Source organism: Camellia sinensis, chromosome 6, assembly GCF_055761805.1.
Source record: "Camellia sinensis isolate YWXY chromosome 6, ASM5576180v1, whole genome shotgun sequence".
NCBI classification, from domain to species: domain Eukaryota; kingdom Viridiplantae; phylum Streptophyta; class Magnoliopsida; order Ericales; family Theaceae; genus Camellia; species Camellia sinensis.
The window spans coordinates 167,461,014-167,605,192 of NC_138966.1; the positions used below are offsets into that span (position 1 = coordinate 167,461,014).

Here is a 144,179-nt window from a genome sequence, read left to right on the forward strand (position 1 = left end):
TCAGCTGCCCCAGCGTTTGCCTCTGCTTGAAGGTAAAACCATTCACGTGCATCACATGAACGTTGCCATGATTGCAGTGCTTCATCCATTTTTGGGTTCTTGCTGGACTGACCCAGGCCACTAGACTTACGCTTACTTCCGGAAGTGCAAGATTCATCTACTATGCCTTTCCCCGACGTATATGCACGAAAGCGTTCATCCATTTCTCACTCGTCATCAGATGTGGGTGCACCATGACGAGAAGAACGGGCAAAAGCGCCAGTGGCAAATGACTTGGCAAATATTTCTAACATGAGATCATAATGTTCAAGGCCTTTGGTTTGGAATTGTTTTGCATTTGGGTGTACCTACAAGTTGTAAACATTAATTAATCATTTCAAAAAAGATTTGTCTATACACATGGTTCTGGTAAATGCATGCGCCAAAATAATTACCTGAACATAATTTTCCCAAACATCATCTGGGGCTGTCACTGTTTGAGTTATTGGATCCCAACCCAAACCCATGTGGTTTTTTAGAGCAACAAACTCTTTGTAGTTCGCCTTCAAAGGCGCGAACTTAACCTTCAATTTTTTCACCCCAAAATTTTTTCCAACTTTTTTAGTCATCTCCTCATTAATTGTTTGCCATTGCGTTTGCCATTGCTTTGGGTAAAAACTCCTATCTTTCTTTGACATGCAAGGACCCTCTTTCTTAATTTCATCCACCAATATTTCTAAAAATATCTTCACATTTTCGAACCCCCGCATCTTAAAGTCGTCATTATCGTTAGTCATTCTAGCCTAATACAAGTGCAACAAATGACCGTTTATAGTTATGTCAACAAATTAAGTTTCAAAAATAGCATTGTGTTTGGCAGTAAGTGAAATTAAGCATATGCATAATAATGGCCATTACGAATATTACGAAAATGTAATATGAGATTATGCGTGCAAAAGTTTACCGGATAAGGACAATCATTTTCAACAGTTGAGGAATTGACTGATGGTTGAGGTGATCTTTTCCTCTTATTGGTTGGTGTATTGAACAATGACCGAGGAGTACGTAGTTGGCCTGGTTTAAAATCAAAATGAAAAGTTCACTTATGAACAATTTTGTGCGCTATAATGCTCATGCATAATACCTGTATTTTACACATCTATTATAAACCCCAGCCACAATAGCAACCAAACATTAGTATTTTAACCTTCTCTACTCATAATCATATAAATCGAGTCATTACTTTTTGTATACCGCTGTACATGTCTATGCAACCACTCGACTTCTTCAAGTTTATATTACCTGCAGAAACATGCTTTTGTAATGAATTCAAGATTATGTTTGGCCACAAAATGCATTGTCATGGCATTTAGTCTTGGATTTCCTAAACCTAGACATCTTGAAAATAACCTATTATTATATTAATTTTTATCAAATGTATAAATGGTGACAAAAGCGATCTTAAGATTGTCATGTGTTTATATCCAACTGAAGCAAAATTTAACTACTCTAATAGTAGACCTTCAGAACTTAGCAATACCATACAAAAAAAGAAAATAGGAAAAATAGAAGAAAAGTTACTCGTGATTAGTTTCAATTGAAACAAGGGAGGATTGAAGAAGTGTCCTTGAGGTTTGTTCATAGTTTTTAGCATAAAAATACATTTAATGGAAATATCTTCTAAGTCAGAGATGTTCTTAGCATGGTTTCATAAATCATATATCATATCAACTAAAAATAAAAGACTTCAATGGATATAATTGTTTGCGTCATATAAAGGCAAGTTGTAATTGTTAGGGAGGATTTTCAACTTTCTAATGCCATAGGTGTGGTTTATACATATTAACCTTTTATCCCGTGAAGAATGTAAAATCATGTCTTGACCTTCAAAGCTCTAACATTGGAGGTCTTTCTCTGTTTCTGAAGGTTTTGAACAAATTTCAATTCATAATTCATCATTTTGTGAACTGTAGAGTTACTTTTCTATTTTACAAGAATAACCAGTGATTAAGATAGTGTAAGGAATCAAAGCAGAAGTTATGTTTAAATTATTTGCCCAAATCGGTAAAGTAAATGCATTAATATTCACAGACAAAAAAAAAAGAAAAAAAGAAAATACAATTACCTATTCAATACCCAACTATACATTAAAAAATTACACAAGAAAAACCATTACAGAATAGCAAAGTGCATTACAGACTACACATCTCAAACCGTGTATGCAATTTTTGATTATGAGATAATTACAACTACCTGTTGAACAAAGACAACAGAAACAATCATGAAGACAATAATATTCTAATGGAGTGTAGATGCTCATTAATGAAAATCAGAGAACAAATTGGCCATATTTCTTCCTTGCGTCTTGCATGGATCGCAAAACCAATAGTTCACTACACCTCTTATTTACCATGATTGTCATCACATTCTCATGTTTGTATAAAAGATGTAATTCGATGCATTCTTAATATCAATCAGAACTTGTAATTGAGCAAAACATAATATCAAGAAGGAAGAATTAGATCAAACCTAACTACTACATTAGATGACCCATTCATCAATATCAATCAAAACTCGTAATTAAACAAAACATAAATATTTTTAAACCTCTGTAAATCAGACTTAAGTGACTCTGGTGTGTGACTCTATGGACTACGATTTCGAAAATTTACCGATTGGGAAATTCACCACAAATTGACAAACCCAAAGGCAAAAGCCATGCGAACTTTGTAAACCAAAATCAGTCAATACATTGTTCAAAACTCACAAACCCAAATGAAATTTACAAAAAAAAAAAAAAAAAAAAGTATTCATTCATTACAAATACCTCTTGCTTGCCTGCTTTTGGTGGCCCTCAGATCCCACCATCCACAACAAAGTTTTGAGCACGGCCTCTCCGTTTTTGCAGCAAAGGATGAAGTTATGCATCTTCTTGTTGGGGTTCAAAGTTGGTTAGTTTGTATTTTATAGAGCCCAAAAGAAAAAAATGATGGACATTGATGTTACAAGTCCCGATTGTGTGAAGATTTAATTCAGTTTGACTAAGACCAAAACTGGGCACGATTTGGGGAAATCTGTGAAGCAGAGAAGGCGTGGCTGTTGAAAGAAGACCCGTACGAGCAGATGCCCCCTATTGCCTCAAGCCTGTGCGACACAAAGATGAAGAAGGTGATAGACAGTGTCGGTGCATCTATGGCGGAAGATTTCTCAAATCGTGAACAGCGTACTGATGGAGGGAAGGCAAGTGGGTCTCTTCAAAGACACTTGGGTGAGTGCAGATCTTGGCCTACAGGTGTGAATCGTCTTCCATGACACAGCCGAGAGAGAGCCGTTGGACTGCCTCTGAAGGATTTTCTTTGTATCAGAGAGATGAGGTCACAAAGGTTCTTTTGAGAGAGAGAAGTTATGACAAAAGATGCGTATATGTTAGGAACCATTTCTTTGAGATGAGTCTTCAGAGAATATTTCATAAATTTGTTTGCCAAACGCGTTTTGGTACTTTTTTCTCTCAAAAATTGTTTCTTAAACACAAACCAAACAAGCTCTTAATTTCTCTTACTCGTGTATAATTGCACAAAAATATTAATATATCCCCACAATTCTGAGATAAATCAGAATACATCATTAATTGGCGTGCTTGAACTAAATAACAAGATGTAAATTGCTCTGTGAATATAATCACAATACTAATTTGTCTAAAATACAATTAGACTTCATAACTTGCTTTCGCAGTACAAAGAAGAAATGACTAGTACCGAATGTGGCCACAACACTTTATCAAATAACATTTCTTTAGCCATGATTAATTTCTTTTTGTTTACTGCAACCCTTAATTCCAATCTCAACATGGAATATAAATATCACTATATAAATACATTTACATCTTATTTGTCTTATCCAGTATTAATGACTACGTCAACAATTACCAAAGCGTCTTTTATCCATGAAATATATTAACTCGTGTAATATTTCATTATGGAGTTATCGGTCACCACACCAATTTCAATCATTATTCGAAAGAATAGTTAGAATTCTTCTTATATCAAAACACATAAGTTCACATTTTTATTAACACTTTGATAAAAAAAAATTGACATCTATATATAATACACCACATACCAAATCGATATATCAAATATATCAATTAATGACATCATTTAAGAAAAATGATGCTATTAATTGTCAACTCTACAACATATGTAGACATGGACAAGATTAACAAGTCAATCATAATCATAATTTCCCATTAATCTCTCTCCCCCACATTTTTGATAATACATAAATTAGCACAAACAACATGATTCATTCCAGACAAGTGTCACTGTCACAATAATAACTCATTTTTTATAAATTCATGCATTATTTATTCAAAAATATTTGTAACAAAAGAAAATTAAATTTTCTCTTCAAATTCAAGAGATAAACTCCCACATGAGAACATATTAACTCTTTCTTTTATGGTTAATGTTCAGTGCAACAAATATCGATATAACCCAGACATAATAAAATATTCACTAAAACATGTAAAACAACTCTACTTCACAAGTTTCATAATAAATAATGACAACTTATGTCAAAGTTATTTTTAAAAAAAAACCTTTCAACTTGATTATTAATAAAATAATAATCAATACAAAAGATTCCTCAAACTTATTTCCAATTAAATGGAACACCACTATTAAATTATCATATTTAAAATTATCTGGTGTTAAAGATTGGTTGATATTGCAAGAGTACTACTACCATAATCAATATTACATATATAATACTCCAAAAGAAATCCGTTGGTAGTAGCACCACCACAATTTAATTAAAAGTTCACAAACTTTTAAATAAACTCTAATTAAATCCCATATATAGCACTAAAACTAAATTAGTCAAAAAATAACACATATCACACAATATTTAAAAATAAAATAAAATATGACAACATGATGTCATAAAATTCATTCCAAATTAATATGAGCGTAAATAACATTAATAAACCATGCATTTGGTTTTAAATTCAAAAATCAAAAACCAAACGTTCAAAACCATATTTCAAAACTTGAATGTACAGTAAAATAATCTGTTCCTCTTGTTGAAACCTCAACACCATGATTAAATTTTCCATTGACTTGTGCTATATGATTGATCAAAAAATGTCAGCAACATATGATGAAACAAAGAAGAGGTGTATATCATCACTGTGGGGGCAACTGACTTCAATTTATTATTATTATTAATTAAAAGCATTGCACAAAACAAAATGTCGTGAACCAATACGATTCAAAAACTAGCGACATAAAATACTATAACGGTTATGCTACGTAGCTCGAAATTGGCCCGAAATCAAAACAACGTTGTTTCATTGTTTTGATTTTTTTTTTATTATTATTTTTTAATAACTGGCAGAAGAAGAAAAATCAAAAAAGAAGAAGAAGAAGAAAGAAGAGAAGAGGAGAGTAGCAGAGAGAGAGAGAGAGAGAGAATCATCATCATCAACCAAAAATCAAATCCACCCAACACATCTTCATCAACACAGCAGAGAGAGAGAGAATCATCATCATCAACCAAACACATCATCATCATCATCACATCTGAAATGCTGAAATGGCATATTTAGAAACTACCACATCTCCTGCAATGGTATAGTTTCTAAACCCACCATAGAGATCAAAAAAAAAAAATGTAAAAATCTGGAAAAAAAAACTTCAACACATCATTCTCATACACAAATCAGAGGCGGAGATCAGAGATCGGAGGCCGGGCTATGACAATCGGAGGCAGAGGCAGAGGTAGAGGCGGCAATCGATCCTCTCTCTCTCTATTCCCTCTTTCCCTCCCTTTTTTTTTCTCTCTCTCTCTCTCTCTTCCTCTTCTTCTCTCTTCTCTCTGCTCTCTCTATTTCAGATAAGGAGGGGAAAAAAAATTGCCCAAAACGACGTCGTTTTGGACAGTCGAGCCATTCGGGACAGAGAGATTCGAGCTACAAAGGATTATCTATACTATAATCTCATTCAAGAGATTTACACAGCAATTTCTATGTTGAACCCCACTTCAAAATGGCATCAAGAGTTCAAATGCACCGCTAGGCCGCAGTAACAAAAAAAAGAGTCAACTGCCATGAATTTGGAAAGGCCACCAATAAGCTTTTGGATAAAAGATGTTAAACTTTTCCACCATATTCAAAAAAGAAAGGCCCGTAATGCTGTTTTTCCTGTTATTTCTGAAACGGCATCACCTGCATTTGCAAATCGATTAACCCAACCAGGAAGTTTAGGCACACCAAGCCTTTCACAGAACTTGTCACCGAAGTGGTTGTAGTTTTTTTTTTTTTTTTTTTGATAACAAGTTAAGAGTGCATCTGAAGATTTTATTCTGCATAATTAGATGGAATGTGATATGATAGCAGGTTTATAAAGATGAGGAATGGTCATCCTCGCAGGCCGCAATCAACGTCGTCAGCACTCACTTGGTTCTTCTGGTAACTCTCCTCTAGACCCAGATCAGATTCTCCAAGAACTCAAAACGGTACGAATCTGAAATGCGAAACGTACAAGCGAAACATATAGTTTCAACGAGTTACGCGAAATGGAGTATCTCCACGTGGCGATTTCAGAGCCTAAGAGACTGGACCCTTTGGTTCCTGTAGACACGAAGTCGTGCCAGGACGACGGCATTTCACCGGACAGAACAGTTGTGAAGAAACATTGGTTTGTGATGGATCACATACCACACAGAATCTTAATGATGGAAGGAACTAATCATAATAATAATAAATAGATCAAAAGGAAAACCAATGACCAATCAAACAAATCTATCATATTGTATTCAGCAATACTAGGTATCATGAAAAATCTTTCATGAAAATGGTCATGAAAGATTTGTGACCTTTGGATTACACTTACAATAAAGCACCACATAATAATCAAGGTAATCTAAGGGTCACAAATTTTTCATGACCCTTTTCATGACAAAACTTTCATGATCTCTAACATTTCTCTATTGTATTCTATAAATAAAATAGAAACAGTTCGAACTAGTCATAACCCATTAGTAAAACCACAAATTCAAAAAATGATCCCATTAACAATATGTTGCAATCAATCATACAAAGTCAAATCATACTATTCATTCATAAACAAATAACATCTAAATTATCAAAATGAAGATGAACGAAAACCATATTTGAATCAATTATATTTCCCAAAAACCATAAATAGGATCGAATCTGTCTTAAGATTGTTAGAAAAATAGTACTAAACTATATGAAAAATATAATTTAAAAATATGTAAATGGTTTTTTTTGGCAAAACCAAAATTGAAATAAATTGACATAAAACGTAACAAAACTTACAACACATAAATCGATAAAACCTGATCGAGTCAAGTGTGTGACACTCTTTCCTTAAGACAGATTCGTTCTCCCACCAGTGTTTAGGATTCAATAGACGTCTATCTCTCAGGATACAACGATCAATGTCTTGTACTAGCAACACTACTATTGCAAGCCTAGCGAACTTTGCTATGCATATACTCTCTTTAAAGGAAAATTAGATTCAGAAAATATGAAGAATAGATACAAAGTGAAGAGGAAAATAGCAATTCTCTATCTCAAATTGAAGTGAGAGGAAAAGAATTTATAGATTCCTCCATGACTCTTTATAAAGGTTGTGACCCTTCAAAAGAACACACCCTTCCATGTCACATAACCATTGGAATAAATTGTAATTCAAATTTTCCAACAATTTATACATTAATTATCTTTGTATTTTTGTATGTGTGAATTTATGGATGTAGCATTACTGTAGTGGGTTGTCACACCCACAACATTCACTACTAATTTTATTCGGTAATATTACATATATCAATTAATGTACATATTAGTGTTATGACATTATTATTGACCTCACCTATTATACAAATGATAAATATTTAAAATTTCTAAAATTATGTCACATCATCATATTAATTAATATATTAATTGATACATATAACATTATTCAATTCTATTTGTATAGAAATAATTTAAAATGAATCATTAGACACGGGATGGATCACTAAACACTTATAACACTACTAGAAATATTACTTTTTGCGTTTATTTTTTTGCGACGGATGGTTTAGTGGTCGCAAAAAATAACTTTTTACATTAAAAAAAAAAGAAGACCCGCGTTGTTAAAAAACCATCTCCCCTTTTTCACTTACTTCCCAAATCTCTCTGTATGAACTCTCTCTCTCTCAAAATCTCTCTCGCTCGACTCTCTTTTGACTCTCCACCCTCTCTCGCTCGAATCTGACTGGCCACAGTCGAAGCTCTTCATATGCATCGCCATTCTCACACTCTTCGGAGCTTCCAAAGCAAATTAATCAACCACAACACATTGTAGCGATCTTCTTCTTCTTCATCTCTCTCTCTTTCTTCAATCGCCGGAGCTTCCACGGCTGCTTATTCCGCTGTCGGATCAGTCTTCGTCGCCTTCAAATCCGTCGAAATTTCTGCTCATTCTAGCAATTTGAAACTCTCTAATTTCCGACATTGCTCTCCGATTTCAAGCCGAGTCGGATCTATTTAGCTCTGACATAGCCTTAACTCGCATTGCGGATCCCGAAGCTCCTTTGCTTCGTCTGGTAATCATCACTCTATGTTCTGTTTAATGATATCACTAAATGAATTGAATCGAATCAGTTAATTTAATCTATCACCCCTGCTTCTCTCTCTATCTGACTTAGGAAATCTAGGTTTTCAATTTACTCTCTCTCTCTCTCTCTGTAGGTATTCGTTCTCTTTGTTTTGGCAAATCCTCTGATCACTGGTCGAAGCTCTCCTTTGGATCACAAGCTTCGAAGTTTGCAAAAAATGTGAGGGATTCACAGCTTCAGGTGCGTCTCTTTCGTTCTTTTTCTTTACATTATTTAGCTTTCTTGTGATATTATTGTGTTTGGTTGCCGAGAAAATGTTGGTAAACGATCTCTTCTTCACATCCACTGAAGCCAAGTATTTTTCGTGAGGTTCAAATTTTAATTTTCTCGCATTTTATAAAACACAGGACAGCCAGTATGTGATAATAATATGAGAAGGTTTAGAATATATTGGCTTTCTGAGTCTACTTGTTAAAGTCGATGTTTTGGAAGAGTTTTGGATGATGTGGTTTGCTGCACTGAGGTTTGCAAATGTGAATCTGACCAAGTTTGTGCACAAATATTAAAGCATAATTTATCCAAATATTAATCTGTTCTTGTTCTTGATGTGCACAAATATTAAGCAGCTGACTTTCATTCATGAAATCATTGACTACAAATTCAATGTTAGTTTCATCTGAGCAGAATCGAATCAATCTTCATCACAAAACTAAAGCTACCGCCAGCCTATGTTAGATGAACTTTCTTATTTTTTTCACATTGTATCCATGGTCATTGGATATGATAACATGGCTTACCACGTCACAAAACATTCACTTTGGTACATGATTAGTGCTGGTGATCAATAATAATGTTACAATCACCATATTTCCTTATCATCTTTTGTCTTTTTTATATTCAAAACTGCATTGATAGCAAAGCATGAGTGGTGAAATCTATTAAATTAATACAGTATTAACAGATACATATTGTGGTAAGAAAAAATAGTTATCATATTAGCAATCAGGTGAAGACACTGCCATGCCATGTGATTTCTGCAAAATCATCCTCAATCTGTTCTTTCATGTTTCAAGAAATACAACTTCTATGGCCAAGGCAACTCAAGATCTCTTCAGCCCTGATTCCTGGAAAGCTGTACCACCTATGTCAAATTCTTTAGATCTCTTGAGCTTGAAGAATGTATATATGTAATCACATTCCTCAAATTCTTTAGATCACACCGATCACATTACCATCTTGAATTTCCTGACCAGTGTTGCAAAATGTATTTGCCTTCATGAAAGATATAATAGTAGTTATCGCAACTGTAGCCTGTCTCTGCCTTGCCTGATCTTGAATTTCCTATGCCTCCTTCGCTTTCCCTTTTGATTCAAGACAGTTATTCGAATCTCTTTGATTTGTCCTCCTGGCATGGCATAAAATATCCATATGGATCGATCAACAATTGGATTTTAATTCAAAAATCATTATGTGTTGTGTTGGGGCAGTCTTTCTATATATACCCAGCAGTGTTGTCTCAGTGGCATAATCAGTAGTGCTTGTGAAGCGAGTGCAAAGAAGAAAATTGAAATAATTTTTTCAGAAGAGAACCGAGTGCTAAAAGTTAGACATAAAACTATGTTATGCAAATTTTTTTGTATATTACTTTTTATATCATACTATTTGTTGCAATGACACAAATTCTTTGGATTATGGACTTTGAGCTTCTGAATATTCTTTGAAACTTTAGAACATGGACTTCTGGCATGGAAAAACTGATTTCAGTGTTCTAGGTATTACCATTATTCTAGTATCAATTTTTTTAATCCCCACACTGCTTGTCAATTGTATCCTTTCATTTGTGTGGTGTCTTTTTATGCTGCGAAGTTGATGAGCAGCATAAAGATATGTAGATTAGCTGAAATTTTCCCAGCCCAATCCTCTCAATTAGACTTTTGAGGCAATTATTCGTATGATGTAACCTACTAATACAGTTACTGCTTCCTTTTTGTTTATCAAAAAAAAAAAAATATAGCCTTTTACTTCTTTTTGACCCTTTGTTGGCAAATTGAGTACTTATAAACGCTGAATGTTATGAGAAAGGTCATAAAGTTGACTAGGTTGGGTGATCTTCCATTCTTAAGTCTCCAACTTTGCTCTGTTAGACCAGAGATGATGATGATGATGAATTCAGAGGAGATATAATGAGTCCCTCCTCAAGAAATCTTTTGCTCCCCAAAAAAACCACCTCACCATGCTCTTCCCCTGAAAAATAGAAAAATAAGAAAATGGGTGTGACAAACAAAATTCCAAAAACTATACCATATATATAGCAGCTAAATTTCCAGCGTTACCTGAAGTGGGTAGTGTTTGGAAGGTGGGAAGTCAAGCTCTCCCTGCGAGAAGGTAAAGAGAAAGGTGGTAGTGGTAAGAAGAGAAAACAACAGTGACTTGTAACATGACATTGTGTGATTTCTAGGCTTCTAAGCTCTGTTTCTCTTCAATGGGTTGTACTGAGCTGAACAACTTAACTCTTTAGCACACAGAGAGAGAGAGAGAGAAATGTGAGGTTGGTTTTTTTTTTTTTAAAGATTGATAACAGTTGTGAGGTTGGGTTTAACTGTTGGAGAAAAGGTATGGTGTTAGTGGTACAATTATTGACCCAACCCCATGATTAGGGGATGAAAGTTCAAATTCTAAGTTTCAAAATGTTAATAATTTCTATTACTATAAATATCTCTTAAGTTTCTAAAAGATAATCATGCTTTCAAGTTTCAACATCTGTTTTTGTGTTTGATTTGTTTAAGCAGTTTCAACTTGGTTCACCCAAACCAGTGGGTCGGTTGATTTGTTTAAGCAGTTTCAACTTGGTGGTTTTGTCTATTAGGCTGTGTTTTTTCCACAGTTTCCCTCACATTTTCCTTTCCATTTCCAAACCATTACCCTCAATTCCATGACCCAAACACAGCCTTACTATCATTTTATCTACGCAAGCAGAGATATCATTTTCTAGAACTTTGAATTGCGTAGGCAGCTTGGGCGACATTTTGCACACCCCCTTTTTTCGGGTAGAACATATTCAAGCTAATGCCTATAGTGTGTGTTTTCTATTGTATATGATACTTGGTGTCACTGAGATTGGAATTTAATGTTGTTACTATCTTGCTTTTCTGTTTCTTGCTCTGTCTTAGGAAGTTGAAATTCTAGTCATGTTTAGGGTCTTGAATGGAGTACATTAGGCTTTGTTTGGATTTTGTACTAGGCTTACATCAATGTTTTTATTACTTCATGAAAGTATTTGATCAGCTAAATTTTATTTGTTTGAATAGTATGGTTGACATTTGTTACTTTATTTGGAGAATTACTTTTCAGGTTGATCTTGCTTCTAAGAATGTTATGACAGTATTTTATATGAAAATGACAGTATTTCCATATCATTGTCTATGTAATGTAGAACCAAAACAAGGAAGAAATTGGGGATCTCAATCCTTGACAAATATTCTCAATAAGTAATTTTCATCAAAGTCTAGTTTAAACCATTTCATAAAAGCCATATATATATATATTGTACGGGGAGGAAATAATTCTCCTCGTATAATCCTGTTGACCAAGTCCACGCTCCTCCGTACGACGTCGCTTTGTCACCTGAAAACACAAACGTGAGCTAGCCGGCGGGTGTGTGCCGGAAACCTCTCCGATGCCTAAGTCAGAAAACTTGACAAGTAGACAAAGCTCTAAGTTCTCAGAAAGATTGTATTCAATTACCTCCTCCAAGGTGTTGCTTGTGAGCTTTTATAAGTTTCATATGGCACAATCCTAGTAGGACTCGCATTTCTCCATGCAGAGTCCTCCTAGGATTCAATCTCCTAAGGATAATGCTTATCCTTTTACACCCTCCCCCACTGCTTAAACCAAGTGGGATGGTTTCCTCCACGGCCGAACTTCCATGTAACCGAAGTAAACTGGCTATACCGAGCCACAGAGGGCCGAACCGTCCGTAGCTCGGTCTTCTCCTCTAATTCCTTACTTCGGCTGTCCCTGTTCAACCTTGGCGAGCTCAAACTTCCAAGTAGCAAGGTCTGACCGACCTAACCATAGTACGTCACGACCGGACTAATTCCAAAACCGGCCTTCCCAGAACATACTGCGGCCGGACTAACTCTGAGACCGGCCTAATTCCGAGTTGCCTACGGACCGGAGTAGCTTTACTTCTCCTTGGACCAAAGCATCTATCTCTTCATGAGCCGGAGTAACCTCACCTCCTTGGGCCGAAGTAACTTTGTCTCCCCAAGACCGGAGTAACCTTGCCCCCTAGGCCGAAGTATCCATTACGGCCTTTTTACTTAATCCTTCGTGTTTTGGGCCTTAAAGCCCAACTCGAAGCTCGGCCCAATTTTTCCCAAAAATTACCCTCTCAATTGCCCCTTAATTCCATCTGCGCAACATGATCGGGATTACCAGTCTACTGGCCGAGCTAGAGTTTATTAAGCTTTTTCAGCCGAGCCAAAAACCCTTTAGCCTCTCCAGCCGAGCTAACTTTACCTCGGGCTTCTCTTCGTCCGGTCAAAAACGTCTCTTCAATCACGACTGTAACGCTTCCCTTTCCATAGACACGTGGCAGGATCTGATAAGCCGTGGCCAACTGTTACGCCGCCCTGCAGAAATTTCGTACTGTTCCCGCCTCTTTTTGCCGCCTTTTTCTCTCCCTTCTTTCACAAAACAACCCTTCATCTCGTATCATTCACTCACACCTTGCTATTCATCTTCTCTCTGTGTTCTTGAACCTTCGAGTTTTCAAAATTTTGAGCTTGCTGCGTCCGTGTCACTATTTGCTGCTACTGCCTCCATCTTTAGCTCCTCTTTCAATCTGGTAAGTGAATCCACTTTCTTCCTCTCTTTTTGCTTATGTTGCTTTTACCCTCGTTTTGTGCAACTGTATATCTTGTTTTCGTATGCTTTTTGCAAATATTTTCTCCATGTATCTGCTCTGCTTTTGTACTTTCTATGAAGAAACCAGTAGAACTTGTATGTGTATGAACTATTTTGTAGGAAGATAGTCTTAGATCCAAAATCACCTAGCAACCGGACTAGAAAACTGTTAGTGTTATGTATGTAGACAGATTCAGAACATAACCGAACTAGAACTTGTAGAAACATCAGTAGTTTCTTCTGACCCACTCTAGCCAATGATAAGTTTGCCGTTACCGAACTAGGTACTTCGGTCTCCAACCGAGCTAAGACCTTGGGGCCAAGCCGGCTTTCTTAGTTCTGAAACCGAACTCAGAAAGCTGCCCCTAGGCGTTAGACCGGTATAAAACTGCTCAAAACCGAACTAAGAAACCTTCTGATTTGTAGACGGGGTAGAACCAGCCCTTTAAGCCGAAGTAGGATTTGTATATCTTGCTTATAATTTGTAGCGCGGTCCAACGATCTGTGCTTAACCCCCTTGCTTTCTACTTTGCAGACTTAGGTTGCCCAGGCACTCCTACGTGTGCTCAACCGAGCTACTGAGCCAAATTTTTGTACCGAAATAATTTATTCGTAATTTATACAACAAATGGGTAAGTATAGATATTTAGTCGAAACCCCTGGTGGCATGGCCGATTTCAGGCAGGACTACCAGATTCCTGATGATGTCCAACTGGAGTTGGCCAAGAAAGATGCTACTCCCTGGGACAATGAAGGCTCCGTCCCCTTTACCCTTCAGTCAATAATTGAAACCGGACTACGGTTTCCTGTCCAACCGCTCATCTGCGAATTTCTTAGACAGACTAGGTTATGTCCTACCCAACTGTCCACCAATACATACCGTATTATAATGGGAATAGACGCATTAAACCACCAAACCGGACTAAATCTCGGTCTAGCCGAAATATTCCATCAGTATTCCATCGGCTCAAAGAATGCTGGGTGGGTCTACTACCTCAGAATTCGCCGCCGCCGAGAGAAGATAATTAAGCACACTCCGGACAAAGATCTTAACGATGATGATTTCCTTTGGGTCTCTGGGAATTTTGAGGATTTTCAAGCTCAAATTCCTGGCCGACCTATAAATTGGAAAATGGGAGAACCTGGTAATTTTGCTTCGGTCTTCTGTCTTGTTTGTTATCTCGGTTGTTTAGTTTATTAGCCGGACTAACACTTCCCTTTACTGCAGATTTCGCCCATCTCCGTTCCCTGTACAGTTATCCCAACCTTGGGGTTCTGCGAGCCGCACTACGGGTTAAAGAAAGAAGTTGGTCAAAACTTCTAAATTTTCAGCCGACCTACCGGTATAGCGGTCGCCGCAAAGCAAAGGTAACTGATTTTCTTCTCGAGGAAGCACCGGAGCCGGACCCAACTCTGCCCGAGATAAGACTTGTCCCTCTAACAGCAGAAGAAGAGATGGCGAAAAGGAGCAGAGTTAGGGCCCTTCTTACCGAAACGGCTAGGCCCGAAGTAACGCCTCCCAGTCAATCGCAGCCTGCCGTTGTCGCCCTCCCTTCCCAACAGCCATCCTCTTCCCGCCGGACCAAACGTCCCCGGACTGCCGAACCCGAACGAGTTTTGGTTGATGAAGAACCTGTCATTCAGCCGAGCTTACCACCAAGCCCTCGACCGGAGTCTTCCGACCGGACCATCAGTTGCTGGGCACCGAAGCTATCTTTCAACGACCGAGACATTCTGGAAACAGACTCGGTTGTTGCTGAGAAGGACCACCTGTTGGCCATCAATTTGGCCAAGAGTGTGTGTCTGCCTAAAGATATGGAACATCACCACAAACAGTTAACCACCGAGCTGAAGTCCATCCGGTCAGCCACGAAATCAATGATTCTGGTAAGTAACTTCGGTCGTATTTCTGTTTTTCTACTTTTCTTTTTCTTCGGCTAAATTGAAGTTGTTGCTTTGTCAGGCTATCCAGAAAAATCAAATCACCCATAGGAAGGTGCTGGAGCTGAGGAAAGTGACAAGGCAAGCTGCGGCAGAGGCAGAGGCGAAATCGGCCGAACTAGAGGAGGCCAGAAAGGAAATGGCCGAACTCCGAGGTGAGGTCGGTCGTCTGACCGGAATGGTTAGTTCGGCCGAGGCCGAAAAGCAAAAGACTGCCATTGTGCTGAAGGACAAGTACTTGCGCGAGTTGCTAAAACTTGAAAGAAAGAAGGATGCCGAAATAAAAGAGAAGGTGAAGGAAGCCGACAAACAAGGCTTCAAGAGGGCAGAGGATGCTTATGCCCAACAATGCAATGCGGCCAAGGATCTGTTCTTTAAGTGCGGCTGGAGGGGAGCCGTTGAGAAGCTCGGTCATGATCCTCAGACCGAGGTTTTCAACCCTCCAGCCTACTTTATACCGAACTCCCTGATGGATTATGCCACGGCCATGCAACAGCAGTTCCTTGAGGGCTCAGATGATGAAGATTCTGATGAAGACTCTGCCCCTGAGGATGCTTCGGTTGTGAATGCAGATCAGGTAGTTCGGTCGGAGCCCGTGGTGGAAGATCTAACTCTTGATCAACCAATTGAAGCCGTGGCTCCAGCCGAACCCGTTCTTCCTTCTGAAAGTGTTGTAGCGCCCGAAACCGGTCTTCGGGTTGACGCCGATGCTGCCTTTGACGCCGAAATAGATGAACTCTTCTCTTAATTTTGTAATCTTTTCTTTGTAACCGAACTAAGCAGCCTTGTAATGACTTCTTTTTTGAATGAAAATTTGACTTCTCTTATTCCGGTTATTGTGTGTATGCTTGTATTTGTAATGTCTTCTATTACTCCATGTGTTATTTCGGTTTTTGGTTGGTTAAACTATACTTACCAGCCAACCACTCTTTAGCCGACATAATTATTTCGGCTGAAGAGTAACAAGAGTTGGTTTATTCCAGCCAACCACTCTTCAGCCATACACTTACTTCGGCTGAAGAGTAACAAGAGTTGGTTTATTCCAGCCAACCACTCTTCAGCCACACACTTATTTCGGCTGAAGAGTAACAAGAGTTGGTTTATTCCAGCCAACCACTCTTCAGCCATACACTTACTTCGGCTGAAGAGTAACAAGAGTTGGTTTATTCCAGCCAACCACCCTTCAGCCATACACTTACTTCGGCTGAAGAGTAACAAGAGTTGGTTTATTCCAGCCAACCACCCTTCAGCCATACACTTACTTCGGCTGAAGAGTAACAAGAGTTGGTTTATTCCAGCCAACCACCCTTCAGCCATACACTTACTTCGGCTGAAGAGTAAGAGTTGGTTTATTCCAGCCAACCACTCTTCAGCCATACACTTACTTCGGCTGAAGAGTAAGAGTTGGTTTATTCCAGCCAACCACTCTTCAGCCTTACACTTACTTCGGCTGAAGAGTAACAAGAGTTGGTTTATTCCAGCCAACCACCCTTCAGCCATACACTTACTTCGGCTGAAGAGTAACAAGAGTTGGTTTATTCCAGCCAACCACCCTTCAGCCATACACTTACTTCGGCTGAAGAGTAAGAGTTGGTTTATTCCAGCCAACCACTCTTCAGCCATACACTTACTTCGGCTGAAGAGTAAGAGTTGGTTTATTCCAGCCAACCACTCTTCAGCCTTACACTTACTTCGGCTGAAGAGTAACAAGAGTTGGTTTATTCCAGCCAACCACTCTTCAGCCTTGTACTTACTTCGGCTGAAGAGTAACAAGAGTTGGTTTATTCCAGCCAACCACTCTTCAGCCTTACACTTACTTCGGCTGAAGAGTAACAAGGGTTGGTTTATTCCAGCCAACAATTGAAGTTAGTTTTTCCAGCTAACTTTGAGGGTTTGGTTATTCCGACCGAATGTCCTGCAGCCTGGATCCTTATCCTGGGCTTAGGGAGGGTGTTGGTTTAATCCAGCCAACCTCTAAGTTTGTTTTTCTGGCTAACGTAGAATGGAATGCTTGCAATATACTCAAGTCTAGCTAATTTTTACAAAGAGTAATCTGTGCTAAAAAGAATCTTATTTTATTGAAGGAAGAGAAAATTACATAATGTTTGAAGGATAAAAGCTAAAAGTAAAATATCTTGAGATTGGCCGTATTCCATGGCCTAGGGATTGCCTTGCCATCCTTGTCTTCTAGGTGGTATGCCCCTTTGCCGGCTAACCCAACCACCTTATAAGGACCTTCCCAATTTGGGCCTAACTTGCCGTCTCCTGGGACCAAGGTGTTTCCCATTACTTTGCGTAATACCCAATCGCCAATTTTGAATTGTCGTGGATGAACCTTTTTGCTGTATTTTTTGATTAATTCTCGTTGGTATGCGGCGATGTGGACCAACGCTCTTTCTCTTCTTTCTTCTGCAAGGTTGAGTTCTAAGGCTATGGCTTCTTCATTTAAGTCTGGATCAAAATTTTCGCTTCGAATTGTGGGGAGGCCAACTTCTAGTGGGATCACCGCTTCCATTCCATATGCTAAGGAGAATGGTGTTTCTCCTGTTGATCGTCGAGGTGTGGTGCGGTAGGCCCATAAAACATGAGGAAGTTCATCTGCCCACTTGCCTTTTGCCTTCTCTAGCCTTTTCTTAAGTCCATCCAAGACGACTTTATTTGATGCTTCTGCTTGCCCATTTGCTTGGGGATATGCTGGTGTGGAATTGTAGAACTCTATCTTGTACTCTTCACAAAAGCTTCTAAAGATCCTGCCGTCGAACTGGGTTCCATTGTCTGAGATCAGTGCTTTTGGTATGCCAAACCGAGTGATAATATTCTGCCAAACAAACTTCTTCACATCCTTCTCTTTGATTGACGCCAATGCTTCTGCTTCCACCCACTTTGTGAAGTAGTCTGTTGCGGCGAGAAAGAATTTTCTACCTCCGGGTGCTGTTGGAAGTGGTCCTACTATGTCTAAGCCCCACATTGCGAAAGGCCATGGGCTAGTTAAAGGTAGGAGTTCTCTTGCTGGTTGATGTATTTGGTGCGCGAATTTCTGGCATTTTTCACACTTCTTCACATATTTTTCTGAGTCTGCTTGCATATAGGGCCACCAATATCCTTGTGAAATAGCCCTGTAGGCGAGCGACCTTCCCCCTTGATGACTTCCACATACCCCTTCGTGTATTTCAAACAGGAATGCTTCTACTTTGCTGGGATGAACGCACTTGAGGTAAGGCCCAGAGAACGACTTTTTATATAATGCCAAAGATGGAGATAGCCAAAACCGCTGTGACTTCGCCCTTATTTTGTTGGCTTCTTTTTTCTCTTCTGGTAGGATGCCGTCTTTTAGGAACCGGATGATGGGATCCATCCAAGAGGGCCCTAATTCTGCGCAATACACTTCTTCTGCTTCGGGGTCTTCTATGCTTGGTTTTGGTAGGAAGTCGACGAGTAATGGATGAGGGATTGATGTATCTGCCATTGAGGCAAGGCCTGCTAGCTCGTCCGCTCGGCTGTTTTCCTCCCTGCCAATTTGTTCTATTCTTACCACATCAAACTTCTTGATCTCTGTTCTGACTAACTCTTGGTACTTGGCCATTCTGTCGTCCTTTGCTTCGTATTCGCCCGAAACTTGGTTTACCACCAGCAGAGAGTCACTATATACCATTAGTTCGGCTGCTTTCATGAAGTGTGCTGATTTGAGTCCTGCGATAAGCGCCTCATACTCTGCTTCATTGTTGGATGCTGGGAAGCCAAGGTTGATTGCTTGCTCTATAACCAGGCCGTCTGGAGAGATGAGGACTATGCCAAGCCCTGCACCATGTCGGTTGGATGCTCCATCCACAAAGAGCTTCCACATCTCTCCAACAAATAGTTTCCAGCATGTGGAAGGGTCAGACGATGCCGTGGGGTCAAGGATGGTGTTTTCTTCAAAGTCCATATTGGCTGTCTGCCCTTCGCCCTCTGTTTGAACTGCTGGTGAGCCTTTGTTTGGCTCCTCCTTGTCGTCCTTAATGTGGTCTGCCTTTGTGCTTGATGGACTACTTTCCACTAGGGGTTGCGCTATTCCGGCGTCAACTTCCGTCTCTAGTTCGGTCGATGGACTACCTTTTACTAGGGGTTGCGTTATTCCGGCGTCAACTCCCGTCCCTAGTTCGGTTGAGTTAGTCAGGTCGACTGGACAGATATGATGACTTCCAGGAGTGAATTCCGCGACGAAGTCCGCCAAAGATTGGGCTTTTATTGCTGTCTTTGGTTGGAACTTGATGTCGAATTGTCCCAACTCTACTGCCCATTTCAAAATTCGCCCACTGAAGTTCGCCCTTTCAAACAGAGCTTTTAGTGGAAAGGCTGTGAGAACGACTATGGTGTGGGCGTGAAAGTAATGTGCCAACTTTCTGGATGCCATCATTAATGCTAATGCTAGTTTCTCTAAGGGCAAGTACCTTGTTTCGGCTCCCAACAATGTCTTGCTTACATAAAAGATGGGCAGGTGTTGTATTCCTTCTGAACGAACCAACACTGCGCTAACTGCGTGCTGAGAAACTGCCAGGTATAAAAAGAGTTCTTCACCAGGAACTGGAGTTACAAGTAGTGGTGGGGAAGACATGTACTCCTTCAAGCTTTCCAGAGCTCGGTCGCATTCTTCATCCCACTCAAACTTGGTTTTTAAAGCTTGGAAGAATGGTCGTAGTCTGTCTGACGACCTGCTTATGAACCGGTTTAGCGCAGCCGCCATACCAGTGAGATGCTGCACTTCTTTGACTGAGTTTGGTCTCTCCAACTCCTGGATTGCTTTGATCTGAGAGGGGTCTGCTTCTATACCTCGGTTGGTCACCAGGAAGCCCAAGAATTTGCCAGATCCAACTCCGAATGCGCATTTGGATGCGTTGAGGCGCAACTTGTGTTTCTTCAGGATCTGGAACATCTCGCCTAGGTCTTTCAGATGGTCATTCTCATCCTTGCTTTTGACCACCATGTCGTCGATGTACGCCTCCATTGTTCTGCCTAACAATGGTTCAAACATCTTGGTGACCATCCTTTGGAATGTCGCCCCTGCGTTCTTTAGGCCAAAGGGCATGACCTTGTAGCAATATAACCCCCTTGGTGTTGTGAAGGAAGTGACCTCCTGGTCTGGTTCATGCATGGCGATCTGGTGGTAGCCTCTGTATGCATCCAAAAAGCTAAGTCGGTTATGTCCTGCTGTTAAGTCCACCAGTTGATCTATCCTTGGTAGAGGGAAGCTATCTTTTGGGCACGCTTTGTTGACTGTTTTGTAGTCGACGCAGACACGCCATTTACCATTCTTTTTTGGCACTACGACGGTGTTGGAGATCCATTTTGGGTAGTGCACCTCTCTTATCGCTCCTGCCTCCAGCAGGTTGCCTACCTCTTCTGCCACTATTTCGGCGTGGTGGAGTGCCGATCTGCGCGTGCGTTGAATGACTGGTCTGGCTGATGGGTGGACATTGAGTTGGTGACTGATGAAGTTTGGATCAATGCCTGGCATGTCGTAAGGTGTCCAGGCAAACACTTCGATATTAGAAGTCAAGAATTCCATGACCTCTAGTCTCTCAGCGCTGGACAAAGATGAGCCAAGCAAGAAGAACTTATCCGGGTTCTTCTCATCTATTTTTACCTCCACCAAGTCTTCCACCGCTTTCTGATTAGCTTCTTTGCCGACGTCAGCGAATAGTTCATTACTCTCTGGTTCTTCCACCGAATGAACGTATCCTTTGGCAGCTCGGCTTCCATTTGCTGTGGCGAAGCACTGTTTTGACATGATCTGATCGCCATAGACTTCTTCAATTATACCGGCGTCACTGGGGAACCGCATTACCTGATGGTAAGACGACGCCACCGAACGCATGGCATGCAGCCATGTTCTGCCCAGGATGATGTTGTAGGTGGAGGGGACCTTCAATACCCAGAACTCCACCTGTTTTGATACACTTCCAGCTCTGACTGGAAGGATTATTTTGCCGACAGGCCACTCTGGCATGGAGTTGAATCCAATCAGGGGAGAAACTGCAGGTGCCAAGTCTTTGTCTTGCAACTTTAGTTGTTTGAATGTGTCGTAATACATGATCTCACATGAACTACCCTGGTCAATCAGAATCCGCTTGACGTCAAAATCCTTGACTCGGAGAGTGACAACCAGGGCATCATTATGGGGGCAGTAAATTCGTTCCAAGTCCTTATCCGAAAAGGACATGACGTTTGTTGCCTCTGTCCTCCCCTTCTTGATGGCGGGTTGGGAACTTAATACTTCCCTAAAGTGTTCAGCCTTCTTGATTGAACCTCTAAGCTCGCATACGCGCTCGGGTTCAAAAACTCCATGAATTACATTGATAATGCCTTGTGGTGGTGCGTCGTTTGGCATTCTGTTGGGTTGGTCATGATCTTGGGGGGCCGGTTGCGCTCCTCCTTCAATGTATTCGTCCAAGTGGCCTGCTGCCACCAATTCTTCTAAATGCTGTCTTAGGGGCGTGCAATTCTCAGTTCGGTGCCCCTTTTCTTTGTGGAAGGTGCACCGTGATCTGTCGTCGTAATTCTTCTGAGCTTCTCCAAGCTTGGCTGGCCACTTGACAAAAGGCTCATCCTTGATTTCGCTCAGAATCCGATATATTGGTTTTTTGAACACCGTGGTTATGGCAGTGCGAATTCTTAGCCATCTTTTGTCTGGGTCTTCTCCGTTATCTTGTCTGCCACGTCCATTTTTGTTACTTCGGTCCACCGTATTAACCTTTGCTGAGGTTTTCTTTTCTGGTACCGTGGCCGCACTTGTTTTGGCTTTGGAACGTGCGCCATCTTCTTCTACCCTGATGTGCTGATGCACTCTCTCCATCAGGGCTTCCATGGTGAGGGGTGGCGTCATGGTAATTGAATCCCTTAGTCGGTTCCCTACTGGTAGGCCTCTCTTATATTGCGCAATGGCCAGATTGGTGGGGCAGTCTCCAATCTGGTTGAATGTTTCCCAGTAGCGACTGTTGTATGATCTGAGGGTTTCTTTCTCACCCATGTCGATGGAGAGTAACTGGTCTATCTCCACCGGTGTTTTAGTATTTGTCCGAAACCTTGTTACGAACGCTTCTGCCAATTGGGCCCAGGAGGCTATGCTACCTTCTGGGAGCTTTTCGAACCAAGTCAAGCCCAGGTCGCCCAGACTTGATGGGAAAAGTATGCACATTAAGGCCTCGTTTCGCCTGTACACGGCCATGACTTGGCGAAAGTGGCTCAAGTGTGAATACGGGTCCGTCTTCCCTTCATATGTATTGAACTTCGGCTGAAGGAAGCCTGATGGTAGGGGAGCGTTTTCGATCGCTGGGACAAACGGCGAAGTCTGTAGTCTTGCCAATGCTTTGTCCGCTGGTTCGTAGGCCGGTCGCGGTATTGGCATTCCAACCTCGACGCTTCCGTGCGTTCGAGGAGCCAACCGTTGTAGGGCCGAAATTCGGTGTGGATCCCTTGCCCTGGCATCCTCCTTGCATCGTGCTTTTTCTTCTAGCACGGTTCGTAAGTCGGATGACCTGGGTAGCTCGGTTTGTCTGGATCTGGTTTGGTGTGAATGTGAAGGCCAATACGTACTTCCTTCAGTATATGATCTTTCGGATCTCGTCCTCTCAGACCTGGAGTGACGAGTTCTTGAAGATAAGGAGTGAGTGTCGCCTGTCCTGAGGCTTCTGCTCTCTCCTTGGGAGGGCGTAGTATTCCTACTACGATTCTCTGAGTGGCGAGGGGGCGTTTTATGCTTGCGCCCCTCTCCTGTCGCCACATCTTTGGTCTTTATCTGGCGTTTTAAAGTCTCCATGTCCGCCGCCATTCTTCGAATTAGTTCATCTTGTTCCTTTACGCGATCTTCCAGGGCTTGAGGATCAATCCTCCTCCTTTGCCTGTCGGGACTTTGAGAGTGACGAGGGCTGCCATTCCGCCTTCCCCTGCCACTCCTCCTGGAATTATGTTGTTGGGGCTCCAAGTCCGCCATGGGGGGGACGGCAGGTAATCCTTCACGCCTTGCGCCCCCTTCTGGAGTTAGTCCGTCGACGGCGGACTGCGGCAAGTCTTCAATGTGTGCCATTGAATGAGAAAAGGAGAAGCTTAGTCAAGAGGTTTTTGTTCTTGTCTGTTCTTCCCACAGACGGCGCCAATTGTACGGGGAGGAAATAATTCTCCTCGTATAATCCTGTTGACCAAGTCCACGCTCCTCCGTACGACGTCGCTTTGTCACCTGAAAACACAAACGTGAGCTAGCCGGCGGGTGTGTGCCGGAAACCTCTCCGATGCCTAAGTCAGAAAACTTGACAAGTAGACAAAGCTCTAAGTTCTCAGAAAGATTGTATTCAATTACCTCCTCCAAGGTGTTGCTTGTGAGCTTTTATAAGTTTCATATGGCACAATCCTAGTAGGACTCGCATTTCTCCATGCAGAGTCCTCCTAGGATTCAATCTCCTAAGGATAATGCTTATCCTTTTACACCCTCCCCCACTGCTTAAACCAAGTGGGATGGTTTCCTCCACGGCCGAACTTCCATGTAACCGAAGTAAACTGGCTATACCGAGCCACAGAGGGCCGAACCGTCCGTAGCTCGGTCTTCTCCTCTAATTCCTTACTTCGGCTGTCCCTGTTCAACCTTGGCGAGCTCAAACTTCCAAGTAGCAAGGTCTGACCGACCTAACCATAGTACGTCACGACCGGACTAATTCCAAAACCGGCCTTCCCAGAACATACTGCGGCCGGACTAACTCTGAGACCGGCCTAATTCCGAGTTGCCTACGGACCGGAGTAGCTTTACTTCTCCTTGGACCAAAGCATCTATCTCTTCATGAGCCGGAGTAACCTCACCTCCTTGGGCCGAAGTAACTTTGTCTCCCCAAGACCGGAGTAACCTTGCCCCCTAGGCCGAAGTATCCATTACGGCCTTTTTACTTAATCCTTCGTGTTTTGGGCCTTAAAGCCCAACTCGAAGCTCGGCCCAATTTTTCCCAAAAATTACCCTCTCATATATATATGCATAAGCACTATCTAGTTTAAACCATTTCATAAAAGCCATATATATATATATATTATGGATGCTTGCATTACTAGAAGGTTTGAGTATTATAATCATAGCATCTGATGAAAGGAGTGGTTTTAAAGTATTTTGGATCTATAAGATCAATGGTTGCATTTTTTATTATTATCTGAAATGTCCAAATTTGTTGTTCATTTATTAAGGTATGCATAATTATGCTACTTACAATTGTCTCCTCCTCTAGTAGCTATATTTAATTTTCTTTGAGTTTGTAGATCACTGCAACTGGTGAAAAAATTGGGCTAAATCATTTCAATCCTATCAGACCTCTGGGTTGTGGAGATACAGGCAGGTAATGAATTTGACACTTTTATAGCTTGCAATTGGCATTATATGGTGACATTCCTGCTGTTAGTCTAAACTTTGATACATTATTTTTACTGTAGTAGCTCATAACCTTTCCTGAAGTGGCATTTAAAATTTTGTTTTTTAAATCCCAGATAGTGAGATTTACTCTTTTTTTTTGAATTTATGTAATAGTAAGAGAAGCCCTTCATTTATTGATGAGATCACACAGCGTGTGACACAAGACGTTGAGTCTAGGTTCACTACGATGATCAAGAACCTAACGGCACGCGTTTTGTTCTTAGAGTCATAGGGTATGGCTGGGAGTATGAGCTTGAGAGAGGTGCAATACTTACAAATTGACGAATTTTACGTTTTATCAATTTGCATATATACATATGGAAATTATTAACACATTATACTAACATATTGTAGGTGTCAGATGCATCTAGTGGGCAGCAAGCTTCAAAAGAAAATGAATAGGTATGCCACTCTACTAACATATTTATCTTGCTTTTCTGTTTCTTGCTGTCTTAGGAAGTTGAAATTCTAGTCATGTTTAGGGTCTTGAAGTTTTGTACAAAGCATCAACTCATTTTGTGAATTTTGTGAATTTTGTTTCCCTCAATGTTTTGAGAAAAACAATTTTGTGCATGCATGAACTAAACTTTTTCTATGGAGCTGATTTTTTGTTACTAATATATTGATGTATATTTTTGCAGGTAGTGTTGAGGGAGTAGTTGATATGATTGAGTGGGTGATATTGAGAGTTAAATTCAGTTTTTTTTTTTTAGTACTTGAATCTATTAGTATTTTGTATAAATACTTTTAAGAATGGTTGATGGATATTTGTTTTGTGTGTATCGAAGTTTATATTTTGTATGCACATTTTTTTTTTTTTTTTTTTTTGAAGAAAGATAATTTTGTTGAGGAAAGTGATGGAAAATAATACATGTGTATTAGAATTTTTGCAAATATCACTTTATATTTATTGTATATACTACTTGAATATATATATATATATATATATGAGAATATAGGTTGCTAAAACATTGTAGGTATTTTATTTATTTATATTTTTTTTTGCGACGGTAACAAGATGGTCGCTAATACATTGTAGGTATTTTTTTAATTTTTTTGCGACGGCAAAATATTAGTCGCGATAAGTAGATTAGGCGGTCGCAAATAGTTTGCGACTGCTATTTTGCGGTCGCAAAAAGTATTTGCCACCCCCACATTCGCGACCCCCATTTGCCGTCGCATGGGCCGTCGCAAAAAGTCTTTTGCGACTATTTTTTATTATTTGCGACGGTTTATAGCGGTCGCAAAAAGTAGTTTTTTTAGTAGTGTAATGACGTGGGTCTTATAATGTGAGTCGCACAATGACCTCATTGTTTATGAGCATTCAGTGTTTCATTCTCTGTCAAGTTATACATCTTTTTCTTAACTTGTATTTTCAAGTCAATTAAATTTTTTTTTTATTTTTAAAATTGCGTCTCTTTTAATAAAATTGCGTATCTTTTAATAAAATAGTTTCAATCTAATCATGAAAATTTTGAGATGCCAATTATATAATTAACCATGTCTTAAACATTTGGACAATAAATTTAGGAAAAAAAAAATTTATTTGTCCCACATTTAACCATAAATTATTCCTCCAAAAAAAATATAAAAAAAAAAACCTATACACTGCTAACACTGCACCCCAAATAGGAAAATTTTGGTAACTCAAATTAAGCTGTCCCGAATGGCTCGAATCAGTGTTCGTCGGATGACTATTCGGATGACCAGCCAGTCGACCGACAAGATAAAACCATTCGAGCCAAGCTCAAATTCAAATTACACAGCAGGGCTCCCCCAAATATTAGCGGGTTTTATTTGTTGATAAACTGAGGGTGGCACGCCACCTCCGAAGCATAAAAATAAAATATTAAATTAAAAAAAATGATTAGTCAATTAATTGCAAAGCATTTACCAACCTTTTAATGACAGAGGTGCCCAAGACCCAAGATTAATTGTCTCATTTTTTACCATACATATTGCAAAGAACATGTTATTTTCCATTATAATCTCATTACATAAATTTCATTCTTACTTTAAATGCAGGAAATAAAGTAGAACCAAACAAAGCCAACCCATAACACAATCACAAATTGAAGAAAACCCCGAAACAATACTCAATAGGCTAGCAGCCATTTTATGTAGACAAGCTATGGAGCACCACAGTCTCAACAGTGAGCCCTGGTCCGAACCCGAATAGCACTCCCCACTCGAGCCCTTCACCAGTGGTCTTGAGCCCATCCGCCGCGGACTTCTTCCTCATCTCATCCAATATAAACAACACGCACGCACTTGACATATTACCGTACTCACTTAGCACGTGCCTCGTGGCCCGTAGCTTCTCTTCCTTAAGGCCCAACTTTAATTCCACCTGATCCAAAATAGCAGGCCCACCAGGATGTGCAATCCAAAACAAAGAGTTCCAATCAGAGATGCCCAAGGGTTGGAATGCTTCCGCCAAACTCTTTTCAATGTTCTTGGAGATGAGCCCAGGAACATCCTTGAGGAGGTGAAATGTAAGGCCCACTTCACGGAGGTGTCCGTCAATGGCACCGTCACTATCGGGGAGAATGGTTTGGGCCGCTGAGACCAACTCGAACAACGGTTTCTCAACTTCTGGAATTGGGTCTGACCCAACTATAATAGCAGCCGCGCCATCACCAAATAGGGCTTGACCCACAAGGCTGTCGAGATGGGTATCACTAGGCCCACGGAATGTGACCGCAGTTATCTCAGAGCACACGACTAAAACCCGGGCTCCTTTGTTGTTCTCGGCCAAGTCCTTGGCTAGGCGAAGTACTGTGCCACCGGCAAAGCAACCTTGTTGGTACATCATGAGCCTCTTGACTGATGGGCGAAGACCGAGTAGCTTGGTGAGCTGGTAGTCGGCCCCGGGCATGTCAACACCACTGGTGGTGCAAAAGACCAAGTGGGTAATTTTGGACTTTGGTTGACCCCATTCTTTGATTGCCTTTGTTGCAGCCTCTTTTCCTAGCTTTGGTACTTCAACCACAACCATGTCCTGCCTAGCATCAAGTGAAGGTGCCATGTACTCACACACTTGAGGATTTTCCTTCAAAATTTCCTCAGTCAAGTACATGTAACGCTTCTTAATCATAGATTTGTCACCTGTAATATTCAAAATAAGAAAAGATTGGAAAATTAAGTTCAAATCAACCATTCAATTACAGAAAAAACATTTCTAAATTGTTCTCATGTACATAAGAAGTAAATTAATTAATCTCATGTGATATGTAGAACTTTTTTTTTTTTTTTCCATATCACACATAACAACTTTGCCAGTATTGATGATATGCACAACATGTCACATGCATGAATACACCAAAAAAAGAAAAAAGAAAACCAGTCACTGGAACTCTAATAACCTACATAAAAAAAAAAAGCTCTTATAAATCATATATGTATATATATCTTACACATGCGCTTGAACTTTTCCTTCAACTCGGCCTTATGCTCGCTGTTTGTGATCCGAAAGTAATAATCCGGGTACGTGCTCTGATCAACGCAGTTCGGTGGGGTTGCCGTTCCAATCGCCATAACCGTGGCAGGTCCCTCAGCTCGTTGTGCCCTCCGGATGTCCTCGACGGTGACCATTTTGGCCGGACAATTTTTGTAAGGTGGTATGGACCACTTGCTAGAGAGAACTGGTAGTAGTAGTAGAAACGTGAGCTTGTAAAAATTATGGTATGGTGTGTTTATATATATATATGTGTGATTTAATGCAATGGTAGTTGGGAGTCACGTGCTTGAACAACTCTATGTATGACCACGAGTTAGCCACAACAACCTGAGAGACTGGCTGGCACGTGCGAGGTTGTGAGTTTGGTGTCCATCAAAGCCTTCACATGATTTGGAATTTCTATACCTACTACTACTTCACCTATAGGAAAAATGGTGTGTGTCAATGTATGTTAGGTAAAATGGGTGGTCGAGATTGGTTTAAGACAAATACGAGGTGTATTATAACATGGTAGGACCTTTTTTTTGTTGGTTTTTTTTAGATCGGACGGTTGGGATTTGTTCATAAAGGGTGTGACCCATGATTTTTGCAGTGTTTGGAGGGTGACATATTACTTGTATGACCCAAATTGAGGGCTGTGTTTTTAGGGTATTCCCTATGAACAGCCATCTTTTGTGAACTCGTGTTAAGATTGGTTACTAATAGGGTTTCTATGGTTACTATAACTTTAATTATGATTTTCACTAACATAAAAATATAAATTTTACGTTAAGATTGGTTATTAATAGGGTTTCTATGGTTACTATAACTTTAATTATGGTTTTCATTAACATAAAAATATAGATTTTACATTAACATCAGATAATTAGTATGATAGATGAGACGCTCCATTATTTAGATATGATGTCTTAATTTGAGTTTTACTATTATATACACAAGAAAAGAAGGAAAAAAAAAACAAACAACAAACAAACATAAATATACAATTTGTAAGAGAAACATAAATATACAATTTGTAAGAGATGTTATAAGTTAAGGATCGTCTGTCCTAAACTCTCAATTCCCAATACATTTCAAATTGTACAATATGGTTGAAATTTGCACTACAATTAGGCAATTAAGAGTGCATTTCACTTTGTTTCGTTTTGAGTTTTCAATCCTTATTTGTTTATTTATTTTTAGTGAATTTTTTTAACCTGTCGGTCAATTTTTATTTTTTTAAATCTTTTAGATGTATCTAATCTAGATATATTCAAAAAGTAAAATATTTGTGAAATTTTTTTAAAAAAAATAATAAATATAACAAAATCAGAAAATGTATTTGTTTTTTTATATTTTTAGTATTTAGTGAATTTAAAAATATATATCATAAATTTTATACTTTTAAATTTATATTAAGCGGATCTAAAAATTGAAGAATATTGATTAAAATATTTAAAAAATCAATAAACAAAAATATATGAACTCAAAACTCAAATTTATTTTTAAAAATTCTAAAACCAAATAGAAAGATTTGGAGTAGAATCAATGTGCTGTGAACTTTGTTTATATAACATATGAAAAAATAAATAAATAAATAGATAAATAATTGAACACTTCCACCCCACCCCCTTGCATCGCCTCTCCCTCCCTCCCTCCCTCTCTCTATATTTGATGTATACTGAAAAAGAAAAATGAAAATTAAAAATAATGGCATGTTTGATCACCATTCCGTTTTTAATTTTCAGTTTATATTTATAAAAATTTTAAAAATTGTCATAAAAACTTATTTGATAATTTTTTTTGTTTATAATGATTGTCTCAGTTTATAAATTTGAGAAAAAAAAAAAGTAAACTCAAAAAATGAGTTTGCGTTGGTTTTTAAACAGAAATTTAAAAATTTAACTAATAATTTTTTTTTCAAATAATTTATTCTCAATTTTTTTTTTCAAATAATTTTCTTTTTCAAAATTATTTTTTTCAATTATTTTTTTAATTAATTTTTTTTCAAATTTTTTTTCCAATTAAATTTTTTTTCAATTATTATTTTTAATTAATTTTTTTTCAATTATAATGTGTGTGATCCTATTGTTCTAAATAATAAAAAATAAATATAAATATTCCAGGCCTGAACAAACATATTTTTTAGTTTATATTTTTAAAAAATTTTAAATATTTTATTCAAACCAAATGCGTATATAATTTATATTTTTTAAAAAATAAATAAAAATCAGTTTATAAAATTTTTGTAAACATAAACTAAAAACGTAAACGTTACCAAACGTTACCAAAGGAATTTCAGAATTTTTTTAAAAAAAAATAAAAAATAAAATGGATCGATTATAGTACTTTTTCTTTAACTCAAAGAAAATGGTACATATGATTAAGGAAATAATTTAATAAATATAATTGAACAGTCTTTGTCATGCGTCACCGAGTTGACATTTCCCAGAACTTATGGACCACCTTTCTGGATATAAAGGCTTGTTGTTTTGTTTTATTGGCATGTTTGGTATGATTTATTTTCAGTTTATTTTAGATTTTAGTTTAAATTAAATTATTTTGATGTGTTTGATTCAGTTTAACAATATAGATTATAATTTTTTGTAAGTTAAAAATCAACTTATTCTTTGAGTGGGAGAGAAGAAGCTTAATTTATAAGTCAAAAATCAACTTATGTTTATAGTTATAAACTATAATCTGTTAAATTATAATTTATAATCACTTCCCCACAGTTCTACCAAATGGGTTAATTATAAAAATAAATTAATTAATTAAATGCCCTTATTTAAATTTTCGCTGATTGAGAGATTTAAAAAGGAAAAAGAAAAAGGTATATAAAATTATGTGAAATATACGTATATTTTATTCATATTTTACCTATTTTTTTCATTTTTTTTTTCAAATCTCTTAACCAAAGACAACATTAGAGACTATACAAATACATAGGAGGTGTTTGTTTGGGGGTTGGATTTGGTTGGTTTTAAGGGGAAAATTTCATTAATCAAATTATCTTTGTATATTGAGAATTTTTTAACCTACTGCCAATTTATTTATTTTCAAACTCAGTCAGTTGATTAAATGTTTTGACAGATTAAAACCAACAATTTGAGCGGGTTGGCAAGTTAGAAATACAAAATGAAAAAAAATATCGATGACCATTTAAATTTTTTTATAACAATTTTAAACAAAAATTTGATTATTTTCTGACACAAAATTTATAAATTAATTGAATGCATGACATTATTCAAAACATTAAATTACACACACCTCTATTGAGATTTGAAAAAAAATATAATTAATTCCATACTTTTAAGCTAAAGAGTAATGCTAGAGACCCCAAATATTCTATCAAAAGTTTTACCAAATGTCTCACATTGGTGTAGGACCCACACAATATGGGTCCCATGTGGGTCCCACACTCATGTGAGACATTTGGTAAAATTTTTGGTAGAATTTTTAGCACCTCTAACATTTTTGTAAGCTAAGAGTAATGCTAGAGACCCCAAATATTCTACCAAAAGTTTTACCAAATGTCTCACATGGGTGTAGGACCCACACAATATGGGTCCCATGTGGGTCCCACACTCATGTGAGACATTTGGTAAAATTTTTGGTAGAATTTTTAGCACCTCTAACATTTTTGTAAGCTAAGAGTAATGCTAGAGACCCCAAATATCCTACCAAAAGTTTTACTAAATGTCTCACATGGGTGTAGGACCCACACAATATGGGTCCCATGTGGGTCCCACACTCATGTGAGACATTTGGTAAAATTTTTAGTAGAATTTTTAGCACCTTTAACATTTTTGTAAGCTAAGAGTAATGCTAGAGGCCCCAAATATTCTACCAAAAGTTTTACCAAATGTCTCACATGGGTGTAGGACCCACACAATATGGGTCCCATGTGGGTCCCACACTCATGTGAGACATTTGGTAAAATTTTTGGTAGAATTTTTAGCACCTCTAACATTTTTGTAAGCTAAGAATAATGCTAGAGACCCCAAATATTCTACCAAAAATTTTACCAAATGTCTCACATGGGTGTAGGACCCACACAATATGGGTCCCATGTGGGTCCCACACTCATGTAAGACATTTGGTAAAATTTTTGGTAGAATTTTTAGCACCTCTAACATTTTTGTAAGCTAAGAGTAATACTAGAGACCCCAAATATTCTACCAAAAATTTTATCAAATGTCTCATATAGGTGTAGCACCCACACAATATGAGTCCAATGTGAACTTAGCTATAATTTTATTCGTTACTCAGAAAAAGCCAGTGTGACTCATCAAAAAAATATATAGGTTAGTTTATTACCGATAAAGAGTGCATGTACTTTTCAATAATTTTATGGTTGACAGAAACTCATCAAAATTTATATAGGTAGAGAAATTATATGTTTGAATTTCAAATTTATCAAGAAAAATAAAACTAAAAAGGGAAATGAAATTACTTCAACAATTTATATATACATATAACCAAATAAGGAAATGAAATTGTGCCTAATAATTTTTATTTTATCTTCCTAACCCAATCAAATAAAATAAAGAAAAAATAGTTTCTTTCATTTCTTTTTTTTTTCTTTCTATTTTTCTGTATTTTTTTTTTCCTTCACAAATTTAAAATCCAAACATTAGTGGCAACGTTAAGCCAAAGGATTATATAAAAATACATATATTATGTATTGTGTGTGTATAAACTTAAATTCAATTGGTAAATTCTGACCATATTATAAAGTAGAAATTTCACACCAATAAATTCTTTAATCCCATTTCAACAGAAATATATTGGGATGCTCAAACTACTTAGACAACAAAGGAAAAAAGTCACACTAATAAATTCTTTAATCCTTGAAATTCATTTACAATTAGCAATATAATAATTCATTTACCATCAAATCTCTTCAATCAACATAGATCATTTATGGTAAGTACCAAAAAGTAGGCCTTAATGATAAAATAAGAAAATTTTGTATAGTTTCTATAATATTACTCACAGTAATGCTAGGTATCACGAAAATAATCATGAAAGTTTTGTGACTCTTGGATTACACTAAGAATAAAGCACCACACACTAATCAAGGTAATTCAAGGATTATAAATCTTTCATGACCATTTTCATGAAAAAATTTTCATGATCCCTAACTTTACTCTATTACTCAAACCTACAGGATGTTCTTGAACCAATAAATAAATTTTTCCTCAATTTAATAGGCAACATTTATTGTCCGTGTGGTGGCAGAAAAAAAAAAAAAAAAAAAAAAATCGATTCTCTCAAAATTAATTGTTGAGAAAATTATGATTGAAAAAAAAAAAAAATCAATAATTTACTTGAGATGGAAGAAATTGGTTCTAACAAACATGAGACTTTTGTGAAGCAACGGATGGTCTGGCATAAATTAAGAACTATTCGTATTTGGGAGGCTATGTACAAATTTCTTTGTTGGCAAATATTAAAGTTCTTTGTCAATGTCCAATATATATTGATGATGATGGTAACCGCTACTCAAGAATAAAATTTATAAGTAGTTGAAAATTTTATCTGTCAAAAAAATAAAAATTTTAAATAAAATTTTCAATGTAATTAATAGACATTGAATGGAAATAATTGCCAATTAGTATTGTAAGTTGAGTTTGGCACACTTCTTTGTTATATATAACTAATCAATCTAGAGAGTAAGATTATTATTATTATTATTTATGTTTTTTGGAGCAACACCCATTTAACCATGGTTCTAATGATTGTTGAATAGCCTCTCTAATTAGCATTTTGGACTATCTAAATCTTCTTCAATTTGATAAGCAAACCATTATTAAAAAAAAAAGTTTTTCCACTCAATTTTTTGTTATTTTATACATAAAGGGTATAATTGTCCTTTTATATCCCTTGTTAACACCCATTTATCGACAATTCTAATAGAGGAGGACAATTATAATTGTTAGATACCTTAGGGAGGTCTACCTAAAATTAATATAGAAATATATGGCAATTTTATGTATATAACACATTAGGGGTTTCATTAATTGTCAAATACATAAGAGTTTTTTACCAAAAAAAAAAAATTGAACAAGAAGAAGTTATACATAAAATCAATATAAAAGTATATGGCAAATCTTTATTTTGTCAATTTAAAAACAAAGAAAAAAAAGATCTATTAATGTGATTTATATTTTAAAAATATTACTGTTACATTATTTTTTTATTAAAATTTTGTATAAAAATATTTTTTGTCTTTATTAATTTTACACCTATCAAATTGTCAAAAATAGTAATAACTCAGTGATACATTGACACATGTAGATAATTTTTTTTTATTATGTATTTTAATTTCATATGCATTTGATGATAAATTATTTAATATTGATGTGGTCTACCCAACCAATGAAGTTTTATATAATGTAGCAGTTATTAACAAAATTCCTAAAATTACTTTGGGCAAATTACAAACACCCCCTCGAAATTTGGTGAAAATACAGATTTTTCCCTGAGATTTGAGAAATTACATCCCGCCCCCTGAAATTTTTATTTTCATAACAAATTGCCCTCTGAGATTTTTATTTTCATACAGATTCCCCTCTAATTTTCCCTAATTTGTTATGAAAATTTGACCCCTAGGGGATAATTTATAATTTCTCAAACCTCAGGAAGAAATTTGTATTTTTATCAAATCTCGAGGGGATATTTGTAATTTGCCCAGTTACTTTATATGTGGTAATTTTTACCCTCCATATATTTTTCCTATTGGTCAGGCGCACAGGGAATATGGACCCATGGAGTAACTTCTCGCATTTGACATTCTGAAAAATAAATTAAATTAAATTAAAAAAAAAAAGAAAAAAATGGAGAAAAAAATTCGGTAAAACACTAGGTTGGTCGTGTGTACACGTGGCACGCTTTTGTTCAATGTTTTAAGCAACTACACCGTTAACGCGGAGCAGTCCCGTTACGGGGTTGGGTCTCTTGGGAGGCCGGGCTGGGGTTTCTAATATGGGCCTACGGGCCCACTATCCAAATTCAATGTTTGAAAAATTTGGCCCAACTCTTCCCATTATAAATGCTGACGTAATTTATTAATTTTTCATATTATTTAATCATATTGTTATAAATTTGGATTTTGTTCGTGTTGTATTAATATATTATGTCAAAATTATTCATGTTCCTTAATTAAAAATACTAATTGGATGGAATATTAAAAAAAATCTCACAAGTTAAATTCATGCAACTGGTATCTACTATATTAAGTTACACTACTAAAGAAAAGGCCTTTTAAGTCGGTTTTTTGAGTCGGCAATTGTATTCTGCAATTTCAAAAACTAAAACCTATTATTTGTTTATTTATTTACTGTTTTCTATATTAACTCCAAAATAATAAATGGAAATATTAGATTATCTCAAAATTAAATACCAAAAAAAAAAAAAAACTATATTGATTTTAAAATGTTATTTTACATGTTTGTTTTTTTTAATTCAATTAGATAGAATTTCATGAACCAAGGCATTCGACTTGTGTAATACTACTTTGTGACGTGAGGTTACAAATTCAAATCCTGTAAAGAAAAGTTTAGTACCCTTTGTTGTTTCATTTTCGTACTAACTAACTACTAACCCCTCCCTCTCCCTCATTGGTGGGGTGTTGACTAAGGTTTCATAGTGAAGAGTATCTCTAATGATATTGTTAAAATTGTTTGTTACAGTGTTATATGATAAAAAATATAAAAAGTGGGACTCATTTGTGTATGTTTTTAGCTTAGAGAGTGAATGTGTGCTCCAATGGTGTAATTAAGATGTATATTAAAGTATGTGTTATGTAAGAGTGGGTTCCACTTAAAATATTTATTATAAAATTGTCACGATTCAAATTTGTCCCTATAGATTTAGCATTATGACCGACCAATAATCTTAAGATTACCGAAAGCCTCTTAAATAGAATTAAAAAATTAGGGGTTGGCAGAAGCAACTATTAAACATACATTGTCTATTGAGTTACGCAAACTTATATGAAATAATTTTTTTTTAACTTTATATATATATAATTACACATCGTCCTTACGTCATTATATATACAGGCTAGACAAAAAGGACTTAGCTCTAATTACAGAATAAACAAAAACTTAAACTTTGATCACATAACCTTGACCACTTCACATATCCAGAACCTCTACGGGAGGCGCATAGGTTGGTTGATAAAAACAGATTCCAGGCAGACGCCTTTAAGCCTGGTCACGCACTTGATCACCTACATACATATATATAAACAGTTAGTTAGAACTCGATGAATAACAATAAAGTAAAAGTTTTAATAAATGATATCTCATAACACATTTCAAAATCAGAATTTCAAATCAGAAACAGATTCATATACATATTCAAATTTGTAAACAGTCATACGCGATATATCCATTAACTAACAAATCAAATTAATCATGAAAACCCACGTGCAGAGTAGTTAATCATAAAGAGTTCGTTTACCATCCCAAAAAAAAAAAAAAATAAAAAAAATAAGAGAAGAAGAAGTTATACATAAAATCAATACAAAAGTATATGGCAAATCTTTATTTTGTCAATTTAAAAAAAAAAAAAAAGATTTATTAATGTGATTTATATTTTAAAAATATTAGAAAAATTTACCCATAAGTCCTAGTTTCTGAAAAGTTGAACCATTTAGTCCTAAAAGTTTTCTTATGCTCCATTTAGTCCCATTTGCACATCAATCTAATGTTCGAAACATTAATCTGATGTTCGAAATCTAATGTTCCAAACATTAATCTGATGTTCAAAATCTAATATTCGAAACATTAATCTGATATTTGAAACATTGTAATGGGACCTTTCAGTCTATAAGAAAACTTTTAGGACTAAACAGTGGATAAGTTATTAATTTGGGATTTATTGGTGCATTCCCCAAAATATTATTGTCACATTATTTTTTTATTAAAATTTTGTATAAAAATATTTTTTTTCTTTATTAATTTTACACCTATCAAATTGTCAAAAAACGTAATAACTCAGTGATACACTCACACATGTAGATAATTTTTTTTACTATATATTTTAATTTCATATGCATTTGACAACAAATTATTTAGGATAAATTACAAACACACTTCCTGAGATTTACTTAAATTATAAATTATTCTCCGTAGTTTTAAAAATTACATTATGCCTTAAGGTTTATAATTTCATAACAAATAGGTCATTTTATTAATAAATTATCAAGTTAATTAACAATTTCTAATAATATTAAAATTTTATTTTAATTAATAATTTAGATAATTTTATTATTGTATAGGTGAATAGTTAGAAATTTCACTTTTTCAATTAATTATGTTAAATAAAAAATTTTGACAGAGAGGTATTTATAATTTTTCAAATCACAAAGAACAATTCGTATTTTAAGTAAATTTCAGGAAGTGTATTTATAATTTATTCAATTATTTAATGAGTCAAGTATACCAGCTGTTATTAACAAAATTCCTAAAAGGAAAAAGCTTCGTAGCTCGAAACATGTGGCTCGAAATTGGCTCAAATACTCAAAACAACGTCGTTTTGGGTAATTTTTTTTTTTTCTTTTCTTGATTTCGAATACAGTTGGCAGAGAAGAGGAAAGAGAGAGAGAAGAGAGAAGAGAAGAGGAGAGGAAGAGAGAAGAGGTGAGAGAGAAGGAGGAAGAGAAGATCGAAGGTGATGGAAGAGAAGGAAGATCGCTCGACGGTGATGGCGGTGATGGAAGAGAAGAAAGACGCCGGTCACCGATCGCCGATCGCCTCTGTTTTGTATCCCCGATCGCCTCTGCTTTCTCAACTCTTTTTTTTTTTTTTTCTAATTGATTTGGATCTGGATCTAAAGGGGGGGAAATTGTTGTTGATGATGATAATGTTGATGAAGATGTTGTCTGTTTTCTTTACTTCTTCTTCTCTCTTTTTTTTTTTTTTTTTTTGTTTCCTCTTATTGATTTGGATTCAAGATGAAGGGGAAAAAAAATATTTGTTGCTGATGATGATGTTGATGAAGATGATTTTGATCCAGATCTAAAGGTGACTAAATGTTTATTCACCTTTTTAATCAAGGGAAAGAAAAAAAAATGATTTTGATTTTTTTAATTTTGATTTTGATCCAGATCTAAAGATGATTCTGATCTAAAAGTGAATAAATGCTTGTTGGTGATGATTTTGATCTCTTTTTCTTCTTCCTTGGGTTTGAGGAGAGAGAGAGAGAGAGAGAGGGGGGGGAGGGCTGTGTGGCTGTGTAAAGAAGAAAGGAGAAAGAAGGAAAAACAAATTCGAACCATTCAAGATCTATACTCTCGAGCTACGTAGCGGAGTCGTTGCTGAAATTACTTGATATATGATAACCTTTTCCCTCCATATATTGTTCCTATCCATTGGTCAGGCACACAGTGAATATGGACCAGTCTCGCATTTGACATTCTGAAAAAAAATAAAAGAAAAAAATTCGGTAAAACACTAGGTTGGTCGTGTGTACACGTGGCACGCTGTTGTTCAATGTTTAAAGCAACTACCGTTAACGCGGAGCAGTCCCGTTACGGGGTTGGGTCTCTTAGGAGGCTGGGCTGGAGTTTCTAATATGGGCCTACGGGCCCACTACCAAAAACAGAAAAAAGAAGCGATCAATTTTCTAAAAATTTGGCCCAACTCTTCCATTTATAAATGCTGACTTAATTTATTAATTTTTCATATTATTATAAATTTGGATTTGGTTCGTGTTGTATTAATTTATCATGTCAAAATTATTCATGTTCCTTAATTAAAAATACTAATTGGATGGAAATATTAAAAAAAAAAAATCTCACAAGTTAAATTCATGCAACTAGTATCTACTATATTAAGTTATTTAATTTCAACTCAATTGTATTCTGCAATTTCAAAAACTAAAACCTATTATTTGTTTATTTATTTACTGTTTTCTATATTAACTCCAAAATAATAAATAGAAATATTAGATTATCTCAAATTAAATACCCAAAAAATATGACTCTGTTTGGTTCTATTCTGAAATCATGATTCCACCATTATATTCTAACTCTCTATTTGATTATAGTTTTCAAAATAAGATTTCAAATCACATTTCAAAACATATTTATTTGGTAACCAAAGAGTTTTTGAAATTTTGGATGTACCCGATCGTCCATTCGGACATCCTCCAAAATAGTTTTTGAATTTTTAGGTCTACTCGATCATCCGTATGAACATCCTCTCGGACGTTTGGTCGATTGACCAAAACAGTGTTCTTTATTTTTTTCTTTTTTTTGCAATTGTCACATGTTATTTGAAATATTTATTTATTTATTTATTTTTGATATTTTTTAAATATATAAATTATTTTTTTGACCAAAATGGCAAATTATTTGGCCATTTATTTAAAATTACAAAATAAATTTAAAATAAAAATTTATTTGTTATAGTAATTTTTAAAAAAATAAAAAATATATTTTTAAACAAAACAATTAAAAAAATCCAATCAAATATACAATCAAAAGTAATTTTAAAGCACTTGATGAATATTTTTTTTAAACAAAAAATAATATATATATGTTTTTTAATATTTTAAATAAGAAAAAAAAAATTGAAATTTTTTGAAATTTTTAAATAAAAAATTTATTTTTTTCAATAATTACTTTTTTGAATTGAATTTTAAAAAAATTTGGTAATGAGCTTTGAATATAATTTTCTATAGAGTTTTGAGTTGTGCATTTGGTTATGAGTTATAAATTTTTGAATTAAGTTTTGAAAATTCTTTTCAAAACTTGTAACCAAACAACTTTTCTTATTTTAAAACTCACTTCAAAAATTCAAAAATTAATTCAAAACTTTTTTTAAAACTCATAACCAAACAAATTTTCTCTTTTCAAATCATGATTCTATAACTCACAAACACAAAATATAACTCAATCCTCAAATCATGATTCTAAAACTAAACCAAACTCTACCTATATTGATTCTAAAATGTTGTTTTACATGTTTTTTTTTTTTTTTTTTTTTCTCTAATTCAATTAGATTGGACTACATGAACCAAGACATTCGATTTAATGATTATGCCTTCGTTGGTGAAAAAAAAGCCCCAGGCTTTTTGGCTATTTTAGCCACAAAAAATAAAATAAATTTTTTAACCTAATAAGACAAAACATCACATTCAACTTATAATCATTAAATTTTTTTTCTCACAACAGTTAAAAAAACTAAAAAGCCTATCCCAAACAAGATTTTTTAACCCTAAACTAAAATAGTTAAAAAGCTAATCCACTTCCCAAATGAATTCTGAATAATATCACTTTATGCTGTGTGGTTTCAAATTCAAATCCAATAAAGAAAAGTTTAATATCCTTTGTTTTTCATTTTCCTACTAACTGCACCTCCCTCTGCCTTATTGGTGGAGTGTTGGCTAAGGTTTGGTGCCTTAGAGTATGTCTAATGATATTGTTAACATTGTTTGGTGTTTGTTTAGAAAGATTCAAGCATAGGATTGGATTAATAATTCATTTAGATTAATAGTCTATTATTTCATTCAAAATTTTTACACCAAATTATGGATCCTAAATCTATTCGATTGTTCTATCCCATGGGGGGACACAATCTATAGGATAACTTATCTTATGATATTAGGTAGTGAAATTATATTTTTGACCCTCTATTATTTAATATCTTTTTTAAAATAAAATTTATTTATTAAATTATTTACACTTTATTAAATTATTTATACTTAATAAATTTATTTATACTTGATAAATTTTATTTATTAAATTATTTATACATTATTAAATTATTTATTTTAATAATCATGTGGTATTATACTTAGTAAAGTAATATAAAATTTAAAAATCTCAACTATAAATCAAAATAATTATGTAATTTTTATTATTATTCTATTTATTTAATTTTTTAAAAGTCCTAATAAAAAAATTAAATAAAATTTATAATTCGGATTTAATATTCCTATTATTTAGTAAACAATTCAAAATGACAAAATAGTCTTTTGAGCATTTATTCTTCTACATAATATCCCAAACAAACATAGGATTCAATAGAATAGTCCAATCTATACATCTAATCTTGTGACTAAACAAATATAGGATACAAATTTCGTCCAACCAAATAGTTCGGGGACAATGTATCCCAAGACTAACAGTCCGGTGGATTACAATCTCTCTTTATCTAGTCCGTTTAAACAAACATGCCCTCATTGGTGGGGGTGTTTGCTAAGGTTTCATAGTGACTTCGGGTGTGCTTGATTGGACGGACTGGATAACGGGAGATCAGAATCCATCGGACTTAAATCCTGAGATTATGAATCCCCCCAGACTATTTAGTTGGATTGGATGTGTATCCCGTATTTGTTTTCTCATGAGATTAGATGTCTAGAAAGAACTACTTTTAGTGAATCCAATGTTTGGTTGGACGAACTAGATAAGGATAAATGTTCAAAAGACTATTTTACCCTTGTAATTTATAATTTACATTTTTTATTTAATATATAATTTTAAATCTGCAATCTATAATTTATAATTTAACAACACTAAAAATTTTAATTTATAAGGCCATAATTTTTAATTTATTATTTTTAATTAAATTTAATCTATAATTTATATTTTTTATTTAATATATAATTTTAAATTAACAACACTAAAAAAAATTAATTTATAAAGCCATAAATTTTTAATTTATTATTTTAATTAAATTTAATTTATAATTTATAATTTATAATTTATATTTTTTATTTAATATATAATTTTAAATTAAATACATTAAAAAATTAATTTATAAATGTTCAAAAGACTATTTTATCCTTTTCTAATTATCTACTAAGTAATAGTATGAGGGTAAAATAGACATTTCACACATTAGTCTCATGGGATACCAATCCCATAATCTCTGTAACAATCCAGATTTTTAATTATTCTATAGAATTTATACTAATATTATTTAATCTCAATTCAGAAAATATATAATTTATTATATATTATTATGCGTAATTTTGTAAAACAACATAATTTTAGGGGTCAAAATATAAATAAATAATTAATTTTCTGTTGGTATACGATAAAGTGTAATTTAATTAGAAATTAAATTATTTATATAATTATATTAAAATATTGAGTCAAAAGGGTAATTATCTTAAATATCTATTAAGGCCTCGTTTGGGAACAGACTAATTTAGTAAACTTTTTGGCTATTTGGCTAAAATATGAACTAAAAAAAATTATTATATTTAAGATGACTTTTTGACTTTTTACGAAAAGATGTGCAAAAAATAGAGAGAAAATATAATTTTTGACTTTTTAGTATGAGTTGTTGGCTTTTTGATTAATTTAGTAATTTTTTGACATTTTAGCTAAAAGGGAAGGTTCCCAAACGAGGCCTAAGGATAAGAATGAATCTATATAATTATGAATTAAATTTGAGCGAAAGCGACGTCTAGCCACGTGGAGGCCACGTACGTGTCTCTCCTCCCTATAAAAGGGAGAAGGCGTTTCACCTGAAGAAAGGAAAAGAAATAAGGAAGAAAGAAAGAAAAGGAAAGAAAGGAAAAAATAGTGGAAGCTGAAATGGTCTATGATAGTAGAAAGAAAGCATAAGATATTAAAGTTAAGGTAAGTTATATTATATTTTGAGTCACCAAAATATATTTTACGTATGTTTTGACTTACCCAAATATGTTTTATACAAGTTATGTTTTATTAGTATATTAATAAAAGTTATACTTTATAAAGGTTTCAGTCACGTGGTTTTATTTCTGAACCCTATTTGCTTAAAAGGAAACCCATGGATATATTTGTTTATAGTTTAAAGCATATTTGATTATGACCTTATATACAATTATGTTTTGTAAGTACCACAATGGAAGTCTCACGCCTTTGGGGACTTAAATAACCATTGGCTTCTGTTTGACCACTTTGTGGTCCTCTATTTGTCATAGATCCATTAACTTCTGTTCTGTACGGAGCAAAGTGCTGTGCAGAGCTAAGTGCTACACTATTGTGGAAGTCACCTCTAGAATCCGTACCAGCCACCTCTTGAATCCGTACCTCTGTTCTGTGCGAACCAAATTGTTGTGCGAAGCTAAGTGCTACACTATCGTGGGAGCCACCTCTAGAATCCGTACGAGCCACCTCTTGAATCCGTACCTCTGTTCTGACTGTCACTTCAGTGACCTATGTTCTGTTCTATTCTGTTCAGTACCGTGGTTATGGCTATATATTTATATAATTTATGTATTTCAGTTTCTGCCACTTAAATGAAAATAATGTCAGTTTTGCTACTTAAAGGATTATTTGTTCCGACTAAGCTATCTCAAATGTTTTGGCTTAACTAACTATCCATGGTTATTTCGTGTCCCTTATACTCTTAGTATAATATTTCTCACTCTGCCATGTGCTTATAGTTGTTTACCAATTTTCAAGAAATAATGCAATTCAGAAATAGCTTTTGAAAAGTTTTAGATGCGGGGCTGCGGAATAGACACACACAGCACTTTTATAATATTTTTCTATGTAAATATCAGTCTTTTTGGTCAATATATTTTGTAACAAAAATAAAAGCTCCAATGATTATTTTCGTACCCTCATTTAAATATTTATTCCGCTCGCGTTTATTAATTTGTTGAAGAATTGGCTGTAGGTAACTTCAGTTACTGGCTATCACGATGCTCAACTCTTGGATACGAGGAGTGGGTTGTGACAATCTCCCCCCCCCCCAGGATTGTTTAGTCCCTCATATAAGCAATATGGAGTCTGGGCGGACTCCATGTCCGGTTGGACATCTCCTTCTATAGGATAAGCAATCCAAATAGTAAATAATCCCCTCATAATCCCTTGAATCAAACACACCCTTAGTGTATGTCTAATGATATTGTTAAAATTACGAAAACTCACATTTAATTATTCTTAAAAGAAAATAAATTAATTAATTAATTTTATCCAGAGTTTATTTGAAATATATATTAGTGTAAAAGTTAGTTTTAAATTAACCCAATTCAATCACTAACAAAGACATTATTAAGAATAATAATTTTGTGAGTGTTCAGGTGGCGTTTGGTAACACTACGTTTTCAGTTTTCAGTTTAAATTTATAAAAATTTTAAAAATTGTCATAAAAACTTGTTTGGTAAATTTTTTGGTTTATAAACCAATGGTCTTAGTTTATAAATTTGGCCAAAAATTGTAAACTCAAAAAATGAGTTTACGTTTTCAGTTTTTTTTTTTTTTTGACCACCCACCGCCCGCCACCTGCCACCACTTTCCACTACCGTTTTCTGCCGCCACCACCACCCGCTACCACTTTCCACCACTACCATCTTCTGCCGCCACCACTTGCCACCACTTTCCACCATCGTCTTCCGCCGCCACCACCCACCACCTGCCACCACTTTCCACCACTATCTTCCACCGCCGCCACCCTCCACCTGCCACCACTTTCCACCACCGTTTTCCGCCGCCACCACTCACCACCACCCACCACCACCCTCCACCACCATCTTCTGCCACCGCCACCACCCACCACTCACCACCACTCGCCACTACTTTCTACCACCGTCTTCCGCCGCCACCAACCGCCACCACTTTCCACCACCATCATCTTCCGCAGCCATCACTCGCCACCTGCCACCACGTTCCACCACCGTCTTCCGCTACCACCACTTTCCACTACCACCATCTTCTGCTGCCACCATTTGCCACCACCATCTTCCGCCACCACTTTCCACCACCATCTTCGACCGCCGCCACCTGTCACCTGCCACCATTTTTCACCACCGTCTTCCACCAACGCCACCCACCACCTGCCACCTGCCACCACTTTCCACCACCATCTTACGCCGCTACCACCCTCCACCTGCCACTATCACCCATCACCCGCCACCTGTCATCATCGTCTTCCATCACCACCACTCGCCACCACCTACCACTACCGCCTTCTGTCGCCACCCACCCGCCACCACCGTCTTCCGCCGCTACCACCCGCCACCACTCATCACCACCCACCACCCACCACTCGCCACGTCACCACTCGCCACTTCTCTCTCTTTTAGTTTATATTTTTTAAAATTTTCAAACATTTTGTTCAAATAAAACGCGCTTGTAGTTTATGTTTTTCTAAAAATAAACAAAAACCAGTTTATAAAATTTTTGTAAATATAAACTGAAAACGTGCCGTTTGGTAACACTTACGTTTTCAGTTTTCTGTTTATATTTACAAAAATTTTAGAAACTCAAATAAAAACTTGTTTGGTAAAATTTTTGATTTATAAATCAGTGGTCTCAGTTTATAAATTTGGCCAAAAAATGAAAACACAAAAAATGTGTTTCCATTTTGAGTTTTCAGTTTTTTTTTTTTTACCACCCAACACTAGCCACCACCCGCCACCATTTTCCACCACCACCTTCCGCATCCGTTACCACTACCCACCACCACCACCACCACTACGCACCACCCACCACCCACCTGCCATCCAACCGCCACCACCCACCACTCGCCACTACCATCCACTGCTTGCCACCACCACTCACCAGCCACCTGCCACCACCACTATCCACCACCTGCCACCACCAGCCACCTGCCACTCAGCCGCCACCACCACCACCACCACCACCTACCACCCACCAGCAGCACCACCACCATCACCCACCACCCACCTGCCACCGCCACCCGCCACCGCCACCGCCACCGCCACCGCCACCCACTCGTTACCACCTATCACCCGCCACCGTCACCCACCCACCACCACCACCATCCGCCACCTACCCGCCACCACCCACCACCACCCGTCACCTACCCGCCATCACCCGCCATCCGCCACTCACCTGCCATTACCACCCGCCGCCGCCACCACCACCCGCCACTGCCACCCACCCACCCACCATCACCACCCACCACCACCCGCCATCCGCCACCCACCTGCCACCACCACCCGCCATCCGCCATCCACCATCACCCACCACCACCCGCCATCCGCCACCCACCTGTCACCACCACCCGCCACCATCACCACCACCATCACCACCACCACCCGCTCGTTACCACCCACCACCCGCCGCCGTCACCCACCCACCCACCCACCATCACCACCCGCCACCACCTACCGCTACCCGTCATCCGCCACCCACCTGCCACCACCACCCACTTGCTACCACCCGCCACCGTCACCCATCCACTCACCACCACCACCCGTCACCTACCCGCCACTACCACCCACCACCTCCCGCCGCCACCACCACCACCACCCACCACCATCACCCACCCACCCACCACCACCAGCTACCCACCACCCACCGTCACCACTTTCCACCACCGTCTTCCGCCGCCACTTGCCACCACTCGTCATTTCTCACTCTTTTTTATATTTTAAATTTTTTTTAAACATTTTGTCAATTACCAAACGCGTTTGTAGTTTATGTTTTTCTAAAAATAAACAAAAAATAAACAAAAACCAGTTTATAAAATTTTGTAAATATAAACTGAAAACGTAAACGTTACCAAACACACCAGTGTTACCAAACAGGCCCTCAATATTTGTTGTATAAATTATTTTAATTAGGATTCAATATGATAATTATTCTTACTAAATACCTTAATTAAAAATCTTAGTGTATCAATTTTAAGAAACCCACACAAATACACAAAAAAATAAAATTAAAATAAAATTAAAAAAATCTGTGAAGCAGCTAAGTTGAGTAGGAGAGGAAGAAGAGTGGGAGATTAAGGAAGCTAAAATTTTCCACCGTTTCATCATTCTATTATTAAGTAAGAAAACCCTCTCAACTCTCTCATTTTTTTTATTGTTGAAATTTTCTGATTATATTCATATGATAAAATGACTAATTTATAGATATAAATTTTTATATATATATATGTAAATTTTGTGATGTGTATATCAAATATTTGAAAATATTGATAGTCTTGAAGTCATGGTATTATTGTAAAAATAGGCTTGCATGTGTAGTTTATACCATTAAAGAGAGGATTGAAGAATTTATTTGGTCCTTCAATCTGTCAGAAAATTTGTACGAATTTTTAGACATTTTATACTTAAAATTTGAAGATAATTTCTTCTACAAAGTTGTTTAGAATGATATCTACTTCAACCATGAGTTTTTGTAACAATTATGGAGTTTTGTATGAATTTATACAGATTTTTAACCAAGTCTGGAGCTATAGGCAAATTTTACTATGTGTTTGAAAAATCATTAAAAATTTTATGTTAAAACAAATCTGGTAATTTCTAAACAAAAAATGAAATTTGAGAAGTCTACTTTCATAATAAATTTTTAGATTATGAAATTGATTTATAAATTTAAGTATGGAATTAATTTAAGAAAATGTGATAAATCTGTGTCATAAATTTTCTTGGAATTTTTCAGAATTATTTATAATTTATTTTTGGAAAATTCTTTGTGAAAAATGGCCATAACATGTTTATTGAGTATTCTGTAGATTTATATGAATTTTAGAGTTGTATAAGTAATTTATTTATAATTTTAATTACGAGTTATGCATTTTGAAAATTCTGGCAGATTAAGGAGGAATAAAAAATTATCTCTTCAATTGTTCATTTTGACTAAAAAAATTTAATATTGTACTAGTCTAATCTTATAGATTAAAAATCTATGCATGTGTGTAATTATGATTTATTGGTATCTAAATTATTATTTCATACCATGATTTAAATAAATTGTTTATTTAAATTTTGTACATTTGTTTACTATTGTGTGACATGTGTAATATTTTATATTGAGAATTTTAATGAATTGGTATAACATGATTGATAATTAAATGTTGAATTATTGTGAATATCTCAACAAGTAAAGAAACACGAAATTTAACCAACGATACATTAAAATTTAAAAGTGATGGGGTGAGCCCGGTTTAGAATCTTGCGCAAGTGAGTTGTGAACCCTAACGTGGCACGGGAATGTATTTTGGCTCTTATCGGTGTAGGCGATATAAGGTTGGTGGTGCGGGTGTCACAACATAGACCGTTTCCTTAGGGCAGACCGTGATGTCACGACTCGGGTATGTAACCCTGGTGCGTGGGTATCATTGGTAGTTACAGTAAGTAACAATTTAACATTTGACCAAGAAGGAGTCAGAATTGCCCGTGGCCATTGTTTAGCGGTTGAGTGGAAATAGTGCTCCGCAGGGAGTTACTTAAACTTATCTGATAAACTAAATCTATGTGAAATTAAAAAGAAAGGTTGGCATTTTTTCTTATGATGAAATATTGTTTCCGCTTGCCATTGTTCTTATTATATATTGTTATTGCTTCAACTGATAGCATTCCTATTATACTTACTAAATGGTGCTTGCTATTCTGTTAACTACACAATATTCATTAATTGTGAGTATTATTATCGGGATGGGTATTTTTTGGTTGTAATATCTTATTGAGCTCATTGCTCATTGATATTCCCGTTGCGCTGGCGTTTTATGCCAGGTACCGAAGAAACCAAGGGGAACACCGAGGCCTTGCAAGGTGACACTCAACCTTGGTTAGCTTGATGAGTGTCAAGTTCCATGAATTATTTTCTAAAATTTTTAGTTTTTTTCTAGTTTTCTTTTTATATTTGTGTCATTTCTTTTGTGTACTAAGACTAAGTTATGATGTAAGAACTTTAAATTCTGGGCTGTTAATTAATGGATGTTATTAATATTGGTGGCAATATAAATTTGAAGTTCTAAATCTTATTATGATGTCCTTAAATTTTGGGGTGCCACAAAAATTGTTTGTTAAAGTATTATATGATAAAAAGTATAAAAAGTGGGACACATTTGTGTATGTAGTGTTTGTTAGTTTAGAGAGTGAATGTGTGCTCCAATGGTGTAATTAGATGTATGTTAAAGTATGTGTTATGTATGAGAAGGTTCCACGTAAAATATTTAGGCCTATTTTGGAAAGTGGGTTATAATCCACTACCCAGATTATAACCCACTTCCCCTCTCACAAAAAAACTGCTTATAAGCAGCTTTTCACCAAAAAACTTATTATAGAGTTTGTTTAGGAAGAAGATTTGGGGCTCAAATAACTATATAAAACAAAATAGGTTATTTTAACAAAATATGATAAAATGTCACATCCAACTCATAATCATTTCATATTTTCTCTAAAAAAAAGTCAAAAAAGCCAAATAATCTATTCTAAACGAGATTTTTTAGCTCCAGGCTAAAATAACAAAAAAGCCAAAAAATCAACCCACATCCCCAACGAGCACATAAAATAATTAAAGTGTGTTATCTATCTACACTGTTATTAAAGGTGAATAACGCATCACTTGGTGTCCCAACCTTCACGTCATGTCACATGACAGTTTTTTCAATTTAAAATAAAAAGTTACAAATAGAGGTAGAGAATGTTTAAACCCAAAATTTTATAGACAAAGGTAAAAAAGATTTAAATCCCAGACCTTGAGTTTTATTAAAGACACTATTACCACTTGAATAACATACATATTATAATAATAATTTATTTATTATTTATTTTTATTTTTATTTATTTAAATTGTATAAGGGGTGGTTTGGAATGATCTAAATAAGTATACTTTTTGACTTTTTATAAAATATGAATTGGATTTGAAGTGATGTGATAGAGAGATAATATGACTTAAATAAGAGGATGTAACTTAAATAGAATAGTGACTTTTTAACTTTTCAATTTTTTGATTTTTTTAAACAACTTTGCTACAGACCCCACTGGGGTCGACCCCAGCCCCCCATTCGTCCAAATCACAAAAAAAAAAAAACAACCCAGCCCCCCATTCGTCCAAATCACAAAAAAAAAAAAAAAACAATTTTTTTTTTGACAAATGGAAAGCCTCCATTCATGACTCCCAGTGGGGTCAGAGGCATTTTTTTTTTTTAAATTATGACAAATAAGACTTATGTATAGTGTGTCAGTCATTAATGTATTACAAAAGATACAAATCTAGGTGGCAATGTCCAACCATCAACCCCCTTTTTCTCTCTTTTATCTCTCCTACGTTGCTAGTGTACTCCCCACGGTTAACATATGACTTAGTGAGAAGTTAGATGTGCAATGTACATAGCTAGCCACAGCCAACCCATCGGACCAAAATACAAAAATATAAGTTAGTTAATTGTTATTGTCTGACACTACCAATGCGTTTAACAAATCTATTAGAGATGCTCTTAACGTTTTCGAAGAGGAAATACAAGAATGTGGAGACGGTGAGACAAACTGGAGAATGCATGAGTTGGCAATGGAGGGTGTGGCCAGGGCGGCCCTAAATCCTATAGGGTTCTAGGCGAAGTTTTAAGAAGGATCCTTACACATATTTATCAAATAAAATTTTTGAATAATATAATAAATAATAACAATGCACAAGTTATTATTTGCGAGTATCAATACAAAAATTTACTTATATAGATTAATATAGGAAGAAATCATTACAAGAATTCAAAATTCAGTTTACAATAAAGAAAAAATATAAAGCTATAATATCAAATAAAAATTGAAAAAAGTGAAGCAGGCTGGAGATCACCTACTTGATTTGAAAATAGTGTTTTTTTTTTTTTTTTTTCCTAATTGAGCTAACTTTTTTTTTTATTTTAATATTGGCCTATGTTTGGGCCTTTTTTTAGTGGACCTTTTCGATTTGGAGGGCCTCTAACAATAATTGGGTCTTTTTTAAAACTTAATGATATAAAAGATTTTCAAAATTTGGGACTTTATTTTGGGCAAAAATTTGGGAGTCATAGGTGCAGGTTTCACTAGCCTTCGCCCAAGGTCAGCCCTGTGTGTGGCAATGGTCAATTTGTAAGATTTTGTGTTTTCAATTTGTTTAAATATTTTGATTGTATTTTTAATTAAAAAAGAGTTTAAATATTTTGTTGTGTTTTCAATTGGAGATCTTTTTATCAAATGGCAAGTGTTGACATTTGGTATTTTTATGTGCAAAAAATATAAAGCTTAATTTTGTAATTTAAAAAAAAAATCAAATTAAATAGTTTTTGAATAAAAAAAAGAAGTAATGACATAGTTTTGATAATGTATGGTTTTTTTATAGATATTTATTATTGGTATTTGACGATTTACTTGATAATCTTTTGATTATGTTGAGTTGGATTGTTTTAAAAAAAAAATGTTAACAAATTATTGTATTATGTTCAAAATTTGTAAAAGTTTAAACCGCCAAACCGATTCGCATCCATCCGTCAATTTGACAGACGAATGTGAATTGATTTTTCTAATCCATTAATCTGGCAGACGGATGACAAATTGAAAATTATTCAACCACAACCGAACGGCGAGCACCCTAGTCATAGGTTGTTAGTGTGTTCTGCACAGTTAGCATATGACTGAGGCCAAGTTTGGGAAGACTAAAAAAGTGCACTTTTTGTCTTTTTGGACTAAAAAATTGAGGTTGAAAATATGGATGTTTGGGTTAACTTTTTGACTTTTTATTGAAAAATGTGTAATAAAAAATTGTAAAAATTGATTTGTAGGGAAAAATTTGAATTGGGAGTTGTGCAGCCGTAATTGTTGACTTTTGGTGAATAGTGTTAACTTTTTAACTTTTTGAGTAACTTTTTGACTTTTTGACTTTTTTGAATCTTCCCAAACTTGGCCTTAGTTGTGCAATGTACATAGCTAACCACAGCTAACCCATTGGAGCAAAGTACAAAAATGTAAGTTACTGAATTGTTATCGTCTGACCCTACCAATGGATTTAACAGACCTATACAAGAATGTGGAGATAGTGACACAAACTGCAGAATGCATGAGGTAGCAATGGAGTGTGTGGGTGGCGGACAAAGGCAAGGTAGGATGGGGGTAATGTTGACAGTGGAGGTGTGATTTGGTAGTTGAAGAAAAAAAAAAGGCAATATAATAAAATAAATCGTACTTTTCCAATTATTTTTTAACTTCATACTCTTACTATAATTATTTTTGCTTCTACACTTATGTACAATTATTTGCCTCAAATTTTGTTTTGTTGTTGTAATTTTTCAATATTTTTAGATAGAGAAATCAAAGCAAATCTAATTTTTAAAAAAATTAAATTTAAATAGAAACTATTTAAAGTAATTACATTGTTTTGAAACTACTTAAAGTTTTTCTAGCTATTTTCTGCTACTCTGTCCATTTCATAAAGTATTAGACCTGATTTAACAATAGCTACCCAATTTTTAAGAGATTTTTTCTCTGAATACATACGTATTTCTATGAGTATTATTGCAACTAATTTGTCTGAAAATATATTTACTCATATTTTTCCCAACAATGTCAGGGATACTAACACATTTATTAACAATTTTATTAACACGCTCATAAGTTTTGATAAGATCAATCAACACTTAATATAAGACTCATATCAACTTACGAGTGTATTAATAAGATTGTTAATAAATATGTTAAGATCCCTAACATTTTTTTATTTTCTCACCACGATAAATGAAATGTGTGACATGTGAAAATTCTTCCTTGCATCGAATAAATAATTTTTTTATAATTAATTTTAAATTTTAATTTCTCTCTTTCCAAACTAGGATTTGGGGATCATATTGTGATTAAAATCATAGCAAGGATATGTGGTGCATGGGGGATTTTTTCTTTGATTTTTTTTTTAAATTTCGAATTGTTCATATTGTAGATTTGTCGAGTATATCATTTATACAAAAAATTAAGTTAATCAGAAATCAACAATCCCATGATCATTCAAATTGTTTTACAAAATTATCAAGATTATATTAATCCTATATTTTTAAAAAATAAATGTATTCTTATTATAGACTTATGATTTTTAATCAATTTAATTTTTTATATAAATAATCTATTAAACAAATTCTATCAAAATTTGAAACATAAAAAGAAATTATAAAAAAAAAAACCACCAAAACAACACAGATATTGTGAGTCAGAGCATCGTCCTTGGCCCGAGTAGTAGTAAATAGTTGGGAGCAGCTTGTGTTCAGATTGGACGATATTGTTGGGTCTGTGGGAGTTTATCACAGGTCTTGTTTTGATAATTCAAAATGTTTGATATATAGAATTCGTCGAGTACTATATATTTGTAAAAGATCACGCTGATCGGATATCAATAGTTATGTGATCAAAACAATTTTTTGTCAATTATTAATTTGTTTACTGTTTGTTTTTTATAAAAAATTAACGTGATTTTTTATAAGTATATACCACGATAAATGAAATGTGTGATATGTGAGAATTGTTCCTTGCATCGAATAAATAATTTTTTTGTAATTAATTTTAAATTTTAATTTCTCTCTTTCCAAACTAGGATTTGAGGATAATGTTGTGACTAAATCATAGCAAGGATGTATGGTGCATGGGGGATTTTTTTTTGATTTTTTTTTAAATTTTGAATTGTTCATATTGTAGATTTGTTGAGTATATCATGTATGTAAAAAATTAAATTAATTAGAAATCAACAATCCTATAATCATTCAAATTGTTTTAAAAAATTATCAAGATTATATTAATCCTATATTTTTAAAGAATAAATGTATTCTTATTATAAACTTATGATTTTTAATCAATTTAATTTTTTATATAAATAATCTATTGAACAAACTCTATCAAAATTTGAAACATAAAAATTATAAAAAAAAATCCCACCAAAACAACACAGGTGACTATTGTGAGTCAGAGCATCGTCCTTTGCCCGAGTAGCGGTAATCACTTGGGAGCAGCTTATGTCTAGTTTGAGATTGGACTGGACAGTGTTGTTGGATTTGTGGGAATTTATTATGCGTCTCGTTTTGATAATTTAAACCGTTTGATATATGGAATTCGTCGAGTACTATATACTTGTAAAAAATCACATTGATCGGATAACAATAGTTATATGATCAAAACAGTTTTTTGTCAACCATTAATTTATTCACCGTTTTTTTTTTTATACAAAACTGATTTGATCACATAGTTATCGATATCTAATTAATGTAATTTTTTATAGGTATGTAATACTCGATTATTTTTACATATTAAACAGTTTAGATTATCAAAATGGGATCCGTAATGACTCCCACGGGTCCAATAATACTATCCAATCTGATTTCAGACTGAACACAAACTAAACCCAAACAGTTAGTTACTTCACGCGATCCACGTGCATTTTATTTATTTATTATTTCTTATAATAAATTATTATAGAAAAAGTATTAATTATTTTCAATTATCACTTATTCCTATTCTTTCATTAATCATTATTTATTATATTTTTTTATGTTACTAAATTACTTAATATAAAATCATAATACCTTATATCTTTTATTAATTATAATATAAAAAAAAATTAAGAATTTTAAAAAATATGTAAATCTTATAATAATGTAATGTTGGTGTCTTAATTTTATTTTTTTTTCATTATCAAATTATTAGAATTTTATTTAAAACTCCTAAATTAGGGGATGAAATTATAATATCATGAAGAAAAATATTTCGAACCCCTACTGGGGTCGACTCCCAGTGAGGTGACGCGTCGTAATTGGATAAAAAAAAAATTATTTTATTTATTTATTTATTTATTTTTTTAAGTTTCCGCCAACGACGGCTCGTCACCTCACTTGGGTGCGACCCCTGGGTGGGGTCTGCAGCAGAGTTGTATCATGAAACACATGCTATGATAGTCCCGAATTACTCAATAATCACCCCATCGTCGCTAGTCAAGGGAGAGACTACTACACAAATACGACTACCTTTACCCGCTTTCCAAAAGGCACAAACATACTTATCCCTCCCCTAAACCCCCACTTTCCCACTTCCGCCGCCGCAAACCACCACACGCCACCATGCAAGCCACCTTAATCTCCCCACCGTCACACACCCTTCCCCACCCTACCACCGCCACCAGCACCACCAAAACCCTTTCCTTCTCCAAACGCCCCACCACAATCCGAGCCTCCTCCTCAACCGAAACAGTCCCACCACCACCGCAAACGGTCAACATCGCCGACCCATCTCGGAAACTCAACAAATACAGCTCTCAAATCACCGAACCCAAGTCCCAGGGTGGCTCTCAGGCCATCCTCTACGGCGTTGGACTCTCGGATGAGGACATGGGTAAGCCCCAAATCGGCATTTCCTCTGTTTGGTACGAGGGAAACACTTGTAATATGCATTTGTTGAGTTTGGCTGAGGCTGTGAAGGAAGGGGTCAGAGAGGCTGGTATGGTTGGGTTCAGATTCAATACCATTGGGGTTAGTGATGCTATATCTATGGGGACTAGAGGGATGTGTTATAGCTTGCAGTCTAGGGATTTGATTGCTGATAGTATTGAGACTGTCATGGCCGCTCAGTGGTATGATGGGAATATCTCCATTCCTGGTTGTGACAAGAATGTAAGCTCTATCAATGTTTCTTTCTTCACTTTTTTCTTCTGTTTTTTGAGGTTTTCAGTAATGGGTATGTGTGGTTTGTGGCAGAATTAAAACTTTTTTTTTTTGTTAAATTTTTTTTTATTTTTTATTTTTCTCTTGTGGGTATGCCTTGTATTTAAGTTTTTGAGTGTTCTTGTGATCTTGTTTTGCCTTTTTAGCTTTTATTTGTGTTTCTGACCAAAAAAAATTGAGTTATTTCCCCTATGATCTTTCTTTGCTGGGTGTTTGTGTAGCTTTTAGTGTTGTATTTTTGCTCTCCTGGGGATTCCTGATTATGCTCAATAACATTGAATTTAATTGCTTGACTAGGATTCTACCATGTTGATTTAGTATACAATGTTGCACGTGATAAATGTTAAGTATTGTATTGATTTCAAAAGAAAAAAGTGCTGGCCGAAACTTGCTCTAGCTTATTGATGTTGAAATAGCTATATCCTTGGAATTGATAATTTACTAGAAAGCTTAAGGATTATGTGTGTACAGGTAAGCCTTAATTTTGATTTTAAGCAGGCTTTTTAATTGGTGCATTCAATAAGGAAGGCTATTTGTCAGCATATCTGGTTTATTAAAATATGCGCCTGAATGTTTTCTAGCTACAATATGATTATTAAGTAAAAATGAGAAGGGAAAAAAGTGATTAGCAACTTTCTACATCAAAATGTCCGAGGCTTTGGCACTTAATTTCCTTGGTGAAAGCTTACCACTCTGTTTAGCCTTTTCTGGGAATTTGTATGTTGCCTTTAGTAGTCTTTGACTCTCTGCAATGTTAGAACATTTATTTTTACATTGTTTTTAGTGTTCAAGGCATCCTTTTGTTCTTTCCCCTTATTTCTTAGGTTGCAGAACTATGTTTAAGCTTGTAGCAGTAGAGGAGTAGCCAAGGTTTAAAAAGCGGCCGCAACCGTTACGTAACGGTTTTGGCGGCTACCGCCACCCATTATGGCCACTTTTGCAGCGTGATTGAGATTCACAGGTGTGTAGGCTGTAGTGGCTACCATAGCGGTCGTAACGGTGCCGTAATAGCCGTAACGGCCTATTACGCACCGTTACGTAACGGTTCCCAATTGTTTCTTTCGAAAAAACACACAAAAAAAAGCTGAAAGTGGGGGAAGAAGGATAGAGAGGAGGGAAGATAAAGAGAGAAAATGGAGGAGCAAGAGATAGAGAGAGAGAAGAGGGAAGATGAAGAACATGTTATTGATTTTTTGAAACTATAAGACCTATGCTATTCTATTCAGCTGCTATCACTAAACCATTTTGTTTGTGTGTGTCTATTTATATATTGTTTGAAAATAATAATAATAATAAGTGTGGTCATTATCTATTTGGCTTGGTTAAAATATGTATATATATATATAATAGTTAGTGATTGATTTTTAATAAAATATAAAGTCATTAATTATTAAAATAAAATGTAAAAAACTCAGTTTATTGTGATTTAAAAATATGAAATATATTGGATCATACTTAAAAATTTACAAAAATTGATCAATATTTATTTTTAACCCAATAAATATGATCATGGAAAAAAAAAATGCGTATCGGTAAATTTTTTTCAAATTGTGCGAAAAATAAAAAAATTCACAGTTCCGGTTACCGCAATCGTTACACTACGGCCTTTACACCCCGCAACAGCAACCGCGTCACCGCCACCGTTACGGTGACCGCAACCGCTTTTCAGAACCTTGGGAGTAGCCCTGCCTGTAGCATTCCATTTTTTTTTTCTTTCTCATTCATTGTTTCTTACTCACTGGATCATGCACAAGTCATAGTCAATTTGCGTTAAGAAAGAAAAATAAAAATGGTAAATATGTTAACTATGAAATTAATGTATTAAGAATGCTTCTTAATAGGATATTGAGAATGCTTCTTAATGGGACTATTTCGTAGTTTTTCTGCCATTGGCTTGTGATATCTATTGATAAGTGCGTTTTTGCTTTCTATACACTTTTATCTTTAGAAATATTGCCACTAGCAATATTACCCAAACTCTCTCTCTCTCTCTCTCTCTCTCTCTCTCTTTTTTTCAGTAAATAATAATTTTTATAAAACCTAAGAATATTTACAAACTACTAGGGACATATCCCCATGCAATACAAGAAAAGCTAAGGCTGTGTTTGGAAGGGTTTTGGAATTACAGTTCTACCCCTACATTCTAGTATGATGTTTGGTTTGAGTTTTGGAAAATTAATTCCACTCCTCCTTTTGAAAACTCGTTCTAGGCAGGCTTTTAAATTTTGAAATTTGGCCTACCGGTCGTCCCCCCGGACGTCCAGCCGATCCGGTTGACTTGAGCAGTGCATTTTATTTATTTATTTATTTTTGCAATTGGCACTTTTTTTTTTTTTAATATTTTTAATAAAACAATATTTTTGGAATTTTTAAATTTTTTTTATGAACTTTTAATAGATTTTTGAGTTGTATGTTTGGTTATGAGTTGTAGGTTTTTGTATTAAATATCATATGTCACATCAAAAATTCCCCACTCAATTGAAAACTTTTTTCAAAACCCATTCACTAAACAAATTTTCTACACTCAAATCATAATTCCAAAACTCACAAACTCAAAATGCAACTCTAATCTCAAATGATATTTAGAAAACTCTACCAAACGCTAACTAAATAACTTCTATAAAATCTCTCCCTCCCTCTCTCTTCATCTTGTTTGCCCACTCAATTATTTGACTTATCAATTTTGGAAAGTTGTTACATGGTTCACTGGTTGTTAAATTGCCCAATTAATTTGTATCTAATGCTTTACTAACTTTTGCAGATGCCAGGTACAATTATGGCCATGGGACGTCTTAATCGGCCAAGTATCATGATTTATGGTGGAACTATCAAGGTTAGACACAAACACTTTTGCAAGTGATTGCACTTATCCCATTTTTGTTACTTTTATTTTAGCATATAAACTTGATAAACTTGTGACTGGACAAGAGTTCTTATTGGGTGCAATTATTTTCAATTCTGCATACTTAAACTTAATAAGAACTCTTAAGGTTATTTATCAAATAAATAAATGAATAAATAAATAAGAACTCTTAAGGTCAATAGCAATCTTTCTTTAAATGAGGACTCGTTAGGGGGAAAATGGAATAATTTTGTTTGAAAGATTTTTCTCCATAAGGTGATGACATTGATCATGCATTATTGCGTAGATGCCTTGTGTTAAGAGTAATTGATAAGATATTTCGCTGTTTACTTTAAAAAAAAAGGTTATTTCCCGGTTCAATGTAAATATAACCATGAATGTACTATGTTCTTTAAGCACACTCGTTAAGTTTTCTGATACTTCATAATGTAGTTAGTTTTTAATTGTTTTTTATGTCTTAAATTATATAAAATTATTCAAATAAGATGTCACCTTAACAATTTAGATATTTTTCATTTCTCCTTCTGCAAATTCTACATGATCAATAATTGGTGATGATATGTTCAATTGCCTCATGTGCAGCCCGGTCATTTTCAAGGCCATGTGTACGACATAATATCTGCCTTTCAGGTACGTGTGCTTAGTTGCAGTGTCTGATATTGTAATTTGGGTGGATTTGTGTAGGTGGTGAACTGGGGCTATTAGTTTGCATTTCTCGTATCTTCTTCAGCCCCTTACTGGTTGTTGAGGCAATTGATTGAGAAATTGCTTCCCGATATACTGGACAAGCTTTTAGGAGGGTTCGTAGAGTGTCGTGTCCAACTTGACATGCTCTTCCATAGAAGAGTTTGTGGTACTTAGCTTATGAATAAGGCTGTGTATCATTTTAGACTTTTTTTTGCTAAAAACATGTGTTTCACTATGGCAGATTCACTGATTTCCCAGATGCTACAAATAGAACTTATTTATTTCTCTCTTTTGATCATTTTTGTAGGTTTATGGGGAATATGTGAGTGGTTCTGTAAATGATGAACAGATGAAGAATGTAGTTCGTAATTCATGCCCTGGAGCAGGGGCTTGTGGTGGGATGTACACGGCGAATACCATGGCTTCTGCTATTGAGGCAATGGGAATGTCTCTCCCTTATAGGTAGAGCAATGTTATTGCATTATTCACTTAGATTGCAGTTATTGCACATCTTTCTTGGCTAATTGTTTTCTTTACTCTCTTTGGTTCCAAAAAGCTCTTCAACACCTGCTGAAGATCCATTGAAGTTGGATGAGTGTCGTCTAGCTGGAAAATATATTCTAGATTTGATAAAAATGGACTTAAAACCGCGAGACATTATTACTCCTAAATCACTACGTAATGCAATGGTCATTGTCATGGCCTTGGGTGGGTCGACGAATGCGGTGTTACATTTAATTGCTATTGCAAGGTGAGGAATCCTTGGTAATGAACTTCTCATATACATCAATAAGTATATCGCATGGAATTGCTAATGAAAGATTCTTGGCAGGTCTGTTGGCTTAGAGTTATCTGTTGATGACTTTCAAAAGGTTAGTGACCAGGTTCCGTTTCTCGCAGACCTTAAGCCTAGTGGCAAATATGTCATGGAGGATGTCCACAAGGTGGGGAAAAAACTATATGTTTTTTTTTTTTTTGGGGCTTTTTTTTTTACTGTACTTGTTTTATTCCTTGGGGTGTCGCATGTTGTTTTATTGCCTATTTATAGCCTTAAACATGAAGTGCTTATTATCATATTCTCTTGGCGGCTGATAAACCCGTGTCGATGTAGATTGGAGGAACACCTGCAATCATTCGCTATCTCTTGGAGCTTGGGTTTTTAGACGGGGATTGTATGACCGGTATAAATATTCTGTATTTCTTGGTGGCATATTCTTTTATTGCAGATTGCGGTTTATTTATCCTATTTTGATCTTTACATAGAGAACATTTGTTTTTCTTTCATAGTCACGGGGAAGACACTGTCTGAGAATGCTAAACTATTCCCTTCTCTGTCTGAAGGCCAGGTAAGACGGTTTCATTTTTATTTTTTGAAAATTTCATATTTACATTAGTGTAATATTTCTGTTCATTTTTATTTGTTATGGTTTACATGTCAGTTGAGAATAAAAAATATGTTATCCTTTTGTATCTCTTCCAGCAAGTAATAAGACCATTGACAAACCCCATCAAGGAAACGGGCCATATCCAAATATTATATGGAAATCTTGCACCAGAAGGTTCTGTCGCGAAGATTACCGGGAAAGAAGGGCTGTATTTTTCTGGTGCTGTGCTCTGTTCTGCTGTTCTTTTCTTTTTTTCAGTTTGTTTCTCATGATTTATACTGGCTGTTGCTCAACTCGGGGAATTATCATTTCAATATTACCTGTTGTATTGAAGAGATGATTGCAAAAATTATTTGCCAGGTCCTGCTTTTGTCTTTGAAGGAGAGGAAGCTATGCTTGCAGCTATCTCTGAAGATCCTATGAGTTTTAAGGTCTGGTAACCATTTTTGTTTTCTTTTGCAATTGTGTCCTATTTCTCTAGCAATCCAGTGCATTAATTGTTGAAAATCATTTCCTCCTGTGCCATTCAGTGTGGTTTTTGTTTTTGTTTTTCTTTCTTTCTTTCCTTTTCTTTTTTTTTCTCCTTTTTCATTTGTCCTGAGTTTCATTTTATTGTTTCTTAAGCACGATGCTCTAAAGCAATCCTGTATATACAAAGAACCAACAACTAATTCGTATTGGGCAGTCAGTTACTATCAGGAGCTTGGCACCAGGCATATCCAAAATGCTTTTCATTTGCCTTGTATGACGTACTCTATAGTCAGTCTTCATTCTTCTAAGTCCTACGCATACACAATTAAGCTAGGCCCTACATTGGTCTGCAATTATCTCTGAATGTTTAATCGCTTTACCTTTGGGGAAGAAATAAAGCAGTACTAGCTCAACACATACCATAAAAAGTTATTTATTAGTAGTTACATCTCCTAGCAATCTGTCTTTCTAAAATACGCTTAGGTACACAATCACCTACCAAACTTCTAACAGACGGTGTGATCTTCAAAGTTCATCATTCGCAGTGCTAATGCTGGTTTTTGTGCATGTACTTCATGTGTGATGATGTTAGTTTGAATTTTCAGTTAAGGATTTCCAGTGAGTTATATGATTAAACATAGCTCTCTATGGAACATTTTTTAAAACAACATTAGGAGCCACTTTCCAGGCTACATCTCTAAAAGCTTTTCTGTTTTTGCTCATGTGCAAATGATATATTATCCAGAATGGCCAAACAAGTCTCGGAGCTCTTCGCCAGCTGCTCATTTTTTTTTTCTTCTCTTGCCATCAATGTTGTTTTTAAAGGCTTGAGTTGTCTACTTACTCTAGCATACTCAAGTTTGTGAGCACGAATTTGGCTTGCAAGTTATACGAGTATGACAGAGACATCAGTACCCAAATTTAGTCATTAATATTCAAATATGACAATGTTTCTTGAGCTTGGTATTCAGCTCATTTATTGTTATCTAATTTTTTTTCTTCTTTTCTTTTATGATTCAAATAACTCTGTTTGTCCACTTGATTGTGCTATCCTGTTCATTCATAAAGTATTTTATTGGAGCTTTATTTTAAAACAAACCATTGTTTCATTTCAGTCCCAAATATGATGTCTCAATATTTGACTTCTTGCTTACAATTATCACTTCCAGGGAAAGGTAGTTGTTATTAGAGGAGAAGGGCCTAAGGGGGGGCCTGGCATGCCTGAAATGCTGACACCAACAAGTGCGATAATGGGAGCAGGTCTTGGGAAGGTTTGATACTCTGCAATTACAATCCTTCTACTTTATGATTATTAATTTATGCATCTGTAGTTGCAATGATATGAAAGGTTGATCCATCCATGCCTTTTGGTGGTGGGTAAGGATGGGGAATCAAGGCAGTTGATTACCTGCTAGAGAAATCCTTTAGGCTGTGTTTGAATGGCAGTAATCTTGAGGGGGAATGAGAATATTATTCCGGATTCTCAAGATTCAAATGTTTGGAATCCTTTAGGCTATGTTTGAAAGCCATGTTGTTTCATTGGCATAAGTTAAAAAATACTTGTTTTGTTTTATTTTGAAGTAACAAGTATTTCACATATCACTCGTGAATTTTACAGGATTGTGCATTGTTGACTGATGGGAGGTTTTCAGGAGGTTCACATGGTTATGTTGTTGGCCACATCTGCCCTGAAGCACAGGTATGTTAGCTTTTAAGTACCTAGTTTCGCATCTTTTTTAGATCGTGAGATTTTTATTGTTTGTGCTTCTGTATTTAGATTTTTCTCTCTTATTTTTTGAGTTCTTAAGAATAGTGAATTGTGAAATATTTTCAGGAAGGTGGACCAATCGGTCTCATTGAAAATGGAGATGTCATCACCATAGATATTCGGGAGAGAAGAATGGATGTTCAGTTAACAGATAAAGAGATGGAGGAGCGAAGAAAGAAATGGACGCCTCCTGCGTATAAGGCTGACAGGGGAATTCTGTTTAAGGTATGTATGTGAAGATTGCCTGGAAAATTTTGCATTATATATAGTTGATCTGTTTACTAAACAACTCTCTCTCTCTCTCTCTCTCCCCATGTCCAGTACATCAAGACCGTGCAACCGGCTTCAAAGGGGTGTGTGACTGATGAATAGTATAAAGGGGCCAGCCATGGTTAGGAACGTATAGAGTGACTCAGCCAGCCCGACATATAAAAAGCCACAGGTTGGGTGTCTGATGGCAGCTCTTTAGGATGATATTAATCTCAGTCTTTCCTTCTGAATGTTTTTTTTTTTTGGTGGTTAGGGAGTTTTTCTTCGTTTCATCCTATTTTTTTTGGGCAACTCAACTTTTATTTATTGCTTTGAAGTTATTTGAGTGACAAAAGTTAAATACGAATTGGCTGTGTTTGGATGTCCCAAAATTGTGGCAAATCATTTTGCTTTATCGTTTGATTTTGTTTTGTTTTGTTTTTTTAATTTTTTTTTGGGTTTTTCTTTGTGTATATATTGTTATATACTCTTTGATTTGGGGAGTGATTTTAGGGCGCGTTTGATTCCTGAATATAATTTTTGTGGGATATGGGTGTTAGTAATATCATAACATCATGAATGGAATTAGTAATACTTAGGATATTGAATGAGGTTATGTATGAGGTTATGTAGTATGGTAGGATTTTAGATGGGATTAGTAATATTTAAGATATTAAAAATTACGTTGTATATAATATGAGACGGAATTATGTTTATTTTTTTTGTTTTTGAAACAGGTATATAGCATGACAAAAAAGAAGGCTTTAGTTTTGTTTTGGATAAATTACACTTACTTTTTTTGAAATTTTTTAAAAAATATAATGAGGGTCGTTTGGCAATGATTTTTTTAGTTGGTTTTTTGACTTTTTTGATTTTTTTTAGTCTGAGACTTTTTTAGTCGTTTGGTATTCTTGTTTGGCTTTTTTGATTTTTTTGTTTTGGAATGACAAAATTGTTCTTCGTATAAAATGATGTGTTTTTGACTTTTTGTTTTTATATGGGGTAATTTGGTACTTTTGTAGCTTTTTTGGTTTTTTTGTGATTTTGTAATTTTTTTTTATCTTTTTGTGATTATATAGCCAAAGATGAAAACCAAACCAAGGCTTAATTTTGTACTTTTGATATTATTATATTTTTTTGACTTGCATCATAGTGGGATATATATATATATATATATACTGGCGTATGCCCGTGTCTGAAGACACGGTGTAAATAATGTTAGGATTATAATATAATTATTATCGTAACACTATTTAAATTTAAAATTAAAATATAATTATAAAAATATATTTAATAGACTATACTCTACAATTCCAAACAAATCAAATATAAAAAAAATTAAATATCAAATAATGCACACCTTTCAATAATTTTTTTGTTGGTAAATCATAACAGTAATAATTTTTCTCTGAATTTTATCTGTTATTTTTTTTTAGTCTGTTGCAATTTGTTTCAACAACAACAACTAAAAAAAAATTTAAAAAAAGGAGGAATTTGCTCGAATAGCCTTAAACACATATATGAGCTCAAATCTTTTTTTTTTCTTTTATAAAAAATAAAAAAAAAATTAAAAAAGGCCTCAGATCTATCTTACTCTCTTTCTCTCTTATCTGTTGAAAATATCTAAGTAGCAAATAAAGAAATGATAAAAGAGAGGACCTCTCCTGTGAAGCAATTCATCGAGCATTTAGTAGACAGAGGAGAATAAGGTATATTTGTTGATCCAACTTACCAATTACCAATATTGCTTAACTTAACAAATTAAAATCACAAATCTAACAGAGAAGCAACAATAAATTGTAAACAACGTAAAATTAATTTTTATTGATACAATAGTCAAAAATAAACAATTTCTCTAAAATTAATATTACTATATAACATTCTAATAATTTAATATAAGACTTATTCCATATTATATAAACAACGTAAAATTTATTATTTTAAGTAATGTATTAATTATTTGATTTTTTTTTTAAAGATAAGGACAAATGGATTTATTTTTTTCCCACAATTTACATTACTTATTTATTCGTATGTATAAAAAATTATTATTTCATATTTTTTCAATCATATATTATTTTCAATTTTCAATTTTATTTTCGAGTCATTAAACTTCTAATTGATGCATATTTAAAAAATACAGGTTAATATATCTTACATAATTACAAAAATTTAAAATTAAATAAATATAGAAGTAAAAAAATCAAAATGAAAAAATCTAATGGCCTTCCAATAAATTACAATTTTTTGATAGAGAATGAAAGATTAAGAAATCATTTGACAATAATAAACAATTCAAACAATCTCTCATTTATTACACCTAAAATTAAAATTAATCTTTACTTGAATGGAGAAATTATTATACTAATATAATTGATGATCTGACTAATATTTTTCTGATGCAATAGGAGAGGCATGATCCACCATAAAGCTACATGACTTTGATAAGTCAAGATCAATGTTTTCAACTCCCTTTGTGATTGCAGAACTGATCCACTGATCAATGTGAAGAGCAGAATCCTTGATCAAGGGAAATTGGACAGCAAAAGAGCCCACTTTTGTGCCTTTGCATCGTTGGTGCATAAAGTGATTGACCCGCTTTATAAACTTACACCTCTGCAGTTTCCTATCCAACTCAGATTGACAATTAAATATGCTGTTGGAGTAAACAATGCTCCCAAAGTATATTAGCAGAATCAAAATAGAGGTCAGCATGATCAATCCAAATGAACTGCCATCGTTCTGATAGGAGGCTAGTTCTCACAGCCTCTTTCAATGGCAGCATAGAAATGATTTTAGAAAGAATCTCATCTGGTAATTGAATAAGTTGATCCTCCTTTCTCTGCCAATTAAAAAAAAAAAAAAAAAAAACATCAGCAAAATGGAGTGCAGTAATATTACTTCTTATAAACAGATTTTTTTGCTTCTTATAAAATGGAGTAATTTTGTCCAAAAACATCTGTGAAAACATCATCAAAATGGAGTGCAGTAATTTTGAACATTTTGAATTTTTATAAAACATCTGGTCAATAATTTTTAAAAATGGAGTGCAGTAATTTTGAATTTTTATCAAAAACATCTGCTCATTATAGAGATATTACATTCAGTAATATTACTTCTTATGAATTGATACTCATTATAAAGATGCTTTGGGATCGAAATTGGAAATACATAGAAATGGATATGGGTATTGACCTCGTTTTGAACTCACGATCTCCAAATCGAACTCGAACTCATGAACGCATTTCCTGATCACGAAGTCAACCCAGCGAGCGAAATCGCTTCCAGATTGGAGCAATTTTGGGATTTGTTGGGTCTCAATCGGGTCTCAAGATCACGAACTTGATCTACAGAACCCAAATCCAAATTCGTTGTGAAGGTCCAGAGGTTTCTCCATCTGAAAATATCAAAAAAGATAAAGAACAATTGCAAGAACAATTGAAAAGTGATCTTACCTGGAGAGCAGAAGAAGAAGAACAGGGCTGGAGAGCAGAGAGATAAAAGAGGGATGGGTGAGAACAAAGAAGGGAGGAGATAAAGATTGAATAACAGAGTGATCTTAAAGATAGAAAGAGATGAGACGTGGGTGAGTAGAGTGGAGATGAGATGTGGGTGAGCAAGTATTTTAATATTTGGGCGGGAAGGGGATTGATATATATTTAAAGGGGGTCATCTTAGCCATCTATCTAAATAGACAAATGAATCATAACCATTGAAATGTCTTAGTAGGACAATTGTCTTTAACATATTTTCAAAAATCGTTCTGTCTTATTATATAGATATATATATTTACAAACAAGAGGGTGCAAGTCATTACAGAATCATTTACATCTTTACATATTTTTATAATTTTTTTTATTCCCGTTATGCTGTAATTTCTTATATTATTTTTATATTCATGCAATTAATAAATTATTGAAGAAAAAAAATCGAAATGTAATAAGTATTAAAATCTTGAGAGAAATCAATATAATTAATCAAAATTGAGATTATTGAATTTTCAATAAAATCGAATCAACTCAATCTAATTTTGTTAGTTCAACTCTGGCATAGATTGTTGTTGTTTATTTATTTTTGGGTATTTACAATGATAAAAGAGTCTCAAAATAAACTTTGATTGAATCCATCACGAGTTTGAGTCAAGTAACATTTATAATTAAATCAAGTCAATAAATTAGTTAAAATTTTGAAAATTTAATAAGTCAAAAAAAAAAAATTAAAAAAAGAAGAGAGAAGGGGGTTTTGCAACATGAATGGGAATGGTTTTGGTTCTTTTTCCAGCACTAATAACTAGGGTTTAGTACTGTATGGTCCTGTAATTGGTCCTCGACTCCTTGAGAACACAAGAAAGAAATTGAGTGCGAGAGAGAGCACAGGCTCACCAACCGACTGTAAAGAAGAAGAAGAAGACATGTCCGCGAACAATCCTTCTCAGCTCCTTCCATCTGGTACTTCTCACTTCCTTTAAAAATCCCTGCTTTTTTCCCCTTTCCTCTCCGTTTGGTTCCCGAGAAAATGTCCTACACAATAGGAAAATAACTAAAATCGTATATTTTGGACTTCCCCCAAATTTCTAGTATGTTGGTTTCAGTGTTGACTAAAAAATTTGTGCTTTGCTTCACTTTTTCTTTCCTTTTGTTTTTGAATTCATGTTTAATTTGTTGTGTGTGATGGGATTTCAGAGCTAATTGATCGTTGTATTGGGTCGAAGATATGGGTGATAATGAAAGGCGACAAGGAACTTGTTGGGACTCTTAGGGGGTTCGATGTATACGTCAACATGGTTCTCGAAGATGTCACTGAATAGTAATTATCAATCTCTCTCTCTCTCCCTCCCCTGTTTTATACATATCTATGTATGTGTGTATGTTGGCATTAATTTGAGCATAGGTTTGAATTGGGATTGTTTCTGGAGTCTTTTTTGGCTGAATTTTGTATTTTAAATAAACATTTACAAAAATATCATACTTCTGAAATTATTTGGCAAAATAGAGCATTTTTTAAAATTGTAACTACAAGTTGCAAACATGCATCCTTGAATTGAGTAGAATGGCTGAAGGAGGATGGTTCACTTTATATATAAAATGAAGTTGTGAAACCTGCTCAAATATTTATAACTAGAGTGAAATCGCATTTCACGATTTCAAATTCACCACACTGGCTAAATTGCCAAGTTGATGTTTGGCCAACTCAACTTGAAGATGCGATTTTAAATGAAATCATGAATTCAAGTTGCGATTTCAAAAATTGCTGTTTTTTGATAAATAGTTTCAAAATATTGTATTTTTATAAATAGCTAATAGAATATGATATTTAACAAAAAGATTCGTTCCGGTTTTTTTTTTCTTTCTTCTTTTGGTGCTAAGAGTTTGTAATTCTAAACATCACAAAAATCCCTCTTGGCCCAAAAAGTAAAAAAAAAGAGAAGCTATGGACTCATTGTTTGCAAAGGGGTTAATTTGTGTCGCATCCACGGGCGTAGAAAGACACGCTCCTAAGTTCTACCATATAGACTCGGGATCATTGGCACCAATTATTTGTCCCATTCTCCTTGTGTTGTCATGTTGTTACTACTTAAGAAAGTGAGGATTGTGTTTTAACTAATGGAGCAATATTGGTCTTAAGTGGTGGCGACGCGACAATATAGGAAGAATGGGACAAAGAGTTGGAACAACGGATCTGGAGCCCATACATGAGTTGCAAGAACTAAGAAGGTTATATTGCAAGTGAGGTTTTGAAAAGCGGTTGCAGTGACACGGTAGTGATTGCGGTGTGTAAAGGCCGTAGCATAACGGTTGTGGTAACTGGAACCGTGATTTTTTTATTTTTTGCACAATTTGAAGAAAACTTACCAGTACGCGGTTTTTTTTTTTTTTTTTTTTTTTTTTTTTTTTTTTTTTCAGAATCACATTTATTGGGATTTAAAACAAATTTTGATCATTTTTCGTTAATTTTTAAATATGATCCAATATATTTCATATTTTCAAATCACTATAAAATGAGTTTTTTACATTTTATTTCAATAGTTAATGATTTTAAGGATAATTGATTTTAAATGTCTACAAATTATTTTTTACCAATACCTGAATTAATTGAATAAAAAATATTCATAGTTATAAAGAAAAAAATTCATATAAGATTTTTTCTTTGAGTTTGGATTACTTAAGTATTTGTTCTTTTTTTTTTTATGTAAGTTTTTGTTTTTTTGGGAGAAAAAGAAGCTATTTAGAATATTGTAAAAGGGTGTAACGGTGTCTAACGGACCGTTACGGTACTGCTGCGGCCATTATGTAACACTGAAACGGCCGTTACACATGTGAATTTTCTTCACACCGCTATAGCGATCGTAACGGGTGGCAGTAACCACCACAACCGTTACGTAAAGGCGTTACGTAATGGTTATGGCCGCTTTTTAAACCCTTGATTGCAAGGCATACCTTAATTTATTATCATCATACATTTTGATTACCTTCCCTCTGTAGAGGTTGCAACTTGCAAGACAATAAAAGGAGTTAGCTTTTGCATAATTTTTGCTACCGTCTTATACTTGCGATAAGATGGGCATGGCTTGAATATCATTTGGATCTGCCCATCAATAAGGAAAATAAGAAGGATTAGGATAGATATTGTTAAGAGTTAGAATGTTTAAGTTGTAATTGTTTTTAGAAGTCCAAGATCTAGTCAAGTTAGGAAGTTACATTGTAATTGGGCTCAAGTGTCTTTGCCTGTTTGGCATCAAGCAAAGCTGGCAAGGTACAAGTATATGAAGGACCCTACACGAACTTTGATTCATTGACTGCCTGTTGACCACTTGAGCGGTTCATTTAGTGCTGAAGCGGTGATTCTGTAGAGCTCTCAGCATTTTTACTGCTCGAATGGTCCATCATGCCTCAAGTGGTAGGGCGTCGACTTTGCGATCTCTGAAGGCAGTTTGGACTTAGATTTTGTGCAGAATTGATTTAAGTCACCCTAGGGCACTTCAACTATAAAGATGAGACTACCAGAAAGACCAAAACAAGCTTGAACAATGTAAGAAGAGGCTATATGCTATTGTGTTCAAGATCAATCAATCTCTAAGCCTTCTACATTTTTTTTTTTGGGGGGGATAAATCTCTCTAAGCCTTCTACATCATTATTTCATCGGTGAGTGAGTGACAATTACTTATCTACTATGTGCGTATGACTTTTACTTAATTGAGGCTTGAATGGTCCTTCTATCTGTTGAAAAGCCATTGTGTAAAAAATGTCTATTTTATAGTTCATAACAAGTTAGTTAAAAGTCAATTTCTAGAGCCATTTTTGCTTCTTTTATTTAAAGCGAGCACAAAGTAATGGTTGATGAAAATAAGCTTTTAAGCATATAGCCCTTCTTGAACTTGAATAGAATTGGTCTCAACCACTTAGCCGGTTTCCAAGAATTATCAAGCCTAGCTCTGAAAAGTGAATGCTATTTTTCATCCCCATTTCTTTGTCCTGAACATGAGACTTGTTATGATTAGTTTTGGCACTTCTAATTGTGCTTTATGTAGTGTTGTTTTGGTCCAATGCTTGAAGATAGCTATTGCTTGATTTCCTTGTTTGGACATGGTGTAACAAGCAAATTACTTTTCCAGCGAAATCACTTCTGAAGGGCGACGGATTACAAAGCTTGATCAGATCTTGCTCAATGGAAACAACATTGCCATTGTAAGTACTAGTCTATGATGTATTGATTGGTTATACATTTTACTTTATTTCTTCATGAGCACCAACCAAGGCATCTTCTTGTGCACTGCAGTTGGTTCCTGGTGGCTCTCCTGATCCAGAATGAGGCATTTATCCAAGGTTGCTTTGTTTTGACATCTTTCTGGGAAGATGATATTATCATTTGACAAAGTGATCTTATGAGAAGCCTAACTACCAAGACAATACATTCCAGTGTTATTTAGTAATTTACACAAGTCATGGCAAAACAGTTCAGAAGGAAAAGATGCTTTCCATTATTTTCATTTTAGAAGAAGAACGAGCTTATGTATTTACATTGTTGTTTAGGGTTCTAGCAATCCTCGGAATTTTCTTGCAAGAAATTTACATGGATATTATTAACATGTTTATGATTGAATGATGGTTGATGAAGATTTTTTATATCCATTTTGGTGTTAAAGTACCTATTGTTTAAGGCACATCATCCTTTTTATTTATAGTTAATTGTCAAGGTTGAGGTCTACTGCATTTCCGTGGCTAGTTGGTTTTACGCCAAACTGAACGAACTGTTCGCTTGCAGAGTCAGTTTCTGGCTTCATACAAGCCACCACAGTGCTCTGCTTATGTTCACTGACAGCAGAGCCATTCTTACAATGATCTGTATAGGAATTGGAACATGGGAAAATTTTCCAATTTTTATCCTTATTATCTGACTTCACAGGGAATGACTTCTCTCTAGTGCAATCACGGACTGGAGATACTGTTGGGCCTGTGGAGATCACCACGGATCTTATTTCGATAATTCGAACTGTTCAATGTGTAGAACTCATTGAGTACTATATGTCTGTAAAAAATCACGTTGATCAGATATCGGTAGTTATGTGATCAAATTTGATTTTTGTAAGTTGTTTATTTTTACCGTTCATTTTTTTTTTCCATACAAAACTGATTTAATCACATAGTTATCAATATCTGATCGACGTGATTTTTTTCAGACATTTAGGTCTCGTTTGGGAACAGGCTAATAGTAACTTTTTGGCTATTTGGCCAAAGAGCTAGGTAAAAAAAACTTATTTGTTTGGGATGACTTTTTGGCTAATTACGAAAAGATGTGCAAAAAGTAGAGAGAAAAGAGAATCTTTTACTTTTTGGTATGAGTTGTTGGTTTTTTGGCTAAAATGATAACTTTTTGGCTAAAATGGTAAGTCTCCAAACGGGGCCTTAGTACTTGACGAGTTTTACACATTAAACGGTTCAGATTATCGAAACAGGATCCATGGTGGACTCCCATGGGACCAACAGCACCGTCCAGTCTTATCACGAACTGGAGGGAAGCCATTGCTTGGTTGTTGGAGTTAGATTCAAAATTGAAGTTAAATTTTGTACGTTAAATTCAAAAATCCCTCTAGAAAATATCATATCACTTGACATAAAGAAGACATAATTTCTTTTTCAGCTCCGATTCAGACCACTAAACTATGACCACTAATCGGAGCTCTAATTGCGTGGCATCAAATAAAGAAGGAAAAATCAGACCTCCATATTACAGTGCGTGTGTTTCACGCACTGTGAAAAAAAAAAAAAAACTTCCCGCCCAAAAATCTGATAATAGAGGGAGAAGAAATCGTGTCTCCGTCCCCGTTTTCGTCTTGCTCAAGCATCTTCCCTCTCTCGTCTGAATCGGGGCTGTTCTAGGGAGAAGAAATCGTGTCTGCGTCCCCATCTTTGTCTCGCTCAAGCGTCTTCCCCCTCTCGCTCAAGCGTCCTCCGCCGTCCCTTTCATCCACCGTCCGACGTATTCAAGTTAGTGCACTGTCTCCGGCGTCTTCGTCCGGCGTCTGCTTATCTGATTGTCGTCCCTCGTCCAGGTAAGTTTATCTGTGGCTTTTGTCCATCTCTTCCTCTATACTTACACACACACACATATATATATATATATATATATATATATATATATATAAAATAGGATTTGAGAATGCCAAATATGTAATGAAATATACATTAAAGCTTATAATTTTCATAGCAAATTAACAGAAATTGTATAGCTTAACAGATTGAGAATGCCAAATATGTTAATTAATAGATTAAAACTCAAGTTGTAATGGCAATTAACAGATTATAACAATTTACAGTTTGGACAGTCCAAATCTGTTAAATTGTTTGGGAATCTGTAGATTGTTTGGAAATGCTAATCTGTTAATTAACAGTCCAAAATCTGTTAATTAACAGTCCAAAATTTGTATATTGTTAATTAACAGATAATATGATAGTCCAAATCTGTTAAATTGTTATAAATTGTTAATCTGATTTTGGACAGATTTTGGGTTAATTTGGTAACTTGCATTGTTAAAAATTTTTATAATCTGTTAATCTGGTAATTGTTACAATTTGAAGCTCTTACAGATTAGAAATTGTTACAACTTGAAGCTCTGTTAATTTTTGAAAGGGTAATATGTTATAGTCTGTTGAAAGGGTAATATTTGTAATTTGTTCAAGAGCTTGCATTGTTAATCTGTGTGTATATGTGTAAGTATAACAGATTAATAACAGAATAGCTTGGTTCTATTATTCTATTAATCTATCAAATCATTTGATTTCATATGGTATTTTTGAATGGGCAGGAATGGAGATTGGTTCGAACAGTGCTGAGAATCCTTTATTAAATGAGAGTGAAGAAGTTGAGGAACCAAAGAGGGGTATGTGTTTTAGCTCAAAGCAAGAAGTGTATTCATTTTATGCCAAATATGCTAAACATGTTGGATTTTCCATAGCTTATAAAACTCAAGTTTGTGGCGATAATGGGGAATTAAGATATTTTGGGATTGAATGTTCTAGATCGGGAAAGAGAATCAAAAAATCAGAAGTAAACCCTCTAAAGCCATCTTTGTCTACAAAAATTGATTGTAAAGCAAGGGTACGGGCAACCTTACAAAAGGATGGGAGATTTATGTTAACCACAGTTAATCTTGACCATAACCATGACTTGATTCCCACCGACTCACGTCATTTTGCAATGAACAAGAAAATTCTTACTCCTGTGAAGAGAAGATTAGAAATTAATGATCAAGCAGAGATTGGGGTGTCTAGAAATTATCACTCAATGGTTGTTGAAGCTGGGGGTTATGAGTCATTAACATTAGATGAGCGAGATGCACGAAATTACATTGATAGAGCTAGAAAATTGAGGCTTGGAGAAGGAGATTCTGATGCACTTCAAAAATATTTTTTGAGGATGCACGCACAAAATTCGAGTTTCTATTATATGATTGATGTTGATAGTGACTTTCGCATAAGAAACTTGTTTTGGGCGGACGCAATGAGTCGGACGGCTTACAAAGAATTTGGAGATGTTGTTTCATTTGACACAACTTACCTTACTAATAAATATGATATGCCATTTGCTCCGTTTGTAGGAGTTAATCACCATGGACAGTCGATTTTGCTTGGTTGTGGCCTGTTATCTAGTGAAGACACTGATACATTTGTTTGGCTATTCAAATCATGGTTAAATTGCATGTCAGATCATCCCCCAAAAGCTATAATAACTAATCAGTGCAAAGCTATGCAAAATGCGATACAAAAAGTCTTCCCCAATACTCGACATCGATGGTGTTTATGGCATATCATGAAGAAAATTTCGGAGAAATTGAAAGGGTATTCCCAATATGAATCCATGAAGATGGATTTGCAAAATGCAGTGTATGACACATTCACAAAAGATGAATTCGAGATGAAATGGAAAGACATGATTGCAAAATTCAATCTTTATGAGAATCAATGGTTGGGGGTGTTATATGATGAGCGACATCGATGGGTTCCTGTCTATGTCAAAGATATTTTTTGGGCTGGCATGTCAACGACACAACGAAGTGAGAGTATGAATGCCTTTTTCGATGGATATGTCAACCCAAAGACTACATTAAAACAATTTGTCGAACAATATGACAATGCCTTGAGAAGTAAGGTAGAGAAAGAGAAGAAAGCTGACTTCAAGTCTCGACACAAAGTCTTTGATTGCCTAACTGTGTATGGTTTTGAAAAGCAATTTCAGGATGCATACACCAATGCAAAATTCAAAGAAGTTCAAGTAGAGATGAAGCGACTAGTTTATTGTCAGCCGTTTCTTGTCAAAGAAGAGGGTTCAATTTGTACATATTTTGTAAAGGAAGCTGTGGTAGTTTTTGGGAAGATGAAGCATGTGGACTTTGTTGTCTATTATAATTCCACCGAATTTGATGTGCAATGTATGTGCCGGTTGTTTGAATTTAGGGGCATCATGTGTGCTCACTCACTCGTTGTGCTCATTGCAAGATGCATAAACGAGGTTCCAAATAAATACATTCTAACACGATGGCAAAAAGATTTGGATAGAGGGTACACATGCATAAAAACCACATACACTGGCTTTGGGGATGATTTCAATGCAAAGGTGTATGAGAACATGAGCAGAAAATTGGTTGGCATTGTACAATTTGCTGGGAACTGTGAAGGGAAAATAAAACTTATCGACCGTGGGTTGGATGAAATCAAGGCAAAAGTGATGAAAGATGATGAAGGTGGTGGGAGTAATGTAGCACCTTCGACTAGTAATGTACTACCTATTACTAGTAATGTACCATCTTCCCCAATTGGCAGCATTAATAGAAAGGCAATCAGTCATACCAAGTTGCTTAGTCCTTTGGTTGCTCGGCGAAAAGGTCGTCCAGTTACTAAAAGAAAGGTCGCCAAAGTAGATCAAATAGTGAATTGGTTGAAGGCAAGCAAAAGAAAACATAACAAATCAAAGGTACATTGGTATTCATTACTCTCTATTCAACTCATATTTTATTGTAATCATGTCATACAATTGAAGCATTCATGAACTTTTATGAATATAGGGTACTAAGGTGCTTGGAGGTGAAGGTAAAGGTCAATGTCAATCTCAACCTGAACATAGTGTACGTAGAGAGCTTTATCCTTGTATGGTTGGCATGGAAAATAGTTTATGTGTGCCAGTACGTGTACATCATACGAATTTACATTGAGCAATTTATGTTATTTTACAATTTATTTTAACATTTCATTTTAATTGAATAGGGACGCATGGCCAATGCTATTGGAGGCACATCTCTCACCCCGGCAAGTGTGGACATTATGAGAAGACAAAGTTTCATAAATGCCCCAACTCAGATATATGGAGTTGGCACATCGCTTACCCCGTCGGACTGTATTGGAGGCACACCGGGATTTACGAGAACTCAACAATCCATGACTGCTACGCATCAAATTTATGGAGCTGTACCATCTTCATTTGTTGATTTCAATGTACAAATGAACCACAATGACCGTGGCGGTAGTTTTCGTTAGTTGGAAACTTGTAATTGTAATGCCTTTTATGTGACTAAACTTGGATTTTATTTTGTTTTGGATAATTTATTTAATATATTTTTGGATTGTTCAGTTTCTTTATTTTTTAGTTGAGAACAAATTGATGTTGTTCCCTACTTTGTTGTTATAGTTAATGTTCCCAATTGATGTTGTTATATTTGTGCTCTATCTACTACATGTGTTCCAAATCTGTGTGAAAAAAGTTGTTACAAATCTGTTAAAAACCTGTCTTCAAATCTATCTTGAAAAACCAGTGTGGAAAAAATATGTTCTCAAAACTGTGTGAAAAACCAGTGTTCAAAAAATCTTTCTTCAAAAACCTATGTACAAAAATCTGTCTTCAAAACTATGTGAAAAAAACCTATCTTCGAATTTGCCTTGGAAAACCTATGTGAAAACAAAAGTCTTCAACACTGAAAAACCAGTGTTGAAAAAATCTGTGTGAAACAATGTGAAACAAAACCTGTATTTGAATCTGTCTTGCAAAACCTGTGTGCAGAAATATGTCTTCAAAACTGTTTGAAAAACCAGTGTTTGAAAAACCAGTGTTCAAACAATCTGTCTTCAAAACTGTGTTAAAAAACCTGTGTGCAAAAATCTGTCTTCAACAACCTGTCAATCTGTCAATGTGTCCAAATATGTGTTGAAAATGTGTTGAACCTGTGTCCATATGTGTCTAAATCTGTCAACAATGTGATTCAATTGTGTTCACAATCTGTCAATTATCTGTGTTAACAATGAAGACAAATCTGTGAAGCACCTGTGTTAAAATACACAACAATGTATGTTCAAATACACAACAATGTATGCAAAAATCTGTGAAGCACCAGACAAACAGAATCTATGTTCTAAATCAGTCCAAAATCATCCCAAAATCTGTCAAAATTCAGTCCAAAATCAGCCTAAAATTAGCCAAAAATCAGCCTACAATCAGTCCAAAATCATCCCAAAATCTGTCCAAAATCAGCCTACAATCAGTCCAAAATCAGCCCAAAATCAGTCCAAAATCTGTCGAAAATCAGCCCAAAATCAGCCCAAAATCAGTCCAAAATCATACCAAAATCTGTCCGAAATCAGCCTAAAATCTGTCCAAAATATGTTCCAAGCAGATAACAAACAATCCACATGATTACATATTCATACTTCTCAATCCATAATTGTAATATATCATAAAGCTTCATACATATCATCTTCATAATTAATACAACACCAATTACATGTTCTAACTTGAATACAAATTATTACATCTTCATTATTAATATAACATCAATTACAAGCAAGATGAAGATCCCATTAATACAACACGAATTTCTATTTATGCCCCTTTGCAATTTTTGCATCTGCGCGTTCTGAAATTGATGTTGTTCGCTTTGAAATCGAAGATGTTCGCCTCCACTTTGAAGTTGTTCGGTGACAGTTGGTGTATTGTCCATTCGCACTTGCCCTTCCTCCCTACGTTGTGAATTAAGACTTGAAGTTGACATCTGCAAAAATATGAAGCGAAATATGAAGTTGACATTATCACCTATAAATCTACATTTCGAAACCAAAACCCACCGTAATACCTAATATAGGCAGCATAGCCCAAGTTCCCTAAAGCAGTCCTACATTGATGTAACACCAAGCTTGAACTTGCAAAAAAATATAGCAAGTCAAGCTTGGATATGGTTAGGTTAAACCTACTTCAGCATGAAAAAACTTACTCAATCTATAAGTTACACTGTTCTCAACATACAAAATACTGTTTTGTCCATCAAAAGTCATTTCATCACAAATGTCAAAAGTATTTATGTTAAATAATGAATAAATCAGTCATTAAAGATACATAAATCCCTATTATTTTGTTTAATAAGTAATAATTCCACAAGTTTTGTTTTTTATCAGAACAGTTATCAAATGTTTGGACTGGAAATTCTAATGAATCAATACAAATGGAAGCATGTAATAGAAACATTTGAAAGATGAGAGGGGCAACTGACTTTTTCAAGGAGATATGCTCTTTGCATCTCAAATGAATTTTAGGGCACATATTAGACACATTGAAGATTGAACATATTACAGAAAAGCTTATTCATTTATTTATTTTTAATTTTCACTTTCTAGTTTTTGAATATTATTCCATTTTATCCAGAATTGTTTCTCTACTTTACTTTGTATACGACAAACTGAATGGTTTTGGAGACCTGAAACATCCTTTTGAGGTAATTTTAGTTGTGTTCCCTTGTTGGTTCGTAAAGGTTTGATTGTATATATTATTTCACATTTAGTGAACCAAATTGAGAACCTTTGATTGGTCCCTCACTGCACTCTCTAGCTGCACTCCATACTGAGAACCTTTGATCTCCTTGATCACCACAACTCTCAAGAAATTCTCAACTGGTGCTGCAAATTTGAATTAAAAAGAGTTCAACTTGAATCACATGGCCAAGAACCAATTTCGTAAAAACTGAGACCTTAAGGTAGCATTAACTCAAAAGCAACTATCAGAAAAGGTAAGAAGTACAGACACTTTTTAAAAAGTGGTGTGTCGGTGTCGTGTTTGTGTTGGATAGAGACTCTCATCAGATACTTCCAAACATGTATTGGTCAGGCACTTGTCTAAATGCGTCCAATTATTGTTAAAAATTATTTACAAGACACTCTTCAAACACATGGGGAAACATACAAATTCATCGATTGACACAAATGAAACTAATGGCCTTTTAACTTTCTTAGGAGCTAAAACAGCTAATGAGTTTGGGAAGTTGCTAAACAAGTTTTTTTTGTGTGAAAAAGTCATGTAATATCTGCATTTTTAAGTTGATGACAAACAATTTAGCGACTTTTTGATTTTTTTAAAGCCAAAAGTTGACTTTTTTAGCTTGTCCTCAAACACCCAATATTATAAAGTTTGAAATAGTTATTTTAGGATACAAAGATAAAAGAAAATTAATACAGACTTATAGAAAATAATTTTAGATTTCACTTTATTATTATTATTTTATTTGTGAATGATATATTCATATATGACATAATGACATATCATAATTATATAAAACCATATATTTTTGCATATCCATGTTTTTAGCAAGAAAGTGTTAGCAATGTTGAATTTACCATCATGACATCAAATTTTCTGACCAATTTAATGAATCTGGAAGCTTAAGACTAATCATATTCTCATAACAATCTTATAAAGTATAATAGAAATTCTTAACAATAACTAAGATTTATGAATATAATGTTACTTTTTAAATAGCAGAACTGAAAATCATACCAGAAATGAGGGCCTCAAAGAAGTCATCATCTTCAGTTAGGTCCTTTCCTGTTTTTATAGCGACCCCGGTCTTTTCCCATTTGATTATTGCATCCGGACTTAGGTTCCGTAGATTCCGTCATTGTATAATTGTTGTTGTCATCCATTATTTTCTTATTTTGAGTCTTGGGTTGTGTTGGGAAGATTTGGAGCAGGTTGGTTGAGCTTAGGAACCAAGTCTAGTTGCCCAGATTTTGGCTTGTCCGCTTGAGCAGGGGTTTGGACGCTCGAGCGGGGAATACACCCATCCAGTATGTCCTGTGTAGTGTTGGCCGCTCGAGCGGGGGATTGGACGCTCGAGCGGGAAGTCGTGAGTGACGCTCGAGCGGGGAGTTGGGCGCTCGAGCGGGGACCTGTCTGCAAAAACTTCTGGGAGAGTGCATTCGACGCTCGAGCGGGAGTTTGGCCGCTCGAGCGGGAGTCTGTGAGTGGCGCTCGAGCGGGGGTTTCCACGCTCGAGCGGGGCGACTGGTATAAAAATCCGAGATCCGACTTTCAGGATCATTTTTCATCTCCTTTTTGATTTTAAAACCCTAGAACCGTCTTCTCCCTCTCCCTACACACCTTCTCTCTTAGGTTTGATCTATTTAGAGTGTGTTTCTACCATAGATCCTTCATTAAAAAGATAGAGTGAGTCGAGGGCTTCCGTTTAATCTGAACAATCTTGGGTTTGGAGCACTTTGGTTTTCGTCATCTTCTCCATTCGAGTTCTTCGCTTCAAGGTAGGGATTTCCTACTCCATCCTATAAGTTTTGTCCTAAGTTTTGGTATTTTGATATGTTGGGAGTACTTTGGTAATTTTGGGAAAAACCCTAGTTGTTTTGATAAATTAATTTATATAATTAATTTGAGGAAATTGGGGAAATTGGTTAAATGCATGAAATTGAGGAATTCTTTGATTAAATGGTGTAGTTGGATAATTAAAATCACTCGCCTATTGAATTGTTGATATATTTATTTCCAGTCTAGAAATAACTGTTTTGGGCTATCGGTGGAGGATAGTCGTGTTTGTTGTAGACATTGCATGTGGATTAGGAATAACTGAAACTAATCACATTGGTTAAGTCATTAATTTTGACTATTGCATTAATACAGAAAATACGTGTATTGATTGAGCATTGCATTTGCATATATATTGTTTTGTGTGGGAGGAGATAGGGGATGTACTCCACGGTTTAGGGGAAGATAGGAGATGGACCTCTAAACCGGATTTTGTTTGGGAGGAGATAGGGGATGGACTCCATTAGCATCACTTTTATGTGTGCTTATTTATATTGAAGTGTTTTATTTGATACAGCACTAAAATGTGTATCAAACTGGAAGTATGAAGTGTTTGATTTGAGCTTGAGTCTCATCTGTTTGTTGACATTGGAAGAATGTGAATATAATACATATAGTTCACTGTTGTAAGTTTGGCCAGGTTCTGAGCCATATTGATAAAGTTGGAAAGTAAAACGTGTCTTAGACAATATTGTCATGAGACTGTAAAATGATGTAATTGATTATCTTGGTTAACCATCTATTGAATGCTATAGCTTTATTCAATGCTTATATCTGGTTTAGTACTTTTCTACTGGGCTGTGGCTCACCCTTTATGGGAACATCATTTTCAGGTTCAGGTGATAAGCTACCTCCACGGACTTAGCTTGGAAGGATTTGATGTTTGGGGTTTTGAAGACTTGTCTTTAGTTATATGTTTTATTTAGTTATTTTTGAGATTTCATGTAAACATTCAAGCCTAGGGCTTAACTTGTAAAAGAGTTAGTACTCATCCTTCTTGGATCCAAGTGTTAGCTTGGAAAGATGTAAGCCCTTAGGGCATTTATTTTGATGTTGCAGGATGTTACATGTGATGTCTTTCAATAAGAATACTCTGATGAATAACTCAAATGATTCGTTTTCTTTTATAAATGCATGTTAATGTTATGGTTATTATGGGTTTATTTTGAGGGCGTTACAGTTTTGCCCTTCCATTGCTGCAAATGTCCCACAATTTCAGAGTCCAAGTAAACTCCAATAGCTGTGAACTTAATTTGGAGAAAGTGAATCTCAATGTCCGTAATTCCTGTTACACATCCAAAAAAATTGAGTCAGAAAAATACACATTCAAATTTATTTCAAGTTACACACTATCAACAATCTTTAAATCATTATCTATTAATTTCTCTTCTGATATATTTGGATGGTTGAATTTAGAAGACAAATGAAAATCTCATTACTATGAATTCAACTCAGTCTGTGTTTTACAAATTAGGGCATATATATATATATATAGATGAAATCAAAGTGAAATCAAAGTCAAAGTCACAATCTGTCTTCAACAAATTAAGGCATATATATATATATATATAGAGAGAGAGAGAGAGAGAGAGAAATTATTTCACTGACTTGCGCACACAGATCTATCGAGAAAACACAGAGAGTCGAGAGAAGCGAGTCCGGTGCGAAGACGGAGAGAGACTCGGTCGTCGTTGGTCGTCAGAAGCTGCGCTCGTCGGGTCGCCGGGGTTGTAGAAGCTGCGTCGTCGCCGGGGTTGGAGAGCCGCACTCGTCCGATCGGGTTGCAGAGCTACGCTCGTCGAGGAGGTCGCCAAGGAGAGGCACAACAAAGAAGGGAAGGAAGAATAGAGTGAGTCTTCAAATGTATTGTGTGTTCAAAATGAATTTGAAATTTGAAATAATAAGGAGGGGAAATGGGCGAGTTTGTATCCGTTTTCCACGTAAGCTAGCCACGTCATTAGTGCTAATTTAGTGGTGAAGGTTTAGAGGTCGGGAGCATTTTTCTTTCTTTTTTCCTAAATGGTTTGGAAAATTGGATTTTAGGATTTTTGGTTGGATTTTTGGACTTAATCAAACAAAAACTCTAAATTTTCTTAAAAATTGAGTTCAAAAAGTGAAAACAAACATGGTGGCTCTCTGGTTGTTTCAGCTGATTTTTATTTTTATTTTTTTAAAAATTGAAGAAAGAGATCTCTTTTATCGCCTGTTTTTTTTTAGTCCTCAAAAAAAAAAAAATGTTTTTAGATGATTAAAAGGGTAAAAATGTAAGAAAATAATATAAATTATGAGAAGGAGAAATCATTGAAAATTCTTATTATGTTTGAATCTAAGATTTTGGAATAGATTTGTGGAGGAAAATAAAAAATATATTTCAAAAAATTATAAATAAACTTAATTTATATTACATTCACATTTTTTTCCTCTTCAAATTTAAAATTCAAACATAACTTAAATCTCATCTTACAAACAAGTACTTTAATTAGTCACAAATTTTTTCTATTGATCTATTAAGTCCTATTATGGGGAGTTTCTTTCCGTGTAGTCCTATTTTTTATTTTGGCAGTGTTTTGGTGGACAATTATACCATTTTATTAATGTGAAAGGTATGATGTGATACTCCAATATGACAGGTATTAATGTGACACTCCAGAAAAATTAAAATCTCTTTAATGTACTTTTTCCAAATGTGACAATGTAGCGGGTATGATGTGACATTCCAAGACTTTTACTCCAAAAAAATTAAAAACTCCTTAATGTATTTTTTTTCTAAATGTGATAACGTGGCGTGACGGGTATGATGTGACACTCCAAAAAAACTAAAAACTCCTTAGTGTACTTTTCTCAAATCTGATAACATGGCAGGTATGATGTGACATTCTTTAAAAAAAATCATTAATGTACTTTTTCCAAATATAACAACGTAGTGGGTATGATGTGACACTTCAAAAAAAATAAAAAAAAATTTAATGTACTTTTTTCAAATGTGACGGGCAAATGAATCCATACACATCCAAAAGGACTAAATGAATCACAAGAAAAAATATGAGATTATATAGATTACAAATCTAAAATATAGAACTTACTAGTGTATGCCCATCCTAAAGACACAGTGTAAATAATAGTGTGATCAAAATATAATTGTAATTTATACGTATTATGTTAAAATTTATAAAGTCTATAGCATCTTTTGATGATTCTTAAAGAATTTTCACGTGCTCTATAAAGCTCAATTAAAATAACAACTCCCCCTAACCTTAATACAAATTAAGGAATAAATATATAAAATTTATAATGTTCAGTAATATTGCAAATCAAAATAGTAAAATGTACAGTAAAAAAAATAATAATTTATAACTCATGCCTAAAGGCCAACAATTTTTTTGGTACCTCACACTCTACAAAACAATTAAAATAAATCAATTCAGAATGACAACAATTTCATTACACTATAGAACTCAATTAAAATAAATCAACTCAGAATGACAACAATTTCACTGCGCTATAGAACTCAATTATAACAAATCAATTCAAAATGACATACTTCAAGCATAAGAGGAATGGTGAATGAACATTTTGGTACAAAAGAATAATCATTATAGCTTATTAAAAAAAAAAACTAATCATCCAATCAAGAATGAAAGACCAATCATTAGCACACAAAGAAAAAAGCAACACAACCATAACATTTCTAATGCTTATCAGTCACCTGTAACAAAATCACTCCAACACTTGAATTCGACTTAAAAAAAATCAGCTAAAAAAAATCATAACAGGAAAACTCATTCAAAATATTTATGAGAAACAAGAAAACCAATAATTATGAATTAAGAGAAATTGAACATAAAAAATTCATAACATAACTTTTCTTGATAAAAGCACCAGTGTCTTCCCCAATTTATCTGCAATTATCAGACTAAACACCAGCAATTTTTTCGTGATCAAAATACATGATTCCTCATAGAAGGCTAAAAAAAAACCGTTTAAAAAAAATTACCATTTAAAAAAAAGTAACACTTGAGAAAATCCAAACAATTCAAACTGACTATTGCCAACAAAAGCTAAGAGACAAAACAAACTATTGTATTAAAATTAAAAAGATAGGACACCTAGTCAAGCTTCCTCACCTTCATAAGTATGAAAGTGTAATGTAGATAACTGGTTTATTCCCTTCAAAAAAATTTGCCTTGAGTTGTAATGGACTGTCATAGAACTCAATAGGAAAAGCAATATGAAGTCCTGCACTTCCTTTTACGTAGTGTTAAAAAAAAAAGAACAATGCTTCCAAATGCCTTCGAGAATTACCAAATGCAACCATCACTACAATCAGTGAGTTAGTATTATAAAAGATTGGTTCAATTCCTTCGCCTTCCCTGATCTGAAGAACCTTTACAGTTTGTTCATATAAAGCCACATAAGAAAAGTTAATTGAAGTATGCAATAAATAAATAGGCATTGAAGTAAAAGTTTATTGACTACATCATGCATGATTTCATTAGACAGTGATGAGAATGCTTGAATATTTAAAATCTAAGATCTTACACAATCATTAATAGTACATTATCCCCTGTTTCTCACTTAATCCCATTAAAAGAAATAAACTTAGAAATTACAAACGCATTTAAACTAATAAAAAAAAATCCACGAAATCCATGGCCATCAAAGTCACCATCTTGTTGTGCCCTTGAGTCAATATTCACTTATCCAGCTTTTCATTGGAAGAAAAACCCAGAATATGCAAACCAAAAAAAAAATCATGCATGCAGGAACAAATTTAAATTCTTTATTTTTTATGAACATAACAAATCTAGTAGTCCATGGCAAAACTGATGTTACATCTATTACTACATTCCTAAGTATGCATCAATGTCGGAATTAAGAAAAGACCAAAATGTTGCATTCAATTATTCAAACATAAGGAGCTTTCAACATAATTAGAAGCACAATAATAGAAACTTGACACAACACAACCTACCGGTAACATCAAATAAAAGTGTAACAACAACACTAATATTATGAAATATCAAATGCTTTGTAGTCTTGATACATACTAATATTTTAATTGTTAAATAAATAATTGGGAGATTGACCAATAAATCTTAAATGTTGAACTTATGATCCATTTGGTCCCAAATGTTTCTAATGTTCCGTTAAATGTTTTCTAATGTTCCGTTTGATCCTTTTTTTTTTGTGAAAGGACTTATTTGCCATTTAATTTGGTTGTTTGTGTTAGCGTTACAACTGGATGTGAGAGGTATTGTTAATTGCGCGTGAGCCACACAACTTGATTCTGCGGTTTCCAATATGAGTAAAGTCGCGTGAGGGATATAGCGATCCCAGTTTTCCTTTCATTGTTTAATTGTATTTCAGACTCGGTTCCGTGGATGTGTTGTTGTCTTTTTCTAGTTTCCATCCTTTACTCTTTGTATATGAGTCTTGGGTCGTGTTGGGTAGGTTTAAAACACGTTGGTTGTGTTTGGAAACCAAGGGTTAGTGTCCATTAAATTTTCATAATGGTTCATTTAATATCCTTATTAGTGGTTACAAACTTGTTCATTTAATATCCTTATTAGTAGTTCAGTTACTACCCTTATTAGTGGTCCATTCATATTCAAACTTGTCCATTCATATTTCTAACTAGTGTTCATTTAATTCTAGTTAGTGTTCATTTAATGCTAGTTAGTGTTCATTTAATTCTAACTTGCCCTTTCATTTTCCAATTAATGGGCTTTAATAACAACCTTTCAATATCACTTGTTCATCTCCCTTTTGATTTCAAAACCCTAGAACCATCTTCTCTCTCTCCCTACACACCTTCTCTCTAGGTTTTCATCTCCCTCTAGTGTAAATTTAGACTAAGTCCTTTGTAAGAAAGGTAGAGTGGGTTGAGGGCTTCATTTTAATCTGAAAGTTTGGCGATTTGGAGCACTTTGGTTTTTGGCCTTCATCTTCTCCATTTGAGGTAGGGATTTCTTTGTTCTTTTTCAATACTCCGTCTATAGATAGACATGTGGTAATTTTGTATTGCATGAAAATCATATCCATGTTGGATTTGTTTGAAAATCATGAGGGGAACCTAGGGTTGGTTGTTTGAGAATGGTTTTGTTATCACTGACTGTGGTTTGGACTAATTAGAGAGTAAAATTAGTATGTTATTGTTGAAAGAAGAGAAAGCCCTAAATTATATTTTGATTTGATAAAATAAAAAGGATTTACGGATTTTGATTTGGTAAAATAAAAAGGATTTACGGTTGAACAATGTTAGTAAATTTCTATTGTTAATATGAGTTGTGTAGGAGGTGTTAACAGTTAAGGGATTAATTATGGTATTGGGGTTATTTTGAAATGAACGTATTGAATCAAGTTGGGTTATGGCTTATTATCCATGGAATTGATTTTGTAAAATGAAGAGAATGTAATCGATTTTGTGAAAAGGGAAAAGTGTTTTTGGAATAAGTGATGGAACATGTTGACTTAAGAAAATTATGAAGTTGATCTTGAAAATGGTAAATGAAATGTTAACTCTATGTGAGTCTCGGAAAATAAACTTGAGAATTAAACTATTGTATCATGAGTGTCGAATACACACATTTGGGGGTTTTATCCTTACCCATCGTACTAGTGTCGTTGTTGGGTTTAAGGTTTGCTTGAGAGTTGAGTCTCTTTTATTAGGTGTACTGAATACATGCATCTAGAGGTTTTGTCCTTGGTCATCGGTGGAGGATGACATTGGTGTGTTGAATTGTGATGTATGCGTTACACTTGTGTTGGTTAAACATTATTGAATAGTTTATGTGTATGTATTACACTTGTTATTGATGCTTTGTTGTATTGAGGAATTTGTATATGATAATTGTTTACATACATTGTTTTGTGTGGGAGGAGATAGGGGATGTACTACACGGTTTAGGGGAAGATAGGGGATGGACCTCTAAACCGGAAACTGTTTGACATTGATACAACACTACAATGTGTATCATTTGTGAAGTATAGAAGTGTTTTTGTTTGATATTGATACAACACCAAAATGTGTATTATTTGTGAAGTATGGAAGTGTTTTTGTCTGAGATTGATACAGGACTAAAATGTGTATCTATTATGAGGTATGAAATGTTTAAAATGAGTTATTATCTCGCTTATCGCTTTGGCATATCCTTAGCTTACTGTGCATATAGCCGGTAAAGTAGAGTTTTAATTGTTATCGTCAGTGTGTCTAAGTATGTTATGGGTTGCGGTGGTTACAGTTTTGAAAGGCCGAGCTGCCTCATTTGTGGATTATATACATGTTGATGATTTGTTATTTCCCTTTTATTTAAGGCATGCATGTATTGATATGAATGTATTGGAAACAAACCAAAATGCCATTTTGAGATTTTGGAAAGTGTGAAGGAAAATGGGGTATTTGTGAACATGTTTTCAAAAAAGGTCATTTTGTTGTAAGTACGGAAAATGGGGGAAGAGTAATGGGCTTGGTGAAATTGTTTTTCTAAAACTGTTATAGTTATGAAAGTTTGGAAAAATGAGTAATAAAAAGGAAAGGGAAAAAGGTGAACCGCTTATAGCGTCGAATAAAATGGCTGTTGTCGAGAAAAGTTCATACTTATGTATATTTTGTATAAACTGTCACATTACTATTCTAGTATGAGAATGAACATTCATGATCATAGCTATCTGTAAGTTGTTATTGTTGGAGATCATGTTGAGATCCCTACTGGACTATATGTTCATCCCACGTTGTTGAATCTTTTTCAGGTGATAGCCAGGATGTTCTACAAGGTTTTGGATCTTCTTATTTGTTGGCCACGAGGCCTCTTTTGTGTTGGCGGAATGCCATTTATGTAAAAGGGTTATACCCTTCTTCTTGACTTTTAATGATGTAAGCCCAAGGGCAATTTATTTAGTGTTCTCATGTTGTATTTACTTGCATACGAATGAGAGCAATGTTATTCACTTCTACAAGTTGAATATACGAGTTTATTTCCGCATGTTATCTCTGAAATGGAATTAAGTAAATGAAATTAGTAATACTTCGAGTAATAAAAAGTGGGGCGTGACAAGGGAAGTCACGTGCCACTTAATTGGGTGTCATATTCCAAAAAAGCGCACTAAGGGCGTTTTATGTTTTACACGTGGCACATGTCACGTCAATGGGGGTGCCATACAATACTAAAGCATACTAAGGGTTTCTGGTAACTAATAGTAAGTGAGATGAGTGCCACGTGGCACACAACCCTAAGAAAAAAAACCCATACCCATTGTTAACACATTTGATATCAGAAACACAAACCAACCCAGGCACACACCTCCCCCACACACCGTTGACGGGAAAAATGCATACACCGCAGCCCCATACGTCCCAAATCAAATACACCAACAAAAAAGGGCATAACTGTCAACCCCATAGGCTAAATATGGAAAATAAAATCATAAAGGATTAAAATATCTCACCAGTAGGACTTATCGGATCAAAAGTTTAAAGTTGAGACTAATTGGTATAATTGTTTATGAGATGAGATTTATTAGTAAATAATCCATAATAAAAATGCTTCAAGAACTATACGAGTTGATAAGAATTTTATTCAACAACCATCTTGGGACTAAAAAAACTGTGATGTTTAAATTCTTTGTTTTTTATGAACATGACAAATCTAGTAGTCCATGGCAAAATTGATATTACACCTATTACTACGTTGCTAAGCATGTATCAGTGTCAGAATTAAGAAAAGACCACAATGTTGCATTCAATTATTTGAACATGAGGAGCTTTTAGCATCAATTTTTTTTCCCTTCATCAATAAGCAGACTTTATTAAAAAGCATCAAGATGATGCAAAAAGCACAAAAATTCAGCCCTCAAAGGGATAACAAAGTTAAGAAATCAAATCATTCACAAAATCTACAAAAGCCAAAACATCAAGATCAACCAAAACATTGACTTATTGGCTTATTTGGGTCACGTCACCTCTCTACTTTATATATATTTTTTCGTAATAAGCCAAAAAATCAACTTATGATCCATATATAAACTTGACAAACACATAACCTACAGGTAACACCAAATAAAAGTTTAACAATACTAATATTATGAAGCATTAAGTGTTTTATAGTCTTGAATCATACTAATATTTTAAATGTTAAAGAACCATACCAGTTGATAAGAATTTTATTCAAGAACCATCCTGGGACTAAAAAAAACTGCGATGTCAACACTTTGAAGGTTGTTGAACCTCTTTTAAAATTTATAAAAAAAAAAAAAAACTTTTGTGGCAAAATAAAAAATTCAGTATCTCACCAAAAAATAAAAAATAAAAAAGAAAGAAAAATAAGCATTTCTGTAAGAAAAAGGCATTACCAAAAAGAAGAATATATCAAAATAATCTAGCGAATGACCTATGCCTAAGGGCACTACCCAACCAAAATGAAGCGTAAATTATCAACATCTGATATTCCTTAAACTCATTGTTAGCCTCACACTCCATTTTTAATCCTCAAAGATTCAATTTTCCCAAGAAAATCAAATTAAGGATGTTAATGCAACAAAGTTCACTCTAAATATTCACCCAAAAAAAAGTTCACTCTAAATGGTTAACAACAAAGTCCAAGACAAAGAATAAAAAAAAGAAATAAAAAAAGAAGAGAAAAGCAAGCAGACAAGTACAAATCTGAATAAAGGAGCTCTCATATGATCTAAACAACAATGCTAGGAATACAGATGTTTAAAAACAACCTAAAATAAAATTGTAAACAAACACCAAATCAAAATCAAATTAGAAAACAAAGACACCTAAGGATCTCATCACAGCTTGAGTTGAAGATATAAATATTTTTAGAGATCTATTAGTTGGCATAATGGGAAAAGGAAAAAAAACAAAAAAGGAAAAGCTCATTATGTAATGAAAGAGGCACAAAAATAGTAAAAGCAAAAATTAGAAAACCTAGACAACAAAAATTAGACTTTGATGAGACGGTGGCTAGGAGGAAGGGGCAAAGCTGAGGAGGGATTGAGAGATATCTAAAATTTGAGATGGGTGAAGTGTTAAAAAATAGACCGTTGGATTAAATTAATCTAGACCATGCAAATTGCCACATAAGACAAATACATTTTCAAAATTAGTGTTAAAAATGGACCGTGGATGAAAGGAAGAAGCAATCCTAGCCATTGGATCAAATACTACCCGTCCTTGTTATATAGAATTTTCTCTAAAACTAAATATTTGGTTTTTTTTCAAATTTATTCCCCTATCGCATTGCTGCCACTTTCTTTGTCTTTCCCTCCCCTACCGCACACCCTCTTTGCCTCACCAACAACTTACCAAATCCATAAAAATAGAAATTCAATAAAACAAAAGTAAACCAGCTAATGTGTTAAAGAAATTTAAAAGCGCATCAACTAATAAAAAATCAAAAACATCAAAATCAACAACCAACAGAAATAATGATTGATTAAGCATAATATGAAAAGTAGATGTCAATGAATACCTTCAATTATTCAGATGATCTCGTAAAAGCATAATCTGAATTACTTCAATTATTTCCTGCAGAATAACGCAAAAGATCATCTAGAGGGGATTCTATTCTAGAAAACCATGTACAACAGCTTTTGAATGTGAAAATGTACAGGAAATATTGCGAAGTAGGCTTGGGAATTATTGACCGAAATAACAAAAAGTGTAGTTAGGAAATAAACAATAGTATAGGAGTTACTAAAATGATTGTGAATCACTTCGGTCATATGAGTCCTCTTCTTGTTATAATGCTTTTAAAATTACATGAACCTCAAATATACAAACAGATTTCATGAGTATTTAAATGATAAAAACAAAAAAATAACAAATAAAAAAATACATAGGGAAAAAATAATGAATAACATAAAAAATATTCTTACAAATAGTGATTATATTAGAAACCTCAAAAATTGTTGACCTTTAGCAAGAAGAAATCAAATTTCAGAAATAAATGTAGAAAAAATCCAAAAAATCATGAATTATATAAAAAAATATTCTTACAAATAGAAAACCATGTAGAAACCTCAAAAATTGTTGACCTTTAGTAAGAAAAAAATCAAATTTCAGAAATAGATTTAGAAAAAATCCAAAACATCATGAATCACATAAAAAAAATATTCTTACAAATAGTGATTATATTAGAAACACCAAAAATTGTTAATCTTTAAGAAAGAAGAAATCAAATTTCAAAAATTGATTTAGAAAAAATCCATACCAAATTTTCATACCTTTGACATAACTTCACCATTCTATGACCGAAGAACCAAGGGACATTACAAATTCTCCTATAATACAAATTAAATAAAAAAAATAGATAGAAAATTATATCAGTAATGGGAATGGTTAACAAAAATACAAACAGATTTCATGAACCATGTAAAAAAATATTCAAAATTATACAAACAATGATACTATAAAGAACAAAAATTGTGCCTAAGAGAGAAGAGGGAGTGAGTTAGGGATTAGGAAGAGGGAGTCGGAGCTTTAGAGGGGAGGGGAGATCAAGCAAGGCTAGAGTAGATTGGCAAAGTTGGGAAGATGGTTGTTAGCACTTCATTTTAAAGGCCAACTCACCAATAGAATTGGATTGTATGATATGCTTCAACAATAGGATTTCAGTTTGAGGTGGTTGCTGATTTTGCATATGAGACGGGGGGAAAAAAAAGGTGGAGAAAATAGAAGAATTATCCCTCTATTAAAAAATTATACATATTATTCTGAATTTGGAAGATAATGTTGGACCTAAAAAACCAATCTCTACCTTTCTTTGACCCATTTACAAATGAATATGGTCATGGCTGTACAAATTCTCACTCAAATAATGTACAAAAAGAAAGAAATTACATAATACATTTAAGTCAACCAAAAAAAAAAAAAAAAAAAGCACACACACACACAATTCAAAATCAAAGAATCATGGAATTGTTGGTAAAATGTTACTATTTGTCAATAAAAAAACAAAGTGTTAAATGAATCAATGTCAAATTAAATTGAAAAAAAATAAAAATAAATTAATGTGAGCTACCAAAATTTTAGGCAATGAGAACACACAAATGTAATCAAATTCCAACCACAATGTTTGGATGCAAAGAATCTTAAGAAGTTTCACTTTTTTTATCAAGCTCTCTAATGTGAAAATCAATTAAGGCTTCAGATACGAATTGTAAGAATCAATCAAAATTAAAGCTATAAAATAGACAAATAAATAAATAACTAAATCAGTACAAAAAATAATTAAAAAAACTAACACAATTTTTTTTTCTAAAAAAAAGAACAAAAAATTGCCCAATCTTCTTAAATAAGATTAGAAACACCAATAGCTCGTGCCCAATAAAAAAAAAAAATTAGAAACACCAATAGCAACAATCTCCAAAATCCTAACTTGCAAGTTAGTTTAACAATAGATCTAAAACAATATACATACACAATGCTGATAATAAATGTTTTAAAAAAATAAAATTGGAAACACCAATAGCTTTACAAACCAAACCAAACCAAGCCTTAAGTCCCATCAAATGGGGTCGGCTACATGAATCCTTCTTCTCCACGCGGCCCTATCAAAGGCCATTTCATTAGTCAAATTAAGTAGATTCATTTCTCTATTTATAACGCTAGTCAACGTTAATCTAGGCTTACCCCGTCCCCTAACACTTCCATCTATCGTTACAGCATCGCATCTCTTCATTACTGCCTCTGTTGGTCTCCGTTGAATATGACCAAACCATCTCAAACGATTCTCTCTCAACTTATCTTCTATTGGTGCTACTCCTACCCATTCCCGAATACACTCATTCCTAATCCTGTCCTGTCTAGTCTTACCACACATCCACTTTAGCATCCTCATCACAGCCACACTCATCTTATCTACATGTTGTTTCTTGGTTGCCCAACACTCCGTCCCATACAACATAGCTGGTCTAATAGCCGTTCTATAGAACTTACCTTTTAGTCTAGTGGGTATTCGTTTATCGCACAATACCCCAGACGCACTTCTCCACTTACACCATCCCGCCTTAATCCTATGGGCCACATCTACCAATAGCTCTACAACAATCTCCAAAATTCCAACCTACAATTCCAACCTACACATTATGTGGAAACACAACTCATAACCACAACACAAAATTTCAATTAAATAGAACTCAATAAATTATATTCTAACAAAGATCGTTACCTCCATAACATAATGGGTTCTCTAGTGTGATCTGCAAAACATAGAAGATGAAGAGATTCATACAGTAGGTTGAGTTCGAAAGTTTGAAAGAGTGTTTTGTTGGAAGAAAATCTGACCTGCTGAAATATGAAACTAAAGAAAATCTAAAATTGAAATCAGTTGACTTGATCGAAGACGACTTGCTCAACTTTGAACGATTGAAATGGGCAATTTCATATTGCAATGGGCAAAATCGAACCCTTTGATTTTAGATTGAAATAGACAATTTCAGATTGTAATGGGCAAATCGAACCCTTCGGTCGGGGTTGCAATGGGCAAAATCGAGAATGAATAGGGGGTTGAGGTTGGATATCTGCATAGGATGGGCTCCGATGGGGGGAGATCGGGTAGAAGAGAGAGAGAACCAAAGAGTGTGTTTGACTGAGAGCGTGAGAGAGAGAGGGTGAAATGGGGAAGAGAACGTTTGGTAGAGAGAGAATGGTATCAAACCTTTGAAATGTTTGAATTTTGAAACCTGAACAAACAAAGCCTAAGAGAGAAAGAAAAACAAAAGAGAAGTGTGATCTCAGCCCTTGAAATGTATGGCGAGAAGTGTAATCTTGAAAAATCTAGAAATCCTCTAGATATTGATTTGTGATTATGTAACAATTTTAAGCAGTATATAACAATCCCAATCAAACAATTAAGACAAATCAACACAACGATTTTAATGTGGAAAAACCACAATTGGACACCTCCAACTGTGATTAAATAACCACGAGCAACAGCCACAAAACAATCCACTAAGAAGATTTAAAGGAATTACACAGGTATACTCTCAATTACCTAGCGAATCCACGCCTAATTGAGCCAACCTTTATGTGCCTCTTCCAACCCCGTCTTCACCTCGGAATTGTCTTTACGATGAGCCACTCCAGAATCCACTGAAGCTTCAGGCTTGAATTCTTCAGAATCCACCGAAGAACAACTCTCTCTCTCTCTCTCTCTCTCTCTTGTGTATAACAAACAAAACCTTTGATGTACTCTCTTTAAACCATGGGTTGAATACTCAATAAAACATCAAAGAAAACTAACAAAATATCCCCAGATATAAACTTTAAGAACCAAAAAGAAGATCTAGAGGAATTCAATAGTTTTGGGAGAAAACCAACTATTTATAGAAAATCCAAAAGTAATCATAGTTTTGGAAGAAATCCAATTATTTATGGAAATCCAAAAGTAATCCTAGTTTTGGAAGAAAATCAACTTCTTAAAGAAATCCTTGTCAAACGGGATTGCCAATAATAAAACCTAACAATCTCCCCCTTTGGCAATGCCGTGACAAAACACATCTAACAAATAAAATCTTAAACACCCCAACCCATTACAGCCAACAAAAACCAACTTCTTTCTTAAGGTCATGATCTGCAAAACAGCTATTAGTGCTACAATCTCCAAAACAACTATTAGTCCCACAAAAGTATAAGAAAAAACAATAAACATAGGACAAGATTATCTTGAAACATGAGATGGAAAACATGAATAGATGAAAACTAAGACTCATGAAAAACAACTCTCAAACAACAAAAGTAAGATCATAAACCAACAACAAAAGCAAGATCATAAACCAACCCAAGTCAAGATGAACGAAACTCATCCTCACTAAAAGAAACTACAAACACTGAAAACAATGAACAAGAAGAAAACGACAAAAATAATATGGTGGAGCAATCTAAAAATTTCAGATTAGTACCTTAAAACACACAAGATTATCCAAGAAGTACCATTACAAGAAAACACAATGTGCACAGTCTGTAGAAGATTCCTCATGAAAGAAGGTGATGCATTATGTGAAAAGCATAGATTCCATGAGAAAAGTGTGTGTGTGACTCTTGGAGTTCAACAAACACTAGATTCAATCCTAGTAGTGATATGAAAGCTGGACCTCCGACAAGAGAATCTAAGCGCAACTACGGAAAGTCAAACCACTAGGAATCAAGGGGTATTTGGTGAGTAAAGGCGGAGGCTCCCCCTCAATCAATGAATCTTTTTTTTTTTTTTTCTTTCTTATGCACATTTTTTTCTTTCTTTTGCATATATTTTTTTTTCTTTTTCTTTTTCTTTTGCACAATCATTGGCGGCTGACACGCTCAAGAGTATGGAAACCGAACCAGAGAAGCATGGATATAATAAGGATGGCCTGGTTGGTAACTCTGAGGCAGCCTTTTCCTCATGGCTAGACTGTAAAGAATTAAGGGGAAAGCCATGGAGATGCAAAAAGATGGTAGGTGGTTAAGAGACTCAACATCACCCATGATATGCTAGTGTAGATTAATTCCTCTAGAAAAGCAAAAGAAACAATGCCAGAAGTCCATAAAAAATAATCACTAAAGCGGAAGACTCCAAAATTTGTTAATCCAAGAGTATGAACAGAATGAGACATACTAATCAAAAAACACACACTCCAAAATGAGTAATGACCACAGAAAGCACACATATATTAACATGTAATGGATATTCTCATCAATTCCAATACGCACTAAGGACTACTCAAAAATTTCAAGCTTGCAAAACCATACTAAGAAAATCTTTTTGGAATTTTTTTTTTCTTAAATAAAGCAAGACAAAAAAAATGAACAAGCACCCATGTAATGACAAAACAAAAAACACATAGAAACCCAAAAACTAAAATAAATAAAAAGATTAACACAAGTCAAGTTTTCTCGCCCAAATCTTTTTTATCTTAACAAAATTAGGTCTAGCGGTCTTGGTAAATGTCGTGGCATTGTGAACACCCTCATGAATCTTGGTATTCTGCCTGGACATGTAAGGTTGTCTCCTAACCCAAAAAGTGTATGCCACCTAATACAAATGTCCCATCAACACCCTTGTTTTGTTATATAGGTATATTGGGATCAAAATGCATACATATATTTGATTGGCCAAAAACACAAAATATTGGTCTGATGGCCAAAAACTGTCTGACCCAAATATTTGTTTGATTTATTGATTAATCCCCAAAATATTTGATTTATAGATTAATCCAACAGTCCAAAAACTAAGATGAGAAAAAACAACAACAAATTAAGATGAACAAAGAAAGTAAAATATAATGAACAAACTAAGATGAACAAAAAATATGACAACAAACTGAGGGTTTAAATAGAAAGAAAGAAAGAAAAAAAAATCTGTTTAGATCAAACACAACCCTTTATTGGCAAACACTGCCCTTGGAAACAGAAATAAAAAAAACTGTCTGATTGGCCAGACAACATAGAAGATTTATTGGCAAACACAGCCTTTAGAAACACAAACACAACCCTTTAGATCAATGATCTGATTTTGACAAATATAAGTTGAAATCATCAAGCAAAACAAATTTAAGTTGAGGGGAAAAAATCAATTTAATAGGATAGAAGATTAATCCCCACTCTCGGTTGTTTCAACAAATCCGGCATATATATTGGTTTTTGTTAAATTTAACTACATTTTTGTTAATTTTTTTTTTTGTTTGTTTGTTTGTTATTATATTGGTTTAGAAACACAAACACAGCCCAATTGGTAGTTATTGTGTCGTTTTGGGAAGATTTGTAAAAAGTAGTGTTTTTGATGCAAGGGGAAAAAAGCAAGGCTGCCAAAACGCAACAAAAATCATTTGGGGAGAGATAAAAACGCAAGTGTTGAAATTACGTAATCAACCTCCATGTTAACAAATCGAGGCTTATGGCAAAAAGTAAATTTCCTATGTTGGGTAAGGGTATTTTGGTCATTTTAATTTGATTTGATACCATAAACAAATATTAAACTAAAAAGTCAAGAGTCAGTTTTTTACCAACTTCCCAAATCACTTCCCAAAAAAGCTAAAAAGCTTGGTAAAAAGCAAAAAGCCAAAAGTCGGCTTTTTATCAACTTCCCGAAACACCCTATTATATTGGTTTTTTTTGTTAAATGTAACTACATTTTTTAACTTCATTGCATTCTAATGGCTTAATATTATTTTCATTCCTTTAAATCTGGGATCAAAGCATGTTTTTGACAACTAAAGTGAGCCAACAATGTATTGCAGGATCTAAACCTAATGGTGCTAAGCCAAATAAGGAAAAGAACTTGAGTGTTATAATCTTAAAGAATCGAAATGAGACAGACTTCAAGAGTGTTATAATCCAAATAAGCCAAATGAGATGGACTTCTAGAGTGTTATAATCACTCAAGATGAGTATAACATTTCAAAAATGTCGCCATGGCTAGTGATAAATGTTTCCAATGCAAAATCTAAAGAATCGAAAGGAAAGGGGAGTCTTGAAAATTTGGAGAATCAGTTCACTATATTGGAAATAACTCCTGCTCCAATGCAAATTGATTCTTGTTTGGCATGATCTAAAAAAGTTTAAAAGTCAAAAAATCACTATCCTATTTAAGTCACATCACCTCTCTAACATATCACTTCAAACCCAATCCATATCCAACCCATATTTTATAAAAAGTCAAAAAGTGCACTTATTTAGATCATCCCAAACCACCCCTAAGTTAAAATAAACAAAAGAAGAGGAGAGTAGCGTCATCGGCATTTCAGAATCTTCTTCATATCCTTCTCAAAATTGTCCCAATATATATACATATTGGCTTGAGAGAGAGAGAGAGAAAGAGAGAGCGGGGGTAACCTTTTCGACTCCCATCTCTGAATCTCTTTGAACCCTCGTTCCCCTGTTTGCAGTGGTTCCATCCGATGGAGGTAGAGAAAGAGAGAGAGAGAGTTCAAAATTTAAAAATAGAAAGAGATGAGAGAAGTAAGTGTGTGAGAGAAAAACATAGGGTGTATGTTGAAAGAGATGAGAGTGATATGTTTTCAACCCTTAGATTGAATTAATCTAATGATCCAAATTTTGATAAAGGGACAAAAGTCACATCAGGATTAAAAAATAGAACTTCCTTGTAATATAGATTGGTCAACCTCCCTTAAATATAAAACAAATAAAATAAAAAGGCATAAATATCCTCTTTTATTTTATTTTATTTTTATTATTACACTCAATTTGGTTGAGTTTCATCAATTTTTTTTTGTGAACAAATTAAAAACTAGTTTAGTGAAAAAAATGAATTAAAAAAAAAAAGCACTCACATAATTTTATTTTTTTAAGAACAAAATATTTTTTAATTTTTAAAAAATATTTTTACATTTATTTTTCTCAAAAAATAAAAAGGAAAAAAGAGCAAAAACAGAATTTGAAAACAACCAAGGCTAGTCATTTCTTTTCTTTTTCCCAGGATCCAAACAGAGCCTTAGACCACAGACGCGTTTGAGATTACTGTAGAGAATCAGCCATGGTTGTGCCATCTTCTTCCTTGGACATATAAAACCAGAGCATTCTTCTTTTGGGCTCCTCTCTGTTTCGGATTTGAAGGATCCACAAACCCATACCAGGTTCAATCTCTACCTCAACTTTCTTTACATTCTAATCTGATTATTCATCTATAGACTTGCCATTGAATCTCACAATCTTGAAATGGGTAAATTTTCTTTCCGATTTATTTTTTATTATCCTTTGGCGATTCTATGCCCCTTGTTCTTTTCTCTTTTTTCAGAAGATTGAATCTTTGAATTTATTTTTTGTTAAAAAAATTTGTGTCGTTTTGGTTGTTTCAATTTTTATCCGATTATAAATTGTTGATGGACTTTCTATTGACAGAGATTGAAGTTTAAATTAGGTTTTAATGAGGTTCTCATTCAATATATATATATATATATCCACCAGATCGATCCCTTGGTCTCCTATTCAATATTTGAATTGGGTTTATTTTGTATGGGTTGTTTCACATACATTTGTAGAAGTAACTTCATCAATTTTTTGGGGTATTTGTACCTTTCCTGTTTTCATTTGAATTGGATGTATCTCAAAATGTCTTGTATGTAGTCGGTTTAAGTTACTTTGATTTGGGGACTCTGGCAAATTTATGAATCATGGTCATTTTCTGGGGTTGCATCCCTGATAGTCTGAATCATTCAACTTATACTAAAGTGTTCTTGTTCGTTGCTGTCAAAGGTCTTTTATGAAGAGTTGTATGGTGTTTGTTTTTGGTGTGATATTTACATTATGACTAATTAGCTTTTGTGACCAACATGAACTGTTGTTGATTTACCAATTGCGACTGGTTTGGTTTTTGTACAGGATATGGATTACATGGACATTGACCAGGTATGTGACGTGCCTGACACTCCAGATAGATTGGCTGCACAGAATATGAATCGCAGACGTTGTATAGAAAAGGATAGTCATCCAGGAAACACCAATTTTTTTGATGAAGGGGCTAGAAATCAACTAAGAGGCAAGACTAAACTGGTAATTGATGGTGGGCCTGGCAAGAGGTTGTCTTTTTCCCCTGGAAAAAATCTTAGTATTTCCAACAAATCTGAGCGTGACGGTGGTTTGACAATTTCCTTAGGGAATTCATCTTCTCCCAAGAATGCTCATTTGTTTAGGAGAATGATGGTGTCCGACAAGACTGCTAATCGCGAGGACAAATATCCTTTACATTATCAACAAACAGACAAAGGGAAAGCTCTGTGTGATTCTCAATCATCAACTTGTGGAGAAAATGCTGTAGTAGATTTGACAGACCATAGTGGGTCTGCCCAATTATTCCAAAAGGCATTCCGAAATAGATTATCAGACGATCATCATGCCAAAGAAACTGGAAAAGGACCAATATCAACCAATGGCCTCTCTTCTTTACGTGGGATATCAAATTCTTCAATGACAGCCCACAATGCCTATAAAGGAAAAGAGAAAATAGATGATACATGCAAAGGAGGTTCAGGTGTTGATCATGGAAAAGCAATGTTTGGTGATTCTCAAACTAATGCTGGAAAGAGTTTGTCTTCATCTTTTCCTTCTATTCCCTCACCTAGAGTCAGTGGGCAAAAAAGATTGGTGCGGAATGGATGCATCTCTCCACATAATGTAGCAAAGGCCAAACAGTTGGCTGGAAATCACAGTTATGGTTCCACAGATGTACAGAATGATAAGGGAACTCTGGTATCTGATAGCTCATCGAGTCTGCTTAGGGATTTGGTTGCTGAAGATGGTAATTCTTATAGAGGACAAAGGTTGATAAGTCATCTTTCTTCATCAAAAGAACTGGATACAAAAACTATAGATTTGACTACCAGGTACTTCATTTTTCAATGGAGATCTTTTGGGGTAAATTGCAGTTGTTGCTTGCAGTCATAGTTTCTTTATTAAGGAATCAAGATTGTAACTTGCAACCCTTAAAACCTAGATTAGTATGTAAAGCTGTTAAAGTATGTAGGATGATTAGAGATATCTTTCAGTTGACCTCTCTTTCTGTCTCTTTGTTTGAACACCTCCCTCTCCTCTGATAAACCGTTTTCCCAATTAATATTTCGCTTTGTGATATACTTGCAGACGTTCAACAACTTACAATGAAGAGTCCAGTGGAACTAGTAATTCCAGTGAAGGACTGGGTGCGTGGCGAAGTACACATAACCACGCACAGAAAATAAATCTCCCCTTGTCTGATGAGGGTCAACCTCTTTCCAGGACAAAGGATGCCCCCTTTTTTGTCAATCAACAACATAAAAACAGGATGATGAGAAGAGATAAGGGGAATGGAAGTAGTAACAGGATTGACTATCACGATGATCAGAATGCAATTTCTTTCCAGCATGGGTCTGCTCCAACTGTATCTCGAGCAGCAGCCCGCCCAGTGTCACAGTCAGATCAAGTTAAAGGGCGTCGTACTGTTGCAAGCACTCTTATTAAAAGACAAAAGCAGGGCTCTGCTTCAAGTAATCGTGGTGAGACCTCTACATCGACCTCTGTTGACTCAGAAATAGTGTTTCTTGGCTCATTGGGTGAGCCATCAAATTCAAAATCAACCAGAAACCAGAGTGGTCATGCTGTAGGCATTTTGGATCCTGTTATTGAACTTGATGAATCCTCCCCTGAAATAAGACGCAGTGGCTCCCACAATGTAGGTCGTAGCAGTAATGTTGACTCAGATACTAGGGCAAGACAGCTAGAAGCAGATGAGATGTTGGCCCGTGAACTTCAAGAACAATTGTATAATGAGGGGTTGGGAGTTGGAGGTGGTGAGGTTTGTTCCCTCATTTCATTTCATTTCTATTAATTTTTTTATTAACTTAGGGCCATATGCTTTATTGCCTTGTGTTTCCTTTTCCGTTTTCAATAATTGTTTACCTGCTATCAACAGATTGATGCACATATAGCCTTGGCTTTGCAGCAGGAGGAAACTTCACAGCATGCTTTTTTTAGTGAAAATCACCCTGTTTTCAGTCCTGTAAGTATGCATCTTTTCATGTAATGGTTATTTATAATATCATAGCCAACGGCATGGTCAAAACTACATCTTGTAATTATTTAGAAAATTCATCTATTGCTATAAATTTCTGAGTTCTAGCTGTTAGATTCCTCTTCCAACATAGTTTCTTAATCTATGCTAGAATTGTAAAACTAAACTGATATATTCTGATAAAGCATTAAGGCAAGATACATAGATGTTGAAGATATTGACCAAGTGGCCTGGTATGAAGTACGGATGCTCTAAAATGGCCCCCGTAAGCGTATCGGATACGTATCGGATACGGATACGCGTCTGATACGGCGGGATACATATCAGATACGGAAAAGAAGTATCCCATTTATTTATTTTTTTTTTTTGAATTTTGGATACGTGTGGGATACATGAGGATACTTTCGGGATACGCTTGGGATACTTTCAGGATACGGCCAGCGGGGCAAAAAAATAATTTTAAAAACTTATAATGGGGGTCAAAGTGTAAAATAACAAAAGTAATGTAAAATAAAACAAAAATAAAAACAACCAAGCCCTAGCTCTAAGGTTCGCGAACAGCAAGGAGCAAGGAGGAGGAGGAGGAGTCTCTATCGCAAGCTTTGCAAACAGCACAAAGGGGGAGGAGGAGGAGTCGATCCAGGTTCGTTCCTCTCTCTCTCTCTTGCTCGATCTCTCTATTCTCGCTTGATCTCACTCACTCACTCACTCACTCTCTCTCTCTCTCTCCCGCTCTCGTTCGATCTCTCTGTCAGTTATGATTTTTTTTTTTTTCTTGTGTTTTTTGCTTACCCATGTGAGAGTTTTGATTTTTGGACCTTTCTATTAGAGTTTTGAGTTATTAGGATGATAGTTCTATACCAATCAATATGCAAGCTCTGAGTTGTCATGAACTTTGCACATACCCATGTGTGAATTTTGACTTTTTTTTTAATTTGATTTTTCTGGAAACTTTTGGAGCTATGTGTTCTCTTGAATTTTGCACTGACCAATTTGTGAATTTTGACTCTCTTGAATTTTCTGGAAACTTTTGACTCGTTTTTATCAAATTGTCTTTTGCTTTAAGTTTTATTTTTATGCATGCTATATTACTAAAAATTGTAAAAATAATATTTTTTACGAACGTATCCCCGCTGTACCCGTATCTTAGTTTTTCAAATTTTGTCACATCGCCGTATCCGTATCATATCGTACCCGTATCCCGTATCCGTATCCGTGCTTCCTAGGAACCTTGTTTGGGTACCAAGGCCCAAGGCTAGGGCATCGCGTGCGCTAGACTTGGTTGGCATGATACACCTTGACTCCACTGTGGGGCGGGGAATTGAGGATATGCAATTGACCCTTATGTCACCTCACTAGGCTGTCACTTGTTGCGTAGCTTTATGGAGAGGCTGGGTGATGACATGGCGACACCTCGTAACGAAGATGGACTTATATACCTATGGTTGGTAAAAATGGGTTTGTAAACAAAAGGTTAAGGATATGCACACGCAAAGATGGTGTATTTTGGGGACTGTTTAGGTTTGTTTTGGATGTTGCATATACAGGGTACATGAAAACAGATAGTGCTGGCTACGTATGTTTTATTTGTTAGAGTTGAAGACTTGAAGGAAGAGAGGCTCAGGCTTGCAGAATGAGATTAATGGTGGAAAAGAGGTGTTGAAATAGATGTAGTTCTATGTTGTGAAGGGCTTAAAAGTGTAGAATACTAAAGTTGCAACATTACCAATAAATTCCCTTTGGCATAGCAACTCGGGTTAAACGTTGCATCACAAAACCCCAAAGAAGCTTCAAAGTTTCAAAAAATTATCTAAATTTGTGTATAACAAGAATAATTACATGCCTCTCTCTATATATACAGACTTTGAAAACTCTTGATTCTGAAAGCATTGACTCCAAAAATTCGAAATTAAAGACTTTCACTTCTAAAATCCATGTAAACATACCAAAAATATATTTTAAGAGCCAATAGCATAATTTGATCCATATTATGACCCATAAGTGACCATCAGGGCCCATGTTCAGAAAAGTATAAAGTTATCTTAGGTCAAGTTTGGCTAACCTAAAAAAGTACACTTATTTCATCTTTTTATCTTTTTTGGTCACATCAATCAACATCTCCTCTCTACTTTTTCTACACATAATACAAAAAAAGTCAAAAAGTACACTTATTTAGTCTTCCCAAACTTGGCCTTAGTACCCTGACTATGAAACATTAGATACCATATAGAAAATTGATTAGATTTATAAAAAAACGGTCCTACCTAGTGCAAAAGATGGTAGATTGGTTGGTAGGTAGTCTTAGCCTGCTCTCTTATGGAGATGCTGCTGCACATGACTAGATTTATAACCTAAATAACCATAAAGTAAGATTATATTGTGACTGCAAAATAAAAAATGCAAGGTCCCTGGTCATGATTTGCAATTCAACCACTTTCTTGTTCTCGCTGCTTCTTGGAATATAATTTTTGTTGTTCTTCCTATGGACACTACAGAACAATTCTTAGTAGTTTTGGACAATGGAAGTTTTAGCTAGGAAAAATTGTATTAAAATATGATATGGCATTTGGTTTCTATGTTTAATTATATTGATGCAAGATGATAAAACCTTTTTTCATCTTTAAAAGCTATTTTGTTTGAATCATCCCATTGTGCTAATCTTACAATAGTTATCACCTTATTTTCCTAGATATTTATTGTTAAATGGTATGCTTATTATTATTGTGATATGTTCTCAAAGGTTATTTCTAATACATTTTATGCAGAGAGGTTCATTAATTTCAAATTTGTATAGACAATCCCAACCACGGTCTTCTCAAAATCCTTCAATTCGGAGAGGCACTCAGGCTCGAGGTCCTACCTCTTCACGATTGACACAGCTGAGGAGTCGTTTACCCAGACATGTACCTAGGACATTAAATAGGGAAAGAAATCCTGTCTTTCCTCCAAACATGGATTTGGATATGGTATTGGACTTATATCTCTATTCCTGATTTATAATATATATATTTTTAATTCTTTTTAAGTTTCATTCTTATGGTTACCTGGATTCCTTGATATGTGGTTTGGGGTGGTGTGAATTGAAGAGACAGATAATTAAGTTGATCTCCTTGGTCTCTTATATTATTTTTCTCTTAAATCATATATTGGTTTATGAGATCATATGCTCAGAGTTCACATTCAACTTCAAATTATGTTTCTTTTTCAAAATTAATTAGTATTTTTAAATTTTAAAGGCATTTAATTTTAGACAACATGATTAACAATATTGAGTACTATGATTTTTAATCTTGAAACTCTTACAGACAAATTTGATTAAGGTTCATGAGCTTCATAGTATCCAGTTGGATGTTTGTTAATAAATGGGCAGAAAACTAGCAGTCATAGATAAGCTTCTGTTAGTTAGCTACTGCTATTGGATGTGATAAAACTGTTTTGACTCTCAATGTATGTTTTAGAGGTCATAGACAACAGAAAATGAATTTCTTAATTTAATTTTCAAATTCCATTCCCTTTCTGTTGTTTTGGTTTGGCTTTTTAAGGTTAACGAGGTATTAGATGTATGCATATCTACATGTCAGTTTCAAGATACATTTTTTTGTGGTCATGCAGAGATTTCATATATTGGAAACGTTAGAGGCCTTTAATGATATGGGAATGGCTGGTAACTTCCCTCAAGTGCAGCGTGAATTTAATGAGTAAGATACCATTTTATACTTCTATTCGTTTATCTAAAATCAACACGTTTTTAATATACAAGATATTATTTTGTATTTTCTTGTTCATTATTGACAATTATTGTTTGTTGGAAGAAGCTACTGCATGATTTTGTTATTGGGCTGTTATAGAAGTATGTCTCAGTTTTAACATCATAAACCTTGGTTAATAAAATAGTTGATTTGGATGTTGTAAGTTTGACTTGAGGTTTTATATCCAAACTTTGCAATCTCTCAGTATATTGAAGAGAAAGTTGGCTGAAATAAATTTTCCCCTGGACCTAGTAATTGTCTGCCCCAAGAAAATTTTTTAGTCTGGAAATCTGTGTTCAAGTTTTTTATCTATTTAGTTTTAAAATTTTAAATTCTTCCACATAAGGACATGGTTGTTCCCCACCTTAGTGATGAACAAGTCTGTTCTTTTCAAGAAATGGATTTTTGCATTGTAGACTCCTAATGGAATGCTATAAGAAAGTTCCTCCAACTTTATTTATAAAATTGAAGTTTTCACAATAAACTAGTGGAGTAACTAAAATTAGTTACCATAGTAAGCATTTTTCGGTGGAATTCATATTGTCTTCCAAAGTAAAAGTCACCGTACTGTTGAATCTTGTGAGCCGTTTGGAGCCAATCTTGCCATTTATCCCTTGTTCTTTCTACTTTTGAACACACTTATTACCTAGTTGCACCTAGTTAGATTTCTCAATTGAGTCATGTAACTAGGTCGCTACATTCAGTGTTAATAATCTCAGTGATTACCACCATTTTCCCCTTTCTCATGAAACTTTTCTATATTTTACCCCTTAAATTACATTTATGGCTATCTACACGGGCTTTAAAGAAACAAAATATGGGACTATTTGCCAATGAACCACCCTTAACTGTTCTCTTTAACGTTTTTTTTAATGTTGGGAACTCACACATCTTTTGTTGGTCTCTTTTGTTTTAGGTTTTATACAAGTGTAGACAGTTATTTCTTGTCTATTCTTTTGTTTGATTTTATATATTTTTACTAATATTTCAGGAATGACTATGAAATGTTATTGGCACTTGATGAGAATAATCACCAGCATGGTGGTGCATCCCGTCATCAGATTAACATCTTGCCACAGTCAACAGTTCAGGTAATATACATTCATTAGTGAAATTGCCCGTGCTTGAAGACACTTCATTATTTAGGAAACAACACTAACCGTTAGATTTATTTAATTTTAACCCTCAACTAGCCACAGGACATTTTTCAAAAACTGATTTTTTTTTTTTTTTTATGGATTAGACATGTGCACATGTGTGATAAAGGCCTGAGGCAGCTAGATCCAAAGGCTCACTTGCTATTGTTTGCTGATCTGTTGTGTCTTGCAGGGTAACAATTTTGATGAAGATTGTGCAATTTGTCTTGAAACCCCAACCTCCGGAGACACAATACGCCACCTCCCTTGCTTGCATAAATTTCACAAAGATGTAAGCGTCTTTTTATCTTTGCTACTCATTATTCATTTCCTTTTTAAACCACCAAACCAAGCATCCAACTTCTTTTCTCCCACTCTTGCAGTGCATTGACCCATGGCTTAGAAGACGAACATCGTGCCCGGTATGCAAGTCATCAATCACTTGATTAGGAAGTGAAATTTTGTTGCTCCACATCTTTTTGCTGTGAACGACACCAAATCTGTGAGCAGTGGTATTCTGGGTGTCAAGGTAAAAATCACAAACACACTTGTAGTGCATTGACCCTATTTTTGGCTGCAAATTTGTGATCGAAGGGAAAAAAACTACCCCTGCTCTAGTTTTGTTTCGCTGGAGTTTATGGATGTGAAATCTGCTTTGGGATTAAACTGATGATAATGTATGCATGATACTTTTTGAATTGATTTATGGTCATGTTCGAAGTAGCCTGTTGCTTGGGATTGAATCAAACCAAGTCTCGTGCTTCAGAGCAATTGCCGAGTCATATATTAGATTTTAATGAAAGCCAATGTGTAACGGACGGCATCAAACTTGACCAACGGACTTGGCTTGTCATTGTTGGGAACCAGATGTCATAAGCAAGCTGCAATATGGAACGTTTTGTCAGGTCCATTGTGGCTTTGTCATTTTGGGGCTTCAGTGGCAAGAGAACTCTCTCAACTGGTCCTCAGTCAAAATTCTGCTTTCCTGTCTCACAGACATGAGCTTGGAAGTTTTAGCCTAATGAACAAATGTAATTGTATTTTTACCCATATAGATGCTTGCAATTGATGTTTATCTGCTACATATCCCTATCTTCCATTAGCGTTGCTTAGATGTTATCGACTATCATGATGGGAAAAAAAAGAAAAGAAAAACAAGCAATTTGACCTTGTGTTTTTCAATAATAGAAAATTTTCGTATATTCTTTATTGATAACCGAAAGGAGCAATGAAGATAGCAATTTCACAATTTTTGTTTTTTTTTTTTTTCTAAAAAAAATTGGCTACATTTTATGGGTTTCAACTATTAAAGCTTAAATCTTTATAAATTTGAAGGAAGGATACAATAAATAAAGTAATAATTGTAAAAATTGTGACATTATGAGCACAGTTTCACTATCTCACATTTGATATTTAGTTTCACTGCTACTGATTTACAATTACCTACAAATAAAATAGTGGTATATGTTCATGTAAGCATGTGTTGAGGAGCTGTATGAAAATTTCTGTCCTGCATGCATACCCTAAAAAATTTAGGATACAATAAAAATTGTACCACATTTATGTTTTGATTCCTTCAATTCAATGTGCTATTCAAATTAATGTGCTTGGAAATCACATAATGGTATGCACTGTACAACAAATTGACAAATCTGACAACCTGCAATATTTCACAGCATTGAAAATTTCACCAATACTCCAAACACAATCGACAACGAAGACTTTAGCCGGCAAGAATTGTGATTGGTTCAACATTTCTTGTGAAAATCGAGCTGTCCTTGGCTATCCAGAATTTAGTGTTCCTTGCCTAATGAAGAACAAAATTATATAAATAATTTTTTTTTAAAAAAAAAAGTCAAACTACAGATTAAGACCACCCATTGGTGGCCTTTTGTGACACATCTATGGTCAGCCATTACAGGCACAGGAATATTCCAGATCGTCTATGGCTAGCCAACAACTCCTTATGTATCACATTATTGAGATATAATCATACCGGGCTTAAAGCCCCACAACCCACATTATTACATTGCTTTGCTAGAGTTTCCAACCTCAGCTATAACATTGTTTGCAGTAATTTGAAAAGAATGAATGGTGGATTCTATCGAGCATCTTTCGATAGCAGGTTGTTGCTCTCAATCTTCCGAGCATTGCAGAGCTCATCAACGGAGTCACCTCTTTCGAAAACAGCAGCAGCCCCCATTCCTGTGCCTGCAGTTGTGTTGCAACCAAGGGTCATAAACCATATCTTCAAGTGATCAGAACAGGAAACACAAAGAAGAGAGAATAAAATAGCTAAAGGGGGAGGAAAAGAATGAGGAGAGGACCTATGCACATCGATATGACACCAAAGCGGCAGTCTTTGCCCCGACGCTTCATCTCATGCAGTAATGTGGCAACACAGCGTGCTCCTATAGCAGACAAGTCATCTCATTAGAATTCATGAAATGATAACTGAGGCACTATTATAGCATATTCATAGGTCAAATATTAAAACCCTCTGCAAGATCTCAAGAATTGGGGGTGTGACATATTTACACATATGTATGACAAGAATAAGAAAAAGATTGAAACAGAAACAGCTAGGTGCACCATATGGAAAGCATCATTAATAAGTTGAAATGCTTGTCAAAAATACCTGTGGCACCCAGAGGATGCCCAATGGCCATTGCACCTCCATTAACATTGATCTTTTCTGGATCAAGTTCTAGCTTCTTACGGCAATATACGAATTGGGATGCAAATGCCTGTGCAAGACCAAACCATTGGAACAGTTGTACGGTTTATAAGTTGTTACAAAAACATAAATGCTTACAGTGAGAGTTTTCTCATTTCAGAAGTCTGAAGATCATATATGCTGAAAGTAGCAAAATCTCATAATAAAATATTACATACCTCATTTATCTCAAAAAGATCAATATCATCAAGTTCAAGACCCGCAGCCTTGACTGCAGCTGGAATTGCAACGGCAGGACCAACACCCATGATAGCAGGGTCTACACCAACAGCAGCAAAAGTCCTACAAGTGCATCACCGGCTAATCTTTGAATATTCAGTAAGAACCTCGACTTTTTTCTATTCTATTTGAAGGGGTCTAGCCATGAAACAGATGAAAAGTGTGGGGGATGCAGTATTCTAAGTGTAGATTGTGTCACAACTGGAGCTAATATAGGATCGTCCTAGGCAATCAGTGCGCTAAAACATTAAAAAAGGTGAAAATGCCTTCGTAGTATTTCAACTCAAAAGGACAAATAATAACCAAAACTGCTTGGTGATCACAGCATGATGTCATCCAGAAGAAAAAAATTATCAATCATTTTAAATGAAAAAATATTACTTATCAGTTACACCATGACTTGAATCCTTGATCTAGATTTCTGCCCAGAAACTAGTGGAAGTATTTGCTTATGAGGTAAAAACTATTTGCAAGGACAGGATTGACATCTGCCCAACGCGAATAGCTTAACCAAGCATACTTTAGATTTAATTCAATAAACATGTTCTACAAATTACAAACCTGAATACACCAAGAATGGGTAACCCTTTTTGCATTGCAAGGCTTCTCTTCATCAAGAGGACAGCTCCAGCACCATCACTCACTTGGCTAGAATTTCCTATTGTACAAGCACCAAAAGTAGTTACAATCACAACCAATATATTCCTCAATTAAAATTCACATGAGCAGCATTTTGAAATACCAGCAGTGGTCGTCCCATCTTTCTTAAATACAGGCTTCAGTTTTGCCAGATCTGACAATGTTGCATTTGGCCGAATTCCATCATCAACGGAGATCGTAACTGGTTTCTCTTCTCCAGTTTTTGGATCAACAATCTGTTTGAATAAAGTATATACATCAGTGGCATATATGCACAAACTTGTAAAAACAGTGAGTGAACAGCAGAAATAAGACATCCCAACTTTACTGAAACAGCAATCAAAAAGTTGTACCTTGGTTGCCACAGGGATTATTTCCTCTTTAAATTTACCAGAAGCAGTCGCTGCAGCAGCCTTTCTATGTGAATCAACCTAACAGCACATAGTTAAGGTAATCAATAATGTGACTGATCACATCAGAAGAATCACCCTACAGACAGATCTATCCAACTCACCGCAGCCTGGTCTTGCTCCTGCCTTGTTACATTAAAACGATGTGCAACATTTTCTGAAGTAACACCCATGGGGAGTAGACAATTTTGGGCTTGTGCCATTGTCTTGACCTAATATTATTACAGCATGGGCTAATCAGCACCTATGGAAATCCTACTAAGGAAATTCCCAAGAAAACTCATCGAAGTCCAAAATCAATACATAGAGTGAAAGAAAAAATTAGCATACTCTTGGATTGACTGATCCTTCCCATGCCATTGGGTTTGATGTCATGGATTCCAACCCAGCACCAATCCCTATTTGGAAGAGACACACATTTTAAAGAATGAAAAAGAACGGATAAGGCATCACGATTGCAAACATGTAAGGCATCCTTCAAAATATATCACTCTTACCAATATCATAAAATCCAGCTTTAATAGCTGCGGCTACATCGGCAACGGCCTGAAGACCAGATGAACACTGCCTATTCACAGTTCTAATCGGCACAGTTTCTTGGCGAAGGAGATAACAAATAAGTCAGCAATGGAAGGGAAAGAAACCAAGAATTATAATGAATGCATGCAAGGACATGTACCAGGGAAACCAGCATAAAATGCAGCCATCCTACATTCACTTGCCCTTTGAGAGCCTGTTGCCAATACTGTGCCCACAACGATGTCTCCAACTTCACTTGGGTTCAGATTTGTTTTCTCTATCAATGCCTGTACCATGGAGTCATCACATCATCAGTGTAGACTATCCTAAATTTTATCAAACCTCAATTTAGATTTTGTAGTGAAGCTAACTCAACAGATTAGAAGATCAACATAGACAACAAACCTTCAGAACAGGTGTGAGTAAATCATCAGGAAAAGTATCCTTGAAACCTCCCCTCTTTGACTTGCAAAGTGCAGTCCGATATGCGCTGTACAGAGTGAAAAGAACAAACTGTAATATATACATATATTACTTTAAATAGCGTAAAAATATTATATTTCAACAGCAGAGTTACTTACGCGACTATGACTACGTCATCCCCATAGACAGAGGTTCTATGGTATGCTGCACTATCCCCAGCAGCACAGACAGATGCCTGGATGTGAAGAATAATGATTAATCTAGTGATGAAACAAAGGATGGCCAAGACATATATGCATACTTTAGTGCATGTGCATTTCTATTAGTCATCAATTCACAATAAGAGGATAGAAGTCAACCTGACAGAGTATTCTAACAACTCAAATTGAAACCTTTATATCATATCCTACAAATTTTAACATGGGAAAAGGCTACTATGGACACCCCTAAAAAGGTGCATATGGTATGCACCTCATAATAACACCACAACAATTCATCACTTTTACCACACAATGACATAACTTTTCTCATCACAAAAAGTACAACTTTTTGCTCACAATTACAGCAAAGTGACAAAAAATTGTCATTTGAAACTTTAGAGTGCACACCATAAATTCGTCATTTATAAAATCATAACTTTCATACAATGTGCGTCTTTTAAGAGTGCACATAGTAGCCTTTTCCTTTAACAGCAAAGAATACTTAGATTATAGCTGTATGTCGAAAGGACAACCGATAAAAAAAATGGAAAGATCTATAATCAACATGACACACTAAATTAATCTCGATACACAACACAATTATCAAGAAACTCAATTTGACAGAGGAGATACGATACTCTCTTGAAATTCTGGGAAACATTTTGGATACTTTTGGGAAATGATGAAGGGAAACTTTAAAAGAAAACTTGTAAGAAACTCGACATAAACTATTTGAAATCTTAATAGATATTTTTTGGGGGATTTGGTGATAGACTCTTCACTGTTTAATTTGTGTTTCAAAAGAACAAAAATTAAATAAGAACTTTCAAAACCCCCTAATATTTTAAAACTTGTTTCTTTTACTATATTACCCTCATATCTATTAGCTCTCTTATTAAGCCATCCTCACAGTGTATTTCAGAGTAAAATTTTATTTTAAATGATAATAAACTTTACTCTGATTCAGAGTAACAGAGTAAAATTTTACTCTGAATCAAAGTAAAATTTATTATCATTCAAAGTAAAATTTTATATCGTTAAGCAAATCAACATGTTTTTAACCAGAGTAAAATTTTACTTTGAATCATAATAAAATTTACTATGATTCAAAGTAAAATTTTATATCGTTAAGCAAATCAACATATTTTTAACTCGAGCAAAATTTTACTTTGAATCCTAGTAAACTTTACTCTGATTCAGAATAAAATTTTATTTTGAATCATAGTAAACTTTACTCTAATTCAGAGTAAAATCTTACTCTGAAAGTACAATTTTACTATTATTAGATAATTCAAATTTGCAATGAATTGATAGTAAAATTTTAGTGTCACTAGGAGTCCAAAAACAAATAACTGAAGTACACAGTTTACTATCATTGTATAAAAAAAAATAAAAAAACAGAACAGATAACACCAAAGTAAAAGTTTACTCTCATTTTATCAAACAAAAATAGAGCATTTACCAGAGTAAAATTTTACTCTCATTTTATTAAACAAAAACAGAGTACAAACCAGAGTAAAATTTTACTTTCATTCTGTTAAACAAAAACAAAGCACAAATCAGAGTAAAATTTTACTCTCATTCTGTCAAACAAAAACTAGAGCACACACCTGATTGAACTCGACAAATCAATAAAAATAAATCAAAATCAAAAACAAAAAGACCTAATCAACATATGTCAAAGATCAAATAGTTATTACGTCTTCTATCATTATTGTGTCTTCTCTCTCTCTCTCTCTCTCTCACACACACACACACAGCTCTCTCCCACAAATCTTCACTATATTTGTATATCATCTCTCATACCTCCACCATCTCCATCGTCAATTGGTGTTGCTCATCGTTATAATCATCTGAAGAGAAAGTTACGAGTGATGATTTTTTCAGATCTTGAGACAGAGAGCTTATTCCTTAGGTGCAAACAACGAAGTCATTGATTGAGGATGAATTTTTACTATTTTGATCTTCTTATCGTTTCTATGGAGGCATTTGCTACCAGATCGCCTTTGAAACCCTAGCCATGGCGTCATCATCTATGTATAAGCAATAGTTGTCTCAGACAAAACTTGAGAGGTTGAGATGGTAATTAGAGAAGATTTAGTTTAGGATATAATAGTCTGATAAAATATTTAAATAATAAATTGTCCTTTATATAATTTTAAAAGTATAATTTTTTAAGAATAAAAGTATAATTTTAAAAGATTTAGTTTATGAGGGAGTTTTAAAAGTATAATTTTTTTCTCAATCCTTTTAACAATAAAAGGAAGATAAGAGGAGTTTATAGCCAAATTTCCGATATTTTAAGAACTCATTTTTTAGAGATTCGTAGAAATATATATATATATATATATATTTAAAAAAATTCTCCGAACATGTTTAACGATGTCCAAGTAAAGTGTTTTGAGAAATTTCATTAAGAGAGATATAGAGTTCTTGGAAAATATTAGCAAATATTGGAATGCTATTTGAAAACATTTAACTAGAAATGAGTTAAAAAATTTAACAAACTACATAAACTCAAAAACTTATAATCCATGGAGTATTCATTTAGGTTTCAATGAGTCTTTTAAAGGTTTGCTTTTTGTTTTACAAGATTTTCCACTAAGATCCTTTAAGGTTGTGTTTGGTTCAAGGATTTAGGGAGAGATTCGGAAAAAAAAAAAAGGAAAAAAAAAATGAAATATAAATAAAATATACTTACATTCATCTAATTTCACACTATGTTACATGTAGTCGGGTGCAGATATCTGTCTAAAAGTTGGATTCATCAAATCATAAATTTAAGGGTATGCAAACTTAACAAAAAAATATCATATTTTTATATTTTTAATCAAGTATGTGAGATAAAATGATACAATATGTAACTTACAGTGTCGAAAAAGACATTTATAACAATTACACAACAAAATCCAATACAAAATCCATGAACCAACCACCGCCTAAATGTTTCGGTTGTGTTCCCCGCATCAATATGCTCCTATCTATGGCCCCCGTCTGTTTTAAAAGAATCTAGTTTGGGCAAAAGATTCACAGAACAAACATGAAACAGAGAAACACCCAAATTTTGATCAGTGAGTCCGTATAACCTCAAGCCCTTTTTTGTAAGTTTAATAATTAAATACACAGATCAGTACACTCAAATTGAAAATTTTATTTTCTTGTACAAATTGATCAAGATGAAATTTTTAAAAGAAAATGATAGGAAAATTTAAGTTTAAAGCTTGGAAATCATGAAAGTAGCAAGAGAGAGAGTGTTTTCTTGGGTCCAGAGAGAGAGAGAGAGAGAGAGAGAGTGTTTTCTTGGGTTGGGAAAAATTGAACACTGATTATAAATGATTGGCGAAAATGGAAATCCACATCAAGTTTTACACTTTCCTGTATTCCCCTGCGTATTTTACAAGGAAAAAGAGGGGTTGTACGGGAAACTTAAATGTGAAAACTTTCACTCTAAAAACAAACGTGAAAAAAAAAGAGAGTTGTTTTTCTTTTCTTTCTTTTTTTCTTTTCTTTCTCTTTCCCACACTTTTTATCACTCTCGCGCTAATCAAACGCACCCTAGAAGATATCCAGATTCAACAACTAGAGCATATATCAAATCAAATTCACCAAGTTCAAGCTACGAATAAAAACCAGACCTCAAACCAAACTCTCAAAATCCAATCCAATCCAATCAAATTGTGACGAGTCAAATCAAATCAAATCAAATCGGTGGGGAAAAAGAAAAAAAAATGGAGATTGGGGACTTACTGAAAGAGAAGATTCGATGTTCTCGAGGGAAGAAGAGGTGGAAGAGGGACGAAGGTGCTGGAGCACAACTCTCTGTCTATCGATTGCTTTCTCCATCTCTATCTCTATCTCTATCTGTCTCTCTACGGGTAAGGGTGTGACGGCAAGAGTAGAAACAGAGAAGAGAGAGAGATACACAAGTGTGTGTATATAAACTGACTAGTGGGTGTGTGTAATTTATTTAAATAAGTAGGAATAAAAAAAATAATAATAAAATTAATGTTATAATGTGTACTTAGCTTAAGTGATATGAGTCGTCAAACTTAAACCCGTGGTCATGAATTCAAACCTTACTCATCTCTTTATTTAACTTTTTAGTAAAGTTTTAAGACATCAAAGCTCCTGTTCACTTTATAATAGTATAGGAGATAGATAGATAATAGATAGATAGAAGATAGATATATAGGTGGGGAGCGGAGGAAGAAGATATGGCGGTGTCTCTGATATTTCTGTTATCAGGAACCCAACGAGGAAGCCTTTTTTTTTTTACTTTTTGTTTTTTTTTTTTCTTTTGGCAATAATGATTCACACTAGTTCGTGTCTTCACTCGATGCCTCCGTTTGGCAAGGGCTTTTTCAGGTTTTTTTGGTTATTTTAGTCATAAAAAATAAAATAGGTTATTTTAGCCATAACAAACAAAACATCACATCCAACCTATAATCATTATATTCTTCTCTCACAAAAAAAGTCAAAAAAGCCAAAAAGTCAAAAAGCCCTTTCCAAATCAAGCTTTTTAGCCCAGGCTAAAAAAGCCAAAAAGCCAACCCACTTCCTAAACGGAGGCTAAATGACCTACTACTTTAATGGGTTTTATGTATACAATTCCTAACATATCATCCGTATTATGTACGGATTATGTTTATAATTATTTATATATATAAATTAAGATTTTTAATTTTTTTTATATATTATATTAAAATTTATTATTTTGATAATAATCATATATATTAAATTTTTCAATGAATTAAATATTTTTTATTATATTATATTAAAATTTAATATTTTGATAATAATTATATGTGTTAAATTTTTCAAGAAATTTTTTATGTTTGTTCTTAATGCATTAAACTGTTATTATGAGGGATAATAATCATATGTGTTGGAACTTTCAAGGAATTTATATGTGTTAGATTTCAAAGATTTTTTTTTTATACTTGTTTTTAATGCATTAAAGTGTTATTATGAGGGTAAAACTTAAGGGTTGAGAGAAGTTAATAAATACTAAAGTTTTTTTGTTTTTTTAAATTAAAAAATCAAAAAATTTAAATTAAGAGATTAGAATTCCCAAAAAAATTAGAGTTAAAAACTTAATTTTATCTAATATATAGTAGAGATAGATAGATATATAGATATAGATACAAGTGCATGGCAATAATTATGCTCTTGGCAAAAGTTGATTATTTATCAAATATATTTTCTACCATGTGAGACAACATAAAAATTATAAAATTTATGTCATAGTTTTTTGTGAGATTGTAATGTTTGTTTGGTATAGTTGCTTAATTTTTGCAGTAAATTAAAATTGCTTATAAAAATGTATTTATACTTTAATGGTTTGGTCTATTTGTATATTACCTTACTAGTCTATCACTCGTGCTATGCACGAGATAATTATAGATATTTATATTTATTTTAGATTTTTTTAATATATAAATTATGTTTTTTAAAATTTTTTATAAAAATAATTTAACAATCTTATCACTAACCATAGTGTATGAGAGAAGTTGAAAATAGTATTGCAGTAATTATACACAGATTGTATCTATAATTATTTGTATGAGGGGATTTTAAATGCTGATTAAGGGATTTTGACCAAATCAATAAATGCAGGCATGTGAAAAGATATGTGGATTGAAAAAAGTTAATAAATGCTGATCAGGGAATTTTGACCAAATTAATAAATGTTGAGTTTTTTTTTATAATAAAAAATTTAGAAAAATCAAATTGGGATATTGAAGCTCCCACAGATGTTGAGGTTAAAAACCTCATTTTGCTTAATATATAGTATAAATATAGATATAGATATAGATAGATGTAGGTATAGATATAGATAATATAATATAGATAGATAGATGTATTAAAATTTTCAAAGAATTTTGTTTATGCTCGTCTTTAATGCATTAAAGTTTAATTATGAGGGAGTTTTGACCAAATCTCCCAAAAGGGATGGGGATGGGGAGAAATTAACAAATGTTGAGTTTTTTTTTTTAAATCAAAAAATTAGAAAATTAAGATTAGGATATTGGAGCTTCCACAAGGCTTGTAGGTTAAAAACCCCATTTTCCTTAGATAATTGTGTCTACAATTATCTATATATGCGAATTGTGATTTTTAAATGTCTTTTTTTTTTCTTTTTTTTATATTATATTAAAATTTAATATTTTGATAATAATCATATGTGTTGGACTTTTCAATAAATTTTTTTTATGCTTGTTCTTAATGCATTAAAGTGTTATTATGAGGGATAATAATCATATATGCTGGGACTTTTCAAGAAATTCATATGTGTTGGATTGTAAAGAATTTTTTTTATGCATGTTCTTAATACATTAAAGTGTTATTATGAGAGTAAGACTTGGGGGTTGGGAAAAGTTAATAAATGCTAAGGTTTTTTTTTTTTAAAATCAAAAAATCAGAAAATTTAGATTGAGAGATTGGAGCTCTAATTAAGGCCGAAATGTACATCATTAAGGCCGTTAATTAGAATCTCTTAACTTCACTTGCTGGTCAAACTGTATATTTTATGTGTGTTGAATGTCAATCAGGTTGTACATCGTTGGAGCATAAAATGAGCAAAAAGACAGAATTTGGGCAGAGTTGATTTTTTCCGCACGTGTGTTGACTTTTCCGCACGTGCGTTGACTTTTTCTGGGAAAGTCAAACCGACGTTTTAAACCTGTTTGGACGAGATTGGAAGTATAAAAAGGCAAGTAAAAGGCTGGATTAGGGTTCGAAAGTTTTTTGGACCTAAAGAGAGAGGCTAGGGTTTTGAGAGGAAGAAACAAGAAGCTTCAAAGATATCTCCCATGGTAGTTCCTTCTCCATCTACCTCCTCTCACTCTTCCATGAGTGGCTAGTCTCCTTTTCTAGAGTTTTGAAGAAACCCTAGCCATATAATAGGTTTTTCTTTTTTTTGATTTTATATTATGTAAAGGTTTGAACCATTGTATGGTGTTTTAGAAATTCTTTATATATAATTTTCATTATCTTTTCAAATATTTGACTTTCTGTGATTGTTGAATATTATCTATACATGAGTTTTCTATTCCTTCACATTCAAGGTATGGGACGAACCATGCTACGAGGAACGAGTCGTATCACTACCCTAGGTTAGAGTGAACGATTCGTCTTACTTTAGATGGTTCATGCTCGTACATTGAATGTGATGATCTTCTTGTTAAATGTTTTGAGCTTGTAATTGCGAAGCATTAATCTGTTCAAACCATAACATAATTAATTTCAATTGGAAACCCTAATTATGTGGTTAGTGGTGAATTCTCTACCCTAGGATTTTTCCCCAATTCAGTAAACCTAAATTCAATTATTCTTGATAATTTAATTCATTAGTTTAATTTATTCGTTATTAAATTAGATTATAAACAACTAATCTTTTTATCAAAATTAATTTAGGAATTTGACAATTAAATTGGTTTAATTTCACAATAGTCCCTGTGGATCGATACCTGGACTTGCAATTATTCTGATTGAATTTGGTATAGTTTAGTATTTAATTTTGGTGTGTTCAACGACCCATTAAGCTCCCACAAGATTTGGGGTTTTTAATATTTTAATAATAATCATATGTGTTAGACTTTTCAAAGAATTAAATGTCTTTTTTTTATTATATTATATTAAAATTTAATATTTTGATAACAATCATATGTGTTGGACTTTTCAAGAATTTTTTTTTATGCTTGTTCTTAATGCATTAAAGTGTTATTATGAGAGATAATAATCATATGTGTTGAGACTTTTCAAGGAATTCATATGTTTTGGATTTTAAAGAATTTTTTTTATGCATGTTCTTAATACATTAAAGCGTTATTATGAGAGTAAGACTTGGGGTTTGGGAGAAGTTAATAAATGCTAAGGTTTTTTTTTTTTTAATCAAAAAATCAGGAAATTTAGGTTGGGAGATTGAAACTCCTACAAGACTTGGGGTTAAAAACCCTATTTTGCTTAATATATAGTATAGATGATAGAGATCCACGCATACATGATCTCACAACTTCACTCTCATTCCAATCATTCATAATATGGAGTCTACATATAATAGACTCCACATACACATCAAGGGCCAAATTAAATTAGGAATCATGAAACCCCCAAGAAATAGGTCCCAAGCATTTCTCTTATGCATAAGTGATTTGGAAGTTCGATAAAAATTAAATTTTTGGTTTTTTTTTTAAAAAAATTATTTTTATTTTTTTGTGTGTAATAATTATGAGAAGTGATAAGATTCAAAATTGGTTAGCTAGCTTCCCAAATGCTTCAAAGTCTAAGGGCTTGTTTGTCAACTATACATTTTAATTAAAAAGTCACTATAAGTTATCAAATCACTCTCTTTACTTTTTTGTACATCCTTTCGAAAAAAATCAAAAAGTTACTAAAATAGCATATTTCCAAACGAGGCCTAAGAGGTTATTAAATTTGAGTATGTGTTAGATTATTTAGTATAACTTTTGCTTATAACTTATTAGGTATAAATAATTTAAATAAGTTGAACGAACGTATTATTTAAAAATTGATAAAGAAATACTTTTGATTATTGCTTTCTAATTATTAGATTTAACTTTAAAAAAAAGTTTTACTAAACATAGCCAATATATTTCCTTTTCTTTTCTTTTGGTCCAAATTTTATTTGGGATAAATTACACTTATTTCTCTTTTGACGTTGAAAAAAATACAATTAATTTACATTTATAATTAAACTGATATCACTTTCAGTATGACTAAAACAATTAAGACTAATATAGACCGTAACGGTCTCACTTAAATAAAAATATATAAATATATATTGAAAATGTTAAAAATAACTTTTATGACTATTATTAGCATTAACAAAGTGTTTTGAAAAAAAAGAAATATTAAAGTGTTTTGAGATATGTGAAAAGTATATTAAGATTATAATTTTTTTGCTATTTTGTAGTGTTTATGTCACACCCTTAAAATTATCATTAACAAAATCCTAATTTACCCTTTTATTTAACTATCATGTGTTGTAATAAAAATTATAAGTGAGATAACATGAGAAATTACATGTGAAAATTGGAGATAAAATATTTTGCTAATATCTTTACAACTTTTTTTACATAATAGAAGGCAGTATAGGACAATAATCTATGTAGCTGTCTTTTAGGACAGTAAGAAGGCAAAGGTTTCGAGTTCTAGTCGATAGAGCAACTATGACCTTTTTGTTGCAATCTAATTTACTAACCCACTAACATTCTTTTGTGTGGTAAAAAAAATTAATAGAAGGGATCGTGTACAATTAATTCATAGAAATTTCCTTTCATTTATTGGCATTTATTTATCATCAAATTTTTGCTTGTTTATTAGATTTGACTAATCCTTAAATGATTGATTTAATATAGACATTTTCAATTTTACATTTTAATTATTTTTTTTAAAAAAAAAATCTCAGCATAGTCAAAAAAGTATATTTTATTCACTTATATGAAAGAAAACAATCTGCAATTAATTTTTTGTGGGAAAAAAAAAATCATTAGATTTCAATAAAAAAATATGATAGCTATAAATTTGATGAAGGATTTAGAATTTTTTTGATTTGATATAAGTTTGATGAAATAATTAAAACTTATTTTTAATTATTTCCCATCAAATTTAAAAGAATGATTAAATGAAATATTGGAGATGCTTGTATAAATGTTGTTTGCCACAAGATATTTTTGACATTTTTTGTATATTTTTTTTTTTGGTATTTGATATAATGAAAAACGAAAATGTTTAGCAAACATTTTTCATGGTAAACAGAAAAAAGCATATATGAGTAGAAAATGTTTTCCACTTTTAAAAGATGGAAAACGTTTTTCGAATTAAAATTTTACTAATGTCACCACACTACCACTACCACTTTTACTTCCACCATCACCATGACCAGTATCACCATCACTGTCGCTATCGTCGTCGCCACCCCACCACCATGCCACCAACCTCTCCTCTACCTTCGTTCCACCACCATCACCAAACATAGCAAAATATTTTCTATCTAAACAAATGGAGCGGTGAAGTGTACAAGGTTGATTGTCATAATTAAAGGAGTTGAATTGCTTTCAACTCATAATCTAGACTGGATGATGTTATCCAAGAAACTTATTATTTTAATGATTTAAACAGTTCATTTTGTGAGATTCCTTGTGTATATTATTTAAAAAAAATAATTAAATTGATCTGATAATTATAATATATCAAATTTATTGTATTTATGTCAAAACAAAATAAGCGCATGTATTTTTTAAAATATATCATTTATTTAAAAAGTGATTTAATTTTTTGAATAAATGATATATACGAAAGATCGTATAAAATGAACAGTTGGAACAACACTCTCATATCCGTAATTTGGACTAGAATCCAATTATAATTAAAAAAAAAATCAACCATTTGATATTAAAAAAAGATAAATTACAAATACATCTATTGATATTTATTTAAAATACGATTTATCCAATATAATTCTGAAAATTATATCTCATCTCTTGAAATTTATAATTTCATATCAAATTATCCATATTATTAATAAATCATCAAGTCAATTAACAATTATTAATGATGTCAAAATTTTATTTTAATTAATAATTTAAGTAATTTTATTATTGTATATAAGAATAGTTAAAAATATTATTTTTTAATTAATTATGTTAAATAATTTTTTTTGACAAATAGATATTTATAATTTTTCAAATTACATACGGTAATATATATTTTATATAAATCTCAAAAAGTGTATTTATATTTTATCCTAAAAAAAACATATAAAAGTTATAAGTATAATTACCTTTACTTATTGATCGTCTTAGCATGTTTATTCATCGTTGCAAAGAAAGAAAAAGGGCGTTAGAATGCACGCACTGGGAAAGCGTGGTTAGGATTAGGGCAGTGTAAAATAGCGTTTGATTTGTTAAAATCGTTTCGATTCGTATTAATTTGTATTATTTTAATAATTAATTATATTTAAACTTTAAAATTTATAATTCGTCATTAAACTTTAAAATTTATAATTTATCTTTCAAACTGCTCCGCTTCGTTACATATATATTTTTTAACTTTCAATGAAATATTAATGTAAAAATGAATGTGAAACAGATTTAAGATATAAAATTTATTACAAATTAGTAATTATATATATGAAATAAAATTACTTTGTATTATATATATTAAAAAATATTATATAAATTAATATTATATATTATACAAATATATGATAATTAGTTACAATGTTTTTCAGTAAATCTGTCAAACATCAGGCAAATTGTAATTTGTCAATCAATTAATTCATTTCTTCACCATTCAATTTGTAATTTTACGCCCAAACTACCTGCACAATCCTAATTTGGATGGTGAGACATTGGGATGAGTGCCGGTTTGGAAGTAGCGCAACAGCAATACGTTTTCATCATCATCTCATCCCCCTATCTTATCGGCTCTTTGAACAATACTTCTAAGAATTCGTATTTGTAAATTATAGCATGGTCCCGGTGCTACCACACCCATATTATGTTCTTTATATTTTTTAATTATTTAATATAAATAATTAGTATTTTATATCTATTCTAAAATATTAGTTTGTTATTTTATTTTTTATTGTCTAAAAATATTAATTCATTTTTAAAAAATCAAAAACTAAAATAATAGGAATTTTCTATTTTATCTTTCTTCTAGGGGGTGTTTGGGAAGAAACTTTTTAAAATTTTAAGCTAAAATAATACTAAAAGATAAAATTGACTAAAAGTGTCAATAAAACAAAATATCAAATTAAATTATAATTATTTCATTTTTTGTCTCACAAATATCACATCTATCTAACTATAAAAAAATTCAACTCTTTTCTCAAACATAACTATTTTAGCATATTAAAATAGTCATAACCTACTAAAATAGTTAATTTTTCAAACGGGACCTTAAGGTAGTGTTTGTTTGTAAGGATTCAAATATGAGATATATAGTCTAATTGGATTAATAGTCCGTTGTTTGATTCAAAACTTTTATACCGGACTATAAATCCCAAATCTATGGGATTGGTCTATCCCATGGGGGGTGAGACACAATCCATAAGATAACTCATCCCATGGAATTAGATAGTGGAATTACATTTTTGATCATCTACTATTTAATATATTTTTAAAAATAAAATTTATTTATTAAATTATTTATACTTAATAATTTTTTTTTATCAAATTATCTATACTTTATTAAATTATATATTTTAATAATCATATGGTATTAATTATACTTAGTAAAGTAAAATACAATTTAAAAAGCTCAATTATAAATTAAAATAAATTTATTTAATTTTTATTAATATTCTATTTATTTAATTTGTTTACTATTTTTAAAAGTTCTAGTAAAAAAATTAAATAAAATTTATAATTCAGATTTAATATTCCTATTATTTAGTAAATAATTCAAAAGCGCAAAATAGTCTTTTGAGCATTTATCATTTTCTATAATATCCCAAATAAATATAGGATTCAATAGAATAGTCCAATCCAGACATCTAATCCCATGACTAAACAAACATAGAATACAAATCCAGTCCAACTAAATAATCCGGAGACAATGTATACCAGAACTAACAGTCCGGTAGATTACAATCCCCTCTTATCCGGTTCGTCCAAACAAACATGGCCTAAATTTATTAACATTATTTAAAGTGTAATAATTACATTACTAAATATTAGTTTTAAAAAATTAATCAATGTGTTTGGTTTCAGTTTTCTAAAATTATTTAAAAAATGAGTTTTTTTATTTTTCGTGTTTTTTTATTTTTAGTAAATATTTTTAAAATTTTAAGTAATTTTTTTACTTTTTTAGACGCACCTTACTTAGACGTATCTAAATAATAAAATATTTGTGAAAAAATATTTAAAAAATTAATAAATATACAAAAATACAAAAAATGTATTGAATTTTCGTAGTATTTTTTTTTATATTTTTGGTATTTAGTGATTATTTTTTTTAATTTTTTAAATATTTTACTTTTTAAGTGTATTTACGTTAAGTGTATTCATTAAAAACTCCTTAGGCTGTGTTTGGAGAAGCTCTCCAAACACATTTCCACTCATTGATTTCAATATGGTATTTGTTTGAGTTTTCAAATTATAATTCTATACCCACTTTTGAAAACTCCTTTCTAGGCGGGAAAATTTGGCTAACCCGGTCGTCCTACCGGACGTCCCCCAGACGTCTGACCGGTTGACAGGAATAGTTTTTTTTTTTTTTGGGCACCTTTTATTTTTTATTTTAAATAAAAAATATTTTCATAATTTTTTTTAAATTTTTTATGAGTTTTGAATAGGATTTTGAGTTATGTGTTTGGTTATGAGTTGTAAGTTTTTTAATTAAATATCATATGTCATATCATTCATTTCAAACCCAATTCAAAACTCTTTTCAAAACTCACAACCAAACAAAATTTTCATACTCAAATTATAATTTCAAAACTCACAAACTTAAAATACAATTTTATTCTTAAATTATATTTAGAAAACTCTACCAAATACTACTTAAAATTTTTTGAAAAGTATTTTCTGAAAATCAAAACCAAAGAAGTTAAATATTTTAAAAATACAATGATTTTTTTGGGAAGTTTGGAATTTGGGATTTTTTTGATTTTTTTTACAAAAAGACAAACTTTTTGCAAAACAAAAAAAAAAAAAACACATCCAAACAAAATATCATATATAACCACAAAAAAATTCAACTATCTTTCCAAACACAAATTTTTTTTTTCCAATAATATCCTATAACTAAAAAAACCTACATAAAAACTCATTTTTCAAACACCCATACTATAAAAAAAAATTAAATTCTTTATGAGAGATTTAGTGTGTTTGGTTTACGTTTTTTGGATTAATTTTTTTGAAAATTGAGTTTTTTGGTTTTCGTGTTTCATTTTTGTTTTTAGTGAATATTTTTTAAATTTTAATATATTTTTTTACTTTTTTAGATGCACCTTACTTAGATGTATCTAAAAAGTAAAAAATTTGTAAAAAAATATTTTAAAAAATTAATAAATACATAAAAATATAAAAAAATATACTGAATTCTCATATTTTTTTGTATTTTTTGTATTTAGTGAATTTTTAAAAGGTTTTTTTCACAAATTTTTTACTTTTTAGGTATATTTATGTTAGGTATGCCTAAAAAGTAAAAAAAAAAAATTACTTAAAATATTAAAAAAATTCAGCAAAACAAAAAAATATGAAAAATAAGAAAGTAGAATTTTCTAAAAAGTATTTTTTGAAAAACCTAACCAAGCATTTTAAAGGGAAAATTACCAACACCCCTTTCAGGTTTGACTAAAATACGAATTTCTCATAAAGTTTGAAAAATTACAAATTGACCCTAAGGGTTGTATTTGCATAACAAATTAAGAGATATTTGTTATGCATATATAAACTTTAAGGACAATTTATTATGTAAATATAAATCTTAAGGATGAGATGTAATTTTTCAAACCTTAGAAAGAAATTTGTATTTATACAAATCTCGAAGGGTGTTGGAATTTGCCTTATTTTAAAACAGAGGGAGTATTTGATTTTGTACTCCATGCCGTAATCCGCTACCGTACTCCACTGTAGCCGAAACCGTCCATGACATCCCCATCGTGATTAGTCCTCTCACTCCAACCAACGTGGTTCGATGGGATTGATTGACACAGTCAAATATACTCTTTAAAATTTTATTTAAAAATATGAATTATTTTTTATAATTTTAAAAATTATAAATACTTCATTATTAATTTTTTTATTTGGTAGATTTAATTAAAAAATAAAATTTATTACTCCATTTCAATATAATAATAAAGTTACTTGAATTATTAATTGAAATAAATTTTTGATAACATTAAAATTTGTTAATTGTTTTGATAATTTATTAATAAAAAAAGACTATTTGTTATGAAATTAAAATTTTCAAAAGGTGAGATATAATTTTCAGAATCACAAAAGACAATTCATATTTTAAGCAAATATTAGGAGATGTATTTATAATTTACTCTAAAATTTAAGGTAAATTATAAATATATTTTTTAAGATTTACTTAAAATATAAGTTGTTATTTGTAATTTTGAAAATTACATATCGTCTTTTAAATTTTTAATTGCATAACAAATAATCATTTTTATTAATAAATCATTAAATCAATTACAAATTTTAATGATATTAGAAATATATTTTAAATAATAAATTTGATAATTTTATTATTGCATAGAAGGTTAGTAAAGAATTTCATTTTTTTATTAATTCTGTTAAAAAAAGTGAAAAATTTTTGTAACTTTTAGAAAACAGGGAACATTTCGTATTTTAAACAAGGCCAAATTACATTTACACCCATTAAGGTTTGGATTTAATAAATATCACTCCCTGACGTTTGAAAAATTACACTAACCCCCCTGTCATTGTAATTATTTAGATAGAATGAAAATATTAAACTCATGCATTCTCTCTTTTTTTGCTTTGTTTTACTTCTTCTGTTTTGTTTTTCTTTTCCTTTGCTTTACTTTTTTTTTTCAACGTAATATTTTTTATTTTTTTACAAAGAGTTATTGCATTTTATATAAACAGGAGGTTGTGAAATGAAACTATTAACCACAAGAGTGAGAATATATTCTTCAAAATGTCAAGGATGAGATGTAATTGAACGAAACCTCATGGAATCTTAGTGTAATTTACCCTTTAAACAAAACTAAAAAAATGTATTTATAATATATCCTAAAATTTAAGGAAAATTACCACTCGATTGTACTTTTTAAAAATTATTATAAATTTATGAGAAAATTTATATAATATATATATATATATATATATTACTGATGTTACTGTTATGTGATTTGCTCTAAAATTTATATAAAAAAATATTAAAAATAAATCAATGATATTTATAAAATTATAAAAATAATAATAAATATTTTAATTACAAAAAAACCTGAACCACAATTGTAGCTGAAATGCTTTTTTTAGGGGATTAGGGTACTTTGATATTCACTGCTAATTAGATAGCTTGTCAAAGGGAAATTTCTGTTTTTCACATTGATTTTTTATTTTTTTTTTAAATTCTCTCCAGTTTTCATTTAATAATTTTTTAAAGATACTTTGTGATTAGGTGAGACAGTAGTTGTGTGTGTAATTCGTGAATTTCAGTTTCATGATTGCAAATAATTTTCTTTTTTGATATTGTGAAATTCACAAATTCTTTTTCCTTACATTTCAAAAAGTGTGAAATTTTATAGTATCAGAAACTGAAATTTTGAAAATTAAATTTCACACTTAATTTTAAATTTTGAAAATTTCAGACTCAACAAAGTGTGACATTTTATTTTATTTTTCTTTGCATCAATACTTTAGTTTCATTTTTGTATTTCACATGAATAAACATGAATTGATAAAACAAATAAGTATATATATGAAGAAGCAAATGTACAATTCCTCCAATTTAAGTAAATATTAATTCCTGTTTTATAAGAAACCACTACCATAAATTAAACAATAATGGGCCTAAAAAAAAAAACTACCATGCATTGCACTTTGACCCAATTTATAGCCCAAATGATCATGAAAGATACTTTTAAATACCAGTAAGATGAGATTTTAAGTTCGAATCTGATTCTATTAACTATTGACAAAAATTAATAAACAAGTAAAAGCATTGCACTTCTTTGAGTAATTTTGTATAGTGGACTGGGAACACTTAGGGGTTGTTTAGGATGACCTAAATAAGTGTACTTTTTGTCTTTTTACGAAAAGATGTGCAAAAAAATAGAGAAGTGATGTGATGAAAAAAAGATAAAAAGATGAATTATTTGAGATATGCCAAACTTGACCTTAGTATAGGGCTTTGCAGCCCTATTCGCTGCCACAAAACCCATTTCTATCATCTTCTGTAAGGTTTGTGATTTATAGTTGGTTTCGAATTTTCAATAAATACAATGAATTTTATTTACACGGAAATTTGAAAACAATAAAGTTAATAAGTACCTGAATTCAAGCTTCCAAATTTTTTTTTTTAGTAAGTGTGATTCAAATTTAATTTTGTGCCTTCTGTAGGATATAATTCAATTCAAACTTGTTAATGACCATCATTTTGATGTTAATGTAACTAATGTGTATATAAGAAAAATTATGAAAAAAATGAAATGTAATTAATGTGTAAAGTTATTGTACATGTGGTTCAAATACACTTTACAGAAAATATGTACTCACCGTTCCTCTTTTCTAGCATAACTGATGAGAAAGTATATATATATTTATATAAAATGTAATATATAAACTATTTTTATATAATATTTTTTTGAGTAAGGATCCTCTAAAGTGATTTTTTCCTAAAGTTTCCTAGAGTGCTACATTGTGTAGTTGAGATTTATTGGCAAGTCACATCAGAAAAATTGATGTGACTTGCCACTCAATCTCAACCACACAATGTAACACTTTAGGAAACTTTAGGAAAATTTCACTCTAGAGGATCCTTGGTGTATTTTTTTTAGGAAAATGATTTGTAGCCCTAAAAAAGTTGCCCCTAATATCCCTAATTTCCAATTTTGGAAACTGTTTTCTTTTTTTCTTTCTTTTTTCCTTTTTTTTTTTTTTTTTACCTGAAATGAAATTTCGGGGCATTCGGGCCACCCCATTTCGGGCCTCAATCACTTTCTTTTTTTATTCAACCTGATCATTTTGATACAGGCTAATTATTCATAAAGTGTAATTTAATAATTATTTTGTACCTTTTGTATGACATAATTCAATTCAAACTCATTCAAACTTGTTGCGTATACAATGACCGTTATTTTGTTGTCAGTATATATGCCCGCGGTGCAAATACACTCTATAGTAAACATGCAATAGACATATGCATTTTTTTATGACAATATATATATATATATATATATATATATTCACATGTAGTTCAATACCCCAATTTAGGAATTTTGGCCATTACTCTTTCCTTGACAAGTTTTAATTTTTTGGCTCATAAATTCCTCCAAAATAAAGAAATCTTGTAAGAAAGACAAAAAATTTCAGATTTATATTTTATATGACCAATTTACCCCTTTACACAGACACTCTCTATCTTTCTCCTTTTTCTCTCTATCAGTTTGTCATCTCTCTCTCAGTTTTTTTGTCCTTCTCTATCTCTGTCTAGAGCTCTCTCTGCTACTACTACCACTACCACCACCATCACCATCTCCACTATCACAACTACCATTGTTTCCATTACCTCCATTATCTCCAGACCCGGCCTTGAGATTTCTGAGGCCCAAAGTCGATAATTAACTAATAAATATCACTAGATCATTTGGAACCCTTCACATATATTTAATTTTTTTTCATTCAACAAAAAAAAAAAAAAATTGAAGGTAAAGGACAAGATTTGTGTCAAAATCACAAAAAATACTTAACATTACATCACAATAACTAATAAGTATCACTTAATCCTCGCTCTTCTTGCATTCTTAGAAGCAAATAAATTAATCATACTTGCATAACCTAATTTAATTAATTGAGCAAAAGACAAGATAAATATTTAATTAATTGAATAGACAAAAAGACCTACCTGTGCTGTACTGCTGCTCTAAATTCTTAAGAAATTTGTTAGTGCTCTCTTGTACTGTTTCTCTCAAATTTTTGAAAAAATTGAATTAAGAGTTAGGGTTAGGAATTAAATAGAGAGAGAGAATGGGCCCTTTTAATTTTAAACGGGCCTTTTAATTTTTTAAAAAGTCAATTTATTTTAAGTTAGTTTGGGCATTCTTTAAATTCTTTTGGACTTAAAACATACCTAATATATTACACTAAACTATAATAAGAGATGGCCCCCATTTTTTAGGTCTATTTTGAGGTGCCCTAAGCCATGGCTTGGCGGGCCTATGTCCAGGGTCAGCCCTGATCGTCTCCGCTAACACCGTCTCAACCACCAGCTCCACTCGTCACCAGCACTGGCACCGCCACTACCGTTTCACCACTATCATCTCAACCACCAACGCCATTTGATGCCACTGAACCACGGGAAACCACCATCGTCATCATTAGCCTCCAAGTCTTAGATCTATATTCTCTCCCATTTTTTTCTCTTTATCCCCTCATCATGCTCTATTTTTTAGACAATAAAATTTTACTCTGGTTTGAACCAGATCTAAGGTAATATATGTGCTCTCTCTATTTCTCTATTTGTTCTCTCTTTCTCTCTCTATATGTATATATTTTTATTTTAGTGCATTTTTTTGTTTGTTTGTTAATATCAGTTTGAATATTGATTTTGAGATCTCAAATAAAAATGTCATTTTAATACGTTCAAAGAGTAAAATTTTATTGTTAACTTTATTAGTTCAATGTTCTAACTAATTGCTCATTTAATAGTTATATGAATAATGGTAATAATTATAGTAAGTGTGGTGGTTACTGATAACAATGGCAAAAATTCACTATTTATATGTTTAAAGTAAGCAGTAAAATTTTACTGTCCAAATTAACAAAGTAAAATTTTACTGTCACTGGAGAATCTCGCTGGAAAAATTTCAGCAAACCAACAATGATCGCTAGAAAATTGTCGACGGTCGGGGTGATTAACAGTGGCCGGCAATGGTCGGTGATGGCAAACAGTGATTGGTGGTGGTTGTACTAATTTAAGAAAATAATAGAAGTTAAGGGTATTATTGTCATATTTTTTAAATATTTTAAACTTTGTCTTTAAAGAATCAAATATTTTTATCTTGTCCTTTTGGCAATAAAATTTAAAATTGAAGCATTTATTACCAAAAACCCTTATATTTTATTGAAAACATGTACTCAACGTTCTTTCATATATACATATATATATATATATATATATATACCCTTATATTTTACTTAATATATAGGGCAACCTAGGCAAGTGATGAGAGAATTTTAGATGAAACACTTGTATATCATTCCTCATTTTCGGTATATATGTAGTACCATGACATGCAAACATGTAATTTTTTTAAATTTTTTATTTTTGTTGATGACAAACAAATATATTTTTTCTATCTAGTATATGAAGTAGGTGATGAGAGAAGCGCAAAGTACCCATAGAACAGTATATAGTTACATATTAAATGTAATAGAAAATGTTAAAGATGTTAAATGTTTTATCAAATATTTTATCCAATATTTTATATGAGTGTGAGACCTACGTGATGTGAATCTTACATCTATGTGAAATATTTAGTAAAATATTTGAGATCTCTAACATTACTTAATGTAATAAATAACGTAACTGATGAGAGAAGCATTTTTAATTATATATATTTATACAATTGTAGCATATCTTTTAATTGATGAGAGAAACAAAAGTGAAATCTATAAATTGAACCGAAAGCAAAAAGACGTTGATACGATTTGGTGTACAGATAATACACCTTAAGTTTCACGTTATATTTGAATTATGAATTTATATAGAAATTTAGAAAAGAAAAAGAAAAATAAAAAAAATAGTTTATATTCAAATTTTAAATTATATTTCATTCACAGTTTCTTTACATTCATTCTCTCTCTCTCAATATACAATCCAAACACAGCTTATACTATGACGCCACAAGTTGGGGTTTTGTATATGATTGATATTGAAAATAATTTCTTATATAAGTATCGTAGCAAAAGAAATACTTCATGAAGAGAAAAATAAATAAATTTGTCAAGTCTTTTTAAAAGTTTTGAACTATTAATCACATATATGTTAATATATAGTTAGTTAGACTAAAGTTTTAATCCATTTTGTTGGTTAATATAATATAATAATAAAAAGTATACATATCATTTGATTTTTAAAATAAAAAAAGTGACATATATATCTTATATTAACAAAATCGACTTGATAAAATTGATTCTATTAACTACATGTAGTGAAATAATTTCAGACCATCTCATTATACTTTATTAAATACTATGAAATTGCTAACAGAGTGATTTTTTTTTTTTTATAAAATTAAGGGATCATTCATTATGCATTTTACAAATACTCATAAAAAATAAAATAGTGTTTTGAATTAGGGGTGCAACTCGGGCGGGTTCGGTTGGGTTGTGAGGTTGTCCAAGCCCAACCCAATTTGTGCTGAGACTTGCCCAAACCCGAATTGTAACCCGAGGTTGTCTGCCCAAGTCCGACCCGAGTTAAACCCGAATTGCTCGAGTTGCCCGAATTGCCCGAATTGTAAATGAATTTCAATTTTTATTTTTATTTTTTTTGCAGCAACATTATTAAATTATTAAAATTTGACTCTATTTATAATTTTTTTTAATAGAAAATCATTAATACCATCAAAACAAATAATTTATATAATGTAAGAGAGATGCCACAATAGTAATCTTTACAATTTATGAGTGAAAATAAAAAGAAAAAACGTAAGATTTTATGTTATTTGTATATATAATATATATTCAATATGATTTAATAATATAAATTACTTTAATATCATGTAATGACTAATAATTTATATATATATTTAATATTTTTATATATCTATATATGTATAATTCGGGTTTCGGCTTGCTCGGGTTGTTTCGACGTCTTTGCCCAAACCCGCCCAAATTTAATTTAGGCTTTTAAATTTTTGCCCAAACCCGTACCGAATTTAAAAATATTTTGTCTAAATCCTAAAAAAATTCAAACTGGACTCAAATTGCTCGAATTGAACCCCCCAAATCGTACCCCTATTTTGAATCTGAAATATGTAAGTATAGTCATAAGTACAAGTGTACATAAATAGATAGAGAGAGACGAGACATATATGGACTAGATACCTGTAGTTTGGCTGTGTATGCATTAATTGTCTGAGAAGAAGGGAGGCGGTCATGAACATGAAGGTTTGGCCATTTTGTTCATTTTATTTGTAATCTCATGTACTATTTATAGTCCATAAGTTTATGATGAATTTCCATCTAGCGATCTAAACTATTCAATTAATTACAACTCATATCAATATAATGTGTTATTTAAAAAATATATATGTGATTAATGTGTTTTATTTTATTTTATTTTTCAAATCAAAGATCCAAAACAAGGGTTTCGATCCCATGATAAGTGTGGGTAATTAGAAAGACCTTTTCATTTCAAATAAAAATCAACAGGGTTAGATTTTAGTGGATTGAGCACCACAGTTCGAGTTTATACAGTCCATTATGGAGTTTCACTTTGACGATTTTAATATTTTATTTTGTAGTTTTTTTTTTGGTATAGATTATATTTAAAAAGAATTATATTGATCAATAATTATAGTCATATGATTTAATTATAGACGTTGTTTTGGGAGAGACAGGTTCTTCATTGATGAGACTTAATTATCTTTTTATAAAAAGAATAAAAATAAATGACAAGTACAATTTTAAAAATTTACATTCATTTAAAAAAAAATTTAAAATAATAAAATCATATAATTATAATTAACAATTTAATTTAATTTCATGAATAATCTATGTTAATCATATTGTTTAATTTTGATGATGTCTACAATTTTTAGATTTTTTAATATATATATTCTATATTATTTGATACAAAATATTATCTATTTAAAATATATATTATATGATACATTTCTTAAATATTATTTAAATAAAAATATTTTTAAAAACTTTACTATTCACTTTTTGAAAAATTAGGCTGATCACTATTCATCTTTTAAAAAATTTGATTTTAATTGGTTGTATTATTTTGATAAATTTGATAGTGATGAGTTGTTTTCTTTTGGCAAAAGTGATATATTCACATTGAGTGGTAAGTTATGTTTATTTTAAAATCTTTACAAAAATTTAAAAAGGGTATATATATATTTTCATATCTATTATAAATATTATTTTAAATTTTTTTTTTATTATGTATGCAAGATATTTGATAGAATATTATATATAATGCGTATAATATGAATATAATACATTACGTGAGCAATTAGATTTTTTACACTACATTGATTATATCATGTCTCTCACACACACACACACACATATATATATATATATATATATATATATATATATATATATATATTATAATAAAAAAGGAAGAAAAAGATAGAACAAATCATTTCATATCTTGAATTCTAAGTTGTGAATATTATATTATAATGGTTAAGTTGCCTACAAGAGAAAAAACAGTGGCTCCATGTTTGAAAAAAAGAAAAAGATAGTTTACTTTTAATCATTATTTTTTGCTGTCTATTTGAAATCAAGGACTACCACCAACATCTGTTTTGTCAAGAGGAGCATCTCATCTCCCAACGGATAGATTTTTTGGTATAAATAGAAGTGTTTTGTGTGAAGAAAAATAAAGAACCTGAAGAGAAAAATCTATGTGCTCTAAAACTTTAAGTGGATTATATTCTGCTTTTTCATTTTCAGATCTAAATATAGTCTTTGTTCTTACATTTTCATATCTACTCTTTATGAGAGAATTATTGTAAAAGAGAGTTGAGTACCTCTTATTTTTATTTATTATTTTGTGAAAGAATTTTGTAAGAGTAATAAATTTATTATTGAGTGAGGCTCAATAGATAAAAACAAGACCTGTGCAAAATCCACAAGCTTGGTGAAGCCTTAGTGGTGTATTGATTCATTTTGATAGTAAAGAAATTCTCAATGAGATTCATTGGGGAGTGGACGTAGGTCCGGCTCGCCGAACCACTATAAATCTCATTGTTTGATTTTCTCTTACTATCTCTTTTACTTTTATATTAATAATTATTATTTTATTTTTTATTTGTTAAAATTTTTAATATTATGTTTGTTATTTTTTAATATTATAAAACCTTTTAATAACCTAATTCACCCCTTTTGACTTGCCTACCTGAAATAACATATGTACCCATTAAATGATTTAGATCACTAGACTGAAATTCATCATAAACCCATGGACTAAATTGTATTGTCCAATTCACACACTAATCCAAACAAATACCGTTACCAGACTTACAATTCCTCTCGTATTTTAAGTCATATACAACTTTTTTATTTATCATATATATATATATATATTATGGATAAGAGAGGAGACAAATGCAGGTGGTACGCCTAATAGAAGTTATCTGATACAATTATGGTAGTTTAAAATGATTTAAATAAGTATATTTTTTAATTTAAAAAAAATAAAAAAAAAGAATTCTACTTTTTAAAGCATGCTTAGTTAGAGGTTTTTAAAAACTCTTTTTAGAAAATTCAACTTTCTTGTTTTTCGTATTTTTTTTATTTTTACTGAATTTTTTTAATATTTTATGCAATTTTTTTTTTACTTTTTAGACATACCTAACATAAATATACTTAAAAAGTAAAAAATTTATGAAAGAAACCTTTTAAAAATTCACTAAATACTAAAAATACAAAAAAATACGAGAATTCCGTACATATTTTATATTTTTATGTATTTATTAATTTTTTAAAATATTTTTTCATAAATTTTTTACTTTTTAAATACATCTAAGTAAGGTGCATCTAAAAAAATAAAAAAATATTTAAAATTTTAAAAATATTCACTAAAAAGTAAAAAATTCAATTTTAAAAAAATTTAATATAAAAAACTCAAATCAAACCCACTTAGTATCTCAAACAGTCTTAGCTCTTTTACTAAAAAAGAACAAACCAAAATGTACACTTGTCAACACACCCTCTTAAAAAAATGAAACAAAATTTAGCAACATATACTCCCCCACGCATGCACAATCTATTTATTTTTGGGAATGACTTGTGTCTCGTTAAAATCTTAGGCACCATTTGGCAAGAGCTTAACAGGATTTTTTTGTTAATTTTAGTCACAAAAGATAAAATAGACTATTTTAATCACAAAAAACAAAATATGACATCCAATCCATAATCATTACATTCTTCTCTCACAAAAAAAGTCAAAAAAGTTAAAAAGTCAAAAAGCCAAAGAGCGCTTCTCAAACCAAACTTTTTAACGCAGGCTAAAATAGCCAAAAAAATTAAAAAATCAAAAAACCAACCCACTTCCCAAATGAAGACTTAATTGGACTAGACAATTAAAGTTTTTGATTGAAAAGCCTTATTAAACAAAAGATTTTGATTTAAAAGAATAATTAAATAAAAGATTTTTATCATTAAGAGCTTTTGAAAAAAAATTAATTGGACTATGTTTGAATAAGCTCTTATTAATAAGAGTCTTTCGTTTAGTAATTTTTTTTTATCAGAGATCTCAACTATTTAATTCAGATCAACTTTCAATTAAAGACAAGGCAAATCCTTGGTAACATTGTTTACTTTTCAAAACCCAACTCTATTTTTAAATCATAATTTGAATGAAACATGTTAATCAAATATATTTTTAAAATAGAACTCCAAATTATTTTTAAAACTTCTCTCTTCTCTTTATTATTATTATTATTATTATTAATAATCAATTAATTGATCACTTTTTCTCTCTCATTTTTCTTTTCTCTTTTCATATTCTCTCACATTTTATACATCAATCAATCAAATTTTTTTTTTAAAAATACAAATTATCCCCAAATTATTTTCAAAATTCATAATCAAATAATTTTTTTTTTAAATCATGATTTAAAAATTAAAAACTTAGAATACAACTCTACATTTAAATTAAAATAAATTACAAATACACTTCTTGAGGTTTGATTAAAATATGAATTGCCTCTTATGGTTTAGAAAATTACAAATACCTTCCTGTTTTAATTTTTTATTTAACAGAATTAATTAAAAAATTGAAATTTATAACTGTTTATCTATACGATAATAATATTATCTAAATTATTAATTAAAATAAAATTTTAACATTATTATAATACTTGAGGAGGTGGATAATACTGCTCAAAAAACTATAATTAAAAAAAAAAACCACAAAGGACACGTGGCGGCAGTAGTTCTCTTTGCGCGTGTCATTATACAATTCACATTTCCAATACTCCACACTTCTAAAAAAAATATTTTTATGTATTTCGGTGGACGACACGAAAAACTAAGGGCTCCCCCGGTTTAAATTTTGAATTTTTTTTTGAGTTTTGAATTATACTTTAATAGATAAATTATTAAAAAGAATTTCAAAAATTAAAAATTTATTTAATTACGAATTTTAAAAATAACTTTGAGATAATTTATAATATATTTTTTTATAATTGAATAGATGGGTGTGAAATAAATTTAATTAATTGATGGATATAATGTGAGAGAATGAGTAAAGAGAGAGGAAAGAAAAAAATAATTAATTGATTTATTAATTAAAAAAAAAGAGATGAAAGAGAAAACATAATTTTAAAAATTTATAATATGTAATGCAATTGCATATAAATATACATACAAATGAGAAAGAATCATAATTTGTAGTTCGAATTTTATCTTATTCTGAATGACTCAAATTTTGACTTATCGATCAATTGATCAATTATTTAACCGATTGTTCGATAAAAAGATTGACAGCCACAATCGATAAGATGACAATCATGATAGAAAAGTATTTCCAAATAGTCAATTAACAAACACAAATTCAAACATACAGGCAAACTTAATTCAAACAACCAAACCAGGTTGGCTTTCAAATGGTGCCCTAGAATTTGGAACAGAGCTGCACATTGGGTGGCTTCAGCTTGTTTGCGAGATACTTAGCTTGTCCATTGGTTTTCCCAGCCTCCAATGGTTTTTGTTGGGTGCCTTTAGCTCAATTGTCTGTAATTGCTGCTTTTCTCGATCAAAAAAATAAAATAAAATAAAAATTAAAAAAACAAAAAAAATACTACCAAACCAGGGGCCTGGATTGCAGAGAGGGTAAGGACGAGGGTAATTACGTCGGACTCACATGTATAGGACGAGGGTAATTAAGTGGGACTCACATGTATCGGATAGTGTAGTTTGATGTGGTGTAGCGCAGTGTAATGTTGCGTTGCGTTGAAGGAAGTTGTTGGAACTTCATTTAGGATGGGGTAGTGTGGGCAGCAGCGGAGCCACATGAGAATTAGGGGGTTACGTGGTTTTTAAATTTTTTTTTTAACATATGTAATAAATAATATTTAGAATAAAATATTAAAGGTATTTTTAAATTTATGAAAATAATAGTGATTGTTTTATTGAAAATAAAGTGACTACAGCAAATTATATTTTTATGTATGAAAATTTTGTAAAAAAATCTCAATATAAAGTTAATATCCATCATTATTGATATGTAAATATAATTAATCTCACTATATATATGTAAAAATTACTAGAATATTAGTTATATTTGCATGTGGAGTTTACCCTTCATATGTTGCTTTACTATTAGTTGGTGATATCATATGTCAATAATGACGTGATATCACTATTATATGAAATTTTTACTCAAATTTTGTAAAAATTTGATTTATCTTACCATTATATAATTTATTTTACGACTTAAATATATGAATTTTTTTATATTATCCATGATATACTAGTTACACGCAATACTTTCTTTTCGATTTTACTCGAAATTAATTGTAAAATTTTATGTGAAATACTTTTGTAACAATTTATTTAATTTTTTACACTTAATATTAATTCAAAAATTATTATTATCTTCTTATTGTTGGTTATGAAAAAAAAAAAACCTATAATTAATAAGTGTCTCTTCTAATTTAATTTTCTGGCTCCGCCACTGAGTGTGGGCACTATGTTCCAATTGAGTCTCCTTAGCCCACTTCCGACCCACTAACAAATTTATTTAGACTGTGTTTTGATTAAAAAAATTTGATGAGAGAAATGGAAAAAGAAAAGGAAATCTAATCTCATTTTTTATTTGGTTATAATGACAAACAGAAGGGAAAAGAAAGTGAGAGAGAAATGCAATCTCGTATTTTGTCTTTTGAGTTCAGTTATACTCTTTCCTTTCTCCATTTCCTAACTCAACAAGACATATAGCTTGAAATTTGAATCCTATCCGTTCTTTCTCATTTTTTTTTATTTCCCTTTCTCTTTCTCTCGTCAAATTTGCAAATCAAACACAGCCTTGGAGTGGGTTCATTGGGGGGTGGGGTAGCGTAGGCACTATGGTCCATGATGGGTGTCCCCTCCAATTGAGTCTCCTTAGCCCACTTCTGACCCACGTGCTTGCCCATTGCCCATTGTGGTCACCCATCATCACCTTTTTCATTTATGTACACACACAACAGACTCTTTTAAATCTCTTAGGGTCCGTTTGGGAAGGACTTTTCCAGATTTTTTTGGTTATTTTAGCCATAAAAGATAAAATAAGCTATTTTAATCACAAAAAACAAAACATCACATCCAAACCATAATCATTACATTTTTTTCTTACAAAAAAAGTCAAAAAAGCCAAAAAGCCCTTCCCAAACCAAACTTTTTAGCCCAGGCTAAAATAGCCAAAAAATTCAAAAAGTCAAAAAGCCAACCCACTTCTCAAACGGAGGCTTAATGACCTAACAAAAAGTTTAAGATACTGATGCCTTGTTTGAGAAGCATTTAGTTAAAAAGTCATTAAAAAAATTAAAAAATTAAATATTTTTTTTCTCTCTACTTTTTATATATCTTTTTGTAAAAATTTAAAAAATCATTCTAAACATACTAGTTTTTTTTAACTCATATTTTAGTCAAATAGTTAAAAAATTACTAAATTAGTCTGTTCCCAACCGAGATTAAATTAGCGTGTTCCTATGTGAAACCTTGTCCTTTTCCAAGCAGAATATTCATGCTCTTATCCAACATGAATCCCCTAGGTCCTGTTTGGTTAGGGTTTCAAATTATAGCTTCACCAATTGATTTGAGTGTATTGTTTGTTTTAAATTTTTAAATTATAATTCTACACCAATTTCTCAAAACTCAATTCAAAACATAATCATTACTTTTCAAAACTCATAACCAAACACATAATTCAAAACTCTTTTCAAAACTCAATTCAAATAAATATTTAATTTTTTAAATATTTTAAAAATATTTTAATTTTGTTAAGATTTTAAATATTTTAATATTTAAATATGTTACGATTTTTTTAATTTTTTGAATATTTTTAAATATTTTAATTTCAAAATATTACGATTTTAAATTTTAAAATATTTTATAGAAATAAATTCAAACTTTGTTTTATAAAAATATTTTTAAATATTTTAATTTTTTTGTTATGATTTGAGTGTAGAGTTCTGAAAGTAGTGTGGAGTTTCGAGTTATGTGTTTGGTTATAAGTTTTAAAAATAATTTCTTAATTGAGTTTTGTTTTATGTGTTTAGTTACGATTTGAGTGTAGAGTTGTTTTTAAATTTAAAATATTAACATTTTAAATTATTTAAATTTTTACGATTTAAATTTTTTGAGTATTTATTTTAATTTTTTACTTATTAAATTTTTTAGATTATTTAAATTATTTAAATATTTATGATTTAAATTTTTTGAATATTTATTTTGAAAAAAAAAATATTTCCTTTGTAGTATTTTCAATTAAAAAATTGATTAATGTTATTTTCTGTTAATAATAAATTTTTTTAATTAAATTTTAAAAAGAGTTTGGTTATGAGTGTTGATCAAAATTTTCAATAGTGTGAACGTAGTGTGTTTTGTTATGAGTTATAACAATTTGAATTAAGTTTTGAAAACTCTTTTCAAAACTTATAACCAAACAAATTTTCTTACTTCACATGTCAAATCAAACTTTCAAAACTCAATTCCGCACTTAATTCAAAACTCAATTTAAGACTCTCTTCAAAAACCATAACCAAACAAATTTTCTACATTCAAATCATAATTTCACAACTCACAAACTCAAAATACAACTCATACTCTTAAATCATATTTACAAAACTCTACCAAACGCAATCCTAATTTTGCCGTTCTTTTTGTCAAGTTTCTCTCTCACTTCGCTTGGCTTGTGACAGCTAATAAAACTATAAAAAAATAAAATACAAATGTAAATGACTCAAAAGAAAAATGTCAATATCATTTTAGTTTACTTCGTAGAAGTTGATAAATTCGATTGAGTAAGATTGGATCTTAAAAAATTTATTAAATATTTCATATATTATGTACATGAAAGAAATAAACCTTCTCGTATAATCCTGTTGATCAAGTCTGCGCTCCTCCGTACGACGTCACTTTACTCCCTGAAAACACAAACGTGAGCTAGCCGGTGGGTGTGTGCCGGATACCTCTCCGATGCCTAAGTCAGCAAAATAGACAAATAGACAAAAGCTCTGCGTATTCGAGAATCAAAGTTGTGTTACCTCTCCAAAGGTGATGTTGTGAGCTTTTATAGGTTCCGCGTGACACAATCCTAGTAGGACTCTTACTCCTCCATGTAGAGTCCTCCTTGGATTTACACTCCTGAAAGATAATACTTATCCTTCAACACCCCTCATTGCTTAAAACAAGTGAGATAGTTTTTCCATGGTTAGACTCCAATATGACCGAGGTAAGCCTAGCTATGTTAAGCCGCAGATCAGACCGGGATAACTCTACCTCGGTTCCTCCTGTATAAATCATAGCATAATTGGATCGAGCTAACAATTAGTATGGTTCCGACCGATCTAATACCACTGCGTCGTGACCGATATAACTTTTAGTATGGTGAGCGAGCTAACCGTAGCTCTTTGGGACCGGAGTAACTTCAAGTCTCTCGCGGACCGGAGTAACTTTACATCTCTCTTGGGCCGGAGTAACTTTATACCTCTCTCGGGCCGGAGTAACTTTATGGCCTGTTTACTCAGCTCTTTGTATTGTGGCCCATAACGGCCCATTACCCAGCTCGGCCCAACTTTCATATAAATTACCCTCTTATGTTACATGAGTTTGAAATGCACGTGTCAGATATTTGATAAAAATATTTATAAATCTTTTGAGATTTCTAATATTTTTCAATTCAATTACCTTACTTCAAATTTGAATTTTCCATCTATAATTGCCTGTGTAATTGTCTTTCTTTCTTTTTGTTTCATTTTTTTAAGGTGGGCAAAACTCACTTTATCCTATTTAAGTCTTTCTGTTGTAAAAATAATCGTTTATACCCACATGATTTTAGGCTATGTGGTCTTTTGGTAATATGGTAAAAAGTTACGTTTGCAGCTTGGAAAAAGAAGAAGCTATATTGGCTTTTTTTTAACAAGAAATCATTTGGTAAGGTGAAAAAAAGTTACATGAGAAATTACAATTGTACCCTTTATATTGTTTAGGGTTATACATGGGTGAACATGTAAATTTTCTAAATTGGGTGAGATAGTTTGATCATTTTATTATGATGTGACATCATAAATAAATATTAATCAAAAAAATCAAAATTAATTTTTTATCAACTTCTTAAATCACTTTCCAAAAAAACCAAAAAATTTGGTAAAAAGTCATTTTTTATCATTTTTCCAAAACACCCCTATATAATACAACTCTAATTTTGTTAATTTTACTTGTAAAAAGACACTTACACCATTGGGGACAAAAAAATAAAACATACACTGAAATGTGATTTTTTGACCTAAAAATATAAACAGCAAATACAATTTTAAAAATAATCATTTATTTTTTGTAATATAAATATAATTCAAATATATAATTATCGATATTTGATTATTTTAATTTTTTATATAAATATTTTATCAAAACATCAACAATTTAAATTATTCAAATCGATTCCAAAATTAACTCACTTAACCAAAACTATTTTTTTAATATGGTTGGTCAAGTTAAGAGGATTCAAACCTATAAATAATTTTTTTTATAATATTTTTGCTTTCCTTATTAATAACCCGAAACTGTCTCTAGCATCCCAGGAACAGAAAGTTGTACACAAAAAGTATGTTGATTTAGATTGACCGGATAAAAGGAGCTTGTAATTTACTGAATTGTTAGTTTTAGGATATATTATCTCTTGATTATTTAGTTAGATTAGATTTGTATTATATATTTGTTTAGTCATAGGATTAGATGTCTAGATTGGATTATTTTATTAAATCCTATGGCCTCGTTTGAGAAGTGGCTATTTTAGAGGCTTTTTGACTTTTTGACTATTTTAGTAGGCTATTTTAGTTTTTGTGTTTGGGAAGATGAGATGGATTTTTATTTGAGTTGTTATATTGAAAAATGTGTTGAAATGATATTTGAAATTAAAATGACAAATTTGTCCTTAAGATTACAATTTTTTAAATTGATATAAAAGGGCAAAATCGTAATTTACCAGTTGATGTAACAATTTGTCAATTGACAGTGTAGGTTGTGCCTACACTGCCGGCAGCTGCAGCCTATATTTTTTATTTTTTTTTGAAAAACTTTGAACAGTGGGATTTTTTGGCTTATTTGTAATTTGAGGCTATAATAGCCTCAACCCTTTCTTCCCAAACAGCGCCTATGTTTGTTTAGTCATGAGATTAAATATTTGGATTAGACTATTCTATTGAATCCAATGTGTATCCTATTTTATTTATTTATTTATTTTTAAAATTAAATAAATAGAACATCAATAAAAATAATATAAATTTATTTTAAATTT

The 144,179-nt window shown here is 33.0% G+C and overlaps 8 protein-coding genes and 1 long non-coding RNA gene across 14 annotated transcripts; 6 read left to right on the plus strand and 3 right to left on the minus strand.

Annotated features, from left to right (window-relative positions):
- Window positions 1-206: 206 nt before the first annotated feature.
- LOC114298877 (uncharacterized protein At2g29880-like) lies at window positions 207-776 on the minus strand. The gene is made up of 2 exons (XM_028243516.2): window positions 435-776; window positions 207-347 (listed from the first exon to the last, which is right to left on the minus strand). Exons 1-2 carry the CDS (start codon window positions 774-776, stop codon window positions 207-209), a joined length of 483 nt encoding a protein of 160 aa, XP_028099317.2.
- A 7,383-nt stretch (window positions 777-8,159) lies between these two features.
- On the plus strand, window positions 8,160-25,789 carry LOC145793013 (uncharacterized). Of its 3 annotated transcripts, XR_014333438.1 has the most exons (6): window positions 8,160-8,592; window positions 8,738-8,844; window positions 24,724-24,800; window positions 24,989-25,136; window positions 25,229-25,276; window positions 25,516-25,789. It is a non-coding gene; the product is annotated as an uncharacterized LOC145793013 (long non-coding RNA). The 3 variants fall into 3 exon arrangements; XR_014333437.1 differs by having other exon boundaries at window positions 24,724-25,136; XR_014333436.1 differs by lacking the exons at window positions 8,160-8,592; window positions 8,738-8,844 and having other exon boundaries at window positions 24,511-25,136.
- LOC145793012 (uncharacterized) lies at window positions 13,771-16,280 on the plus strand. Its single transcript, XM_082875267.1, has 2 exons — window positions 13,771-15,399; window positions 15,476-16,280. The coding sequence occupies exons 1-2, from the start codon at window positions 14,968-14,970 to the stop codon at window positions 16,199-16,201; spliced, it is 1,158 nt and encodes a 385-aa protein (XP_082731393.1). The 5' UTR covers window positions 13,771-14,967; the 3' UTR covers window positions 16,202-16,280.
- Window positions 25,790-26,832: 1,043 nt separating the features above from the next.
- On the minus strand, window positions 26,833-28,625 carry LOC114270235 (chalcone synthase 1). Its single transcript, XM_028211683.2, has 2 exons — window positions 28,291-28,625; window positions 26,833-27,982 (listed from the first exon to the last, which is right to left on the minus strand). The coding sequence occupies exons 1-2, from the start codon at window positions 28,466-28,468 to the stop codon at window positions 26,991-26,993; spliced, it is 1,170 nt and encodes a 389-aa protein (XP_028067484.2). The 5' UTR covers window positions 28,469-28,625; the 3' UTR covers window positions 26,833-26,990.
- A 26,233-nt stretch (window positions 28,626-54,858) lies between these two features.
- Window positions 54,859-63,505, plus strand: LOC114270240 (dehydratase family). The gene is made up of 14 exons (XM_028211687.2): window positions 54,859-55,639; window positions 58,452-58,523; window positions 59,136-59,183; window positions 59,548-59,702; window positions 59,797-59,991; window positions 60,073-60,184; window positions 60,352-60,421; window positions 60,528-60,586; window positions 60,721-60,844; window positions 60,986-61,056; window positions 62,266-62,367; window positions 62,715-62,795; window positions 62,931-63,089; window positions 63,186-63,505. The coding sequence occupies exons 1-14, from the start codon at window positions 55,091-55,093 to the stop codon at window positions 63,234-63,236; spliced, it is 1,848 nt and encodes a 615-aa protein (XP_028067488.2). The 5' UTR covers window positions 54,859-55,090; the 3' UTR covers window positions 63,237-63,505.
- Window positions 63,506-67,301: 3,796 nt separating this feature from the next.
- LOC114270241 (sm-like protein LSM5) lies at window positions 67,302-71,256 on the plus strand. The gene is made up of 4 exons (XM_028211688.2): window positions 67,302-67,561; window positions 67,796-67,919; window positions 70,727-70,799; window positions 70,891-71,256. Exons 1-4 carry the CDS (start codon window positions 67,525-67,527, stop codon window positions 70,921-70,923), a joined length of 267 nt encoding a protein of 88 aa, XP_028067489.1. The 5' UTR covers window positions 67,302-67,524; the 3' UTR covers window positions 70,924-71,256.
- Window positions 71,257-73,419: 2,163 nt separating this feature from the next.
- On the plus strand, window positions 73,420-76,142 carry LOC114283316 (protein FAR1-RELATED SEQUENCE 6-like). Its single transcript, XM_082876658.1, has 3 exons — window positions 73,420-75,582; window positions 75,674-75,790; window positions 75,873-76,142. Exons 1-3 carry the CDS (start codon window positions 73,420-73,422, stop codon window positions 76,140-76,142), a joined length of 2,550 nt encoding a protein of 849 aa, XP_082732784.1.
- Window positions 76,143-98,604: 22,462 nt separating this feature from the next.
- LOC114270243 (uncharacterized) lies at window positions 98,605-107,692 on the plus strand. Of its 4 annotated transcripts, none has more exons than XM_082875273.1 (9): window positions 98,605-98,814; window positions 99,560-100,560; window positions 100,817-101,507; window positions 101,625-101,711; window positions 104,489-104,689; window positions 105,336-105,421; window positions 106,464-106,563; window positions 106,802-106,900; window positions 106,992-107,692. In XM_082875273.1, the coding sequence occupies exons 2-9, from the start codon at window positions 99,563-99,565 to the stop codon at window positions 107,052-107,054; spliced, it is 2,325 nt and encodes a 774-aa protein (XP_082731399.1). In that variant the 5' UTR covers window positions 98,605-98,814; window positions 99,560-99,562; the 3' UTR covers window positions 107,055-107,692. The 4 variants fall into 4 exon arrangements, with proteins under 4 accessions (XP_082731399.1, XP_082731401.1, XP_082731402.1 ...); XM_082875275.1 differs by having other exon boundaries at window positions 98,618-98,814; window positions 100,952-101,507; XM_082875276.1 differs by having other exon boundaries at window positions 98,759-98,900; window positions 100,952-101,507.
- A 739-nt stretch (window positions 107,693-108,431) lies between these two features.
- Window positions 108,432-116,091, minus strand: LOC114270244 (3-ketoacyl-CoA thiolase 2, peroxisomal). Its single transcript, XM_028211691.2, has 14 exons — window positions 115,503-116,091; window positions 111,714-111,790; window positions 111,538-111,622; window positions 111,293-111,419; window positions 111,111-111,209; window positions 110,944-111,011; window positions 110,718-110,825; window positions 110,557-110,634; window positions 110,307-110,439; window positions 110,126-110,222; window positions 109,504-109,627; window positions 109,247-109,355; window positions 108,936-109,019; window positions 108,432-108,819 (listed from the first exon to the last, which is right to left on the minus strand). The coding sequence occupies exons 1-14, from the start codon at window positions 115,596-115,598 to the stop codon at window positions 108,710-108,712; spliced, it is 1,395 nt and encodes a 464-aa protein (XP_028067492.2). The 5' UTR covers window positions 115,599-116,091; the 3' UTR covers window positions 108,432-108,709.
- Between the last annotated feature and the right edge of the window lie 28,088 nt (window positions 116,092-144,179).

Bases quoted from the DNA above. Each gene is read 5' to 3' on its own strand.
- LOC114298877 (XM_028243516.2), bottom strand. From the start codon at position 776: ATGACTAACGATAATGACGACTTTAAGATGCGGGGGTTCGAAAATGTG. The intron at 348-434 runs GTAATTATTTTG...TACAACTTGTAG, and splicing joins TTTGGGAAAATTATGTTCAG to GTACACCCAAATGCAAAACA.
- LOC145793012 (XM_082875267.1), top strand. From the start codon at position 14,968: ATGGCGAAAAGGAGCAGAGTTAGGGCCCTTCTTACCGAAACGGCTAGG. The intron at 15,400-15,475 runs GTAAGTAACTTC...TTGCTTTGTCAG, and splicing joins CCACGAAATCAATGATTCTG to GCTATCCAGAAAAATCAAAT.
- LOC114270235 (XM_028211683.2), bottom strand. From the start codon at position 28,468: ATGGTCACCGTCGAGGACATCCGGAGGGCACAACGAGCTGAGGGACCT. The intron at 27,983-28,290 runs GTAAGATATATA...TGAATATTACAG, and splicing joins GGAAAAGTTCAAGCGCATGT to GTGACAAATCTATGATTAAG.
- LOC114270240 (XM_028211687.2), top strand. From the start codon at position 55,091: ATGCAAGCCACCTTAATCTCCCCACCGTCACACACCCTTCCCCACCCT. The intron at 60,587-60,720 runs GTAAGACGGTTT...TATCTCTTCCAG, and splicing joins CTTCTCTGTCTGAAGGCCAG to CAAGTAATAAGACCATTGAC. The intron at 63,090-63,185 runs GTATGTATGTGA...CCCCATGTCCAG, and splicing joins ACAGGGGAATTCTGTTTAAG to TACATCAAGACCGTGCAACC.
- LOC114270241 (XM_028211688.2), top strand. From the start codon at position 67,525: ATGTCCGCGAACAATCCTTCTCAGCTCCTTCCATCTG. The intron at 67,562-67,795 runs GTACTTCTCACT...ATGGGATTTCAG, and splicing joins TTCTCAGCTCCTTCCATCTG to AGCTAATTGATCGTTGTATT. The intron at 70,800-70,890 runs GTAAGTACTAGT...TGTGCACTGCAG, and splicing joins ATGGAAACAACATTGCCATT to TTGGTTCCTGGTGGCTCTCC.
- LOC114283316 (XM_082876658.1), top strand. From the start codon at position 73,420: ATGGAGATTGGTTCGAACAGTGCTGAGAATCCTTTATTAAATGAGAGT. The intron at 75,583-75,673 runs GTACATTGGTAT...TTATGAATATAG, and splicing joins GAAAACATAACAAATCAAAG to GGTACTAAGGTGCTTGGAGG. The intron at 75,791-75,872 runs GTACGTGTACAT...TTAATTGAATAG, and splicing joins AAAATAGTTTATGTGTGCCA to GGACGCATGGCCAATGCTAT.
- LOC114270243 (XM_082875273.1), top strand. From the start codon at position 99,563: ATGGATTACATGGACATTGACCAGGTATGTGACGTGCCTGACACTCCA. The intron at 100,561-100,816 runs GTACTTCATTTT...ATATACTTGCAG, and splicing joins ACTATAGATTTGACTACCAG to ACGTTCAACAACTTACAATG. The intron at 101,508-101,624 runs GTTTGTTCCCTC...TGCTATCAACAG, and splicing joins TGGGAGTTGGAGGTGGTGAG to ATTGATGCACATATAGCCTT.
- LOC114270244 (XM_028211691.2), bottom strand. From the start codon at position 115,598: ATGGAGAAAGCAATCGATAGACAGAGAGTTGTGCTCCAGCACCTTCGT. The intron at 110,826-110,943 runs GTATGCTAATTT...TAATAATATTAG, and splicing joins AAGGATCAGTCAATCCAAGA to GTCAAGACAATGGCACAAGC. The intron at 110,440-110,556 runs GTACAACTTTTT...TTATTCAAACAG, and splicing joins TAATCCCTGTGGCAACCAAG to ATTGTTGATCCAAAAACTGG.